The sequence below is a fragment of the Ursus americanus genome, chromosome 6 (assembly GCF_024610735.1).
Source record: "Ursus americanus isolate L20-20 chromosome 6, mUrsAme1.1.p, whole genome shotgun sequence".
NCBI classification, from domain to species: Eukaryota; Metazoa; Chordata; class Mammalia; order Carnivora; family Ursidae; genus Ursus; species Ursus americanus.
In genome coordinates, this window is record NC_142132.1 from 83,336,192 (window position 1) to 83,440,197 (window position 104,006).

Here is a 104,006-nt window from a genome sequence, read left to right on the forward strand (position 1 = left end):
GGCACCCTTGTGAAAAATATTTAATAAGGTAATAATATTTATGAAAAAATTAAAAACTTCAGGTTTATTTAATTTTATTTAAAGTTTTGTCATTAATTATAATCTCTTTTGCCTTCTTAAAAGAAAGATAACTGTTGGGGTGCCTGGGTGGCTCATTTGATTAAGTGTCTGCCTTCGGCTCTGGTCATGATTCCGGGATCCTGGGATCCAGCTCCACATCGGGCTGCCTGCTCGGCGGGGAGCCTGCTTCTACCTCTCCCTCTGCCACTCCCCCTGCTGTGCTTTCTCTCACGTGCGCTCTCTCTCTCTCAAATAAATGAATGAAGTCTTTTTAAAAAAAGAAAGATAACTATTGAAAACAAGTGAAAAATAAAATGTATTGGCTTTTTATTTAATTCATATTTTTGTGAAAATATATTCAAGTTTTGTATACTTGGAATGTAATTAAATATTTTTTAATCTTTTTTGATCATTTTTATCAATAGAACACAATTCTTGAAAATCTGGGTGAAACAATATGATTGATAATTTTGCTGAAATTTTATGGGATAAATATATAGGGAATGTATTAGCTCTATATGTCTTTATTACACATCCAAACTCATCAGCCAATCAATGTTATACCCAGACAGGTACAATAATTAAGTACTGTCATCTTTTATATTTTGCCATCTTTCATTCATATAAAAACATTTTTATTTTGTCTTTTAAATGTTTACTTGTCAAAAATGGGAGTTTGTAACAGTTAACAGTAGAGGAGGAGTTAACAGTGTGTTAGGTTGACTTATAACTTTTAAATATTTACGGGCATCTGTGTGGCTCAGTCAGCTGAGCGTCTGCCTTTGGCTCCGGTCATGATCCCAGGGATTGAGCCCCAAGTTGGGCTCCTTTCTCAGCAGGAGAGCCTGCTTCTCCCTCTTCCTCTGCCTGCTGCTCCCCCTGCTTGTGCGCTCTATCTCTCTCTCTCCTCTCTGCCAAATAAATAAAGAAAATCTTTTAAAAATAATTTAAACCGACAGTAGGTGAGTCTCTACTTGCACACCTGCCCAGCCTCCATTATCTGAGGGGCAGACGTCATGTCAGCCTATATGGAGACAGTATTCAAGAGAGGGGACAGAAGAAATAAACAGGCCAGCAAATCAAATTGTTCCGGGTAGTCATAGATGCTGTGGAGAAAATACAAGCTTGGTGTATTTGATGGATGGAGAGATGTTCTGTTGTGACTGGAGTGGGAGTAAATGTCAAGACTTCTCATTCAGGTCATGAGTCAATGTTCCCTCTAGCCACTCAAACTAAGGATGCCTTTTCTCAGTCACCCTATCATATGGCTTTGTAGTAGTATCATTAGAGTACTTATCACATTACTTGATGCTTTTCTGGTTTATCTATTTGCTTACTGTTTGTCTCTTCCTGGTGGAATGTAGGTTCCATAAGGGTAGAAAGCCCAGCTGTCTTGTTCACCACTAAATGCCTAGGCTGGTGTAAAGTACACATGGAATGAATCAAAAGTATCAATACTAGGGATTAAAAGGGGTAGGGTAAAGGAGGGAGAATAGCCCTTGAAAAACAATTTACTTGTTCAAATCACTCTTAGAAACTGTGCCTTGCCTTGAACAGTGATTAATTGAGGAACAGAAGTCATCCCTGTACTGTCATGACATCCCTCAACAAATGAAAGAGCATATAGTTAAAATACCATCTCTGAAAACCATGTTTATCTTTGCATCAAGAAATATGTATTAACTATAGCTCAGGTTATGGATTTAATGAATGTAAAGTAGCAAAAGCCATGAAAAGGATTTTTAGACAACTGATATTTTAAATTCAAATAACAACTGAGAAAGTAAGTTTGCTCTCGTCCTCAGCTGAATAATTAAACTAGGAGACGGGTGTATAATCACAAAAACCAAGGAGGAGATAATCAGAAAACAATCAGCAATATATTCAAAAATTCTTTTGAGATGGAGAAAAAGATATAACTCAAGATCAAGGTATATTTTTAAAATAAACATATAATATATATCTATATCTATATAATAAATCTCTGACTTATTTTCTTACTTTCCTAGTTTACTTCCAAAATAAAATTCAACATGGCACCATATACCATTGGATCTGACATAGAAAGGCATGAAAGATTTCAAACAGAGCAAGCAAGCCTAGCTAAGCCTAGCTGTTTTAAATAGGGTGGAGAGACCATAAGGGAGGAAAAATTTATGCACATCCTCATGGGAGGAACCATGAACTTTTTGTCGGCTGCAAGCCCTCAGCCTGGATTTAATTCCTTCATCATCATGACACCTGAATCTTTCAAATTCTTCACTTTGAAAGGAGGCAACTTGATTTAACAAGTTTCAATCCTTCGTTTATCTATGAATCCAACCATTCCCAATTAACATACTTTAAATTCCTATTTTGCATAGAGGACCTAAATGAGAACTGCACTCATGACCTTTCACCTTTATATCTCTGCCCCTTCCTTGTCTTCCTCAGAGCACAATTCAAGTCCCTATCTGAATCTGTCCCCGGCATTGCAATTCTCATTGCCCAAGTAAATGCCTGTTTGCTCGAATTCTCAGTGAATTCTTCCTTGGTTGACAAAGAGTTGAACCAAATACCTGTAGCATTTTTCTTTTTGTTTTCATTTTTATGAAGCTTTTAAAAATACATTCAGGATTTTTTAAGTGAAAAAGCAAACTTGTCTTGTGGATAAAATGGTACTGTTTTTTCATTTCTTACTACTTTAACTTCTCCCTAAGCTGATGGCTCTTGTAAAGGCAAAATTCCCTTTGAAACATTAGGGCGAAACAATTTCTCTGAGGTATCTGTTTGTGTGGGTAAAGTAGGTACCGACAGAACTTAAAAAGTCCTGTTATTCTCTTAAGGCAATTAACACCACATGAAAAAGGAGATTAACTATCTGCAGGAATAATTGAAAAGATTTTGGGTTGTTCTGAATGCTGTTAAAGTAAAACAAGAACAAAAGACGGTTCTAATAATAAAGCAGAAAATACGCACTGAGTATAGAAGCAGGGAGCCCCCAAATTTGTAACTGTTTCCAACAATCTCCAGGGAAGAGGGTTATTGAAAGACGAACGCCGGGTACGGAAAAGTTCCATCTTTTGAAAGAAATGAAGAGACTATGGACTCTGGGAAACAAACTGAGGGCCTCAGAGGAGAAGGGGGTGGGGGAATGGGATTAGACCCATGATGGGTATTAAGGAGGGCACGTATTGCATGGTGCACTGGGTGTTATACACAAGTAATGAATCATGGAACTTTACATCAAAAACTAAGGATATACTGTATGGTGACTAACATAATATAATAAAAAATTATTATTAGGAAAAAAAAAAATGAAGCATCCAGAGACGGTAGAGGATATCCAGTCCCTCCCGCGCTGTGTCTCTTCTCGGAGAGAAGCTCCCGTTTGCCGCACACACCGCGCCCTGCTTTGGAAACAGACGGTAGTGTCCAGGTGAGACACCCGTGAGCAGCATTAGCCTACCACGATGCCATCCCCCGCGGCTGTCTGGGACCTGGGTGGGAGCGCGCATCACAGCCAAGGGGCAAGACTGAGCTTTGAGGGGCGACGGAAACTCGTCTGTGTCCCGACTGGGGAGAGAGCTACATCTTCCTTTGTTAAAACTCCTAGCACCGTTGACCTGGGGTGGTCAGTTCGGTCTGTGAGTTGTGACCCCGCAGGGTTAACTCGAGAAGAGAAGAGAAATGCAGTATGCGCCCTCCAGGAACGTCCCCAAGCTCCCGGGCGGGGGCACCCGGGTTTACATAGCGGCTCATCTCACGCAATCCTCCGCCTTTCCCCACTTGATCAAGGGAACACACTCAAGAGAGATCACTCGGTGAGCTCCTGCAGCCCAGGGGCGCAGGCGCCTGAGCCCACGTGACCTCAGGGCTCCCATTTCCAACCACCGCCGAATGTGCTGCTACACGGTAAGAGCTGGATAAATGTATGTCTAATAAATGCGTCCAGTTCCAGATCCTCTCAAAAGGCTCGCCCTGAGACTGAACCCTGCGGGCGCCAACCGCAGAGTGCGGACGGGCAGCCGCCAGCGGAGGAGCCCAGCGGGACTCAGACGCGGAGCGGGAGCTGGAGCCCCGCAGGGCGAAGGGGTGGGGCTTCCACGCAGGGAGGTGGCGTAGCGTACCGCCTTTCTGACAAGCTTGTGCCTCTTCTCTTGCCGTAGCGCCTGAAACCGGAAGCTCTCGTGAAGCGTGCTTTTAATTTCCGGGCGAGAGCTGGCTGCTCGGGTCGCATGTGGGAACTGCTGGGAAGGCGTGTTACTCGGTACGCGCTTCCCGAAATCAGGTTCCCAGTGAGCGGGAGCTGTAGGGGAGTAGACGGTTTACCGAGGCGGGTGAGGTGTCGGCGGGTTTGCGAGTGTCGCGGAGGCAGGGCTGAGGAAAGCCGTGGTGCGGCCCCGGGAGCTTTAATTAGTTAACGCTGGTGCTGCGGTGTCCGCTTCTTGAGTCCGTGAGTCACGGGGCAGCCCGTGTGTGTCTGGGACGGCGCTGAGAGCGAAGGAGTTTCTTGCACGGGAGGCGTTAGGGGCTCGTAGTTTCCTGGAGACTTCTCACGGTGGTGGTGTTTCCTAGCCTGTGTTTTCAGGGATCCGCCGGCGTGAGCGATGACGTCCTTAGCCCAGCAGCTCCAGCGCCTCGCCCTCCCGCAGAGTGACCGCAGTCTGCTCTCAAGAGATGAAGTCGCTTCTTTGTTGTTTGACCCCAAGGAAGCGGCCACCGTCGACAGGGACACCGCCTTTGCCATCGGTGAGCTATCCGTTAACTCACAGAAGCTCTGAAGCGTTTGTTGTGTGAGTGTTGCTGTCTCGTTTTCTCTCCAGACCCTCCCTCTTCCTTAGCAGTTTCTAAGGTGTTGACTTACGTTGCTCAGGGAAAGAGAATAACAGCCAGGTGCTAGATGCTTGAAACGTGTGCGGGGAGCAGTAGCCGAATTGCACAGGTGAAGCAGGGTTAGGGAGCTTAACTAATGGGTAGAGTGAAGAACAGCTCAGAAAAGGCTGGAGGCAGTGGCTGGGTTGCAGGAGGAGGCCTCCTAACCCCTAGGAGGACTGGCCTCGTTACTGAATGGGTTGTTTGTTTTTAAAGGAATGGCTTCGGCGGGGCAGAACTTTCTGTTCTCCTACTTGGGGAGATTGGATTTATTTTTTATGTTGAAAACTAGAAATCTATGTTTGGGACTGTGTTATGATTATACCTGCTAAAAGGATACAGAGATTTGGGGGGTAAATAAAACTGTGAAAGAGGGGTGAGATGAGTTTGCTTGCAATCAGTTGTTAAATCATTTGGCCTTTTCCTAGGACGCACTGGCCTGGAAGAGCTGCTGGGGATTGACCCTTCCTTTGAGCAGTTTGAAGCACCATTGTTCAGCCAGCTAGCAAAAACACTGGAGCGCAGCGTTCAGACCAAAGCAGTGAACAAACAGCTGGATGAAAACATTTCATTATTCCTTATTCACTTGTCTCCTTACTTCCTACTGAAGCCAGCACAGAAGTGTCTGGAGTGGTTGATTCACAGGTAGCAAATAAAATTACAGAAATAATTATGGGCTAACAGCTTTGATCTTTTTATAAAAAAAATTAAGTAATGAGAGCACTTAAAATCAATTTAAAACTGAGAACTTAGATATATTAAGAGAGTAGCACCATGTCTGTTGGGTGAGATAAGCATGCCCCCTGTTAAACTCACTTTTGTCGATAGCAAGAACTAGAACTCCTGGAGATCTTTAGTTAATAGGCCAATTTCACGGGCACCTGTGTGGCTCAGTCAGTTGCGCATCTGCCTTCAGCTCAGGGCATGATCCCAGGGTCCTGGGATTGAGCCCCACATTGGGCTCCCTGCTCCACGGGGAGCCTGCTTCTTCCTCTCCCTTTGCCTGCCGCTCCACCTGCTTCTGTGTGTGTGTGTGTGTGTGTGTGTTTGTGTGCGTGTGTGCGCGCGTGCTCTCTCTCGCTCTTTCTCTTTAAAAAAAAAAAAGCCAACTTGACTAGTTCTGAGGAGCTCATGTTACTTTGCCATTACAAATTGTCACTGCGTATTTGGAGCAAAGGGTATTCTTAAACTTCTTTCTTGCCGAAATAACAAAACCAGTGCTTTGGGAAGAGGCAAATAGTATCCTCTAAAACACTGTAACTTAAGAAAAACAATAATAGCTGATGTGTATTGAACATTTTTGTACCAGCTTCTGTAGTAAGCTCTTTGCGTGCCCTCAGTGCTTACAGCATTCCTATGGGAAGATAGTTCTATTTTCCCCGTTTTACAATATACAGAATTGAGGCATAGTTAAGTTACCTGAGTCACACAACTAGTAAGCTGAGATACAAGATTGTTTTCAAGGTTTGATCTTTTATCCTCTTTGGAAATTGTCTTTGTAAGTACATTCAGTTTATTTTCTCATTTAATTGCCATCACATCACAGCTTACACAGTTTTGTTTATTCTGCCATGTGTTGTATGTTTTAAAAGTAGAAAGACGTGCATGTCATTAATTGGAGACATAGGGATAAAGTGATTTCCCTTCTGGAAGCAAGTAAGTCATTGAGAAAACATAAGTTTAACTTGGGTCTTCTGATTATCAGAACAGTAGAATTATCAGACAAAAAACAATAAGTCTGTAATATTTCCCTTTTTCTTCTAGCATTTAACCCCCCCCATAGATCATTAGTGTAAGGAGTACTTTTTGTATTCATGTAATTTATTTATTAAGCAAACATTAAATTCAATACAAGATGAGTAGGCCGCCCTTGGTTATTGTTTTAAAATAAAGGTGCATGCAAAGTTTGGGGCGTGTTGTGCTGCCTGAGGTTCAGAGGAGCTTCATGTAGAAAGTAGCATCTTGGCTAGTATAGAGTTAAGACAGACATGAGGGATCACTTCTCTGGGAGAATTAGGAAAAGCATTCTGAAAAAGGAGATAATTGAGCTAGGTCTTCAAGGCTAGAAAGGATTTACTGTATCTGATGTAATTAATGAACCTCTTATTATCGTAGAGGAGCTAATACAAAGTTTTGTGAAGTTCAGGGACAAATTTTATATGGTTGTAATTTAACAGTTTAATTCAAAGAAAGTAATGTGATTTTCTTTCTCATTAGTCTTCTGGTTTTAGAATTCTGGTAATTAGGGAATCTGAGGAGGCTGTGGAAGGCGAACTTGGTGAGCATGGAGAGGAACCAAGCTTTGCTTCCTAGTTGACCAGTTGCTTTTCTGTTGGCTTGACCACAATGATTGCACAGTTTTATTAATTTAATAATAGGTTTAGAAAAAGTTTGAATGGCATATAAATTTTGATTTTGAATATTAAAAAATATTACTGCATAAGAGTTGACCAAATCCTGCAAAATAGAGACATCATTTAATGCTCTTTATCTGCTTATAGTTATGTGCTTGTTTTTACTGATATTTATTCTGAGTAGTTTTAGCTCATTGGTAAACAGTTTGGACGTGTAAGGAAATATGTGCTCGTAGGTTTTGTGTCAGTTTGAATTTTTTGCTTTTCTCCCCCCAGGTTCCATATCCATCTTTATAATCAAGATAGCCTCATTGCTTGTGTTCTACCGTACCATGAGACAAGAATATTTGTACGGGTTATACAGCTCCTAAAAATTAATAATCCAAAGCACAAATGGTTTTGGTTGTCACCAGTTAAGGTATGATTGTTGAATGACATGTATTTTACTGAATATTGAGCGTGGTAGTTCAGGCTAGGAGGAGGACAAATGGGGACAAAAGTAGACTAACAGACTGTAGGACCGTGGAAAGAGTTAACTTTATGCATCATGATAGGTCAGTGATCAGAATTAGTAAAAAGAAAGGAACGGGAGTTTTTAATTGGAAGTACAGTTTGAGTTTGAATGTAAAGCACTTGAACTAAAGAGTATTCAAGAAGAGAAAACCAGGCATGGTAAAGCTTATCGAATTACTTCCTCTGCTAATAACATCAAGACCATTTTTTTTTCCTCCTCTACACACAGACATTGATGCTCTCTAGACACACTTGTCTAAGGTATGCAAACCCCACTCACCTATTGAAGTTCATTTCCTATTCTCCTTTCTTTGATTAATTCAGTATTTTTTGAGCACCCAGTACATGCCATGCATGATGCTAAGCAGTGGGAATAGCAGTGTAAGTTTTCTGTGTTCCTTATCTATTTCTATTACTGGTGTTACTGTAAAGCAGAGACAGCCTATCTCATTGGCTGAAAAACCCAGTCTAACTAAGAGAGAGTATTACTAAGAATCTGGAGAATCCAGAGATTTAGGTAAATACCTATCAAAATGCAAAACATGGTAAGTAGGCAATATTCACTGAGTGCCTGCACCTTTGCTGCTGACCTCTTGGCTTTCTAAACTTTGCAGAATTTTATATGTTAATCTCATATTTACCACAAGCTGTATGGAGAGACTATATTTTATATTTATGAACTGTACCAGTACAAAGCTGTTACTGTGGTAGGTACTTTAAAAAATAATGTTGATGAATGTCTTTAATGACAGTTGGTTCTTTCTGTCTGTAACAGCAACATGGAGTGCCCTTAGCTAGGGGAACTTTGATTACCCACTGCTACAAAGATCTTGGATTCATGGATTTCATTTGTAGTCTGGTGACAAAATCTGTGAAAGTGAGTAGTATCTTGTTTCGTGACTGTATAATTCCATTAAAAGAGATTGGTTGCTCTGAATGAAGAAAGCCTGCTAAGGCATTTCCTAATTAATACTTTGCAGAAGTTCCTCTTAAGTGACCTGCTGTTCTGGAGCATGAGCAGTTTGATCAGTCTTTCATCACTAAAGGTGTTTTCCTACGAAAATAAATTATCCTGTTCCTTGCCAAATTCTGTTTATGGTGACTTTAAATAAAGAGATGATCTAAAAATGTCAGGATTGTTCATTTTTATCATATTTAATTGAACCATTAAATTTGTGTATTTACTGTTGTATATGGTAAAAATGAACATGTCAGCCTGAAGTAGTTGAGGAGAGCTGTAAATATTCTTAGACTTTTATGTAATTGGGCTTTCACTTTCATATGTGCTTTGTTTGTGGTTTTGTTCTAGGTTTTTGCGGAGTATCCTGGGAGTTCAGCTCAGTTGAGGGTGCTCTTAACATTTTATGCTTCTACCATCGTGTCTGCTCTAGTGACTGCTGAGGACAAATTGGATAATATAGTTGCCAAGCTGTTTCCATACATCCAAAAGGTTGGTCCTGCTCAGATGCAGATTATTTTGTACTTAAAGGAATGTCCTGGTTTTTAAGAATTTCACTTAGACATAAATATTTTAAAATTGAAGACCTATTTCAGATGGTTGGTAAGATTTAATTTTTTGGTAGAAAAAAAAGATGACTTTTGTCTTAAAAACTTAACCAAAGTGGGATCTTAATTAGGGCTCCTTAAGAATAAATGTTAGTTATTTGGCCCTGCCACTATCTTCCAGATCTGTTTTCTTAGCATGTTAACTCGCTGGAAAAGGAATGGATTAGAAAATTTCATCAAGGCATAGGCTCTCTTACTCGTTTTACAGTGACTTGCACTTCTCAATGTTTCTTCTTCCCAAGTGCCTTGTTGCCTGTCACCCTTCCCAGATTCCCCATGAATTTACTGCTTTCACTTCCTACCAGTGTCCCAAAATTATCATCTTTAATCAGACACTGTTTTGTTTCTGAAGTCTCTTTTACACTGGTGGGTGTTTGCCTTAAGAAGAAGAGCCTGTTGGCCCTTTTAGCATAAATAGTGGATGTTTGAGTTGGGAGACCTTTGAGATCCCTCCTTTCAACCAGGAGACTTATCTCTGTGTGCTCAGGAAAGAGGTCAACCTTTGAGGAGTTGTTGTCTCTCAGTGTGTGTTAGGTAGTATTAATCTCTAATTTATGGCATTTTCAATTTGTCCAGGTAAAGTGACATTTTAAGTAGAATTCAATGATATAGTTTATAATTTTTTCCTTATATCTTAAAAAATATTTAGGGATTGAAATCATCTTTACCAGATTACAGAGCTGCAACGTATATGATAATATGTCAGATTTCTGTGAAAGTGACAATGGAAGATACCTTCGTTAATTCACTGGCTTCACAGATCATCAAAACGCTGACCAAAATTCCCTCTTTGATCCAGGATGGATTAGGTTGCTTGATAGTGCTCATGCAGAGACAGAAGCCAGAGAGCCTTGGGAAAAAGTATGTACAATTGAATTGAGAAATAATAGTAAAGGAGAGTGAAGTTATTTTGAATAATTCTTTTCAAAGTTAAATTTTATACTTTTTTTTTTAATTGTCATATATTATGTGACTTTTAAAGTTAACATGTACTTATTTCTTCAAAGGCCATTTCCTCACTTGTGTAATGTTCCTGATCTTATTCCAATACTTCATGGGATTTCTGAAATTTATGACATCAGTCCTCTTCTGCGTTACATGCTTCCCCATCTGGTTGTCTCCATCGTTAATCATGTTACAGGTATGTGGTTTTACATTTTGTGTTGAGAAACTTAGTGTCTAAGATCTGATTCTCTTAAAATAGGAATCACACTCCTGTTAATATCTTTAAGATATTTAAAGTTTATGCTATCTAATTATTTTTGGGTAATTTTTTCGTATGTGGAAAACATTTGGGGGTGGGGAGTAGGTTGGTTGAAGGGAGATCCTTGTTCATTGAATGATATACTCAGAATTCTGTTTTTTGGTGGTTTTTTCTTTTTTTTTTTGGATGTGTGTTCTTAATCTCATGGAAAAGACTATGGAATTGTTTTAAAACGATATATGTTGCCAAGTAAAACTTTTCCTTCTCATTTACATATTTAATGAACTTCAGTGACTCATTTATAATAAATATTCAGTTGCCACAAAAAGTTTTTCTCCTTTGAGTCATTGACCATAGACCAAGAAAATCTCATACATAAAAGTCTAAATTTTTAAAAACCATAAAGAAGGTAATTAAAAGTGATTATTTCCATTATATGCTTTTTATCCTTCAATAAATACAGAAAGACAAGAAGTGTGTGGTCCTGTTGCCACTTAGGCCAAGAAAGACCTACTAAGGAAGACATCTCTAAATTATGTCAGTCTGTTGAAAATTAGGTTTGCTTAACCAGATTTTGGTTTACATACGTGTTTCAGAAACATGATTAGCGTGTATAAAAGTGTATTTTTCCTATTTTGGTGGTGACGAGTAATGTCCCAATCTTTGAAGGCAGGGCCAGCATCTGATTCATAATACATCTGTAGTCAATCTGGAATAGAAGATGACAGCTCTTCGTTCAGTAAGGCGTAGTGAGATGATGGTTGAGCCTGTTTTCAGAGCTAGTTTATTAAGACCTAGGCTTGGGTCCCAACTTCATCCATTCCTAATATGACCTAGAATGACTATTTTTTAGACTTCTGTTTTAATAAGATAGGCATGAAAAACTTGTTAAAAATAAAGAGAATTTCAGGTAAAGCATAAGTGAGGGTAATGTATACAGAAATGTTGTAAAAATATATAAATGGCTAAATAGGCAAAATACATTTTTATTAACAGGTAAAAAGCTGGTTAAGGATGGTTATGGTTTAAAGTTATTCCTATAGAAAGGTTTTCTGCTATAAATAAACTTAATGTAAGTGCAAAAAACTTTTCCCAATTTTAATTTATATTGTATACTCAAGGAGAAGAAACTGAAGGGATGGATGGTCAAATATACGGGAGACATTTAGAAGCTATACTTACAAATATATCACTGAAGGACAACTTAGACCATTTGTTGGCTAGGTAAGGTATTATTTCTGACATGCTTTTGATTTGTATTTTTGTGATTTTGTGGACTTTTTAGAATTGGTTAGCAGTTTTCTGGTATGTCTTTATGATGTACTCCTTGATTTGTCAATATCATTTCACTAATTATAAGTACTTAATGCAGTAATTGTGGCAGTAGAAGGAAAAAGTAATTTCTCTTTAGTGCTTATGTGTGATTATGGAAAGTTAATAGTTAAGCTAAATTTGGGTTATAGCTACATGTAACTAGTGCCTGATTAGAGTTTCCTATTAATAAATGATGAAAATGCCTGAAATAATACCTCACAGTTGGCATTTAGTAAATATCAATTAGAAACCTAATACTGAGCGTTGGTGTGAAGTAAAGTTATTTCTTCCTTTTCTGTAAAGATAGTTCAGTTTCCCATTTTCTTTTTTTACTTAAAGGGCAACTTGATACAAGTGCAAAGAATGTAGGCATTGCAGTCAGACATGGGCTTGAATCCTGCCTCTCTCATTTCCAGGAGAGTAGAGTAGTAAGTTCTGAAGGTCAGACTGCCTGGATCTGGTTTTGCTGTTGTGTAACATTGGCCTGTCTGCTGGTGTGTGTCATTCGTGCCCCTTGCTCACAGAGTTGGCTTGTGAATTAAATGGTAGCGTACGCGGGAAGTACTGTGTAGAGTGCGGGCCCCGCAATCAAACTGGGGTTGAAAACCTGCTCTACTTCTTAAAGCACAGTAGGGCTCGCTAAATGTTGGCTATGGTGGTTCTCCTCCTTTGATCTCAGGCAAATTACAAGAATTCTTAGCCCCAGTTTTTGTATATGTATAGTAAGAATGACTTCTGCCTTGTGGAAGTGTGGCAGATATTTCTAAAGCATCTAGAACATAATGGGTACTCAGTAAATAGTAGCTCTCATGTCTGCTACTTGCTTTGTTTTGCAGCCTTCTTTTTGAAGAGTATATTTCATATAGTTCACAGGAAGAAATTGATCCTGATAAAGTGTCTTTGCTTAACGAACAGTTTCTTCCACTTGTCAGACTTCTAGAAAGCAAGTAAGTTGTGTTTGTGCCCTTCTCTAATGTGTGCTTCTCTATTTACAAAAAGAAGATACACAGGTCACATCGTAATACAGTGAGTGGATTGTAAAGAGGCTGTCCTTTTTTTCCCCCCCCTTGAGGAAGACAGGTGGGGCATTTAGGTATATTTGAAATATGACTTTCATATAGGGCATAGGGGCTGTATGGAGACTGTAGAGAGTGTAATTTTTTTATAGAGAGACATTATGTTGTAATAGTCATAGTAATAAACTTGATTAATATCATTTGGTTTTACATATACCATTTATTAAAATTGTAACTCTCAGTCTCAGTAATTTTTTAAGTTTTATTTATGCCTTTTTTTAATACATGTATGGTGCGTGTGGTCAGTAACTTCACTAAGAATAATTAACTCATTAATTTTTTCCCAGATATCCCAGAACATTAGATGTTGTACTGGAGGAACGCCTTAAAGAAATTACAGATCTAAATAAACAAGAACTTTTTCATCAGTTTATCTCTCTCTCTACAAGTGGAGGAAAGTATCAGGTAAGTTTTTCTTCAAGAGAAATTACTACAGTTACAGGTATATTTGTGTGGTTCTTTGAAAAGCTCTGGAAGGAAATTTGTTACTTCCCACCTTTCTTTGGAAAGTTTTATGGACAGGTGCGATTTAATACAGCTTACCTAGTTCCCTGAAGTAAGGCTCTGAGGCAGGGTTTGAATCACTGGAAAAAGGCACAGTAATTTAAATAACTGAATGTGATACTTATTTCAAGAGGAGTTTTTTTTTTTTTTTTTTAAGATTTTATTTATTTATTTGACCGAGAAAGACAGCCAGCGAGAGAGGGAACACAAGCAGGGGGAGTGGGAGAGGAAAAAGCAGGCTCCCAGAGGAGGAGCCTGATGTGGGGCTCAATCCCAGGACTCTGGGATCACGCCCTGAGCCAAAGGCAGAAGCTTAACGACTGAGTCACCCAGACTCCCCTCAAGAAGAGTATTATTTGAAAATGTTACAAATGATCCTTAGCCATCACTAAAAGGTGGCTTCGCTTGGTTTCCAGCGTGTCCTTATTTTTCTTCCATATCTGCACTTTCCAGTGCAGTACCCACTAGCTACATGTGGCTGTTTAAATCATTGATTAGAAAAAGGGAGATGGATTTTAATTTCATGAGCATGTTAGAACTAGAAATTTTCTGGTGATTCACCCTAAATTTTTCCAGTAAAAGTTAGTTAAGCAGTTCTTACAATTAGCCTTGAAGATAAATATTATGAAGAGAAATGTGATTGTTTTGATTTTTCTCTTCCATAATTAGACTTCCATCTTTAATGCCGTTTCATTTCCAAATCTTAGAATGATACAGATTTCCTTCTTAGTTTGATTACATAAGTGAAGTAATTTGTCATAAATTTGACTCTCGTTGTATCATTTAGATGAATTGCTTTCTGTCTTCAGTGACCATTTTTTTAAAATTTATATTTTCATTTAGATGCTAATACAATGATTTATTTTAGGTACTTCTCAGTCCGGAGTCAGATCTACATAAAGAATTCACAGTTACTTAACAGAATTGCTTAAACCTACCCGTAGACACAAGGGTGCTCAAAACCACAACGTTAACAATACACACTTGGTTCATCTGTTGTAACTCATACCATGTTCTAGAGACAAAGATTTTACTTTACTTCTTGGTTTCTGAAATTAGATGGTTGTTATCAAATATATTGGGCATTTTGGGATGGTTTTCTCTAGTTTTTATTCTTGATCAGATGCTGCTCAGATTTAACGGTGAAATCATTTGGTGATTGTGATGAATCCTATAGTTTTTAGCAGATTCTGATACCTCCTTGATGCTCAGTCTGAATCATCCACTTGCTGCTGTGAGACTTCTGGCCATTAATCATCTGAAAAATATGAAAACATCAGAGGTTTGTGTCAAATAGCTACATTTGTGGTATTTTTATCCTTATGATGAACAGTGTCATTCTAGAATAAGAAATTGAAGTTCCCAACTACAATTGATATTGTGTAATTACAGACATAAGATGAATAAAGCAGATGAGAGTACACTGGACAAAGATTTAGGACCATGCATGCCAGCAGCCAGCACTTTAACCTGTGTGTGCTCTAATAACAACTCTCTTCACACGTTTTCACGTTGCAGATTATTATTTAGTTAAGTGTTTTTCAGACTAGAATTTCTAGATCATTTACAGAGGCTCACAGATTATCTGCGAATGTTTTAGTTTTGAAATTTGACTCTGATGGTCTCAAGTTCAACGTGAGTGTGTTTGGAGATACGGGAACGAGAGCTTTTGGAACCCGTTCCGTGAGCTCAGTACCTGCAGTTGTGTTTCACCTTTTGGTGGCGGTAGATAGGAAGTACAAAGGCTCACTTAATTTGTTAGTAATGTCTTTATACCAAAAGGATATTTTACAAAGACTTTGCAGTGATTCAGATGAAGCAGTATATTTCAGACTTCAGCCATTCAAGCAATACCTTCATGACTTTGCTGTGTTTGCTTACTGCTCATATGTGTTCTTAGAATTTTTCTCTTGCTTTAAATGGACTCATTTTTTTTTTTTTTTTACATAGCCATCAAATCATGGGTTTGAAGAGCTAATTGATATAGATATTTTATGGTAGTTACTATAATTGAAATGGGAGTGTTAATCTCTGTGATATCTGAAATCCTCTCGTGTATGTACTACTATTTGCATATTTGGAAAATTTCTGAATAAAGAAAAGTGGTCCTAGAGTTGTTTCCCCATGGCACATAGTAATATAAACATGCTGAACTCGAACTTGTGTCATGGTTGGTAGAACAGGATTCATATCACAAGTAGAGTTTAATTTCAGCTAATCATAATTACCATAGTAAATTTATTTCAGTTTGAGTTTTATTGGTTTTGTAGGGTTTTTAAATATTGGACTTAAAAAATTTGTTTTATATTTTTAATATTTTTTAATATTTTTGAGTTACTTAATTTTAAAATGATCTGTAAGTAACAAAAGCATTAGGACCTGTGAGAATGTTTCTTTAATAATGGTTGACGTAGTACTCAAATTTGTAATCTATTGCTTGATTTGATTCATTTCTGATCTGGCGTAAGTTATGCTTCACAAACTGCTTATAAGTATGTGTTACTGATTTTTTGGGTAATTAAACTGTTGAATACTGATCTTTGTTGTGCTGCAAGATTCCATTGTCTAGAATGAAAAAGGGATTCCTGGAATCTCCTAATACTCCTGAAGCTGTTCTCAGCCTTCTTTTACTCTTAATCCCTTCCTCCCCTGTCCTCTTCTGGATCTGGTTAGTTTTTCAATAGAGGGCACTGGATATATCTACCTTTCAGGTTTAAGTATTGTAATTACAGTTACTGTCTTTCTCTGCGTGCTTTGATTTCATTTTCCCTTCTCCATCAGTGACAGAACATAGATTCTATTCTAGAATTTCAGATTGGGATATTTGGCTGCTTGTTAGCTCTAGAGAAAATTTTGGTGACATTTGATACATGAGACTTGGACTTCAGTTTTGTGACTTCTCGGGATTTTGGTTTTCTCTCCCAGCACAGTGCCCTGTTACTCTTTTGGAGCATTATTTAGATTTATTTTTTTCACCATCTACATATAGGGATATATTTAGGTTGGCTTGTAGTCTTATTTTTCCGTTACTTTGAGTGATTATATGCTTTATTTTCTTTTGTTGATTAAAAAAAATAGGATCCCTTTTTGACAGACTGGCAGTTGGCTTCGCAGCAGATGTACTTATCCTTAACAAAAATCTTGATACTGATAGCTAACTTTTAACAGTACTTACAGTGTGTAAAGCCTTGTTCTAAATGCAGCATGTATTATTTCATTTTGTAGCAGTCCTTTGAGGTAAGTACTATTATTTAATCTATTTTATGGACGAGAATAGTGAGACCTGGAAGGGTAAAGTAACTTGCTGCAGGTCACACAGCAGGTAAGTGGTGGAGCTAGGATGTAAACCTAGACGTTCTGATTCTTTAGTTTATGCACACTCAATATTTGGGCTCTTATTTAACAAGACGAATTTCTTAATGCAAAAATTATGTTTGGATTATACATATTCTGTGGTATTTTCAGTAGAAACTAGGAAAAGTTTGTACCAAATAATTACTCATCTAAAAAGGCCCTTTAGAGATTATCTAGTTCAGTGCAAGTGTGCTTAGAGTGTTTGAATTTGTGTCCAGGACAGAGTCTGTATTTCTTGACTGATAATCTGGAGTACTTTTCATAAAACTAAGCTTTCTTTCTAGTGTAAACTGTTACGAGGTTTTAGCAGCAACCAAATTTATGTATTTTTTTCTTTTGCTTAGGAGAGTGTCGATGAGTCTTTCATAAAAGAAGCCATTTTAACCCGATTAGGTGATGATAGTGTAGATGTTGTTTTGTCAGCTATAAATGCTTTTAAGGTGAGTGAATTTGTTGTTTGTTGAAATACACACTTTGTAAATATTTTCTTGCTCTTCCCAGGTGATTCTCTGTTCTAGGCAGGAACATATTCGGAAATTATTCCTTCATTGGAAATTTGTTCTCTTGATAGCATAGACTTAAGCTTGGTTAAGGAAAGCTCATGGGAAAAGGTAGACTGCACAACTTTATGTATGTGGATATTCTTCAAAAGGAAAAAGTGCTTTGTGAGTTTTTATCAATAGTAAATGCCTTGGGATCATGGAAAGTTGTCTCATAAATGCCACTTTCGAGAAACTGTTCTCATAAAGCTTTGAAATTATATGTGGACGGTTGGGAGATAAACTCTATAATTCATTATTTTTTAAAGTTCATTTAACAAGCACCGTATGTATCTGAAGCAAGTGAAAATTTACTCATGTATGTTTCTTCTTCAGATTTTCAAACAACACTTTAGTTCGGAAGTGACAGTTTCAAATCTCCTCAGTCTCTTTCGAAGAGCAGAACTTTCAAAAAATAGGGAATGGTATGTATCCATTTCTCCTCATGCTATTTTGAATTGACAGAATTCTATATCAGTTTCAGCTTTATTATTTTTTTCTTTACGTTTTTGCATCTTATAGTTTAGTTACATGGCCCTTTGGTCATGGTAGTGGAATGGATGATAATGTAAATTATAAAAAGAATTAGGGCTTGTGGGGGTTCATTATACTATTCACTATGTTTGGAATTTTAATAAAATGGAGAGAGGATATAATGGGTGACATACTGAAATCTGGGAAGTAGGATGGGAAGTAATTTTAATTTTCTGCTTGATATAGTTCTGTTTGATTGTTTTTACAAGGATAGCATATTTATAATTAAAAGTAAACATTAAAATAAGCTCAGAGGCACATCGTCACCTTCTGTAATGTTCGATGAGCCCTAGTTATTTCATTTTTGGAATGAAAGCTTTTTGCATGGAAAAAAATGACGTAAGCTCCTTTGGGAAGGAGAGCATGTCTTATAGATTTTTGTATCTGTCGTATTTAGTTCTTAGCACATAGGGTGTGTTCAGATATTTTTTAAACTTGTGAGTGAATCCCTGATTTTTGGTGGAGTTGAGATACAATGTGAGGTATATGTTTTATGTTATAGTTAATGTAACGATTTCTCAAAAAAAAAAAAAATTGACAGAGTTAGCAGTTTAAAATTAGTGTCCCAAATAGCTCCCTTATTAGCATGGATTTTGAGTAATTGCCTCAGTGTCTCTGAATAATGTGTTTGGTGAGGAGATCAGGGTAGTGTCAGTTGAGCGGGAGCAGTATAATGTTTTTTTGCTGAATTTAAGTTTCTAATGGGTCTCTCAACTAAATGTGTTTGTGTCTCAGGTACAAGGTACTTGAGGTAGCAGCAGATATACTAGTTAAGGAAAAGATACTGAGTGAAAATGATCAGTTGTCAAATCAGGTGGTGGGGCATCTGCTGCCATTTATGATTATTGTCAGTGATGATGTGGAATCCGCCAACACGAAAATTGCTGTTTATTTATCGAAATCAGGAATTTGCTCTCTGCACCCTGTATTAAGAGGCTGGAAAGAAGGTAAGAAATTTAGTTGCCTTTGAGGGGGGAAAAAAAACACTTTAAAAACTTTAAGAAGGTAAGTACAATTAAAAGTTGGCTCTAATTTTTATTTGAAATCATGTTTGCTATGATCTATCTGTGTCAGCAAGATTTTAAAAATTTTTGCCAAGGTCAAAAACCTACAGTTGACCCTTGAACAAAGGTTTGAAGTGCACAGATTCACTTAACTGCAGGTATTTTTTAAATAAATACAGTCTCTAAATACATTTTCTCTTCTTTAGAATTATTTAAATAGTATTTTTTTTCCTCTAAGTTACATTATTATGATAATACAGCATATGACACATATATAAGATATGTGTTAATTGTTTATGTTATGTTAAGGCTTCTGGTTAAGGCTTAGGCCATTACTGGTTAAGTTTTTGAGAAGTCAAAAGTTGTATGCAGATTTTTCACTGTGTTGGGGAGGGGCTGTGGCAACCCTCTTCCCCACGTTTTTCGACAGTCAATTACAATGAAAAGGAAGCTGACCCACAGGTAGATTCACAGTTGGATAAAAGGAAAAATATAGAGCAAACCTTCATAGGAAAATTGGGAAACTTTTGCCTAAATTTCTTACTCTACAGAATTCTTTAGGTGAGTATTGGTGATATAAGGGTCTTCTGTGTTCAATTTTTTTTTTTTTTTTTTAACAGCTCTTGAAAATGTGATTAAAAGCACAGAGTCAGGAAAACTGATTGGTGTGGCAAATCAGAAGATGACTGCATTATTGGCTGACAATATAAGTTCAGGGGATCCTTCCTCAATGTTAAAGATGGTGTGTATGCTGTCAAAGACCACCCCTGGACTGACTTCTTATAATTTTATTAGATTCTCAGCATTTGCTTTACTAGATTTTTTGACTGCTTTGTTACGCTTTAAGCATGTATAGTGTTACATAGTCTATTCTGCAGATTGTTTGAAATCTTCCACATCTTATGTAATTTTTTTGTGGTTTTACATTGAACTAGTAAGAATAGTGTGTACTTTTTCACTCTCCTGTTTCCTGTCATTTAAAATATAAAGTCATTTTTTGTTAAAATAGCATAATATCTAAAAGGATTTTTTTTCTTTGTTGCACTAGTAAATAAACCTTTGTCACGGTGTTAGGTGTGTAATTTTAAAGCATTTATCCACTTGCCAGATGCAATTACGTTCATTATAATTCTGAAATTATTTTATTATTAGAAATCAGTGCTTACTACTTTTTAAAGGCTTTTTATTTGTCATCTCACTTTAAACGTAAAACACATAATAGATAGGTCTGAGGTAGAAAAAATTGTTTTATTCAAGGTAAGAGCTACCAGTAATGGAGTATGTTTATTTTTCAAGGTGGAGGATTTAATAAGCATTGGGGAAAAGGAGTGCTTTAGCCTGAAGCAGAAAGTGACTTTTCACGTGATCATGGCTGTGCTTGTTTCTTGCTGTTCATCTTTAAAAGAAACTCACTTTCCATTTGCGATAAGAGTCTTCAGTTTGTTGCAGAAAAAAATAAAGAAGCTTGAAAGTGTCATTACTGCAGTGGTAAGAAGTGCAAAGTCTCTGGAACGTTGAGTAAAGTGGCAACCAGGCTTGTTAATCACAGCAACACTGAAAATTGGGGACTGAAATGCTAAATCTTTGGATACTAGGGGTGAAATGTGAAGCAGCCTTGGGTAGCAATAGGTAGTGAGTTAGAAAATTTAATTGATTTATAGAATTTCAGGATTGTGATGTTTTGTACCTCATAGTTGACTCTCCCCTGTATTATCTTTATTGAGTAATTATTTGAGTTATACTAACTACCCTTTGTGATGAATTTCTAGGCATGTTAGTGCTTGAACAAAATATGACTTCATTTTGTTGTTTACTAAGAATTGATTTTTTTTTTTTTTTAAGGATTTTTCTTCGTGTTTTCTCATGCTGGTTTTTAGTATCTGCAGTATAATTTTTAACACCCTCACATTTTGCCACTTGTTTAGAACTATTTGCAAATTTGGAGATTTTACCGTGCACCCTCTTCAGATTGGAATTAAGTGTGCGACATGAGAAAGATCCCTTTAAGGGTCTCCTAGAAATCCAACTCCTTTCTCTGTAGAAATGTACCACTCAATAAAACACAATTTATATGAATAGCATTTGTTTTTAGATAGTGTTTCAAGAAAATATAAAATGAAGCTGTGGATAACTTATTTGTATTTCTTTTGTAAATAGTGATGGGTGAACCTCTTTACAGATTTGGTTAAACCTATTAATCCTCTCCTCACTTAAATGCACATAGAGACAAAATTTTGCATATTATGCAATCATACATCCATTGCAGTTCCCCTGTGTATAACCCATGTTCAGAACTCCTTCATATTTATGCTTTTTGTTTCCTTTACCATTTCAGGAAATCCCCTCAGAATGGCATTTTGAGTTGATGATGGACAGAGAGATTCCAGTGGAACTGTGGGCACATTACATAGAGCAGCTCAACATGGCCCAGCGTGTTGCTATGGAGGACTCCGTTTTACTCATATTTTCACTGAAAAATTTCATTCATGCACTAAAGGCTCCTAAATCTTTTCCTAAAGGTAGGACAAAGTGTGACTTTTGAATGTAATACTCTAGATGAATTATTGTCTCTACAAGTATTCTTTGTCTTGAGTGAAAAGTTCCCAGCAGTGTGTTCACATAAGTTTATTCATCCTTTTTCTTTCTCTTCATGTCCATGTAGATGATACGTGGTGGAATCCTGAACAACTGAAAGAAGACAGCAGAGCCTATCTGCGCTTGCTTATTGGGCTGTTTGAGATGATACTCAGTGGTGCTGATGCCATTCATTTTAGGGTTCTGATGAAACTTTTCATAAAGGTACTAGGCTCATCTTTTTCAGGCATACTCTTCCCTTTAAAAAGATACAGCAGAGCATTTTTGTTATGGCAGTTTTTAATGAAAATGAAAGTAGATTTTTAAACAGTGAAGAGTATGTGGTAATACACACGGGCCCTGTGAAGTAGTGGTACCGTCATGACACCAGTCAGTAGGCCAGAGACGGACATTGCTGCGTGCCTAGTAGTGTGTTAGGCCTGTGATGTATTTACTCATCACAGCAGCCCAGTCTGATTGGTTGGTTAATTCCATTACCAGTGAGAAACTGCTGTTCAGGGGGGTGAGTTAGCATATGCAACTCAGTTAAGAAATTTCAGTGACCTCCGTGTTGCCAGGTCTGGCGGTCAAGTGTGTTCTTGTCTCACGCCTCTCAGCAGCATTTGGCACCGTGGGTGATGCTTAGTCCATCCTGGAATTCTTTCTTAATGAGGCTTCCCCAGCATCACACGTCTTGGTTTTCTGCTTATTTTGTTTCTCATGTTGTTGTTCAGTGTGTTCAAATGCAAAGTTATAGCGAGTCCTTTGAATTCATTTACATACTTCTCATTGGTTAAAGTAAGTATGGAAACTTTTAAGTAATGAGACAAGGCAAATCATTGCAACAAAGTATTTGTTTTCTGTAATTGCACACAGATGGAAAGAGGATTTGGAACCAACTAAATGTGAGTAAAAATTAAACTTCACTGTCATTTGTTTATTTAATTTAGGTGCATCTAGAAGATGTTTTTCAGTTATTCAAGTTCTTTTCCGTTTTATGGACATATGGGTCTAGCCTTTCAAATCCACTTAAATGCAGCATAAAAACAACACTGCAGACTCAAGCTCTTTATATAGGTTGTGAGATGCTCTCTGCTCAGAAGGCTCAGAATAAACATCAGCTGGCGTCTGTGTCTTCTCCAGGTATCGTGAGTAGCACGTTATGTTCTGTCATGTTCTGTCGTGACCAACTTTAATGCTTTCTCTATTTGTAGTTTATGTAGGTTGTAGCTGGGAGAATTTAATTTTTTTTAAATAGAGTGCTCACAGTGCGTGCACTCTGTGCTCTCTACGTGTATGTGTAATTTATGTATGTATATACATATAAACTATTGCGTTTGTATGAACTACGAATATGCATATATGTAATTTTTTTTTTTAATTTATTTGAGAGAGAAGGCGCATGCACCAGCAAGGGGGAGGGGCAGGGGGAGAGGGAGAAGCAGACTCCCCGCTGAGGAGGGAGCCTGACACGGGGCTCGATCCCAGGACCCTGAGATCATGACCTGAGCTAAAGGCAGACTTTAACTGACTGAGCCAACCAGGCGCCCCTGTGTAAACTACTTCTAATCACCAAAACAGATAGTAGAAATGGCAGATGATTAATCGTGGGTTCTTAATATCCAGCTATTCACGTCCTGCGTTCAGCAGTACAGGGTTGTACGGAGAAGCCGGGCCATTCAATACAGTTCTATATTTATCAGACTACTTATAAAATGGGCCTTCACTCAGACAACCTTTTTGGATTTGTCTCTTTTATCAGATGTAAGTCATTTTTAGGTTGGACACTCACTAATAGAACACCCCAAATTAAATTTCTATTTTTTGATAAAGTGAAATTTGCAAATTTGCAAAAGATGTAGAATTTTCTGTAGTTGATGAACATGATATTGAAAAATAGGTGCTTATAAGCTACTGACAAATGAGAGAATCTGGCAGAATTAGACCCTGTGGCAATTAAAAATGAGAGAACTGATAAGGGTGATGGATGTGATTGATACAGCAAACTGGAATGATTTTAATGTCAAAGGAGTAAGAGTGGCCCTTGGGAAATTTGAAGGTGTTCTAGATTTTTTTTTAATTCTAAAATTGTTTTTTATAAATGTTCTGTGAAAGCAAAGTGAAACTGTTTTCCCAAAACAGTTTCTCAATGTTTAACTTTCATTAGCTCTATGAAAGAGCACATAATTATAATTGTAACCAAAATTTTGTTAAATACAAGGTAAAGTACATACATAGATTTCAGGTTTTACTTACAAAAGTCCCATGAATATAATTATTTCTTTACTACTTACTATAAAATTGCAGTCCCTGTTTTTAGGTAGACTTACTTTAAGAAAGTTTTTTCAGGTTTCCCCCCCCCTTTGGATGAGAAGACCCTCCTGTACATTTTCTTAAACTTTAATTCTTTTTTTTTTTTTTAAGATTTTATTTATTTATTTGACAGAGAGAGACAGCCAGCGAGAGAGGGAACACAAGCAGGGGGAGTGGGAGAGGAAGAAGCAGGCTCCCAGCGGAGGAGCCTGATGTGGGGCTCGATCCCATAACGCCGGGATCACGCCCTGAGCTGAAGGCAGACGCTTAACGACTGCATCACCTAGGCGCTCCATAAACTTTAATTCTTTAATAAAAGTATTATTATAAGTATTATCTTACAAGTATTCTATAGTAATACTTTATATAAAAATTCATTTTAAAATGTCTGCAGACTATTCCATTGTATGGAAATAGCATGATTAAATGGTTATTTTCTGTTAAATTTGGGAGTTTTCATAAAGATATGTATATTTTATTTAGAGGTCATAACTATTTTGATTTTCTAATTAAGTATGAAATGTCTGTTATCTTTTGGTATCAAAGGCAGTGGATCCTGAGGAATGTATGTCTCCAGGACCAAAATACTAAACTTTTCCCCAGTATTGCTGTAAGATAGGCTCCCTGCCTACTCCTGCTGCCTTGTCATCTGTCACCTCCCTTCTTCCTAAAGTACTTTTGCATTTACGCTGCTTAGAAATGTCACAGTACTCCACTGAAAACAGGAGAGATGCACCTTGTTCTACTGGGAAGCTCAAGGACTGCACCCTAGAGTCCCAGGGGGCCTAAAGTGGAAGGTCATTTAGCCATTGCACCTGTGCTCCATGTTCTCTTTGAGCACACAGTGAGCTTCTATGCATACCTTGTCTGTGAGGAGTCCAAGTGTTGGCTGGTACTTCTTTTAATCTATTTACAAAAAACGTTATGCCTTTCAAAAGAAAAAGGTATTGCCATATTAATATAGTATGGTGTTCTATGAATTAAGTCTTCGTCAGTGGCTTGGGAATCTAACCACCATTTATTACTTTCTGTGCAGATAATTATTCCAGCTCAGTCTTACATTTAGGAAGTTTCACTAGGTGAATAAACATTTAACATCATTTGTGAAAGATGTAGACTGCCTTTGGTTTTTTTAATACTTGACCAATATAGTATATTTATATATTTAAAACCAAAGCTCAGTATTTTTTTCAATTTTTATGTAAAATATGCTATTTTAAATCTAAATAAAATGAGTTGGGAGAATGAAGTCACATAGATTTTAAATGGAAGAACATTCCTAAATGCTGATTATTTAAGGTAGTTTTTGCTTACCTTGAGTTCCAGTACGTTACTTGAACATGGTAACTGTAGTTCTTAGTACTTTGAATTCATTTTTGAATTATTCAGGGAATTTTAGCAAATGGTATCTTAGCCTGAAGCTGCCCTTTGTGTGAATTCAGTTTTCCAGCTGTTTTTCTGACTTTATTTTATAAATTAATATTACGTAGACCAGGAAAGATTTCCAGCTTTCAGTTTACCTTCTCAGAAAAGTTCAAAAGCTTGTTGAGCTCTTTCTTAGTGTTCCAGGAGTGGAATACATGGAATGGATCATTACTAGCAAAATAAAAGTTGCCACAACTTGTCTCAGTAGATAGTGTGGAATAAGGCTTAAATAACTAATTACCATAAAAAGAATTTAGGTATCTTTTTATCCCAAAGACATCTTTTCAAAAAACCCCAATCCAGTTGATCTTATGGATGCATTCTGCCAGATTTTTGAAGCAGGTTTTTCAGTGCTGTTGAACTGAGCAGGGCATAGAATGAAGAAATGCTTGCTTTAGACAAAGCATTAGAAGCTTAACATTGAAAATTGACGGTGCTTCCAGACACAAACAGTAGGCCAGGTTGCTTTGAATAATAATGCAAAATTTCTAAATAAAATATTTGCAAATTGAGTCCAGCATATTTTTAAAAAGCGTTTACCCAAATAAGAGTTCGTTCCAACAATACAAAATTGGTTCAGAATAACAACTCTTAATATAATTGGCCATATCCATGTTAAAAGATAAAACCCATATAATTTTCCAAAGAACTGAAAAGGCATAAAAATCAGTAATTCTAATTATGTGACAGCAAAATAAGAGTGATGTAATAAAAATACTTCTCAAAGCAAAAGCTAGCATTTTCACTTCAGAGTTGGGGAGACAAAAGCATTCCTGTTAAATTCATCACTGTTACTGGATTTGGTTTTAGAAGTAGTTGTTGGCAGAAGTAGCTGTTTCAGATACTGATGGAATGTATGAATGATAAAGCTGTAGAATTCTTAAGTGGATTATTAAATGGGACACTTGGATAGCCATTTGGAAACATAAAAAGTTTGACTCCAACCTTATTCCTTAGAAATTTCATGTGAACTAAAGATTTCACATTAAAAAACAACAACAACATAGCTTAGCTCTAGCGTTAGAAGAGAACGTGTAGTACATGTGACCTCTCTCTAAATATGGAGCTAGACATTTGAACAACTCAGAGTGGGGAGGGCCTCTCTAAGCAACGTACAAAACTAAAAGAAAAATTAGACTAATTTCTGCATTAGAAACTCAAACATCCATTAAGGACAAAATGTTGGCAAAGCCTGATGCACAATGGGTAGTTTGCTCTGCATAACTTGCAAGGATGTATGTACAGAAATGTCTGTTGTAGCAGTTGTAATGCTGAAAGACGAGGAGCAACTGAACTGCCATCAGTAAGATACTGGTTTAAAAAATAAAATATAATGGAGAACCGTACAGTTTTAAACGAATGATTTAATTTAGATACACACACACTTATGTGGAAAACACTTCAAAATAAATTGAGATGTGGTCGTGTGTGTGTGCACGCGTGCGCCACGAACATCATGTGCTCTGCTCTCATTTGTGTGTTTTCAAAAGGATAGACTAGCATATATCCAACATTTTGATAGCATCGTAAATAATTAAATGGTGAATGGTCTTCGGAGAGGATTTCAGTGAGGAGGAGAACTTCGGCATACCCTTTGGTACTATTTAAGTTTTGTACTGTTTCAGTTTTTTAAATTGCTAAATTTTTCTCCCTTTGGTTTTAGTGGTGATATCTCTACTCATTAATCTGGGAAGCCCCGTAAAAGAAGTACGAAGGGCCTCCGTTCTTTGTCTCCAGGCCCTCAGTGGAGTGGTGTCACATTTCCATCTGGTAATAAATCATTTGGTTCCTAAAACAGAGGAGATCACCTCAGATGTCACCTATGTTGCTCAGGTAAACTCATCAGCAAAGAAGATCAATCGTGTGCACGTGCCTATGTATACCTGTGAACGGTTTCAGCCTTTCTTGACATTTTGCTTTGTAGGGATTTTGATTGAGTTAAGTCACTGAATTTAGAAATTGATGTCGATATCTGCACAACTTTCTCCTCCCGTTTTTAAAAGATAGCCGTATAGTGTTTCAGTTCTGCTTTGTTTTCTTTGGCTAAAAGGCCAGTATTTGGCTTTTGATAGTAAACTAACTTAGAGGTATTGATACCATTTCCTGTTGAGGTTTCAAGGGGAAATGAAAAAATGATTATCAGTAAACGCGATTTGGAAAAAGAATCTTCCGTGATTAGTACATTTAACCTTTGTAGTTCCTTAACCCTTTTTTATCAAATTTTCATTTTGGTGTCCTAGGATTTAGCTACTTTATTTGAGGAACTACAGAGAGAAAAGAAACTGAAATCTCATCAGAAGTTATCTGAAACTTTGAAAAACCTACTGAATTGTGTATATAGTTGCCCATCTTACATTGCAAAAGATTTGGTGAAAGTACTTAAGGAAGTCAACAATGAGGTATGTGCGATTCAGGTGGCTTATACATTCCATGTAATGTTACTAAACACTTGTATCAGCTCATGAATGAAGAAAGTGTTTGCAGGAGTTACAAATTTGCACTCAGAAGTGAAAATTTTCTTTCTAATTTGGGAGGGGGAAGTGCTGAGATGTAGTACAGATACAGGGCACAAAAAGCAAGTATTGGTGGGTTTTTTTTTCCATTTTAAAATTGTGTGCTATCCTTGATCATTTACTTGATTTGAAGTGAATTTTTTTAAAAAATGGGGAAAAACATGGAGATGCACTGCTGAGAAAACTGTTGGTTTGTATCTTCTGATGGAAATCCTCCACGAGGTAATGTATTTGGACATAAGAGAGAACATTCCAGAATCCTTTTGTTCATAAAGTGTGTGTGGTTGAACATTTTTCTGGGGGAAAATCCATAGCTTTCATTATGTTGTCAGGGAAGCCTGTGGTAGAAAGGAGGTTTTGAAGCACTGGTTTACGTGATGGCATGTGTGATCAGCGGACTGTTCCAAAAGTGCCTAGATGTTTCACCAGTTTCGGACTGACTACAACCTGGAGAACTAAAGCAAGGCTATGATGGAGTGAAAACCACGTGATTAGATTTTCCTGGTGGCGGCAAAGAGATGGCATTTATCTATCAGCTTTGTGTCATCCCTTGTAGTTTAAACTAGGAATTGACCGTCTTGTTCTATGAAGGACCAAATAGTAAATATTTGAGGTACTGTGGACTCCACAGTCTTTCTTCTTGCAGGTGCTCGGCTCTGTCATTGTATTGTGAAAGCTAGAGCCAGTTATGTAAACAAATCAGCTTGGCTGTGCTTCAGTAAATAAAATTTACATAAACAGGTGGTCCTCTGGATTTGGCCCACAAGCCATAATGTGCTCACATTTGGTTTAGTTGTTAAAGACATACGTAATTTGGAAGTTCTGTTTGAGGAAGCATGCAGTGTTTAGAGAAAGCTAAAATTTATTTTTGTGGTCTAAAACTTTAGTTTGTATTTCTTGTTGTCAGAAAGTCTTGGGACACCCACGAATTACTCCTCATCTCTGAAGGGTTTAGAGCTTTTGACCATTATAAACTGAACTATCAGAGGGGACTTGAGTGCTTAATTGGATTAAATAGCCTTCCTCATGTCCAAGAGATCATCTTTGATTTGGTTTTTTCTCTAGGCTAAGCTCCCAGTCTTGCAACATTGTATCTTTGGATGTCTTTGTAAAGCAAACAAAAATATATGTCAGTATAGATAACTGTTTGCTAATAAATTTCCCAAACTTTAGATGGTGCTTTCTCAGCTATTGCCTATGGCTGAACAACTGTTAGAAAAGATCCAGAAGGAGCCGACAGCTGTCCTGAAAGACGAGGCCATTATTTTACATCTCACCCTGGGAAAATACAATGAATGTTCAGCTTCCCTTTTACACAAGGACCCAAAGAGTCTAGATATATTTGTAAAAGCCGTGCATACAACAAAGGAGCTTTGCACAGGAATGCCAACCATTCAGATAACAGCTCTTGAAAAGGTCAGTGACTTTTTTCCGAAAGTAAAGTATATTCAAGCTCTTAAAATTTTGTAATGTTTTACTTGGAGAAGCTAAGTGGACTGGACATGTTTTAAAAGGAATATGATCTATTTGGCCTGCTTTTGCAAAGTTGAGTGATGATGTACATGTGTGATAAAACGGCGTTTTAGCTGACAAAATGAGAACAAGATTGCCTCGTAGGAAAGAACAGTATAAAGGTCATTTTTGGAATTCATGTTTATTGAGCTCAATTGCCTTTTTTTTTTTTTACCTCCTCTAGATTACAAAGCCATTTTTTGCAGCTATATCAGACGAAAAAGTTCAGCAGAAGCTTTTGTGCATGTTGTTTGATTTATTGGTGAATTGTAAAAATTCACATTGTGCCCAGACCATTAGCAGTGTTTTTAAAGGGGTAAGTTGCAAACTTCCTATAATTTGTTAATTAACATTTCTTCTCTTCCAAGTGACACCGTGTTTAACCAACCTCTGATTTCCAGTGCTTTTAGAAGGTCAGATGTTAGCATTAATAAGAATCATGGACACGTAGCTCATAGAAAGTGCAAAATCAGAATTGTAAGTCTTCAGCACTAGTTTTATTTTGTGAAATATTTATAGTTTTAACCAGGTTGGGTGTGTGTGTTAGTTTGGATCTTACTCAGATGGGATCTACCTGTTTTATGCAAGGATGTTCAATGGGGGACAGGTTATACTTAAATAGTTGTTTAATGACATGTATATGATGGAATTGAGCATCTGTTTTTTGGTTTATGTGTATATTAAAACATAGCTGTAGGGGCACCTGGGTGGCTCAGTCATTAAAGCGTCTGCCTTTGGCTCAGGGCGTGGTCCCAGGGTCCTGGGATCGAGCCCCGCATCAGGCTCCCTGCTCCACTGGGAAGCCTGCTTCTTCCTCTCCCACTCCCTCTGCTTGTGTTCCCTCTCACTGGCTGTCTCTCTCTGTCAAATAAATAAAATCTTTAAAAACAAAAACATAGCTGTAAATCAGAACAACCACTTAGTTACTTTTTTTTGTTGTTAAAAAACACAGAACAAGTTCACAAAAATAGTAGTATGGGGACGTCCTAGTATCCACATGCAGCAGCTCTCAGAATTTAACATATTTTCTTAGATTTCTAAGATGCAGATTTCTAAGTGAAACAAATTAAGGTGCGGATTAGTGTGTATACGACACTCCTGTTAGTGTGTTGTGGTTTTCATCTTTATACAGCTGTTAGGATGTGGAAAAGAATATATAGTCAGTGGCATTTGCCTTTGGGGATTGGTTTGGGCTCTATAGTCATAGGAAAATGTGAATGTGGACGTAATGTGGATGTGGACATTTAAGTCAACATTTATGTCTCTAATTTTATCCCATGGAAGTGTATCATCCATCATTCTTCCTTCATATTTCAGATTTCTGTTAATGCTGAACAAGTCAGAATAGAACTGGAGCCACCAGACAAAACGAAGTCCTTGGGCACAATTCAGCAAACAAGAAGACAGAAAATGCAGCAGAAGTAAGAGCTAGGAGTGCAGTGAGGACATGCCATTTATTCCCCAGGCCTTGAATGTTATGAAACCATTTTGATTTTTTGATACCCATCAATTTGGTTAAATAGGTGTGATAATTTTTACTTCGTATTGTGAGTGTTTGCTTTTCCAACATTTTCTGTTTTCCAGAAAATCACAAGATCTAGAATCTGTTCAGGAAGTTGGAGGTTCTTACTGGCAAAGAGTAACCCTCATCCTAGAATTACTGCAGCACAAAAAGAAACTCAAAAATCCTCAGATACTGATACCGACTCTTTTTAACCTGCTGTCAAGGTGCTGACACTTGCCTTTGCCTTTGATCTATGAGAGCATAGGATTCTAATTCATGCACATCTTACTTAACGTTCTTTTTTTAATATAGTCTTCTCTTGCTTAACTAGTCTGTAAAATAAAGGAAGTTATGTACTTTAGTTAACAGATTAAAAGAAAGGTGTTAGGTACCTATTGCCAGTGCTGCAAACTGATCTTCCTTCTGTGTTGTATAGTGAATGACCATTCCCCTTATAGCCTACTTCTTCACTTTCAGCACCATGTCCTCGGGGTGTCCTTACTTTAAAGTGTGAAACTAGCTGTTTTTTAGGTGTAAATTACCAGATAGGTGTAGTGTATGGCCATTGTATTGTAGATATTTGCTTTTGTCTGAAAAGCAACATAATTTTCAAGGTTGTCCTCTAAGATTTCAAATAGACTGATGAAAAGTACAACAGAGAGGAGAGATAAAATTTGATGTTAAGCACCTGCCCATATGAGAAAAAAATCAATTAGAATCTTAAATCTTATTTATAGACTACATTTAATGTTAATATTTTAGGTATTCCTAATTAAATATGTCTTCTGGACAGACGTCATTAATGCATCGCTGAAATTATATAACTTTCATTTCCCATTATTTCTTTTCCGGGGTTTCCTGAAGGAGTTTAGAACATCTGCCAGCGGAGCAGGGAAATATGGAATACACCAAACAATTAATTCTTAGTTGTTTGCTCAATATCTGCCAGAAACTCTCTCCAGATGGTGGCAGAATACCAAAGGGTATGTACTTTGTTGGAAGGATTACTTGCTTTGTATCTGGGTGTACCTACCACTTAGAGATTGTTTCTTTCTCATCACTGTAGATGTTCTAGATGAGGAGAAGTTCAATGTGGAGTTGATCGTTCAGTGCATCCGTGTTTCAGAGATGCCACAGACCCATCACCATGCCCTTTTACTTTTGGGTACTGTTGCTGGAATATTTCCTGTAAGTATTAATGATCTGAGACTTCAGCCAATATTTTGTTATTTTCTTTCTTCAGTGGAAATGCATAAGTGCTCACTGGTCTGAATTCAGTGGACTTTGGTCTTATTGGTGGGACTCTCAGCCCTGTCTCCTAACAGCTGAGGCAGTGTAAGCTGGTTGCTCTTGCTTCGGGTCCTCTTTATACAGTGGCAATAATGGTAACCTTCTGCATAGGGTTATTGTGAGGATGTGACTGGGTGGTTTATGGTTTGCACTCAGTGCAGAGCCTGGCATGGTGTAACTGTGTGATAATTGGTAGTATTAATGTTACTTGAAAAAAATTACCATCGCATTATCCTCAGATAGCTTTCATCCAGTGCGTTGAGAAAAAGTAATTTGATTATAAACTTACCTCAGAGAAATCATGTTCCTTTATAGAAGTACATCTTTTGAAGATAATTGAAATTTTTTTCCTGTTGGGGATTTAGGTCACAGTTTCTACACCTGGGGTTTTCTGTGAGCTCTAGTGGTCTTTCAGTATACTAACATCATGTGCTAGATTTTATGCATCTAGGAATTTTTTCCTCAGAAGAGAGTAGCCCTCAGAGGAGCTGATAATCTAGAAACAATTAAGAATCATTGATATTTTTTCTTTGCTTTTATTGAAATGTAGTTTGTACACCATAAAATTCATCCATTTAAATAGGCATATTATTCACTGGTTTCAGTATGTTCACAAAGTTGTATAAACATCACCATTATCTACTTCCAGAACATTTTCATCATCCCCAAAAGAAAACCCATATTCATTAGTCACTCCTCATTCCCTCTATCACTACAATTTCCTCCCCTGGCAACCACTGGTGTACCTTCTTTCTATAGATTTACCTATTCTGGACATTTCCTATAAATGGAATCCTTTTATATGTGCCTTTTTTTTTTAATATTTTTTTATTATGTTAGTCACCATACAGTACATCCCTGGTTTTTGATGTAAAGTTCGATGATTCATTAGTTGCGTGTAACACCCAGTGCACCATGCAATATGTGCCCTCCCCACCACCCAAAACCAGCCTATCCCATTCCCCCACCACCCTCCCCTCTGAAGCCCTCAGTTTGTTTCTCAGAGTCCATAGTCTCTCATGCTTCATTCCCCCTTCTGCTTACCCCCCTTTCTTTATCCCTTTCTTCTCTTCCCGATCTTGCTAGTTCTTATGTTCCATAGATGAGAGAAACCATATGATAATTCTCTTTCTCTGCTTGACTTATTTCACTTAGCATTATCTCCTCCAGTGCCGTCCATGTTGCAGCAAATGTTGAGAAATCGTTCTTTTTGATAGCTGAGTAATTCCATTGTATATATGGACCACAACTTCTTAATCCAGTCATCTGTTGAAGGGCATCTCGGCTACTTCCACGATTTAGCTATTGTGGACAATGCTGCTATGATCATTGGGGTGCATATGGCCCTTGTCTTCACTACATCTGTATCTTTGGGGTAAATACCCAGTAGTGCAATGGCTGGATCATAGGTAGCTCAATTTTTAACTTTTTAAGGGACCTCCACACTGTTTTCCAAAGTGGCTGTACCAACTTGCATTCCCACCAACAGTATGTAAGAGGGATCTCCTTTCTCCACATCCTCTCCAGCATTTGTTGTTTCCTGCCTTGTCAATTTTTGCCATTCTAACTGGCATAAGGTGGTATCTCAGTGTGGTTTTGATTTGAATTTCCCTGATGGCTAATGATGTTGAACATTTTTTCATGTGTCTGTTAGCCATTTGTATGTCTTCATTGGAAAAGTGTCTGTTCATATCTTCTGCCCATTTTATGATTTATTTGTTTCTCACGTATTGAGTTTGAGAAGTTCTTTGTAGATCTTGGATACCAGTCTTTTATCTGTAGTATCATTTGCAAATATATTCTACCCTTCCGTGGGCTGCCTCTTAGTTTTTTTGACTGTTTCCTTGGCTGTGCAGAAGCTTTTTATCTTGATGAAGTCCCACAAGTTCATGTTATCTTTTGTTTCTCTTGCCTTTGGAGATGTGTCATGAAAAAGGTTGCTGTGGCCGATGTCGTAGAGGTGCCTGCCTATGCTCTCCTCTAGGATTTTGATGGATTCCTGTCTCACATCGAGGTCTTTCATCCATTTGGAGTTTCTCTTTGTGTATGGTGTGAAAGAGTGTCAAGTTTCATTCTTTTGCATGTAGCTGTCCAATTTTCCCAGCACCATTTATTGAAGAGACTCTTTTTTCCACTGGATGTTTTTTCCTGCTTTATTGAAGATTAGTTGCCCAAAGAGCCAAGGGTCCATTTGTGGGTTCTCTATTCTGTTCCATTGGTCTATGTGTCTGTTTTTGTGCCAGTACCATGCTATCTTTGTGATCACGGCTTTGTAGTACAGCTTGAAATCCGGCAACGTGATGCCCCCAGCTTTGTTTTTCCTTTTCAACAATTCCTTGGAGATTCGGGGCCTTTTCTGGTTCCACACAAATTTAAGGACTGTTTGTTCCAGTTCTTTGAAAAATATCATTGGTATTTTGATCGGGATAGCATTGAAAGTGTAGATTGCTCTGGGTAGCATGGACATTTTAACTATGTTAATTCTTCCGATCCATGAGCATGGAATATTTTTCCATCTTTTTGTGTCTTCTTCAGTGTCTTCCAAGTGTGATTTCTAGTTTCTAGAATATAGGTCCTTTACGTCTCTGGTTAAGTTAATTCCAAGGTAACATATGATTTTTGGTGCTATTGTAAATGGGATGGATTCCCTAATTTCTCTTTCTTTAGTCTCATTGTTCGTGTATAGAAATGCAACTGATTTCTGAGCATTGATTTTTGTATCCCGCCACATTACTGAATCTCTCTATAACTTCTAGTAGTTTGGGAGTGGATTCTTTTGGGTTTTCCATATAGAGTATCCTGTCATCTGTGAAGAGAGACAGTTTGACTTCTTTGCCGATTTGGATACCTTTTATCCCTTTCTGTTGTCTGATTGCTGTTGCAAGGACTTCTAGTACTATGTTGAATAATAGCGGCGAGAGTGGGCATCCTTGTTGTGTTCCTGATCTTAAGGGAAAGGCTTCCAGCTTTTCCCCATTGAGAATGATATTTGCTATAGGCTTTTCATAGATGGTTTTTATGAGATTGAGAAATGTACCCTCTATCCCTACACTCTGAAGGGTTTTAATCAGGGAAGGATGCTGTATTTTGTCAAGTGCTTTTTCTACATCTATTGAGAGGATCATATGATTTTTGGCTTTTTTCTTGTTGATAAAATCTATGACACTGATAGATTTGCGAATGTTGAGCCAACCTTGCATCCCAGGGATGAATCCCACTTGGTCATGATGGATAATCCTTTTAATGTACTGTCGGATTCTATTAGCCAGGATCTTGTTGAGAATTTTGGCGTCCATATTCATTAGGGAAATCGGTCTGTAATTCTCCTTTTTGATGGGGTCCTTGCCTGGTTTGGGGATCAAGGTAATATTGGCCTCATAGAATGAGTTTGGTAGCTTTCCTTCTGTTTCTATTTTTTGAAATAGCTTTAGGAGAATAGGTATTATTTCTTCTTTGAATGTTTGGTAGAATTCCCCGGGACTATCAGGCCCTGGCATTTTGTTTTTTGGAAGGTTTTTAATCACTGTTTCAATCTCTTCATAATTAATTGGTCTGTTTAAAAAATCAATTTCTTCCTGTTTCAGTCTTGGTAGTTTATAGGTTTCCAGGAAGGCCTCCATCTCTTCCAAATTGCTTAATTTATTGGCATAAAGCTGTTGATAAAAGTTTCTAATAATCCTTCCAATTTCATTCGTGTTGGTTGTGACCTCTCCCTTTTCATTCATAATTTTATTAATTTGGGTCCTTTATTCTTTTGGATAAGCCTTGCCAGTGGTTTGTCAATTTTATTTACTCTTTCAAAGAACCAGCTTCTGGTTCTGTTGATCTGCTCTACTGTGCTCCTGGTTTCTAATTCATTGATCTCTGCTCTAATCTTGATCAACTGCTTTCTCGTGTGTGGATTAGGCCTGTCCCTCTGTTGCTGTTCCAGCCTGTTGAGGTGAGAATATAAAAACTGCATTTTAGATTTTTCTATTCTTTTGAGTGAGGCTTGGATGGCTATGTATTTCCCCCTTAGGACTGCCTTTGCAGTGTCCCATAGGTTTTGGACCGTTGTGTTTTCATTCTCGTTGGTCTCCATAAATTGTTTAAACGATTTTTGATTTCCTAGTTTATCGAATCATTCTTGAGCAGGATGGTTCTTAGTCTCCAAGTGTTTGAGTTTCTTCCAAATTTTTCCTTGTGGTTGAGTTCCAATTTCAAAGCATTGTGGTCTGAGAATATGCAGGGAATAATTTCAGTCCTTTGGTATCGATTGAGACCTGTTTTGTGACCCCAGAATATGGTCTATTCTTGAGAATGTTACATGGGCATTAGAATAGAATGAGTATTCTTTGGTTCTGGGGTGTAGTGTTCTATATATATCTATGAGGTCCAACTCATCTAGTATGGCATTCAAAGCTTTTGTTTCTTTGTTGATTTTCTGCTTAGGTGCTCTGTCTATTGCTGAGAGCGGAGTGTTGAGGTCCCCTACTATTAATGTATTTTTATCTATATGTCTCTTTATTGTGGTTAAGAGTTGGCTTGTGTATCTTGCTGCTCCCCTGTTGGGGGCATATATATTTATAATTGTCACCTCCACTTGTTGGATACATCCTTTAAGAATAATATAGTGCCCTTCTGTGTCTCTAACTATAGTCTTTAGTTTAAAATCCAATCTGTCTGATATGAGAATTGCTACCCCAGCTTTCTTTTGAGGTCCATTGGCATGAAAGATGGTACTCCATCCCTTTACTTTCAGTCTGGATGTACCTTTATGTTCAAAACGAGTCTCTTGTAGACAGCAAAAGAATCGGTCATGTCTTTTTATCCAGTCTGCAACCCTGTGGTATTTATGGGAGTATTTAGGCCATTTACATTGAGACTGATTATTGAGAGATATGATTTTAATGATGCCATGTTGCCTTGTAGAGTCTTTGTTTCTATAGATTGTGACTTTCTGTTTTGTATCACTCTTGGGGCCTTTTTACTTTTATAGAACCCCCCTTAATATCTCCTGTAAGGCTGGTTTCGTGGTTACGAAATTGGTCAATGACTGGTGATTCTGGAAGGTCTTTATCTCCCCATCAATTCTGAATGACAGCCTTGTTGGATAAAGGATCCTTGGCTGCGTGTTTTTCTCTGAAAGAGCTTTAAAAATGCCCCCCAGGGGCGCCTGGGTGGCAACAGCGGTTAAGCGTCTGCCTTTGGCTCAGGGCGTGATCCTGGCGTTATGGGATCGAGCCCCACGTCAGGCTCCTCCACTAGGAGCCTACTTCTTCCTCTCCCACACCCCCTGCTGTGTTCCCTCTCTCACTGGCTGTCTCTGTCTCTGTCTAATAAATAAATAAAATCTTTAAAAAAAAAAAAAGCCCCCCAACCCTTTCTCTCATTCCAGGTCTGTGTAGACAGGTCTGATGTAATTCTGATACCTTTGCCTTGGTACGTGAGAAATTTCTTTGCCCTGTCCGCTTTCAGTACTGTATCCTTGGATCTAATGTTTGCGAATTGCACTATGACGTGACGTGGTGTAAGTTTGTCGTGGTTGAGCTTGGGAGGGGTCCTCTCTGCCTCTTGTACACGAATGCTTGTTTCCTTTGCTAGATTAGGGAAGTTTTCAGCTACAATTTGTTCAAATATTTCTTCTAGACCTCTGTTTTTCTCCACCCTCTCGGGGATGCCGATGATTCTGACATTGGAACGTTTCATTGAGTCCATAATCTCCCGTAACCTACATTCTTGAGGTTGGATTTTTTTGAGCCAAGTTTCTATTTTAGCTTTCTCTTCTACTAACCCATCCTCCAATTTGCCGATACGTTCTTCTGCTTCATTCACCCTGGCCGTCAGCCTCTAGTTTTGACTGCATTTGATTCATAAAATTTTTATTTTCTGCCAGATTCGCTCTCATTTCCGCCCTTAGAGATTCTATATTCTCATTAACATTTTCGTTAATACTTTTTTCAAGTTTACACATCATCTTGGCCATTGTTACTCTGAACTCCATTTCTGATAATTTGGTTATATCCATATCCATTAGTTCTGTGGCAGAGGCCACAGACTCATTGTCTTTTCTTTGCTGGGGGTGGGGGGGATTTCTCCTTCTCGTCATTCTGATGAGGAGAGGTTGCGGGGTTGCCCAGAGCTCAAATTATTGACCAGGACCCAGGCAGTGTGCACTTGTTTTATAGGGACCTTAGGCATGTGGGCTTCTTGATTTTTCAGCCTGCCTTCTGGGGGAGGGGCCTGCAGCGCCAATACTCAGGCAACCCTCTTTGGGTAGAGTCTCCGTGTCCCCTGCGAGGGGGTATGGGGATGGGCACAGTGTGAGCTGGTGTTTCCAGGCTTTTGTTCTCTGGTGGCTTTCCCTGGCGGTTTCCTGTGCCTCTTCTGAGAGAGCAGCAGTAGCCAAATCTCAGCCTCTGTCTCAGAACAGAGGGATTGCGGCCCGTTCTCCACTGGTATTCTGGCCACTTTAACTCTGTTTCTGTTGGTGCTGCTCAACCCTGCAGCGTCCTGGGTATGTGCGCCCCACAGCCGGCATCCCAGCCCTCACTTCCAGGGCCAGCGCGTCTCTGTCCTTTGTGTTTCTAACACCGCCAGCCACCGGCCGCCACCCGTGCGCTCCGGAGCTCCGTTTCAGTGTGGTTCGCGCACACCAGAGCTCCGGTGTTCAGACTGGTCTCGCGCATTCCCCCGCTCGGTCTCAGTCTGCTCTCTCGCGGGTGCCCACCATGGGTCTGCCCACATCCCCATGCAGGTGGCTACCGCTTCCCGGCGCCCGAACGCAGCGGCTCCCTCCCCCTTCCGTTTATCTTCCGATATCTGTGCACGGTTTCATGGCTCCCCGCTTCGTACCTCAATACTCAGCACTGGAGATGTTCGTTTGTAGAGATCCAGATGTATCTTCCTGTGCCTCAGGCTGATTCCGTGGGTGTTCAGGATGGTCTGGTACCTATCCAGCTTGACTCGGGACCAGCTGAAAAAGGGAATCCCTACTCCTCCACCATCTTAACTCCTCCCTCCCTATATGTGCCCTTTTTAATGTCTAACTTCTTTCACTTAGCACAGTGTTTTCAAGGTTCATCCTTGTTGTAGCTTGAATCCGTATTCCTTTTTATGGCTGAATAATATTCCATTGTATGTGTATACCAGATTTTGCTTATTTGTTCATCAGTTGACGGCCGTTGGTTTCTACTTTCTGGCTATTGTGAATTATGCTGCTGTGGACATTTGTGCATGAGGTTTTGTATGAACATGTTTTAATTTCTCTTTGGTGTATACCTCGGAGTGGAATCGCTGAGTCAGAAGTTAATTTTCTGAGAGATTGCCATACTGTTTTCCAAAGCATCTATATAATTTCTACCCACCAGCAGTGTATGAGAATTCTAATTTCTCCAAATCTTCACTAGTTGATCCTTTGTTTTTCTTTTAAGTCGTCCTAGTGTGTGTGAAGTTTCTTATGATTTGGTTTTTACATTTCCCTAAATGCCTAATGTTGAGCATCTTTTCAAGTGCTCATTGACCATTTCTTTATCTTTGGTGAGGTGTCTTTGGGAGTCCTTTGCCCATTTTTAAACAGGGTTGTTTCTTCTTTTATTGCTGGGTTATAATGAATCATTGATATTTGGTGTGCTTAAAATGGAAAATGTTGAAAGATGTGTTTTCTTTCAGGATAAAGTTCTACACAATATCATGTCTATTTTTACATTTATGGGAGCCAATGTCATGCGTCTAGATGATACTTACAGTTTTCAGGTTATCAACAAGACAGTGAAGATGATTATTCCAGCACTTATTCAGGTAAGCTGTCTTTATACCATAAGTAGTTTTTTGTTAATTTTTTTAAGTATGCTCCATACCCAGTGTGGAGCCCAGCGCAGGGCTTGAACTCACAACCCTGAGATCAAGACCTGAGCTGAAATCAAGAGTCGGATGCTTAACTGACTGAGCCACGCAGACGCCGCAGTGTTTATTTTTTTTAACCCTAAAATCTTTACATATTATAAAAGTAGAAGTACATAAGTGACATGAAAAGTCTTTCTGAAATGCTCAGGTGTTTGTGCTTCTTAAATTTCAGAATGGTGAAGCTAAGAATTGTAACAATGTCCTTTCCAAAAATTGAATAAACATGCATAGCTGGTTCTGCTCTGCTAAAAGGGTGTAACTATACATGTATCTTAATGTTACTCTGACAGAGTGAATTTAAATTTGCTGTATATTTCGGGACATTGCAGTTGGATAATACCCTTACGCAGGTCAATGAAGATAGGACATTTTAGAGCTACAGTGGCAAATTTGTTAATATGCAATTCGGCATTTTCCAGGCATTCTTTACGAGCCATGTACTCAGAGACGATTGAGTCTCTGCCAGTAAGGATGAACCGTTTGAGACTAAAAAGCAGTCTTGAAGATAAAGAGCCTGGTCATCTGCTTGAATTTTCTATTTACCCGCACCTGTTGTTAATGTCTTCCTCACATGATTGACCATTCCTGGGATGACCATTTTCAGCACCATTTCCTTTTAATCTTGGTATTAGGTTGATATTGTCTGTGTCCAACATGTTGGGAAGTACAGGACACAGGTATTAAAAATAACTATATGCATCAGTGTCATATATGCCAGTAGAATAGGTCAGTGCTGGAAGAGTTCGGGGTAAAGGACAGCACCTATGGGCCAGGAAGACCACAGAGTTTCATAAGAAGTAGAATTTGAACTGATATGAATGAAGGACAGGATTTGGTTGATGAAATGGCAAGGTCCAGGAATGTGTACAGTGTGTGTGAAGAATGTAATGTAGATTGATGTGTGGAGTGCAGAGTGTTGAGACTGGGAGAAGTAGAGGGTATTGGTTCATTCATTCTTTCATTCCACAACCATATCTGGAGTATCAGTTCCAGAGTTACATTGTTTGGACATTATTCTGAAAGCAACAGGGAGTTGTTGGCCCCTTCTGTGCTCTGCTTATGTGGATTACACCCATTCTTCTCTGGGCAGAACACAAATCCTGCTTGATGTGTGAAGGCTCCCGGTTGGCCTGAGAGCAGACTTGTTTTAAGTGCCATATACTTGGCATCTGTCATTCAGCACCTCCTGTTGCTGTCTTTCCCCACGTGTATCTTGTTCATACCGACAATAAATCTTTGGGGCCAGGCTCACATCCTATGCCTTGTATTCCCCTCGAGGCCATACAGTGCCTGGGATGTCATCTGTACTCACTGAATGTTTACTAATGTCCATGATTATTCACATTCTTTTGATGCCTTTTTTGGGGCACACCTGAAGGCCTTCCCATGTTCACGTAAAAGCTTTGTTGTGAAGGGTTACTTGCTTCTACTCACTGCCCTGCTTGCTCTTCTGTAGTCCGATGCTGGAGACTCTGTCGAAGTCACAAGAAACGTGGAAGGAGTCGTGGTGAAAGTCATTCATGTGTTTGTGGACGCGCTGCCGCACGTTCCAGAGCACAGACGCCTCCCCATCCTTGCTCAGCTTGTCGATACATTAGGTGCAGAAAGATTCCTCTGGGTTCTCCTCCTCCTGCTTTTTGAACAGTATGTCACTAAAACAGTGCTGGTGGCTGCCTGTGGAGAAAAGGTCAGAGTATAGGGTGGGGTGATTAGAAGGAAATGCTGATGTTTCACACACACTGTGTGGTATTTTCCAGTTTATCTGTGGGGCCGGTGATGCTTATGTCTGTTATTGAACAGTACTTAGAACTGTTTTTAAAGATGTTTTTGACGTTCTTTATAATTGCTTTCAGAGCCTGTGGCACTAAATACCTCAGTAGCAACAAATCATTTGCTGTGGTGGTTTGACTTTCCTGAGAACCGCTCTGTAGGGCCATGATAGGTGATTCTGTTTTAAGCCTAACAGAGTCCAGCCGTAAAGTAATCAAACTGTCTCTTGAAAATGGTTTTGAAGGCATTTCATGGGGAGAGGGAGGAGTGTCAGAATCATCAAAATTGTTACAGCACTGGTGATTGTTTTAAAGAGCCTCATTTACATAGATGCGGGCAGAGCTTCTAGGTCAAGGACTGCTTTTTTTTTTTTTTTTTTTAATTTTATTTATTTATTTGACAGAGAGAGAGAGGCAGCCAGCGAGAGAGGGAACACAGCAGGGGAGTGGGAGAGGAAGAAGCAGGCTCCCAGCAGAGGAGCCTGATGCGGGACTCGATCCCAGAACACTGGGATCACGCCCTGAGCCGAAGGCAGACGCTTAATGACTGTGCCACCCAGGCGCCCCCAAGGACTGCTTTTAAATGACTTTTTAGACATAGGATCTGGGAATAGATCTAGACCTACTCTAAGTAAAGGAGCACATTCAGTTTGGCTAGAAATCACAATGCAGATTTTCCTGGAATTATGCCCACATAGTTCTCATAAATTGGCTTTTTTATGTAGGACACTCAGTAACTCATTCATCTGCTGATACATGTGACTGTAAGGAACAATACATAATGCCTTTGCATGCCAAGAAATACTTCTAAAACATTTCCCTAATGTGTACTTATTAACATAAATTTGATAGGTATAGTTTTATTATCTATTTCTCTTCTCTATGCAGGACGCTATTTTAGAGGCAGACACTGAGTTTTGGATTTCAGTGTGTTGTGAATTCAGTGTCCAACATCAGATACAAAGCTTGATGAATATTCTTCAGTACTTAATAAAGCTGCCAGAGGAAAAAGAAGGTAAGGTGTTAATTATTACTAATCAGGTGTTAATTACTGTGTAATCTGAAGGATCAAGAGAAGCAGAAGACCGTGCAGGTTATCCTTAGAGCACGTAGTACATCTTTTTAAAAGGGTTTTTTGCAAGTAACTTAATAATTTTTAATTTAAGTGTATGTTGTGTGTCTTCTCAAATCCTTATGGAAAATAGAAAGTAGGACTTCTTGCCACTTCTTACTCATTGGCTTTTATACTTCTGTGCTTTTGTGTGGATGTTGGCTGTGGAGTGTTAACAGGTGTACAGGATGCATTATGGTAAAATGACAGCAAATTATTAGCTTATTAGCTGTCTCTTGTCTTCCCATTAAAATATTTGTGAAGACACAGGACCAAAAAAAACCACAACTTTGGTAACTAAATATTGAAATTTTAGGGGCGCCTGGGTGGCTCAGTTGGTTAAGCGTCTGCCTTCGGCTCAGGTCATGATCCCAGGGTCCTGGGATTGAGCCCCACGTTGGGCTCTCTTCTCAGCAGGGAGCCTGCTTCTCTCCCTCTCTCTGCCTCCCGTGCCCCCTGCTTGCGCGCTCTCTCTTTCGTCAAATAAAATCTTTAAAAATAAATATTAAAATTTTACTGTATATATGAGTCTCGAAAAAAATTCCACTAACTGCAGCACCAATGAGACTGGTTTAAGAAAGGGTTCGATGTGTTCTTAGTTCTCTGCCCTTTGAAACAGAGCAGCAAGGAGCATTGGAAAGAAGATACTAAGGACTCTACGGGGACTGTCTATACAGCTGGCTGTTTTGGCCAGCAGCAACTTGTCTGATCCTACAGTCTGCTTAGGTTTGGCAGGGACGGACCAGCCTGGACAGCTGTATGTAGTGACCTGTCTGTGGAAGAAGTCTTCAGCTTGAGTCACTCTCTAGGACAGTGTTTTTTTAAGTGGCCCGCTGTGGACTCCCAGTTACTGCACCCTCAAACCCTTTTATATTAGATAAATTTGGATATGGGATTCTACAAAGTTTTAGGAGACACATCTGTGAACTTTTCGAGTTAAATGTTGAAGGCTAGAGAGGACCCTCCTTCAGTCTGTTGCGGGCCACCAAGTAAATACCTCTGAGGCTTCAGGATTGGGAATGGAGGCAACTTAAATTTAAAGACATCTTTTGTAGTGTTTTTGTCTTTCATTTGCTTGTCTCAGTTGCCCTGGGTTTTTTGTTGGTTTGTTTTTGTCTTACACACTCTCTTCTCGGGGCTCTTAGGTATTTTGTTGATAAATACACATCTTTCACTAATTCAGAAGAGGAAAAGCTGGGTGTGACAGAGTCACAAATTCCACTCAGGCAATTATATCCCGTGGCTCATGCTCTTTATTATCTCTCTAAAGATTTCACATGAAGATGAGTGAGGTCACTTGTCTTGTTCTTTTTCAGATGCTGTCTCCAAAGCAGTATCAACTAAAAGTGAATCACAAGAAGAAATGCTACAGATTTTTAACATAGACACTCACACTAGCAAGCAGCTGCGGCATTTTAAATTCTTGTCAGTGTCCTTCATGTCTCAACTCCTGGCTTCCAGCCATTTTATCAGAAAGGTGATGTGTTCTTTAAATGGATTTATGACAAAATTTTGTTTTTTTTCTGAAGGAACTATCTTTTAAACTAGTAAAAAGAGATTGGCAATTATAAAAAACACGAGGCGTGCCTTTAAAGATAAAAGAAAAAGTATGGTAGAAGTTACCTTAAATGGGTTGGCGTGATCTGTTCAGGTTGTACACATATAAACCCTGCGACTCTGTATTTCCATTCTCAAGTGGCATACAGGCATACCTCGCCTTACTGTGCTTCGCAGATGGTGTGTATTTTTTACAGATTGTAGGCTTGTGGCATCACACGGGTCTTCCAGCACCATTTTTCCAGCAGTTAGTCGCTTCATGTCTCTGTTTCAAACTTTTTCATTATATTTGGTATGGTGATTTGTGATAAATGATTATGACTCACTGAAAGCTCTGGATGGTTAGCATTTTTTAACAATGAGGTATTTTTAAGGTATATATATTGTTTTTTTAGATACAACACTATTGCACATGTAATAGGCTACAGTTAGCATAAATATAACTTCTATATGCCCTGGGAAACCAGAAAATTCATTCGACTCACTTTATTGTGATACTTTCTTGTGGTGGTCTGGAATTGAACCTGCAGTATCTCCAGGGTATGCCTGTCTACCCCACAGAAATACATGAGCATATAGTTAGCATATGTGCTAAAAGACATTGAGAAGAACACTCATAGCAGCAATATTTGTGGTGGCCTGGAGCTGGCCACAACCCGGGCATCTGTCAACAATGGATAAAGTGCCCGTCGTCGTAAATGGACGTGAGCAAATCTCATAAAGGTAATAGTGAAAGAAAGCAGGCAGACACAAAAGAATATACCCCAATTCCAGATGTATAAAGTTCAGAAACAGCCAAAACAAATCTGTGGTTTTACAATGAAGGACAGTGTTTACCTTTGGGAAGGAGGGAATGGGGGTAGAGGAAGGATTCTGAAGTGCTTATAATTTTAGGCTCTTTCTTTACCTGCATACAGCAAGCTCTGTCCCTGTGATTTATATGCCTTCCTGTTTGTGTGTTAAACTTTACACACAGAGGGGAAGAAGGAAAGACAGAAATAAAATGAAGAGAAGGCAGGATCGGGAACGTCAGAGTGGTTGAACATTAGAAAGTCTGTGTCCTCTGTCTACTGCATGAGCAGGTCAACAGGGGAAACCATATGATTGAAGTATTTATAGAGAAGTAATTTGATAAATTCAGTACATATTCATGGTTTAAGAAAAAATCCTCTTAGCATCCAACATGGATGGGAACTTTCTTGGCCTAACGAATTTACCAGAAACTGGTTTATATCACACTTCTTAATGAAATAGACATTATAAAGTCGGGAACAAGGATGTCCTGTCCTGTTTCTATTCAAAAAAAGAAGTGTAAGAATCAGAAAAGACAGTCACCAAACTCTTAGAACTAATCATTAGTTTTGCAAGCTTGCTTGATAGGGATTAATGTGGACGCTACTCTGGACCCACTTGCCAAGGACGGCAGTGGTGCAAGAGCAGTCGGGTCAGTGTGCCTGACATCTGTCTGGACACACATCCGTGCGAATATGAGAAAGGGGTTAATGTAGCAGGGACTTTACAGAGTAGTTGGGGAAAGAGAACTGTCCAGTAACTAGAGCTGGCATGGTTTGTTTTTGATTTGGGGAAAGAAGACTGATTTCATGCTGTATACAGAAGAGAATTTTAAGTAGATTAAAAATTGACTTCATTGTGAAAAGGAACACTTAGAAGAAAATTAAGAACATTGTGACCAGAGGATGGAGAAGAATTTCTTTGAAAGTTTAGTTCAACAAAAAGCTACCATACACAAAATGAAAAGAAGGCCACAGACATAAAGTTCATAAATTCAGTTCCCGTTAGAACATCTGGCAGAGAACATGAATTCAATAAAAAGGAATCACAAATGGCCAATTAATATACAACAAAACAACCTCCCTAGTAGGAAGGAAATTGCAGATTAAATGGGATGCCTTTATGACGTCTATCAAATTGGCAAAAATTTAAAGGCTCTTAATACCAAGAAGTGGCAAAGCTGTGCACACAGCGATGGGTAACGTCTCCGGACAGCCACTTCGGAAAGCACTCGGCAGTCCCCAGTCAGGTTGGACACGCTCATCTCTGATCTAGTCATTTCCTTTCTTGGGTGTATGGTCTACAGAAACATGCCTGCTTGTTGCAGGAGATATACAAAAATGTTTTCTGACGTTCTTACTGACAGAAAAGAGGGACATAAACGAAATGTCCACGGTCAACAGGTGGATGAGCAGACAAGCCGCGGTGTGTCCTGTGGTGTATGCAAGGAGCACTGTGTGCAGTTAAATGAGCGCTAGGATGACATGAGTCCCCGCAGACAGATCTCAAAACTTCCATATTCCCAGAAAGCACATTGCCAACTGCTGTACACTCTGACTAGGTTTAGGGGCAGGTTCAATTTGTGGGGCTGGGAGTACCGGGGGAAGGGAAGAGGGAGCAGTACACGGGCACTACACCTGTATCTATAATGTTGGATGTCTTAAAGTTAGCTAAGAGCTGAGGAAAGCATTTCATAAAATTATTGGGTAAATGAGTATAGATGGCTGTGTGTTTCTGAATCTTTGTAGTGCTTTACGGATGTCACAGGTATCTAAAGAGTATCATTAATATGAATAGAATAGTTGAAGGAAGGGGAACCGGAGTTATTACAGCATGACGGCGATGATCTGAAGCTGATTAAACTGTAATGTCAGAAGACAGCCCTGGGAAGTTTGAATTGGAGAGTCTTAGATGTCTGTTTAACTGCACCTACGTCGGATAATGTTATTACTAACCTCCATACTGTTCTAATGATGATTTCTTTAAAAATTAGGTGGTTGAAAGTGGCGGTCCTCAGATTTTAAAAGGCCTTGAACAGAGGTATGTTACTTTTTTTTTTTTTTTTAACTTGGAAATAATTTCCAACTTTCTGTCAAAAAGCCAGGAGAATAGTGCACGAAATTCTCACGAGTCTCCTTTGTTTCAGGTTGCTGGAAACAGTTCTTGGCTATATTAATGCTGTAGCACAGTCCATGGAGAAGAATACAGACACACTAACTGTGAAGTTCTGGCGGGCGCTACTGAGCAAAGCTTACGACACGTTAGATAAGGTAGCTTTTCATTCTCCCGATCTGCTGTGTTTTGTTGGCTGTTTTTATGTTACTGTGATACTATCTGACGTACAAAGTTTTACTTTAAGAATAAACTTAGCAGTAGACTTTTCTTAATATAGTGCAGCTCACGTTTTTCTTAGAAAAGAATCTCTTGATGGCTAGAAGGAAAATCATCTGAAAAAGGATTGTTTCCCTGCCAATTATGAGAACGTGTGTCTTAATAAATATGCTCTGACTATTCAGTCATCTAATACTATATTAAGTTCCAGTTTATTCAATTGGAGTAGGAGAAAAATGCCTCTTTGGGTAGAGCATGTGGGCTATTGGAAATATCCTGGTCTTAACATTAGGATCACTTCAAAATCTAACTACAAGGCTTTGGGCAGTTCACTTATTCTTAGCATCAGATGTTTTGGTTTTTTTTCTTCTGGAAGTGAATGTGGTTAGTGATGCCGCCCTGAAAGGATTATGTTAGAAGTAAGAAAAAGGACCTGTAACTGCTTGGAACCTAGAAGCTCTGCAGTGAATAGAAAACTGTCTTAATCTGAGTGGATCTTCCTTTTTTAAAAGTTTTTTTGTTCATTGCCGTGTAGGTCAATGCCTTGCTGCCCACAGAGACGTTCGTTGCTGTGGTCAGGGGGCTACTAGATAACCCGCTGCCATCTGTCCGCCGGAAAGCATTGGATCTTTTGAACAATAAGCTACAGCAGAATACCTCCTGGAAAAAGAAAATTGTAAGTGAAGTCTGTACGCTGGACCCAATTACCATGCTCTGGTTTATCAAAGAGCTGCACTGAACTTCCTTAAGGTCGTCCAGTGGTACAATTTAAAGAAGTATATCATTATCTGAACGTAATGCTGTGAGGTGTGTTTCTGAAATGTGATGTTAATTCTAATAGGAATTGTGATAAGAGTTCTTAGAATGGAATCTCAGCCTAATGGAATTCTTGGTAATACGGACCAGACGTTGGTGGTTTAGCATACTTCTTTAGCATAATTCTAATCCTCTTCTACTCCACACCGGTAGGGTGCCTTATATAAATATGTCCAAAATTGGTCACAAGCACATTCACTGGCTCAGTGGTAAATAAAGCAGATGGAGAAACAGTTGCTTCTGTAGAATTGGGTGGCATGGGACCTCTTGGTCTGATTTCCATTTAGGCAGTCTCAAGCAGTAAAAGTGGAAAAATGAACTCTAGTATTTTATTTTGCGGCTTTAATTATATGAAAATTTTGGCTGACCTCTTCAGGTTTATCGTTTCCTCAAACTGGTTCCAGTCCTTTTGGCCATCGTGCAGCATAAAAAAAAGTCAGTAGAAGAACAAGCAATAAACAGACAAACAGCGTTGTATACCCTGAAACTTTTATGCAAGAATTTTGGTGCAGAAAATCCAGAGCATTTTGTCCCAGTGCTGAATACTGCAGTGAGACTGATTGCACCGGAAACGAAAGAAGACAAGAATGTCTTGGGAAGTGCTCTGCTGTGTGTGGCTGAGGTGGCCTCCACCCTGGAAGCACTGGCCATCCCCCAGCTTCCCAGGTGTGCTGACTGGGACCTGGGATGGGAACCGTCGCGTCGGGTTTGTGGTACATGTTGAAAGATAGTACCTTAGCGACTTGTTTTGCCTCTGAGTAAAAGTTACATAAGATCAGATTTGGTAAAGATGTGATCTTTTCTTCAAGCTAAAACCCACAACATTCTCATTTCCCTTTATGATGTTTATTGTCGCCCGGTTTTCACTCCGCTTTGGCCTGCTGTAACTAGGAAGTGTAGCGGGTGAAGCCCCTGTAGAGGGGCCCATCTGTTTGGGCAAAAGCTGCATCATGCTGCCCACATCCGGAAGTTGGATGCTCCTGACTTTGTCCTTGGCTTTGGTATTTACCAGCTGCACAGTCCTGGGCAGGTTGCTCAGTCTGTTCGAGCTTTGCCATCTCTAAACCCGATGGTACCTACCGCACAGGATTCTGGCGGGGCCATGCACGTAAGGCTTTTCACACGGCGCCTGACACAGCAAAGGTTAAACTGAGAGACCCTGTTATTTTTAAAAATGACTGCATGACAATGGGTACTGGGAGATTTCTTGCTCTTGGTTTCATAACATGTAGACACCATTTTGTAAGCTGTGCCATGAAGTGATGAAGCGGGCACAGTTGTTTGGGTTTTTTCATGACTTCTACTCCATTCTCTTTTTTCTTAAAATTACTGTACAACTCTTATGTTTTAATTCTAGCCTAATGCCGTCATTACTGACAACGATGAAAAACACCAGCGAGCTGGTCTCCGGCGAGGTCTATCTGCTCAGTGCTTTGGCGGCCCTGCAGAAGGTTGTGGAGACCCTCCCACACTTCATCAGCCCTTACCTAGAAGGGGTCTTGTCACAGGTGAGCCACAGTGACCTCAACATGTTTTCTGGGGGGGGAGGGGAAAATTACAAACCTAACAACTTTATTCTCTAAGTTTTTAGTTTCTGTTTGGCAGGAAGGTTCTTATTTCTGAAAAGCTGTCTTTTTTTTTTTTTTTTTTTTTTTTTTTTGGTAAAAATGCGTACCCTTTTTCTCTTCCATCGTCCCACCTGCTTGATCATGACATGGATCCAGCTATTGCTTTCTTCTAAGGCTCGTCTCTTTTGATTTTGCAGAATGTGTTTTATTGCCTTTCTTCTGCCTCCCCTCCCCAAGGAGTTTTTGGCTCTGGGCTGGTAGAGCTGCCTTTTATTACTTCTTGCAGAAACTAGTGGGCCCTCTTTCTAACATGAAGGGTTTTTTAAGCCCAAGGTGTCTTTCAAAGCAGAATTCCTCTATTGCAGTTCAGTGGCTCCTTGACAGGCAGTGGGCGAGTGGCATTTCTAACTGAACCTTGGTCTATTCTGTTGTATTGGTAATTTGCCATTTATGAGATAAGGAGCCTTCACTGCCATGAGGAAAATTGTTTAGCTGATTCACACAGCTTATAGCCAGGACTTAAAAGTAGACTTCTTACAGAAAGGGACCACTACATCTGAGGAGCTTTCTAGATTTTTTTAGTAAGGAAGAACTTGAGTCTTCTCATGGTCTCTGCATTCCTGTCCTCTTAAAAAAAAGAAAAAAAAAGTCTGAGTGCTCTGTGTCCTTCTGCCTTTCACCATTTACCTACATCCCTGACTCCCACTTGGGAAAGAGGCATCTGTTCATCTTTCTCTTCAGGTGTTCAAGGCTGGCTTTAGAAGGAATTCTGTGTGAAACTGAAGTGCACTGAGCTTTCCGCAACCACTAACGTCTGGATTGAGTTCTGTAAGTGTGCAGACGTGCTCAGTGAGTTCCCATACTGGCTTTGATCAGTCTTTTTATATTCCTATAGGTGGTTCATTTGGAGAAAATCACTAGTGAAATGGGTTCTGCCTCACAAGCTAATGTCCGCGTCACATCCCTTAAAAAGACACTGGCTACCACTCTCTCACCCCGAGTCTTACTGCCTGCAATCAACAGAACGTACAAGCAAATTGAGAAGAACTGGAAGGTTAGATCATACTGGGTATTAGACTTTGGAGAAGGGAGATATGGTACTGAAATTGTTAAGTTTTCACTTAAAGAAGAGGATGATTATTTAATACCTTGATGAACGCATTAATGAACTCTAAGAATATTAAAAATTGGCACATTTCTTTACTGTGTTACTGGTAGAACCACATGGGTCCGTTCATGAGCATCCTGCAAGAGCACATTGGGGTCATGAAGAAGGAAGAGCTCACCTCCCATCAGTCTCAGCTAACCGTATTTTTCTTGGAAGCCCTGGACTTCCGAGCACAGCACTCTGAAGTAAGCTTATTTCCACTTCCCCCAATCCTAAAGTGATCTGCCAGTTTAAGAGCCATAGAAAAATCCAGCTGTGTAACCTGTTTCACTTGCGAAAGTTATTTAGAGCCAGATGTTAGTAATCTGGCTAATAGGTCAGCTCTTCTGTTTTCAGAATGATCTGGAGGAGATTGGAAAAACAGAAAATTGTATCATTGACTGTCTAGTAGCCATGGTTGTTAAACTTTCTGAAGTCACATTCAGGCCCCTGTTCTTCAAGGTAAGCTTTCTTCCACATCTCCTTTGTACTCAGATATAAGTGGTACAAGGTACATAGAATAAACTACTACTGCTTTATCTTTGTAGCTGTTTGATTGGGCTAAAACAGAGGATGCGCCAAAGGACAGACTGTTGACATTTTACAACTTGGCGGATTGCATTGCCGAAAAGCTGAAAGGGCTTTTTACTCTGTTTGCTGGCCACTTGGTGAAGCCTTTTGCGGACACCTTGAACCAGGTGAACATCTCCAAAACAGGTTGGTAGCCAACTCCAGTTCGGTTGACCCCTTTGCTCTGTGTACCTTACACACAGTACAGCAAGCATAAGGAAGGTGAAGTTTTTACTTCATGGTCAGTTGACAGGCATTGAAGTAGTTGTTTCAGGGTAATAAGAACATGTTATGATCAATTGACTCACCTGGGAGAGAAAGAATGAAGTACACAGGTGTTAACTGTAAGTTATTGAAAGTAACTGTAAAGTGTTCAGGTTGGTATATTCCTTCCTGCTGATGAGCAACCCACTTGACAGCTGTTAATTGAACTTGCCAAACTAAGTGATCTTAATTGAGAATCTTCTCTTAAAGGAGTTACATATCTGAGAGCCATTCATCTTGTGTCTTTATCCTAATTGATTTCTGTATCATTTTAGAAATACCCTTTGGGTAGGAGAAGGAAGGGAAGAATGAAGGGGGGGTAAACAGAAGGGGGAATGAACCATGAGAGACTGTGGACTCTGGGAAACAAACTGAGGGCTTCAGAGGGGAGAAGTGGGGGACTGGGATTAGACCCATGATGGGTAGTAAGGAGGGCACGTATTGCATGGTGCACTGGGTGTTATACGCAACTAATGAATCATGGAACACGACATCAAAAACTAATGATGTACTCTATGGTGACTAACAAAAAATTTTAAAAAATAAAGACCCATAATTGATTTTAAAAAAAAATACCCTTCGGTTTGTGGTGTTAAGTGATTTGAATTTAAACACTAGAGATTAAATCGTGAAAATCATTTTTTTTTTCACTTTTACTTTCCCCTATCTACAGATGAAGCGTTTTTTGACTCTGACAAGGACCCTGAAAAGTGCTGCTTGCTCTTACAGTTTATTTTGAACTGTTTATATAAAATCTTCCTTTTTGATACTCAGCACTTTATCAGTAAAGAGAGAGCAGAAGCTTTGATGATGCCCCTGGTGGACCAGGTAACCAAATAGGACCATCTTTTTTTTGACAAACGAGGAAGCCGCCATCCCTGTTAAAGTGTTACTAGATTTTATATCTACTGAAAATTACAGCGGCTGGGTTTTCTTCTCCAGGCTTTTTTTTTTTTTTAATGAAATTTTTATTTCAAAATTGATTTTTCATTTTGAATGGAAAGAACTTCTCTTCATAGTGGCGTGTACCAAGTTTTACCTTTGAATTTTTCAAATGAAAGGCGTGATAGAAGGTATCATGGTTAGATTTTAAATTTTCTAAACTTGGATTTATCGAGAATGTTTGAGGACTTGGCTGTTCTCTGGAAGAACTCCTCTCAGCTGTTCTGGAGGAAAAGGGTGATGCTGAGGGTTAGGAGAGTCTGTTTGAGGTCCAAAAGGTGGTAAATTTGTTCCAGAGAGAGTACTAGAATTACACCTGGTTTTTGAGCCTGCTGCCATTGCTCAAAGTCCTTGTCTCCCTCTTCACAGCTGGAAAACAGGCTGGGAGGGGATGCACGCTTCCAGGAGCGGGTGACGAAGCACCTTATCCCCTGCCTCGCGCAGTTCTCAGTGGCCATGGCAGATGACTCTCTGTGGAAACCACTGAACTACCAGATTCTGCTCAAGACGAGAGACTCCTCACCCAAGGTAGGAGCTGTGGGTGACAATCACCTGAGCTGCGTGTGTTCATACAAGCCGAACAACCTTAAAGCAGTCAAGGATGTAGGATCACACTGCTCGTCTTTTAGAACTAGAGGTTGCTTATGAGGCAGAAGTTTGAGCCTGAGAAACTTTTGGTTTTTACTTAAAGGCTATTTATAAATAGTAGAAGTCCTCTCCACACCCCCATGGTGTGTTAGACATAAGTACTAACACTTTCTAAATACTTTTAAATTTTGAAAAAACCGGAAGGTGTAGTTCCTCATGTTCCTTAAGCACCATTCACACGTCCTTGTGTTCCCAGAGGCAGTCTTCAGTTTGTCCGCACAACATTCCTTTGAGTTAGAGCAGCGTATTACCTCCATTGTATTTATCAGGCTTAGGATTTTGTGGAATAAGAAAGGTAAGTAGTGGCAGTTGACGCTCACTGACCTGCGCAAGAATGAGTGGAAATGAAAATTCCATGCCTGAGTGTCCGTGTTTTCAAACTGGTTAGCAGTGAATCACCATTTCTCTATCATACAAGAGCCTCAGTGAATAAAACAGACCAGAGTTTTATTAAAAGGTTTCGTACTTGAAATTCATAGTATTTATTTCTTAGAACAGAGAACAATGAAGCTATTTTCATGAAGCCCCCAAATTTTAAATTGCAGGTTCTTACAAAGTTGTAGCATGAAATTTATTTTAGTCTGGTTTGAACATAGGTAGTTAACAGATGTTTTTTAAATAAGTCATTTTGCTGTATCCAATTATTTTTTAAATGATCCGAAACTAGAAAGAAAAACTAGAAATCAAACAGCTTTGATTTCAGAGCGAATCCCTGGGGCACCTGGGTGACTCCATCAGTTAAGCATCTGCCTTTGGTTCAGGTCACGATCTCAGGGTCCTGAGATTGAGCCCTGGTAGGGCCCCCTGCTCAGCGGGGAGCCTGCATTTCCCTCTGCCTCATCCCATTCCTGCCTTGTGCTCTCACTCTGCTATCTCAAATAAATAAATAACATATTTAAAAAAAAAAAAAGTGACTCACAGTGCCCAGCCGACTGCTTGCATTACTTCTGCACTACTTGTCGTAGACCAGTCATGTGAGAGACACCCCCAAACTTTTTTCTAAGTTCCTAGACTGGAACATCATAATACTTTGTTTTTTAACTCTTTGCTGAGCATGAGACCAGAGCCAGCGCCCAGTCCCTCCCACGACTGTAGCAGTGACACAGGGTTCCGAGGGAGGGGTCCTGCCTGAGGTGACCAGGGATGCTTTTCAGCCAGGCCAGCGTCATCTCTGACAGGCAGGAAGCCAGTGAGTTCCAGTGCCCATATATTTGAATGACACTCTTGAGTTTGTAGTATTTTATTTTATTTTTAAAGGAAAATGTGGGGGCCCCTGGGTGGTGCAGTCGATTAAGCATCTGACTTGATTTCGGTTCAGGTCCTGATCTCAGGGTCGTGAGACTGAGCCCCACTTCAGGCACCATGCTCATCGCGAGTCTGCTTAAGATGCTCTCTCCCTCCCTCCAACCTCCTACCACCTGTGTGCGCCCATGTGTGTACTCTCTCCAAAAAAGAAAAAAAAAGTTATAAAAACATTCACATTAAGCCCTACAGTACTAGATAGAAAACACTTTAAAAAACACTGGTTTGTAGAAGGTTGCTCATATTATAAACAGAGCTCAAATTGTTAAATAAATTGGTATTCCGAGATGAAAGTTGAGTGGACAGAATGGAAACAAACTCATGTGAAGGAACATTTACTTTAAAAAGTCAGAGACTGTCTCAAGTTAGTCATAAGATATAAATACAGCAATACTAGTTTTTTGGGGTTTTTAAAAATCCTCATTCTTCACCTCTTTATCCCTTTCAGGTTCGATTTGCTGCTCTGATTACTGTGTTAGCACTGGCCGAAAAACTAAAGGAGAATTATATTGTTTTGCTACCAGAGTCCATTCCTTTCTTAGCTGAGTTGATGGAAGGTAATTCCTAAACTACTCAGAAATAATTACAGTAAAATTCTGTGAAAATGTGCCCAGTGATAACGGAAATGTGGACAGAAAGCGATGAGCCCTTAGCTCCCATCCTCCGCATCTCCCGCTGCAGGCCCAGGAGGCCGAGTTCCTGTTGTGAGTAGGTGGGGGAGTGCGTTAGGGGACTGCCCTGGGGTCATAGGAAACTTTGTTTATAGTATGTGTGAGGGTAAAAACCGACTACACTAGGGTTTTTCGCCAACCTTGGACATCAATATGATTGAAGATTTCGGTCCGCAGACCTAGGGTCATTGCTGCAGAGCGTTCAGTGCCAATAAGATTGCAGATGAACTGCCTGTTCCTAATGACCAGCATTTGCTCCGTCTCTGCGTGGAGGGGCTCATCGAATCCTCATGGTGGGCTGTAGGCCATCGTCCCTGTTTTCATAAAGGAAGAAGCTAGAGGCTTCACAGGGATTAATTTGATGGAGTGTGACGGGCAGAAGTGGGGTGTGAATCCAGGTTTGTGCCGTTGTGGACGTACGGCACATGTGCCGCCACACAGCCCGATACACAACGGTGCAGGTCTTACTAAGCAGGGCAGATGGAGCCAAGTAGACAAATACTTTTTCATACTAATGGGTCACTCCTTTTCTGAAAGTACGTGCGGCTCGGTTTCTTATGTCCTGGACGAGGTGCATCACCGGGTTTTGGGAAGTTTCGTTAGTGTACCGCTATTCTGGGGGCTCTGTCTCACTCAGCTTCTGGGTCTGAGACCAAGAAGGGGGCATGGAGAGGAGGGCTCCACGATGCTCTCTGCTGCACTGATGTTTCCTTTCCCTCTTTTGACTGAACGGCCAGAGAATGCAAGATCTGAAGTACTAGACAAACGATAATTGAAGCAGAAGATTGCTTCAGTTTTTATTTTTGTTTTTCAGATGAATGTGAAGAAGTAGAACGTCAGTGCCAGAAGACCATTCAGCAACTGGAAGCTATACTGGGAGAGCCGCTCCAGAGCTACTTCTAAAACTTTGGGGTTTTGGTGTTTCTTACTCTGTTCAGAGGTCAGATGTATTTTTCATATTTTTATTTTTGGGTGTTTGGTACCATATTACTTTTGGTACCCTGACACCTCTGCGGACTCCTTTATAAAATTCCCACTTGGTTTGTGCTCCCACAGAAGCCTCTCCGGCCCCCTCCTAGAACTGCAGTAAGAGTAAATGACAGCTGGTATTTGTATACAGACTGCTGTGTGTGTTTAAACATTTGTTAGGACAATGTTTGAACTTCTGATTGAAGTTGTTGCTGTAACGGACGTGTTTACCTCACTTAGACTGTCAAACCTTAACTCTTCCAGAGAGGGAGGTCTTAGTACGTGGTATCCATGTCAGAGAGTTCACTCGGTAGCTCCTGAAGAAAAGAACAGTTGCCAGCACTTGGCAGCAGCGCTTCGGACTGGAAAGCTATTTGGAATACTTTCTGTTTTGGGTAGAGGACGCTTCAGCCTTACTTTTTGTGTGTTTGGCCACAGGGAATTAGTTCTGGAATGCATTTCCCACTTAGGACTGTGATTGAGGGGAAACTTTAGTCTTTCTTTGGGGGGCCGAGGCAGTGGGCAGTGTAGGCAGATACCACAAATAGAAAAGGCCCAGAAACACTAGGTGGCACAGCTCCTCCAGGACTAGAAGTAATCACGTTTCCACTGGTGGTAATCCAAGAATAACTTGTATGAGAAAGTGTCAGATTTTCTTCAAAGCTTTGAAGTTTTCTAATCTCTGATGTCATGTGAACTAAAGGCTCAAAAAAAATTAAATCTATTTTATTATGCCTTTTAAAAAAAAATTTAAAGCATCTCAGAACTGTCCCATAGAATGTTTAGTTTGAAAGCTTTTGTTCTAATTTAACATAGAAAATTCAGTGCAGAACTGTGACAAAGAAGCAAAAGGCTAAGTTGTAGCTTTAGAGATACGGCTTGCTAGGAATGCACACTCCCGTCTAAGAAATGTCTTGATAACAGCTTCTTTTCAAAACACGTTAATATTCTGTCTTCAGTAATACCTCCATGTGAAACAAGAGTAAACATCAAGTATGCTTAGGTGTTAGAGAAAACAACGTATGTGGGCTTCTATTTTTCTCGGAGTGGCCTGCGGTCTCCATGTCTGTTATGCCCTCTGATGCTCTTTATAAAGGAACAAAAGAGCCTGGGGGATTCCTTCTACAACCTTCCCAATGAAAGTTAGGACCCCTCCACCCCCCATGAGCTTGGCAAGATGCAACGTAATAAATTAACAGGAATAGAAGAGAATGAAGTGCCAGAAGCTTCTACACTGCGTAGTTGTAAAAAATCAGATAGCTTAAGTAAGTCTTCTTGCTACATGGGTACAAATAATATCTAACCCAAATCTGTAATGAAAATATTTGTAAATGCTGGCAGCATACTCAGCCCAGCAATTTAACAGGATAAAATGATCAAACTGATTCAGCTTTCCTACCTCCCCACTCCCAAGCCTTTGAAAATTCCTGTAACAAGATCTGACCTGTAAGAATTCTACAAAGAACTCCTGCCAACTTGCTTCAAAGAGTAATAGGAAAAATTACAGAAATGCAACACCTTAACCTGCTGATACAGGTTTGATTTTAATCACTTAAAGTAGAACAATGTTTTGATCTCCATGGCTAACGATGAGGGACTGATCTTTAGAAGAGCAGAGGGGCAGGGCTTGTTTGCAGGCAGACAGGCAACAGATCTTTCATGCCACCTCTTTCTACCTCAGTGGTCTCGATATACTGTACCCTCTGATAGTACCTGTTTTATGAACAGTCATGAAATCTAATCTTCACATTGTTTTGTTGAAATCATCTACCTTAAAATAAGACCTTGGACTCACCCTGAATTCAGGTAATCTCAGCATTTACTGGTACAGACATCAGTGGCCTTGAGACTGAAAGTTAATTTAATACCATTGGTTTTGTTTTGCTGTGTTTTTTGCCTTAATCTTTGTGCTGTGTTCAGATTTCACAGTGTTAATTATTTGGCAATGCTTACAGCTAATAGAGCTAGGTATTTATCATGCTAAAGGAAACTGCCCGATGGAAGGCAACGTCAGTCATTTCCATTATGGGATCTGACTGATCTTTGGGTATGGAAGTGATCGCTGAAGAGGTGGTGTAAATTAGTATGTAGGTGACTTCACAGCTGAGTAATTATGTCTAGTTACTTTATGCAATTAATGTCTGCGTAGAAGATTCTGAGTTCCAGAGACCAGGGAACAGAGTGGTATTGTGCTCCACTGTATACTTCTATCCCCAGCTCCTAACACAGTGCTGGCAAAAATAAGTGCTCCATGCACATTAGCTTCTACATCAATAGAAAACTTGCTGAATGTGAAGCAGATTTAAAAAAGAAGAGGCCAGGGTGGGAGAGCAAACACAAAGGCCTGAATAATGACTGTAAGTTGCTGTTGCCTCAACTTTCCTTATTCTGTACTAGACAAAGCCACACTGTGTGGCAAGGACTGAGAACACCTAGTAGGACTTCATGTTATGCAAGCTCATTTTAACTATATATATAGATACAGATATATAGATATATATGTGTGTGTGTGTATATACATACATACAGTATAATAATAGATGCATTTTAACAAGGCCAGTGTTACATAAGCCATTTGTATTTCAGTTTTTGTAGCAAGCGTAGCAGCTACCAGCTCCTTACTTCCAGTAAGTGCATATCTCCGTCAATTTCCAGCGTGTCAATAGCGCTCAGCTCTTTAAATCTGTGTTTGTACTCCAGGCTGTGGACACCATTTACCGCAACCTTGAATTCTCTAGTGTCACAATAAATTATCATCTGGAAGGAAAGCACACACATTAGTGGCTCCTCTCAGTGAGCAAGAAACAAGAGTTAAACTAACAGGATATCAAAAAGTAACCCCCTGGGTTTGCTTTATAGGCAGACGCGTTCTCCCAGCCTGCTGCTGTTCACGTCTCTAAGACTCTGACGTTAATCTGGTAGTAGCACCTTCTGCCTTGTCGCACTCAGGGAAATGACCAAGTATGCTTGGAGCCTCACACCGTCCCCAGGGCCTGAGGCCTGCCTTCCCTCAGCCCCTTACCTCTGCTGTGCCCTGTCCTGCCCGCTGCTCCTGGCAAAGTGTGCCCCTGCCCCATCCTGCCCATGTTTGGGAACTGCAGTGCTGGAGGAGAACTGCCATACTGAAAGGCACAGAGGAGCGGGTCCCAGCTTACAGGCTGGAACCCAAGGGATCTGGGTCATGACTCTTCCACCTTAAACTCTAAGGTCTTAGAAAAGGACACAAAAACTTCAGAAGTTTAGGGCACTCTCTAGGTTTGCACTGCTGCGCGGTGACCCTGACTTCCATCCCAGCTCACCGCATCTTGGCCTCCCTCTGTTTCCCAAAAGCTCAGTATTCTGTGACTCCGTGGAGGAATTAGTATTTTGGCAAAGATTCAATTCAGATTCATGACTGGTGTGAGCCTTTCAGAGTTGTCTTTGCCTAAAACTCGAAACAGCGAAAACCAAAAGAAACTACAGTCCTTTTAAATCACTTTTACACCTAAAACGCGTACTTCTGATAACACATTCCCGATGCCGATCTGGGCACAGTTCCACTTGTTCTCCACTCCCACTAAACGGACCAGTTTGGCATTCTCTCCTGCATGGTGTTCTCTCCCTTATGCCTCTTCCCTCCGTCAAGGCCTCAGCAGAGCAGAGAGGAGCAGCACAGCCCTGCTGCTCGCCCGGCTCCGGCCCCCGCGGGCCAGGCCGAGGCCAAACCTACATCTGCAGAGTCTGTCTATTGTCGTGCTCAGACTAGTGAAAGTGGCTGCGAGGGGAAATTCCATGGATGAAAGAGCGAACTGACAGAAGCAAAGGCTTCAGGGCTACATAGAGAATTGGGGAAAATATCCATAACCTGGGATTCTGTCATCCTCACAACAGGGGTGGAAATCCCAGTTTCAACCAGGTGGAAGGGACCCTCGATAATGTAACGTTTAACGAAATCTCAAAAGAAAACACAAAATACAGCCTCCTGCCCAGAAGGAGCGTGGAGGGGAGTAGCGGGAAGAGTCCATCAGTCACCCGCATGGTACCGGAGCACGTGCGGCGCCACTGCCCTACAGATGGAAGGGAAATGTCTGCAGCCCGGGGAACACGCTACCGCCCAACAAGTACACAACATGCAAAAGAAAGACCCACAATCTACAAGAAAACACGGGACAACAAAATCCCTCAACATCTGATGTTCTAGCACAAATCATAATTTGATAAAAAAATTACAAAACAAAGGTTTTTTTAAAACACTAGTAGCTAGAACGAATAAATGAATTTGAAACAATGAGGAACAGAAAATACTGGTTAAAATCAAACTAATGGCATAATAGAATCTGAGAATCTCAATGAAAACCTATTAAAAAGGGGCAGGAGTTTGAAGCAGAGAAAAACCTATCACTACAGAAAATTAAAAACAGTGGTCCAACCACTCATTACCAATGAGGGTAATTACTGTTCCTGAGATAGAAAATTAACAAAATGAAAAAGTGATTATTTAAAAGAATTCTTGTCCTTTTCCATTTTAATACAGAACCAAACTTGGGGCTCGGTTCAAAGAACAAGTTACGTCACTGACTTCCTGTCACCAACCCCAAGGATCCACTTCCTTCTGGAGCAGTCACCTCTGTCTCCTTCCAGTGAGCCCCCCAGTCACCTTTTATACCTGGACTCCTGCCAAGCCAAGAAACCCCTGTGCTGCACTCCCCCCCGCCCCACTTAGAATCATCCCCTCAATCTGGAAAACCCACCTTTAACTTGACCTTCCTACATCCTTCTGAATTCCAAACCAATATCCACACCTCCCAGGGAACCTCCTACGATTAGGTCACATCTGTTACTCCACGTACCAGGAACTTATGAATATATATGCAGGTCCAGTTGCCATCTTCTGTTCGGCCTTGATGTTCCTGCCTTTAACAACTAGTTTTGATGAGTTCTTAAGAACTCCACTCAATGGTGCAGAGCATGTGACAGTTTAAAATATAGAAGCATGACCTAAGTCAGTGACTCTCAATGACCATGTGAGGCAGTGCTTCACCTAAGCTAGTGAGTGAATCTAGCCAACCACCCAGCATCCATGTCCAGGAGACTGTTGTCTGCTCAGCATCCAGAAACACATTTTGGGAAAGGTGGTGTGACCATAATATTCACACATCTGGGGGACTCAGGACCATATGTCTTTAAGTTCTAAGGACCTAAACATCTCTTTCCTTGAATATATACAAACAGGACTAACCTGAAGAAAGGACTGCCACCTAAAGCTATAGATGGCAGGTGACAGAGCAATTTTATGGTTCCTGTGTCTTCATGTTCACTTAAGATTATCCTAAACCTGTTTCTCCTCCCAGAGGCAAGGTTCCTGTTAAAAATCCAATGAACTAATATGGGGCCGTATAGTAAACATTCTGTTGCTAATCATGTGGTGTCCTCCTGGCTGTGCCATTTCTGCCGATCAGAATACTGATTGTATTCTGAATGCTCCTTTTACAACGCAGACTCTCTCCCAAGAAGAGCCGCATGCAATCTCCACATACTAAGCTAGGAACCTACCCCTCCTCCCAGATTCTTTGTCCTGTCCCATAAGATCATCTTACCTCAAAGTACATCCCAGGACTAAATGGGAAACAGGTAATATTTCTCTCTTCTTCTCCCCAGGACTCGTGAAGAAAAGAATTTCTTACAAATGCTTTACTGTTCAGGCGTGGGTTCAAGTGAAGAGCAATATCTTTTGATTTTCCTGATACGAGGTTAACATTAAAGCTTTTGAGAGAATAAAAAAAATTAAGTAGAAGACAGCAGTGCGGTTTCTGCAGTTTTAACAATCCGAACTGAGCTCTGATCACAACTACACAAAACACGTGTGCACACAGACACAGGAATGCAGGTGAAGGTAACATTTCAAATTCGGAGTTAGCATTCCACGGAAGTAAATATGCTCTTTGCAAAATAAAAACCTAAAAAACTGGAACATCAGTGTTGAGACTACAGATCGGGGTGGGAAGCAACTGAAGGGTTAGAGCAAGTAACCCAGGTGCGAGCTTCAGGCCGCAGGAGGAGGCAGTCCCCTGCAGTACTACTAACATTTACAAGTGTTCTGTTCCTGGAAGTGACTGCCTTCCAGGAAATAGCTCATTTCAAGCTTTCAGAAGTCTGAACGTCTCAGAAAAGGTTCTTAAGCAGAAATTTTACAAGTCACATGACCTCCCGGCTGCCCTGGAGTTCTTTAAGGCACTGGTGGGCTTCTCAGACAAAAACGCCACCTCTCGTCCGGCCACAAAAAGCCTGGCTCAAAACGCTGGCCTTCGGTCCTGATTCTACCCCCAACTAGTTGTTAGCAGTCTGGTTGGCAGCCCGACTCCCCCTGCTCTCCTGTCTCACATGTCCGGTGAGGACCAGGACCCTCGTCCTGCTCCCATCTTGCAAGACTGTCAGGGCTTAGTATAAGGCAGGAAGAGATGCATGTGGCAAGTATTCGCGCCAGCCCCGATAACAATGGTACTGACCCCTTGGCAGTTTTATTCACTTCTCCTTTAATGAAGACGGTTCGTCCAGGGCCCATGGGGGAGTTCAACCTCGCAGCGAATGGCAGAGTCTGAAGAGAAAACACAGCACTAGGAAGCCTGCAAAAAGTGACCTCATGGGAAAACTGTCCGAAGACACAGGCCATGTTTAAAGGCCTTGCCCAGCAAGCCCCAGCAGTCAGCACCGCCTGGCTCACGGTGAACACTCACAGCATTTCAGAGGAGGAAACGAGTAAACATGAAGCGGGGCCTGAAATCCCTTGCGTGAGTGAAACACGCTCTGAGAAGGTCGCCTACACTTGGGCTCTGCAGCGTGCTGCACCTTCTGCCTGGGGGGGGGGGGCAGCCCAGGTGGGAGCGTTCCAGAAATACGCAGCCCAGAGACTTGATGCCCAGCTGACTCTTCTCCGTTCGGGGTCAGCACAGAAATGCAGAGGGGCTGCTTTGGGCTTCTACTGAGGGTAGAAGTTACACATTATCAGCTAATTAAAACTTAACTGGTTATATAGAATTAAGAAAACTTTTGGCTCTTCAAACCTTTGACAAACAGCTGGTAGGTAGTATTTTGGCGCAAGTAAGAGTATGATTGGCAGTCGAACCTTTGCTCTTGGTGTAGACAGTTCTGGGTACGATTTTAGAAATGTCTCCTCTATTACTAGGCTGTTGGGGAAAGAGTTCTGCAGTAAGGCAGGGAAGGAATGAAGCTGTCTTCTAAGGTTTCAACTGTTCATGTCCTGGGTGATTTTATAAAATGTTCCATGTTATAACCTAGGCAAAAATACTTACAAAATGTGATGTGTCAGACTTCAGTACCTATTGGAAGAGAAACCAAAGTGAAGACATTTGAGAGGGAAAAATTACATTTTATAACATGAGCAGTCAGATCTTATTGGTTACAAGGGCCAGAGCCTGCACTTCCTGACGGTGTGCTGAGGAGTTGTGACGGGCTACTCAGGCTGGGGATACAGGCTTACGGTCTTGGTCACCTGAAACCTGTATCCTCCAGCATAAATAATTTTTCGTAGGACTACACGTGAACTTTGGACATGTTTTACTTGTTCTTTCCAAGGTGCTCCCACCATGCTAAGATATTGTATTCCATCTTTTAGATCACATGTTCCAAGATCACTAAGGCACCACTTTCTCCATTAATAACAAAGACTCGGTGTTTAGACTGTACTTGTTCCTACCAGGGAAAAGATGCATGTGGCAGTTCATGTGCCAATGCACTGTGGTCAGTATTTATAAATACCATGTGACAGTTCTCTTCAACAGAGAGGTTTTTTAACATAAGAGTGGTGGGTAGTAGGCAGATACACGGAGAGCTCAAGCATCTGCAAAATTTACAGTGCCTGGGACAGAAGTATATGCCTTAGTTTTCAAATGCTGACTTCCAGCCTATTAATATTAAAAATACTTTTTCACATCAAAAACAATTTTATAAAACTCTGCCTGCCTGCCACCTGATTTACACGACAACTAAAAGAACATTTTTAAACTGGTAGTTCATTAAAAGATTTAATATTTACATTTTCTTTACTTATCTCTGTCAGTTCCAGAGTAGATGCTTGGGTACTTCTGAAATCCTGAAGATAAGATTAATTTTTAACATCCATCAGAATTCTAAATACAACCTCCCTGACATAGCAAAAAGAATTATAAATAGTACTAAACATGAAAATATGCTTGAAAATTATAATCCAAAAATGTACTTAACATTAGGGTCCTTCCCCCCTATCAGATTGGCAAGCGTTACAGAGACTAAGAATGAGCATCAAGAAGAATGTGAGTGAATGGGCACGGCTGCTGAGACTGTACGTTGTTGGAAAGCTTTTTGGAGGATGAGCTCACCAGCCCTCCAACTAGTATCAGTTGTAACTTAAAATACACATGCCCTTTGACTCAGACTTCCTACTTCTAGGAATCGGTCTTGGAGAAATCCTCCACTGTACTCCAAGGAATTAGCCCCGTTAAAAAGGGTTGGTTTTGTTTTGTAGTTACTATTTTGGGTTTCGCTTTTGTTGTTAGAAGCGTGCTAGATTTAAGATCCTATAGACATTAAAGGCCTGGCCAATACATAGCACACTACTGGTCTGAAAGATTTACTTCCAAGAAATTAATACACTAACGACAGAAACATTTACAGTATTTTTATCTTAGCAGAAGACGTTAAAGATATTTCCTACCGTTTCATCAGAAGACAACGTCGAGGAAGACCCCAGGCTGTGGAAGGGTACTCACCGAGCTGAAGCTATAACCAACTGAGTGGACATTAACTTTGCCATAAATGCCCAGAGTGTCTATCTTCCCTGGGCTAATCCTGTGGGCATAGAGCAGTATATGTTTCCCATTTACAGCCACCTAAATGAACACAGAAGACAGCCCAGCACCCCGGAAAAACAAACAATTAACTACATTTACTAATGTATCCAAATTTAAATCATGTCTACTCGGGTTTAATTTTCTATCTTTTCCCACATGTCTGCACATTACATGTCTGACCAAGCTGAAAGCATCCATGATACTAGCAGTGTTTCTCACTTCCTTTGAGAAATCACCTTGGACTGGACAGATTACACATCTGTGAACATACGTGCACAAGCGTGTGTGTCCCTGTGCACGTACGGGAGACACCGGGCTTCACAGTCCCCCGACGCCCTAGGCCTGTGAGCACCGCGGTTAGCGAGCTGCCCTGCAAGCTTGCCCCCCAGCCGCTGTCCTGGAGGACCACACTCTAAGGAAAGCCACCGTGCACATGGCAGGCGTTCATTAAGTCCTTGCTGAATCTGCTGAATGAGCGGACACCGGCAAGCTACTCGATTAGCTGCGGTTCCGACTGTAAGCAGGAAGAGGCCGTCCCTCCAAGGGCTGCTCTTGTGAAGGGACTGTGAAGTCACTCCTGAGAGTGTGGCAGCACAGGGCCCGCCAGCAGGTGGCTACTCCACGAGGCTCCCTGTCCCTCCCTCCCAAATAGGGGATGTCGGGAAAACAGGCCAAACGCAAACCGGCGTCAGACCTCAAGGAGCTTAAAATCCCACTGGCAGGTAAGGTAAACACAGGAAAAGGCACAAGAGTCCAGGAACGAGTGTTCTAAAGAACACTACAGATACACGTGCTCAGAAGGCCAGGGAAGGAGGGACGAATGGAGTTTGAGAGATTCAGGGGAAGTGTTCTGGTGGGAGCATATCCTGCAGGACACAAAGGTCCTGCACCAGAGATGGGAAATCTTCACTCTAAGCCAACGGGTCACTCATCTGGGAGGCTCGAGGCTCCACGGGGCTGGTGGGCAAGTGTGCCCGCCCCAAGCCTCGAGAGCCACCTTCCACCTCACACGTACGCGCTAGTACGTGCAGGTATTTACTGCGCACAGGATTTCCAAGAATTCTGCACCTAAAATCTCCTGATCCTAGAGAACTCGTGGCAGGACTTCACTTTGATTCCCCACCCATCTGTCCGTCCCAGGCGCCCCCACGCTTCTAGTCACGGTGCTCACAGTTTACGATCCTGTATTCATACAATGCTGTGCTAATTCAGATCTGAGCTCAGCCATGCTGGCAGAAATAGGATGTAATAAAAAGGTCTGGCTGCCCTGGACCCATATTCCGGATGAAACAGCAGGGGCAGACAGACGTGTGCCCCACCTCACACTTGGGTACCCGCCTGGCCCCTACTTTCGAGCAAAAGGATAAAGCCACTCTTTTTCTCTGGAAATAATGGAAGGGCAAGTTTACGGACATGCAGAGCTGCCCTGGGTGCCACCATTATTCTCCAAAACCTACCTGGAATTTGTCTTTCAACACCATAATCACAATTTCAAAAGATTTTTCTTTTTTGAAAGGCACGTCGTAGGTGATCTCTTCCCACCCCCATTTTTCATTCTTCAGAGTATTGCACACGATGCAGTCGGACCACTTGAAGCGCGGATTGAAATGAAAGGCCACGTCGGCGCGCGGCTTCACGCTGCTCCCGCACTGCAGATCCACCTGGAACCTGCGAGGGCAAGGGGCCACGTGGGCACTCGGAAGGAGGCTGCCGGGGAAGGCCCAGCAAGCACCAAAACCCAGCCTCAGCGACCCGTGACGGATCCTCTGCGTGTCCACCCACGTGGCCTAAACACCTTCTTACAGAATCTTCCTTTCCCCCCTCCGTACAGAGCCCTGAGCTGTGCAGAGTAAGAGCCCACGTTTTCCAGCCCCCCGGCAAACAGGCGTCCTCCAGTGCTGGAGGCTCTGCCAAGGTGGAAATGTTCTGGAAAGCTCCCGGGAATGGCCCTAAGTCAGCTGGCACCTGCCTTTTGTCCACCCCCCTCCCCTGCCCACTCCCCTCAAACCCCACAGGGACCCACCCAGCCACCCACAACATGGTGTAAGGGCTGGATTTCTAGCTGCCGTGAGCCATGAGAAAGAGGGACAGCAGAACCGAGAGCCAGAAGAGGCCTGCTTCTCTAGATTCTACGGAGTTACCTGGAAACATACGGGCTGTCTTCTTCAGACTTGACTTTGGCTTCTTATTGAAACCGCTGTTATCTGGGCATCAGCCACACAGAGCTGGCCCAGCTCGCACTCAGACAGCCTCGTCCACAGTTTGTACCCAAAGCAAGCATCAGACAACATGCCCAGAACGGATCTTAAGCAATGATGCTGTGAGAACGTTTCACTGTAACTAGACCTTGTCCCTGGGAGTCTGACCACAATTCCTGTCATTAACTAGATATCTAATCCTTTATATTCAAACCAGACTTCCTGCAATAAAACACCCAAGTGACCTTTATTTCAGTCATTCACTCCCATCTCAGCACCTGGGCTGGGGCTGCTGATGAAAGCAAAACCAGGCCTCAAAGTATCAGAAACTGTCTCCCCACAAAAAGACCCTTCGGCCGTGTTCCTGCTTCATGAATTGCGATGGCTTTACCTGTCCGAGTCACAGGGGACATGCCCACGTATCACAATCAAAGTTCCAGGCTCCAGCTGCCCAGGAATGGTCCCGACATACGGGAGTACCTAGGAAAAATAATTTTAACAAGTGGATGTTTACGTAAAACAGAAAGACTACATTTTGAAAGGCTGCATGTAAATCTGTTTGGAATCTAGCATTTTCTACGTCACTATTCAAACAAGATAGTGACAGTATCTGAAAAGAGAAAGACACAGCTGAAAGTTCATATGACTTCTTATTTGGCTTGGGGGTTTTGTGAAATAAAATGTCTACTTAATAGGATAATTCTGATAATAGAAAAAACAACTTGCTGGAAGTCCTGTTCCCCTCCCCCTCCCCTTCCCCCAAAGTTCCACTGATGATCCCAACATGGGACCAAGACCACGCGAGGCCCCAAGCCCATGTTGATGGAGGCAGTGACACTTACTCACTGCCTGTGGAGGGGGCTCCGAACACAGCCCCTCCGCCACACCTGGGAGCCGAGTGTCTAATCTTCCCTGCCAGGCTTCTAGACCCTTGCTGGGAATCAGAGCTGCACGATCTCAGGGATGACTCTGGGTGCCTGTGGTCTCTCACGACACAGCACCGGCCTGGCCTGGCCTGGTCCAGTCTGTAGGCTTAGGTTCCAACAAGTATCCAGGTCCCAGCCTGCCCCTCATCACCTGGAACCCAGCCTTTTTGTCTGGGGCCGAACACACGATCAGATCTTGTCACTCCACTTCCCCAGAGGTGACTCGACTGTCCTCCCTCCACGCCCACACTGGCTGCATCTTCTGCATCACAACCATCGCCCCTTCCATTCAGGGGCATCTGAGCAAACCACGCAGGCCAGACGCCATCAAGCCTTATGCCCAGCTCACCCCAGTTAGGACATGAGTGCTAAAATCTATCCAAGGTAGCTCTGATTGTCAAGAAATAAGACCTAAAACAGGAGAGCATATAAAAGTAGCTACAGATTGGTTGCTCCTAAGCTGAAAACCTCCGGGCAAGCGCCAACCTCTTCCACGGAACCTTCTGCAGACGCCAGGGGCCAGTGGACCCCACCCCGCTCTGACGGGCCTCACAGCACAGGAGACGCTGCCTGGATTGTACGCTGCGTAGGGCAGGCCTAGGACCGAGGTCAGAACGATCGGTGGTTACGTGGTGAAGGAGTGGGCGCTCACCAGCCCAGAAACCGGTCCCGGCCAGAGCCGCACCCACGCAGAGGAGCAGCAGCTGAGTGGCGGCTCAACCACACGTGTGGCTGCCTTGACCAGGGAGCCAAGCGATGACCAAGAAAAGCAGGAAACGACGGAAGCCAGCTGCCCCTACTGTCGTGAGAGCTGCCGAGAGCAGGTGGGTGGGAGGAGCAGAGCCCATCGCAGCAGCAAACGCCACACATGCGGAGGCTGGCCACAGCCCCACGCCAGAGCCGCTGGGCTCCGCGCAGACCGTGTGGAAGGAATTACACGTCCACACCGATATCTGGGCCACAGCCGAGTCCAGGAACAGCCTCCTCAGGGTAAATCTGTTACTCAACTCAACAGTCTTCGTAACTTCAAATTTTATATACATTCCAAATATATTTATGCAGAATATTTAATGATGCAAAATGTTAGGGGATATAAATATTACGGAGAAAAGAGCCTACAGAACTATACACAGTATGATCTTAACCTTAAGTTAATGATGAACATAAAAAAAAAAACACCGTAAAGAAATAAACCAAAAATGTTAACAAGTTTTCTTGAGGAATGGGATCTTAATTTTCTTCATATGTTTATATTTTCCAGATCTCTATCATAAGCATTTATATGTTTAAAACCACAAGTTTTTATTATATATTTAACTTTAGGGTTGGAAAGAGCTTTCTCAGACCAATAATCTATTCCCATCAATGCTAGTAAGTTCTTCACAATTGTCAATAAGTTGTTCCAGTCTGAGAAACAACAGTGCGGAATTTCCGCCACGTGGACTAACGCTTTCCACTTAGAAAAGCACCCCCCGTGGTGTCAGTCACACTCAAGTGATCTGGGTCACGGGAGTCACACGAGATGTCCTGCAGCCCACTCCTTGAACTCTTGACTGTCTGCTCCCCTGAAAAGGAAGAAGGACGCTGTTTCGTAGGCAAACGTCAAGCTTTGATGTTTCATGAATAATTTTAAAAAATTAAAACACAGTTCTGATCACACTGGAGACAATACTGTAAGCTTAGGCCGTAGCTGGGTTTCGTGTTACCTGCCGAACATCCTAGCTGACCCTCACTGCTCTGCCTGTTTTAGGGTGACTTCTGCGATGTCTGCTGCCACAAAGGTCTTTCCCAAGCGGACTTTGCAACTGAAAGACGTATGAGAGTCCTGTCCGGGAGGAGCCTGTAGTGCACCTGAGATACGCGGCTGTTCAGAGTCACAATCTTCTCCCGTATCCGGAAGACCCTCACTCAGCCTCATCTAGGCTGCAGGGAAGGGCGAGGGACAGGACAAAAGTCCGTCACTCGGGACCGCCAGCTCAGACGGGAAGTTAGAACCAGTGACAAGAAGACGGAATCACTGAGTGTTTGCGCTGCCGGCAGGGTCGGAGGCAGAGCTGGCCCGGGTGGGGCTGGTGGTGCAAAGGGACCATCGTGGTGGGAAGAGTCTTACAGCACGACTTTTGGTGTCGTCTGTGACTCTGTGGTTGCCAAGTGTGGTCCTTCAGTCCTGCTAGAGATTCTGAGAACCACTCAGTATCACTGAATAAATTCCTTTTCTGCTTAGACTGGCTCTGTGGGGGCAACTACGAACATCTTCCCCATCTTCACATACACGGCAGTAAGTAGGTGCCAGATCAGTGCTTCAGAAAAATGTAGGAAGAATTCCAAGTTGCCCAAAGAAAGTTGATGAGGAATGTGATGTGAGCTGCGCGGTTAGGAGGGGGAAGCCAGCTCAGGGAGACATGTCCCTTTACAAAAGCAGAGAGGCAGGAAAAGACAAAACAGGTCTGGCAGACAAGCAGTAAGGGGGCAGTTCAGGACAGAGGGTCAGACTGTAGAATGAGATCATGAAAGCGGGGTTTGGGGGCAACAGTCCAGTGGGACACAGGATGCCGGAGCGCAGGGGGTTCACTGGGAGACTGGCTACTTGCAGGCAGCCAGAGACAAGGATACAAGCCAGGATGATGGCGGTAGACACTGGGGGACACGGGGAGGAAGAGACAGACACAGAACGACTTCAAAGGAAACCATCTATAGGGGCCGCCATCTAAAATGGTAAAACTGGGGAGGAAAGAGATTTCAGAAGGAAGAAGAGTTTAGATTTGAACTCATCTGGTGTGACGGTTGGGAGAACAGCTAAGGCCACATACACTGATGTAGGGGATTCAGGGCCACACAGTGAGTGAGTGGCAGGACTCATGCTCCAAGTCAGAGCAGAGAGGATTATTATAGGTACCAAGGTAGAGAAGCTGAGACAGGAAGAGCCAGGGGCAAAGGTTTGTAAAATGGCTTGTAAAATGAGGGAGTATGCAGAAAAGAATGAACAAAGCAGACAGGATGGTGAGCCCTGCAAGGCCTCCTGACGAGGTTGGCCCCCTGCTGGGGAGAGCACCACCACCCAGACGGCCACGGGTGGTCTCCTGCACCTAAACTGTTGGTACAAGCCATATGGTTAAGCTAAAAACCTGCTTTCCTGATGGGAGTCTGGAATCCCGGTACGTGCCAGGCGGCAGCGGACCACGTGACCAGCGCCCCATCCACCCCTGGGCAGGGAGTCTCTGCGGAGCTTCCCTGGTGGGCAGCATTTCACATGCACTGTCACAGCGTGTTGCTGCGGGGTTTCAGCACGTCCTGGGGGAGTCACCGGGAGAGGACCCGTGGGACTTTGAAGGTTTCCCCTGGACTGTGCCCCAGGTGCCTTTCCCTTAGTCACATGGCTCCGTATCGTTTCACTGTAATAAAGCACAGCCACGAGCAGGACTCTGTGCCCATGAATCATCACACCTGGGTGTGTGTCGGGGACCTCAAGGCGGGGGATGGGAAGAGAAAGGACAGAAGGATCAGTCAGCTAGACACATCAAGGAGGTCAAGTTCAATATGGGAAGGCTGTCAAAATCCTTAACATGGATAAATAAGGAAGATTTTTAAGAAGATAATGAAGTGGGTATCATGCCCTTTGACCCAGTGATTCCACTTTTACAGATTTACCCTGTAAACTACTGGCACGCATGCATAAGGCCGTACACCAGAGCGTGGGGTCCCACCACAAAAGGGAACAGTCCTTTCCTGGGAACCGGCTGAGTAAGTGATGGTATATGCGTCCAACGGGCCAGTCATGCAGCCACGAAGATGAGCGAGAAGTCCCAAGCGTGCAGACAGCTCCAAAACGCGCTGCGTGGGAAAGCAGCACACAGGGCAGTGTCTATGCGGGCACACCCCGGAAACACTGCGGGCTCAGTTTCCGGGCACTTCCACAAAGTGAAGACTGCAGTAAAGCTAGTCAGATACATCTTTTGGTTTCCCAGTGCATAAAAAAAGAGGTTTACGTGATACTGCAGTCTATTCAGTGTGCAATGGCATTATACCTAAAGAAGAAAAAAAGTACTTTCCTTAATTTAAAAATATTGGTACAAAATGCGAACCATTGTCTGAGCTTCCAGCAGGTTATAATCACTGATCACTGTTATGATGATAATGAAAAAGTCTGAAGTGTTCCACGAATTTCCAAATTGTGACACAGACATGAAGAGAGCAAATGGTGTTAGGGAAACGGTCCTGACAGACTTGACGCCGGGCGCCCCAGACCCTCACTTCACGAGAAGCACCATGAAACGAGGTTTGTAGTGTGACACACGTGTGAAGAAACAGGACCAATAAAAGTGACACGCACGACACACTCTGGGATACTCACATGTGCTCTTGGGAAGGCTGTACACAAAACCGGGAAGTGTGGTTGCCGCGGGGAGGGAGCCGAGCACCAGCGCAGAAGGAAAATGTACGGGTTAATGTAACCCTTAAATACGGTTTGAGCTTTTAAAAATGATTTACACATACTATCTTTAGATTTTAAAAATAATAAAAAAGGAAAAGCCACTGTGTTTAATAAATGAAATTAAATTTGGAACACAGATTACCTTCAAACTATTGGGGGCTTGGTGGCATGGGAGGAGGTAGAAGTAAACAGCAGAAAGACATGGAAAGAAATGGAAACCCACAGAAGGGAAGCTGACTCGGGGAGGCAGACGTGACGTTGGATAGGAACTCCTCAGTCCTGAAGGGTTGGCGGGGCATCTCAGAGCTTTAGGTAAAAGGCCGGAACTGCTCACATGTCCTGCACATACTCAGAAGGTCTAACGGTGATCAGTAAAGATGCAAAATGAAGAGCAAGACATGATGAGTAAAGACAAAAAGGAAATTAAGAAAGAGTAAAAAAAAAAAAGAAAATCAAGAGGGCAGAGCTGTGGTTAGAGAATCAAGACAGCAGAAGAGACGCTGTCTCAGACAATGGTCAACAAGGGAGAACAAGAAGGACACGAGGCTGGAGGGACCTCGGAGGTTAAGAAAGAGTTTACTGTTTTGTGTTTAAAGATGAAGTGGTAAGGCAGAAAGGGGGTACTCAGAGGGCTAAGGAGAAAAGGATAAAGGTGGAAGCGAGGTTCCCAAGGGGACTGGAAGGATGAGCTTTCCGGCACCAGGTGGAATGAATGTTCACAACCAATTTGATTCATTGCTAAATAACGTCTGAACCAGCTAACACTCAGTCACATATTAAGAACTGTATACACAACACTGAAATAAATTCGGTATGAAAAAGCACACAGGACAGTTACACAGTGTACTGTATTTTTTCCAAGAGGACTTAATACGGATAGAATTTGCCGCCAATGTGGATGGAAGCTTTAGAAACATTAAGAAATAAAAATTAAAAGGTGGTAGTTCTGAGTCTTCATAATGCTTAATAAAGCATACAGTAAAAAGTCAAAAAACACACACATGTCCACACTGCTTAAGCTCTTCTCCCGTTTGCAGCTAGCTGCCCTTCCCATGTTCAAAAGACAATGGGGAAAAAGCAGAGGCTGCAAATAACTTTGATGTTTTAAGTCAATCGATTAGGATATGTACAAGCTAGACTTAAAAAGAATTATTTTCTTGCATTACAGTTATTTTGTTAGTGACCAGTTCAAAAAACTGAAGAAGAGCTTAGCAGTGTGCACACGTGGTGCTATGAATATTTATTAAATTTAAAGATGGAGCACAATGTCATTTTTTTACAAGATTTATTTATATTAGAGAGAGAAAGATGCAGGGGGTGGGCAGGAGAGGGAGAGAGAGAATCTCCAGCAGACTCCCTGCTGAGCACGGAGCCGGACGCCGGGCTCCATCTCATGACCCTGAGATCACGACCTGAGCTGAAATCAAGAGAAGGACACAACCGGCTGAGCCACCCAGGTGCCCCAGCAAAATGTCATCTTTGCTATTTGGTTCAATCTTTCTACCTCTACCCTTTTTGGCTTGTGAAAACAGACTAGAAAACAGAAAAACAAAAAAAGCGCTATTTGCCAAAAACATTTACTTCGGAAGAACGTGTCACCACAAACTATTCTCACAACAGCAGCGAGGCCATGCAGGAGGCGTGGCTGCGCTTCCGGCCCTGGAGCAGCCCTTCGGCGGGAAATGAACTTCCGCGTTCTCTTGCTTCGACCCTGTCGCTGCACATGCTAACCCCAGAAATGACAGGACTCGTCAGCATGCTTGGATCAAGACGCACAGGGATTTCAATCTAAACGATTACTTTCTAAATCGCATTCGGATAAGGCACCTTTGTGCAAGACGGGCAGAATGGAGGAGCATCACCCGACCAGCCCTTCCGCCTCCTGCGGGAGCCAGGACTGGATGTCAGGCACCCAGGTGGGCAGCCGGTTTGTTTTTTAATCTTTGGAGAAAGTCCATCTACAACCTTGAGCTATTGTTGCTGTTGTTTTTTAAGTAGGCTCCACACCCAACGTGGAGCCCAATGAACTCATGACCCCGAGATCAAGACCTGAGCTGAGATCAAGAATGGGATGCTTAACCGACTGAGCCACCCGGGCACCCCCAACCTTGAGATGTTTTTAACTCTAGGGTAGAGAAAATCCTTTTGACTGTCTCGCTGACTTCAAACTCGGTCTTCCTTTTTAAAGGAAGCCTACTACCCAACGCTGTTTCTTCCAAAGTGGAATTTGCCTGATGTGGTGGTTGACCCTCACTCTGCACAATGGCATCAAAACCCAGGTAAAAAAGAGTTCCAACTAGAAAGGAAGTAACAGAAAAAGGGCACCATGAACACTAATGGGACTGGTGTGGGGCCCTGCTTCTAGGACTCGCACCCTCTCTCTTGCCCACCAGCAGGGGGCGGGGGGGGGGGGAGTTACCAAAAAAAAAAAAAAAAAAAAAAAAGCAGCAACTCTATGTCAGACCTAAATTCAGGGTTTAGCTTCAGATATGCGGAAACCAGACATTTCTAAAGATTCTCATCACCACCGAAAACTAAAACAAGTTCTTTACTTCCCAGGATGTACACTGAAAGTTCCAGCAACTGCAGTCACTGGGGCTCTTGGACCACAAGACCCTAATTCCTTCCTTTCTCCATCTTGCCCCTGGCTTTTGACCTTTCCCCACCCAAGGACGAAGCAGTATTCGAAAGGCAGAGGGAAAACCTGAGGGAAACGCTGAGACATTTATTTCTCATGAACAGGGTCTAATCAAAAAAGAGCAACAAATCCATTTTCCTTTGAAAATTATGTCTTGTGGTTATCTTCCCAGCACCCCCAAAGTTGGCTTCCCTCCACCGTACCCCGTGTTCTCCACTCCGAACACACTCTCACCACCCTGTATTATCACTGTGGCTTCGTCCTCCGCTGGACTGAGCTCCAAGGGCTGTATCACCACAGTCCCTACCACAGTCCCTTTCCATATGTTTACTGAATTTGATCGTCTCTCCTCCTCGGCAATGGATAATCACTACCCAATTGGATTTGCGCTAAACCCTGCCGCAGATAACAAGTGATGCTATAGAGTCAGTTACCGGGTTATAGATGATATTCTGCAGGTTTGCTAAGGACAACATCACGCTCTTCCACCTTATTGTTGATTGAGGTCTCTCTATGTAGGATCTAAGATTTTAAGCACGTTTCATTTACAGGCTTCCCAGATTGAAACTGATGCTCTTGCCCTGTGTAAAATTAGAACAGAGGGGAGGAAAAATTAGCATGCATCACTTTTCTTCATCCTAACTTTTCAATTTAAATTACAAATTATCTTGCTTATATTTACCAAATAATAGGATGCTATTACAATCAAAGATCTGACCCCCTTCTTTCATTGTGTACTTGTGCACTAAGTGATTCTGGATTATCAGTGCAGGACATAGTGACTGAAAATATACATCAGTAGAGAAGAGGGTTCAAAATGGCCACATAGGAAGCCCCTGAGCTCACCTCCTCCTACAACTACATGTGGAATATACCTCCTTTTAAAAGGGGACCTGGACACTCGATGAGCAGGGCCTCCACAACAAGACGCAGCACAAGACAGGCAGAAGGGGCAGAAATACAGTCTCGCTGATGGAAAACCCACACCCAGACATGGTACTGCACAGTCCACACAGATCTCAAAGGTATGGAAAATTCCCCAGAGGAGTGAGATTCAAGCTCACATCAGGCCTTACATCCTGCACAGGTGAGATGGCCCCAAAACAACTGGCTTTCAAAACCAACAGGGAATCACCCATTAAAAACTACAGAACTGTAGGGAAAGGAAAACCCATTCTTAAAGGGCCCGTGTGCAGACTCACTCGACCCAGAAACCAGCACAAAAATACCAGACAAAAAGCACAGAGACAACAGGTGAAGGAGACCCCTATTAACCTTGGAGCATCTGCTGGAGAGGGGACAGCTGGGTCCTCCCAGGGGACTGAAACACCAGCGCCAGCCGTTTTTGCTGTCTCACTCTGTCATGCTGATGTGCCCTCTAGACTGCTAATGTCAGGGGGTGCACATTGCTGAGAGCCCCATGCAACCTTGCGCCTCTGCATGGCCTTGCAGCCATCGGGGCGATAACCCTGCCCACCAGAGCAACAGGAGCAGGTGCAGCCGGTGCGACAGCCCGCAGGCGGGGGACAGCCCCTCCCAGCAGCACGCCCACAGTCGCAGCGCTGCCACAACAGGAGGGCACATGCCGCCTACGCCGGGCAGGGAGAGCCCTGGAGCAAAGTCTACGGTGGCCAGGGGGCGCTGTGTTTCTGTGCCCCACAGGACATCTACATAAAGCCACTCCTTCAGGACCAGGAGACACAGTGAACTACCTCATACACTGAAACACAGAGTTAGGCAACATGAGGAGACAGGAAAGTACGTTGCAAACAAAAGAACAACAACAAAGAATAAACAAAAAAGAAAGAAAAAAAAGAACAAGACAAAACTTCAGAAAAAGAACAAAACAGAGAGAAGCAATCTGCTCAATAAGGAGTTCAAAGCAATGATCAAAAAGGCGCTCACCGAACTAGGGAGAAGAAATGAGTGAGCACAGCGAGAACTTCAACAGACAGAAAATATAGGAAAGCACCGATCACAGCTGAAGACTATAACGGCAGAAATGAAAAATATGCTAGAGGCAATCAACAGCAGATTAGATACAGAAGAATGGATCAGAGATCTGGAAGACAGGGAAGTAGAAATCTTCCAAAATGAGCAGAAAAAAAAAAAGAATTTTAAGTACGATAGCATAAGGGACCCCTAGGACAACATCAAGTGTACTAACATTCACATTATAGGGGTCCCAGAAAAAGAAGAGTGAATGAAGGCAAAAAACTTTTTAAAGAAATAATAGCTGAAAACTTCCCAAATCTGGGGAAGGGAACAGACATCCAGGTCCAGAAGCACAGAGAGTCCCCCCAAAATGAACCTGGATAAATCCACATGAAGTCATGTTACAATTAAAAGGTTAAAAATAAAGTGAGAATCTTAAAAGCAGCAAGGGGGGGGGAAGGGAACAGCCCCCCCCCCCCCCGAGATTAACAGCTGATTTTTCAACAAAAACTTTTCAGGCCAGAAGGGAGAACCACAATATCTTCAAAGTGCTGAAAGGAAAAAACTTACAACTAAGAATACTTAACCCAGCAAGGTTATCATTTAGAGTTGAAGGGGAGATAAAGAGTTTCCCAGAAAAGCAAAAGCTAAGGGACTTCATCACCACTAAACAGGTTTTACAAGAAATAGTAAAGGGACTTCTTTAAGCAGAAAACACCATTACTAGAAGAAATATATATAAAAAACTCTCCCTGGTAAAGGCAAACATGTAGTACAGTAGTGGATCAACAGCAGAGAACTTTAGTATGAAGGATAAAAGAAAAAGTCATAAATCAACTCTATGTACAATAATTAGTCAAGGGACACACAAAATAAAGGTCAGATATGACCTTAAAAAAAATACACGGAAGGAGAGTAAAACTGTAGTGCCTTTACAACATGCTCCAACTTCTGCAGCACCACCTTGAAACAGACGGCTAGATACACAGGTTGTTACAAATGAACCACGAGCTAAAGCCGATAATAGATAAACACGCATAAAAGAGAAAGGAATCCAAACATTACAGGAAGGAAAGTCATCAAATCACAGGGAAAGAAAAGTACAAAATCAACCAGAAAACTAAAGACGAAGTGGAACGAATACACACTTATCAATAATTACTTTTAATGTAAATGGACTAAACGCTCATCAAAAGACTTAGGATGGCTGAGTGGATTTCAAAAAACAAAAACCCCAAAACAATAAGGTGGAGGATTGCTGGGAAGATGGTGGAGTCGGAGGACCCTCAGCCCACCTTGTTCCACAGATACAATTAGATAATACCCGTACTCGTGTAGAAAACCAGAAAACAACCTGAAGGCAGAACAAACTCCACAATGAAATGTAGAGAAAAGACCACAGAGAAGAGGGTAGGAAGGGTGGACGCGCAGTGAGGAGCTAAATGGACCACGAGCCTATCCACGGGAGGGAGGAATCCGCAGGCACAGGGAAGGGAAACAGACTATTGCACTGAGAAGACCACACAGGGAAGACAAATGCCCTTAACATTTGGCTTTGAAAACCAGAGGGGCTGAATTTTGTGAGTTTGTACAACCAGTGGGACTTAAAGCCTGGAATTCTAAAAATTAATGGGCCCAGCTGTGGAAGAGCCCAGAGGACGACAAGAAGCCCAGTCCTCGCCCTTAAAGAAAGAGCTCAACAAACAGCCTAGAGAGATACAGAACAGAAGCAGTAATTTGGAAAATGCCTGGGGCCACGGGAGGGAGATTTATTTACTAATCTCAGAGCTTGTCCCGGAGGGGCAGGGATCACTGGGATACTCCTCCAAGAAGAAAGAAACTGGCAAGCACCATTTCCCTCCCCCCACCACAGCATAAACACACAGCCACCTGCCCACCTGCGGGAACCAGTGCTGTGTTGACTTTCACTACCTAACTTGCTTCCATGGCTCCCCGCTCCCCAGCCTTCGGGAATGTACTGCTTTTAGCCAGGCGTGCTTCAGTTCGCGTCAGGACCTCTCCTATAGAAAACCAGCGGTGTGCCAACCTTGCTAACACTGTTGCCCCACTGCATCCCACTAGACCCCATGTTGCGGATCCACCCCCTCCAATACACTCTTGGATGGAGCCCATTCAAATCCGGGCCACAAGCCTGGCAGTGTGCAAGCAGCCCTGACAGGGGCCAGCACAACTCCAAACGATTACTGCGCCGGGGCGAGGGGAACATAACCACACACGCCAGTCTGACTGCCGACCCAGCAGAGGACTGAGGGCAGACATCTGCTCTGACTGCAGGTCCCACCCACCAACTAAAGCTTCGCAGGGAACAACACAGAGCACCCTGAAGTTTGGAGTTACTACATCTCTGGCAAATGCCTGACTCAACTCAAGCCCACAGCAGCCCAAGACTGGTCCGCTAATACCACAAGGACCAAACACTGCACACAGCAGACAAAGAGAGCCGCTGAGGATGAATGGACTGAAGTCAAAAGTGGTCAAAACCACACCACAGTGCGTGCAACACACACAGGATACACCCCTGGGCACCAGGTTCCAGTGAACAGGGGACACTGCACTGCAGGACACTACAGGAACAAGTCCTCATAAAGCCATGACTTTCAAGAACAGGAGACATAGGTGACTTTCCCAACCCAGAGAAACAGAGAGTTAGACAAAATGAGGAAGCAGAGGAATATGTTCCAAATGAAAGAACAGGACAAAACCACAGCAAGAGACCTAAGCAAAATGGAGATAAGTAATATGCCTGATAGAGAATCTAAAGTAATAATCATAAAGTACTCACTGGACTTGAGAAAAAAGTGGAGGACATCAGTGAGACCCTGAACAGAGATAACGAAAAACCAATCAAAGATGAAGAACACAATAAATGAAATTAAAAATACTCTCATGGAATAAACAGCAGGGTACCAAAGCAGAAGAATGAATCAGTGACCTGCAGGACAGAAAGTAATGGAAAGTAATCAAGCTGAGCAGATGAGAGAGAAAAAAAATGCAACATGAGAACAGACTCAGGGAACTCAGTGACTCCATCAAGCATAATATTTGCATTATAGAAATCTTAGAAGGAGAAGAGAGTAAATGGGGGGGGCAGAAAATTTATTTGAAAAAATAATAGCTGAAATCTTCCCAAATTTGGGCAAGGAAACAGACATCCAGATCTAGGAGACACAGAGATCCCCCAACAAAATCAACCCAAAGTGGTCCACACCAAGGCACATAGTAATTAAAATGGCACAAAAGTAGTGATAATGTGAGCATTTTAAAAGCCGCAAGAGAAGGGGAACTCCATGAGCCTATCAGCTGAGTCTTCAGCAGAAACCATGCAGGCCAGAAGGCAGTAGCATGATATATTTAAAGCACTGAAAGGAAAAAAATCTGCAGCCAATAATCTATCAAGCAAGGCTATCTTTCAGAATAGAAGAGGTAAAGAGTTTCCTAGATAAACAAAAGCTAGAGGAGTTCATGACCACTAAAACAGCCCTACCAGAAATGTTAAAGGGGACTAATTGAGTGGAAAGGAAAAACCATGAGTAAGAGTAACAAGTAGGAAGCACAAAAGCAGTAAAAATAAGTGTATCTGTAAAAATCACTCAAGCCATGCATAAAATAAAAGAATGTAAAGTATGATACCATATACCTAAAATGTGGGGACAGAGAACTGAAGAATAGGTTTAAACTTAAGCAATCATCAACTTAATGCAGACTGCTATATATGTAAAATGTTATATACAAACCTAATAGTAACCACAAATCAAAAACTAGTAACAGATATGCAAAAATAAAAGAGAAAGAAATCCAAGTAAATCATTAAAGAAAGCACACTTACCATTAGAGAAGGGAGCAAGGGTAGAATGTAATACAGAAGAACTATAAAAACAACCACAAGATAAGTATCAAATGGCAATAAATACATACCTATCAATAATTACTTGGAATGTAAATGGACTAAATTCTCTAATTAAAAGACAAAGGGTGAGGAGTGCCTGAGTGGCTCAGTCAGTTGAGCACCCGACTTTTGGTTTCAGTTCGTGTCGTGATTTCAGGGTCCTGGGACTGAGCCCGGCATTGGGCTCCACTCAGCATAGAGTACTTGTCCCTCTCTTCCCTCTGCTCCTCCCCCTGTTTGCACACGCCCACGCTTTCTCTCTCTCTCTAATAAATAAAATCTTTAAATCTTTAAAAAAAAATCTAAGATCTTTAAAAAATAATAAATTTAAATAAATTAAAAAAATAAAAGACATAGAGTGACAGAGTGGATTAAACACACACACACACACACACACACACACACACACACACACAAACAAGACTAGGGGTATCTAGCTGGCTCAGTCAGTTAAGCATCTGACCTTGGATCAGATCATGATCTTGGGGTTCTGGGATCAAGCCCACATCAGACTCCCTCTTCCTCTGCTTGTGCTTGATCTCTATCTCAGATAAATAAATAAGGTCTTTAAACACACACACAAACACATACACACACACACACACACACACACACACACACACACACACACGACCCATCTATCTGCTGCCTACAAAAGACTCATTGCAGAACTGTAGACATATGCAGGCTGAAAGTGGGGGAATGGAGAAATATCTATCATGCAAATGGATGTCAAAAGAAAACCAGAGTAGCAAAATAGACTTTAAAATAAAGACTATAACAAGAGACAAAGAAAGATACTATATAATCACAGAGGGAACAATCCAACAAGAAGATATAACAATCTTAAATATATATGCACTCAACATGGAGTACCCAAATACATTAAAAGGTTAATAATAAACATAAAGGAACTAATCGACAATAACACAATAATAGTAGGGGACTTTAACACCCCACTTATATCAATAGACAGATCATCCAAACAGAAAAACAAGGAAACAGTGGCTTTGAACAACACACTGGACCAGATGGATTTAACAGATATAATCAGAACATTCCATCCTGAAATAGCAGAATACACATTCTTTTCAAGAGTATACAGAACATTCTCCACAACAGATCATATATTAGGCGACACAACAAGCATCTATGAATTCAAAAAGATCAAAATCACACCATGCTATGAAACTAGAAATCAACCACAAGAAAAAAATGTGAGAAGAGCCAAATACACAGATTTTTAAATAACATGCTACTAAACAATGAATGGGTCAACCAAAAAATCAAAGAGGAAATAAAAAAATACATGGAGACAAATGAAAATGAAAACACAACAGTCCAAAATCTTTGGGATGTGGCAAAAGTGGTTCTAAGAGGGAAGTTCATAGCAATACAGACCTACCTCAAGAAGAAAAATAAAAAACCAAATAATCTAACCTTACACCTCAAGGAACTAAGAAAAAAAAAAAAACCAAAACCAGCAGAAGGAAGGAAGCAATAAGTATTAGAGCAGAAATTAGCAATTTGGAAACTAAAAAAATACAACAGATCAGTGAAACCAGAAGCCATCTCTTTGAAAAGATCAACAAAATTGATAAATCTTTATCCAGACTCATCCAATCAATCAACCAATAAATAAAGAGGATTTTAAAAAATCAGAAATGAAAGAAGAGAAAGAACTGACACCACAGAAATACAAAAGATTAGCAAGAGAATATTATGAAAAATTATATGCCAACAAATTGGACGACCTAAAACAAATGGATTAATCCTAGAAACACATAACCTACCAAAATTGAAGCAGGAAGAAATAGGAAAATTTCAACAGACCAATGACTAGCGATAAAATTGAATCAGAAATCAAAAAACACCCAACAAACAAAAGTCTAGGACAAGATGGCTGTGCAAGCAAATTCTACCAAACATTTAAAGAAGAGTTAATACCTATTCTCAAACTATTCCAAAAAATGGAAAAGGAAGGAAAACATTTCCATTCACATATGAGGCCATATATGAGGAGACTCACTTCAGATCTAAGGACATACACTGACTAAAAGTGAAAGGATGGAAAAATATATTCCACACAAATAGGAAAGAAAGGAAAACTGGTGTAGCAATACTTATATCAGACAAAATAGATTTTAAAACAAAGACTGTAACAAGAGACAAGGACATTACATAATGATAAAATCAACCCAACAAGATATAACACTTGTAAATATTTATTCACCCAACATAGGAGCATGTAAATATATAAAGCAAATACGAACAAACACAAATGGAGACATTAACAGCAACACAGTAACAGTGGGGAACTTTAACACCCCACTTACATCGCTGGATAGATCATCCAACCAAAAAATTACCAAGCAAACACTGGTCTTAGAAGATACATCAGACCAGGTGGACTGAATAGATATATATACAAAACATCCAATCCAAAAACAGCAGATACAAATTCCTCTCAAGTACACATGGAAATTCTCTAGGAAAGATCACACATAGGCCACAAAATAAGTCTCAATAAATTTTAGAAGACTTAAATCATATCAAGCAACTTTTCCAACCACAATAGAATGAACTAGAAATCAATTACAAGAAGAAGGAAAAAAAGAAACACAAACGTGTGGAGAGTAAAGAACATGCTACTAAATAACTAATGGGTCAATGAAAAAATCAACGAGGAAATAAAATCCCTTTAGACAAATGAAAACACAACATTCTAAAATATAAGGAATGTAGCAAAAGCAGTTCTAAGAGGGAAATTCATCGCCTAATAGAAATAGAACAAAAAGATAGAATAGAAATAGAATAGAAAAAAAAGAACAAAGTGCAAAATTAGTAAGAGGAAGGAGATAATAAATATCAGAGCAGAAATAAAGGAACGGAGATTTAAAAAAATAGTAAAGTTCAATGTAACGGGTTCTTTGAAAAGAAACAATATTGATAAACCTTTAACCAGACTCATCAAGAGAAAGACAGAGCCCAATAAATAACATCAGAAATGAAAGAGGAGAAATTACAACTGATACCATAGAAATAAAAGGATCATAAGAGACTACTACGAATGATTATATCCCAACAAATTAGACAACCTAGAAGAAATAGATAAATGCTTAGAAACATACAATCTTTCAAGATTGAATCAGGTAGAAATTGAAAATCTGAAGAAACCAATTACTAGTAATGAAATTGAATTTGTAACCAAAAAACTCCTAACAAACAAAAGTCCAGGACTAGAAAGCTTCACAGGTGAATTCTACCAAACATTTCAAGAATTGTTAATACCTATTCTTCTTAAACTACTCCAAAAAAACTAAAGAGGAAGGAATGCTTCCGCTCCAAATTCATTCTACAAGGCCAACTTTACCCTGATACCAAAACCATACGAAGACACTACCAAAAAAAAAAAAAAATTACAGGCCAATATCCCGGATGAACATAGATGTAAAAATCCTGAACAAAATATTAACAAACAGAATTCAGCAATACATTAAAAGGATCATGCACATGACCAAATGGGATTTATTCTGGGGATGCAAGGTTCTTTCAATAGCTGCAAATCATTTAATGTGATTTACCACATTAACAAAACAAAGGATGAAAATCATATGAACAGCTCAATAGATGCAAAAAAGCTTTGCTTAAATTCAATATCCACTTTTGATAAAAACTCTCAAAAAAGTGAGTAGAGAGGGAACAGCATAATAGAGGCCACGTATATGACAAGCGCACAGCTAACATCATACTCAACAGGGAAACGCTGAGAGCTTTTCCTCTCAGATCAGGAACAAGTCTGCCCACTTATGCCATTTGTATTCAGCACAGTATTGGAAGTCCTAGTCACAGCCATTAGGCAAGAAAAATAAATAAAAGCCATCCAAATTGGAGAGGAATAAGTAAAACTGTTGCTATTTGCAGATGACATACTATGTAAAAAAACCGTAAAGCCTCCACCAAAAAAACTATTAGAATAAATGAATTCGGTAAAGTTGCAGTATACAAAAATCAATATACAGAAATCAGTGCATTTCTATACAGTAATAATGAACTCTCAGAAACAGACATTAATAATCCCATTCACCATTCCATCAGGAATAATAAAGTACCTAGGAATAAATTTAATCAAGGAGGTGAAAGACCTGTAATCTCAAAACTGTAAGACACTGATGAAAGAACCTGAAGATGACACAAATAAATATAAAGATATACCATGTTCACAGACTGGAAGGATTAATATTGTCAAAATGTCCATACTACCGAAAGTAATCTACAGATTGAATGCAATCCCTATCAAAATACAATGGCATTTTTCACATAACTAAAACAAATAATCCTAAAATCTGTATGGAACCACAAACAAAAAACAAAAAACAAATAGCCAAAGCAATGTTGACAAAGAACAACAGAGCTGGAGGTATCACACTCCCAGATTTCAAAGTACACCACAAGGTATAGTAATCAAAAACAACAAACAGATCAATAGAACACAACAGCACAGAAACAAACCCCCGGTTACATGGTCAGTTTGTTTACAACAAAGGAGGCAAGATGGGGAAAAGAGAGTCTCTTCAATAAGTGATGTTGAGAAAACTAGACAGCTACATGCAAAAGAATGAAACTGGGCCACTTTCTCATACCATATACAAAAATAAACTTTAAATGGATTAAAAACTTAAATATAAGACCTGAAACCATAAAACTCTTAAAAGGAAACATAGGCAGGAAGCGCTCTGACATCAGTGTTAGCAGTATTTTTCTGGATCTGTCTCCTCAGGCAAGGACAACAGAAGCAAACATTAACAAACGGGCCTACAACAAAAGAAAAAGCTTCTGCACAGTGAAGGAAGCCATCAACAAACAAAAAGGAAACCCACCGAATGGAAGAAGGTATTTGCAAATTATACCCCAATAAGGGGTTAACATCCAAAATACATAAAAAACTCATACAACTCAGTACCAAACAATCTGATTTAAAAATGAGCAGAACATTATACACAACTAATAAATCATCGAACTTTAAACAAAAAGAAAATGAGAACACCTGAACAGACCTTTTTCCAAAGAAGGCATACGGATAAGCAACAGGCACAACATCACTCAACAGATGCTCAACAGCACTAATCAGCAGGGAAATGCAAATCAAACCCACAATTGAGAGGTCACCTCACAGCTGTCCGAATGGCTAAAATCAAAAGGACAAGAAATTACAAGTGTTGACAAGGATGTGGAGAAAAGGGAACCCTCGTGCGTTGCTGGTGGGAATGTAAATTGGTGCTGCCACTGTGGGAAACAGTATGAAGGTTCCTCAAAAGTTAAAAATAGAACTGTCATATGATCCAGCAACTCCACTTCTTGGTATTTACCCAAGAAAATGAAAAACGCTAATTGGAAAAGACCTATATAATCCTATGTTCATTACATTATTATTTACAATAGCTAAGATATGGAAGCAACCTAATGTCCATCATAGTCGAACTGATAAAGAAGATGTGGTTTATACATATAATGGAATAGGACTCAGACATAAAAAATAATGAAATCTTGCCATTTGTGACAAACATGGATGGATCTAGAGGGTGTTATGCTAAGTGAAACACGTAACAAAACAGAAACAGACTCATAGGTACAGAGGGTTGCCAGACAGAACAGGGGTGGGAGGGATGGAGAAAACAGGTGAAGGAAATGAAGAGGTACAATCTTCCAGTTATAAAGTAAATAAGAAAAGGGATATGGGGCGCCTGGGTAGCGCAGTCGTTAAGCGTCTGCCTTTGGCTCAGGGCGTGATCCTGGCGTTCCCGGATCCAGTCCCACATCAGGCTCCTCCGCTGGGATCCTGCTTCTTCCTCTCCCACTCCCCCTGCTGTGTTCCCTCTCTCGCTGGCTGTCTCTCTGTCACATAAATAAATAAAATATTTTAAAAAATTTAAAAAATTAAAAAAAAAAAAGAAAAGGGATATAACAGGGAATATAGTCAATAACAGTGTAACAATCTTGTATGGTGATGTCACCAGCTAGACCCCAAGACCTGACCTTTACTACCCACCTCCTTGTACCCATCAACGCTGGTCCTGCATTTTTCCTTAAGCTCTTCTTTCCAGCTTTTTTTTTTTTTTTTTAGATTTTATTTATTTAAGATAGAGCAAGAGTGAGAGAGAGAGAGCACAAGCGGGGGAGTAGCAGACAGAGCGAGAAGTGAGGTTCCCCACTGAGCAGGGAGCCCAGAACCCTGGAATCATGACCTGAAGGCAGATGCTTAACCCGCTTAACCTAGGTGCCCCTCCAGCTTAACTCAGGCAAAAGATCCTGTGGGCATAACATCCCAGGTTGGAAACAGAAACTACCCCTCAATCAATAATGACTGCCCAGGGGAAGAGCTCTGGTGGCCCTAAACCCCTGACTCAGGCCTGTACACATGGACCAAGGAGTGACCTCTGGAATAACCAACAATCACCTTTACCTCATTATAATACTAATGTAATATCAAGGAGGAGTGCAAACTTCATTTACGTAACAGCCAATTCACCCTTCCTGGGGGAGTCCCAGCTTTGCAAGTTACTCCCCAGGATCTCCTTATTTGATGCACATAAAGCTTCCTTTGTGGGACAACTCACCTGGGTGTAGTTTCTATCTCTGAGTCACTAAGGAGCAAACTCCTGTTGGTTCCGTTACAGTAACAGATGTTTACTACATATAGTCAATATCACTGTAACAATTTTGTGGTGATAGATGTTAGTTAGATTTACTGTGATCATCTCACAAGTAATGTATATAAACTTCATATAAATACTGACTCAATGTTACATCTGAAACTAATACAACATTATATGTAAATTATTCTTTAATAAAAAAGACACAAGTTTATCAGATCATGCAGTCAACTTAATAACAGTAAGAGGAAAGATGTTAATTGTCATAAGCTAAATTAGCACTACCTGTCCTTTATTTTTTACCACCCAAGTCCTGAAATTGCTCAAACAGAAATACAACCAAATAATAAATTTAGAATACATTCATAGAAAATATCTAACTTGGAATTTATTACTAAAAATACAATAACAGTAAATAGTCGTGTACAACTACCAAAGATATTCATTTAACTCTTGTCATCTGTACAGTAAGAATAAGAATAGCATTCACCTCACAGGTTCGTTCTGATTAAATGAATTAATAAAACAATGGAATAGTAAGTGCTTTATAAATTTTTGCCCCTATTTTAATAGAAGGCATTGCTCTTCCTCCTCCAAATTAAACAAGTCAAAAAGAAAAAAATCCAGGGCCGCCTGGGTGACTCATCGGTTAAGCCTCTGACTCTGGCTGGGATCCTGATCTGGACTCCCCGCTCAGCGGGCAGTCTGCTTGTCCCTCTCCCTCTGTCCCTCCCCTCAAGCTGTCTCTCTCAAACAAATCAATAAAAGCTTAAAAAACAAAACAAAAAAAATCCAATGCCTTGAATATCAATGATATAGTTTCCCTTGTGGCTTAAAAAGAAAAAAATTAACTATGGGGTGGCGGAGGACTGTGCGCGCTTCGCATCAGCCACAGCTTTAAAGATTGAAGTACTCCTCTGGGAGAAGACCCCATTCAACAGCTGCAGGAAGACTTCAGTCGTCAAGCAGAACTAAAAGAGAAACGAAAGGGAAGCTTCCCACATTCTCTTCCGCCAATTCTGTCATTAGACCGCACGCAGTAACCACATCTCCGAGTTTCTATTGAGAAAAACAAGGCACCGCATCCCTCTCTGTTCACCACCGAACCGTAACCCCAGCCTGTCATTAATTCGGACATCAGTCGAAACCTTAAAACGCTTCCTTCTGCTCCGAAAGTGCAGGAAGGGCGAGTACGAGCAGAAAGGAGGGACACAGAGATGCCATAGCCACATTCATAATTTACATCGTGAGCAAGAGTGACCCGTGTGAACCGAGCCGGCACGAAACCAGTCACTGCCCCAGTGTCCACGGGGACGCACGGGGACGGGGCCGGCTGTTCGCTCGCTTCACGAAAAGCCATCATCGTGTTTTAGGGTCAAAGCAACGGCGGCGGCCCTGGCACGCGAACTTTTTCACCCTGCAGTGACATGACTCTGCACGCTGAACTGCCGTGTTTTCAGAGCGCGGGAGCGCAGAGGATGGGGGTGGGGGCCGGCAGGTGCCAGGGCAGCCGGGGACCCGAGGCTCGGCCTGGGGGCCGGCAAGTGCCAGGGCAGCCAGGGACCCGAGGGTCTGCGGCGGGGCGGCCCCCGCTGTCCGCAGCCGCCGCCAGCAGGGCCGCCGCTCCCGCGCCCAGTCCCTCCCGGGAGCTTCCCGCCACCCCGCCCCGCGCGGCCGCGGGCAGGACCTGTGCGACCAGGGCGCCGACACGTCCCTGCCACCGACCTCCGGACTCCGAGACAGCGACGTCCGCAGCCCGTCCTCGTCTGGCGCTGCCCCGGCGAAGCGCCGCCGGCCGACTCACCCCGGGACTGGCGTCGCAGGTGCCCGGCGCACAGGACGCTTCCTCTGCCGCAGCGCGTTAAGCAGTAGCCCGGGATACGAGGGGACTACGGGAAGCCGGAGGTGTCAGCCCGCCTCCATTTCCTGGTTCGCGGGCCCCGCCTCTGCGTGCGGCGCGCGCTCGGGGCCCTGCGGGCTCGGGGCCCGGCTGCTGCGGGTCCCCCCGAGCGAGGCCTTCCGCACAGTCCCCGGGGGTGGGGCCGCGCCCGGCCGGCTGCGGGGCGGACGCAGAGGGTGCTTGACGAGTTCCCGAGCGCGTCCGCCCCGTCGTCGGGGGCCGGCGGGAAGGGCGGGGAAATGGGCTGGAAAGGAGAACACCGGTGCTCGCTCGGCTGCGCGCGTTTCCGCCCGCACGCCCCCGGGGCGTCGGTGGAGCGGTGCGGGAGCGGGCTGGGCCGGCTGCGGGGCGTCGGTCGGCTACTCCCACACGGGGCTGCAGCCGCCGCGCGCCGCCCGCCAAGTACTCCGCGTATTAGTTTTCTCCGTTATACGCCTCCCTGGGGAAGAACGCCCGCAGCCCCGGGCGCAGGCACGCGCGCTTCGACGAGCAGGAAACGACCGATTTCTCGGTCAAGGACCCACCCCGGCGGCTGATTCGCTGCAAAAACAGGGAAATGCAAATAAAGTTACGTCAGCCGCCCTGAACAGCTGGGGGCTTGCCCTCCGTTGGCCGTGAGGCACCGCAAAGATCCATGTTCCTACTTGTCTCTACTTGATTTTTATGCACGTTCGTGTCGAAGGACCTGTTTTTGGCGTCGCCACTTCGGGCTTTCTTTTCCGTGGCTTCGGTTTTTATTGTTTTTTTAATGGAGGGATTCATTACGAATCTCATACCAGTGAACACACGTTCCGATTTACTGTTCCTTTTCTCGCTTTCTCCTATCCATTTTCCAAGTTTGATTCACTCTTCAGGATCCAATTTAAACAGCTGCATTTAACCCATGGCCTGCACTACCTTGGATCTGCACTTATCCTTCTCTGCGTTGTTTTATCCAACTCGATTTAAGTTGAAAAGAGGAACTTGTCTTACATGTTCCCCTCGCTCAATGTGATGCTTCGCGTGAGGTGGGCACTGAATGTTAGGTTGAAATAATAGGTTATTGATGAGGTGAGGAGCAATCGAATGTCTACACGCTTTTGCCTGGGCTTAGCATCTCTCCTTTGCAAAAGAAGTTGAAGTCGATACACATCAGTGCTCTATTTCTTTGTTCAGTAGTATTTAGGTGCAAATGTGACAAAGTAAACCAGCCAGAAATCCAGTGTTGGTGAAGTAATTCTGGATTAAAATGTCGACAAAACCAGAGAAACTGTTCTTAGAAATAACCCATTCATTAGTCCCTGTTTTGTTCAATGAGCTCAATATGTTTTTATAACATTTAAAATGTACAAATCTATGCTGAACGCCTACTGTGAAAAGGCACAGTGGTAAGGAATGTAAGTATACTAAAATTTATGAATGGAAACTGTATGCTCTTGCTACATGGTAGGATTAACACCTTAAGAGGAAATACCTGCCACAGTTTGTTAATGATGTGAACCGTCTTGCTTAAAGGTAGGAAGAACTTCTGGTGGTGATTTTGCTTGTTATTGTGTTGCTGTGTTTTTGTTATTATAATTAAAAATGTTTTACCGCCAAGCATTGGTTGGTGGTGCCAGGGCTGGGAAAATATGCCTCAAATCAGTAATTTTGGAATACAAGTTAGGTGTGCTAAAACACTGTAAAGAACTTTAAATTACTGCTTTGATAGATCATGCTGTGCATTTAGAAGTCAAAACTCTAGAACCTTGACCGAGAATAATGATACATAAAAAAGCAATATTAAAAAATCTGCCACAATAGTTACAGATTTATGAGCTCTCAGAACATACACCCGCTTTCCATTAGTCCTGTGAGAAAATTAGTTCTGAATTACACAGATTTTAAATGATGCACTCTTTAGGAGTGTACTATTTTAATTATTATTTTTTTAAGTAATCTCTATACCCAACGTGGGGCTCGAACTCATGAACCGGAGATCAAGAGTTGTATGCTCTACGGACTGAGTCAGCCAGGTACCCCAGGAGTGCATTCTTCATGAAACAACAGCACTTATATTTTTTATACAAAGGTCTACTTGCCAGGAAAATTTCATGGTTGGTGCCATCAAGCTCTTCTGAATATCCCCCTCTCTGTAAATGGACTCATTTCTTCTTTGAATTCTCTTGCTTTGAACTAATTTCTCTCACACCCCAGTATTAGCACCACCCATGAGCACTCAGCCTATTTTTCCAACCTTCAGACCCTCTGTGCTCAGATTCATCAGGCTTACCTCTTATGTTCTACAGGATCATGTCCCTTATCCAGTCTTTTCAGGTGTGAGAAACAGGCTTCTAGAACTATGGTTTTGTCATAAAATAAAAGAATCTTGAAGATGTGAAAGATCTTCAGAGGAGTGTAAATTAAATCAGTTCATCCCAATGGCTCAAAGAATGAGATGCTGTCCTATTTCTAAAATACTTTTCTTGAAAGGCTGGGCAGACTATGGTATGTTAACGAAAGAATAAGGAATACCCTATTGTTATTTTATATGAGAATGTATCTGCAATTATGTAAATTTTTAAAGTGGAAACACAATAGAATACTAGAACTCATATGTATATTATACTAGGTAACATTTTAGTCCCTAGAGATACAATGGGTAAAAAAATATAGCTTTCCTGGAGCTTACATCTAGTGGGAATTAGACAATAAGTAATTATGCATACGCATTTTAAAATAATGATGATTTAAAAGAATGATGTCAGTAACTGTTAACGCTCATTGGGATCTTTGTTCCTGCAGAGTAGCTGAGGTTCTTAATGCGATTGAAAGCCCTCCCTCAGCTTTGCACAGTGGCAGGCTCATAGCCAATGAGGTTTATCTGAGGCACAATTACTGCTAATTGAAAAGGCCTCCCTTAGCAACCCAATCTGAATATTTAACCAATCCTTCCTGTGCATAGCTAATCCTCTTCTAGCTTGTATTTACACAGCTCATTATAAAATAAAGTCACAAGGGAAACCTCAGGGGAAGAATTTCTGAGACAGGTTAGAGCAAGCAAGAAATCCAGATGTTTTTTTCAAGTAGAAAAATGTGATTGAGTCTACGTACTAAAACCCCTTTTTATTTTGGAAATGTAAAAACATACACATCAGTTGAGAGATGACATGATGAATTTCCATTTACTCATCGTCCAGCTCTGGCAATTATCAACATGGCCTATCTTGTCTCATCTGCACTGCGCCTACTCCCTCCCCACCACTGGCTCAAATCGTCAGACTTCATTTAATCTCTGAAAACTTAAAAACTGGTAGTTACACTTAAAGGTTTCCTAAGACCCTGGTTCACATTTTTGGCCAGAAGATTTCCTTAGTGATATGTGCTTCCAATCTCAAGTCATCAGGAGGCACCTAATGTCCAGTTTTTCGTTTTATGCTATCCAGACTGGCCAGTGATTTCAGATGATGTTAGCCGGATTCACCCATTGCAAAGTTCTCATCAGGTTTTGATCAAATGCTTTGTTTTAGCAGCTACCTACTGATGGTCATTGCCTAGGTCCATTATTTCACTGGAACTGAAAAATGCTCTATCAATTCCATCATTCCTCTATGTTTATGAGTTGGAATTCTTGTGTAAGGAAATATGGTTCAGTGATCCCAAGGTGAAGTTTCCACCGGAAAGGCAAAGTAAGTGCTGGATTCTTTCCCTTTATGTAGAGATTTTCATAATACTAAGTCAACTCCCTAGCCTCCACAAAAGGTAATCAATGAATTGGTTTTTTTAGAGGTCATTATGAATTGATGAATATTATTATACTTGATTTTGTTTCTTCTTTTTTCTGGTACTTAAATCATCCCATAATTTATTCTATCATCATACAGGATATGCATAATTATCCCATTATCCCCTCAGAGGGAAGCCCTTTGTGTTAGCTTCTGGATTCTTTTGACACAACCTGGTAATCTTAGATAGTTTCCTTGCTTTGCGGTACGACAAGATGTCCTATGGCCATACATCTTTGTATGGAGAAGCAAAAGACCCGGAATAGCCAACACAATATTGAAGGAGATGAACAAAGTTGGAGGACTGACACTAACAGACTTCAAGACTTAGTATAAGCTACAGTAATCAAGTGTGGTAATGGTGAAAGAATAGACAAATAGATCAAAGGAAAAGAATAAAGAGCCCAGAAGTAGACTCACATAAATATAGCTAACTAGTCTTTGACAAAGGAGCAAAGGCAATAAAAAGGAGCAAATACAGTTTTTTTCAACAAATGGTGCTGAAACAACTGAACATTCATATACAAAAAATAAAACTAGACACAGATCTTACACCCTTCACAAAAATTAACTCAAAATGGATCATAGGCCTAAATGTCAAAGGCAAAACTCCTCAAAAATAACAAAGGAGAAAACCTAGATGATCTTGGGTATGGTGATGCCTTTTTAGATCCAATACCAAAGACACAACCTATGAAAGAAATTAATTGACAAGCTGGACTTCATTAAAAATAAAAACTTCCAGTGGTGAAAGACGATGTCAAGAGAAAGAGAGGACAAGGCATAGACTGGGAGAAAATACTTGCAAAGGACACTTCTGATAAAGGACTGTCATCCAAAATACACAAAGAACTCTTAAAACTCAATAAAAACACAACCCAATTAAAGAATGGACCAAAGACCTTAACAGACACCTCACTAAAGAAGATAGACTGATGGCAAATAAGCCTATGAAAAAATGCTTCACATCACATGTCATTAGGGAAATGCAAATTAAAACTACAATGAAGTAACGTTACGTACTATTAGAATTGCCAAAATCCAGAGCACCAAAATTCTAGTTAGGATGTGGAGCAATGGAAACTCTCATACACTGCTGGTGGGAATGCAGATGGTGCAGCCACTTCCGAAGACAGTTCGGCAGTTTCTTACAAAGCTAAACATCCTCCTACCAGATGATCCAGCAGTCACATTCCTTGGTATTCACCCAAAGGAACTGAGAGCTTATGTTCACACGAAAACCTGCATACAGATGTTTGCAGCAGCTTTATTCATAACTGCCAAAACTTGGAAGCAACCAGATGTCCTTCAGTAGGTGATGGATAAGTAGACTGTGCTACATCCAGATAATTGGCACTAAAAACAAATGAGCTGTCAGGTTATGAGAAGGCATGGAGAAACCCTAATAGCACATTTTTAAGTGAAAGAAGGCTGAGAAAGCTACATACTGTATGATTCCAACCATATGACATTCTGGAAAACACAAAACTGGTGACAAAAAAATGATAAATGGTTGCCAGAGGTCGAGGATAGGTGGGGGGTGGGGGAGAGAGCTAAAGAGCATAGAAGATGTTTATAGCAGTGAAAATACTCCATATAATATTATAATAATGGCTACATGTCATTACACACTTGTCCAAACCCACTGAATGTACAATACTAAGAATGAACCCTTAGGTAAACTACACATTCTGGGTGGTTATGATGTGTCAACGTTCCTTAGCAAAAAAAGTACCATTCTGGTGAGTGCTGTTGGTAATGGGAGAGGCTGTGCATGTGTGGGAGTGGGAGGTATGAGAAATCTCTGTACCTTCCTCTCAATTTTGTTGTAAACCTAAAACTGCTCTAGTAAAATAAGGTCCTTAAAAAATAGTAAACTACGTAAGCTTTCACACTTTTTACATGGATGTTTGGTTTAATCTGTTGGCAGGAATATAATTTCTAGCTTATTGCAAATATTGACATTTTATTGTCTTTAAGATTTTATTTATTTAGAGAGAGACAGAGAGCAGGGACGAGGGAGGGACAGAGGGAGAAGGAGAGAGAGAGTCTCAAGCAGCCTCCATGCCCCACAGGGAGCCCTACACAGGGCTCAATTTCCAACCCTAGATCATGACCTGAACCAAAAATCAAGAGTCAGACCTTCAACTGGCTGAGCCACCCAGGCGACCCTTTATTTATTTATTTATTTATTTTTAATTTTTTTTTTAATTATATTATGTTAGTCACCATACAGTACATCCCTGGTTTTTGATGTAAAGTTCGATGATTCATTAGTTGCGTATAACACCCAGTGCACCATGCAATACGTGCCCTCCCCACCACCCAAAACCAGCCTATCCCATTCCCCCACCCCCCTCCCCTCTGAAGCCCTCAGTTTGTTTCTCAGAGTCCGTAGTCTTTCATGCTTCATTCCCCCTTCTGATTACCCCCCTTTCTTTATCCCTTTCTTCTCCTCCCGATCTTGCTAGTTCTTATGTTCCATAGATGAGAGAAACCATAGGATAATTCTCTTTCTCTGCTTGACTTATTTCACTTAGCATTATCTCCTCCAGTACCATCCATGTTGCAGCAAATGTTGAGAAATCGTTACTTTTGATAGCTGAGTAATATTCCATTGTATATATGGACCACAACTTCTTAATCCAGTCATCTGTTGAAGGGCATCTTGGCTCCTTCCACGATTTAGCTATTGTGGACAATGCTGCTATGAACATTGGAGTGCATATGGCCCTTGTCTTCACTACATCTGTATCTTTGGGGTAAATACCCAGTAGTGCAATGGCTGGATCAATTTTTAACTTTTTAAGGGACCTCCACACTGTTTTCCAGAGTGGCTGTACCAACTTGCGTTCCCACCAACAATGTAGGAGGGATCCCCTTTCTCCACATCCTCTCCAACAATTGTGGTTTCTTGCCTTGCCTATTTTTGCCATTCTAACTGGCGTAAGGTGGTATCTTAGTGTGGTTTTGATTTGAATTTCCCTGATGGCTAATGATTTTGAACACTTTTTCATGTGTCTGTTAGCCATTTGTATGTCTTCATTGGAGAAGTGTCTGTTCATATCTTCTGCCCATTTTATGATTTGTTTATTTGTGTCTCGTGTATTGAGTTTGAGAAGTTCTTTGTAGATCTTGGATACCAGTCTTTTATCTGTAGTATCATTTGTAAATATAGTCTCCCATTCTGTGGGCTGCCTCTTAGTTTTTTTGACTGTTTCCTTGGCTGTGCAGAAGCTTTTTATCTTGATGAAATCCCACAAGTGCATTTTATCTTTTGTTTCTCTTGCCTTTGGAGATGTGTCATGAAAAAGGTTGCTGTGGCCGATGTCGTAGAGGTTGCTGCCTATGTTCTCCTCTAGGATTTTGATGGATTCCTGTCTCACATCGAGGTCTTTCATCCATTTGGAGTTTATTTTTGTGTATGGTGTGAAAGAGTGGTCAAGTTTCATTCTTTTGCATGTAGCTGTCCAATTTTCCCAGCACCATTTATTGAAGAGACTCTTTTTTTTTTCTTTTTTTTTTTTTTTAAAGATTTTTTATTTATTTACGTGACAGAGAGACAGCCAGCGAGAGAGGGAACACAAGCAGGGGGAGTGGGAGAGGAAGAAGCAGGCTCCCAGCGGAGGAGCCCGATGTGGGACTCGATCCCGAAACGCCGGGATCACGCCCTGTGCCGAAGGCAGACACTCAACGACTGCGCTATCCAGGTGCCCCTGAAGAGACTCTTTTTTCCACTGGATGTTTTTTCCTGCTTTATCAAAGATTAGTTGCCCAAAGAGCCGAGGGTCCATTTCTGGGTTCTCTATTCTGTTCCATTGGTCTATGTGTCTGTTTTTGTGCCAGTACCATGCTGTCATTGATTAGTTGCCCAAAGATTAGTTGCCCAAAGAGCCGAGGGTCCATTTCTGGGTTCTCTATTCTGTTCCATTGGTCTATGTGTCTGTTTTTGTGCCAGTACCATGCTGTCATTGTGATCACAGCTTTGTAGTATAGCTTGAAATCCGGCAACGTGATGCCCCCGGCTTTGTTTTTCCTTTTCAACAGTTCCTTGGAGATTCGGAGCCTTTTCTGGTTCCACACAAATTTAAGGGCTATTTATTCCAGTTCTTTGAAAAATGTCATTGGTATTTTGATCAGGATGGCATTGAAAGTGTAGATTGCTCTGGGTAGCATGGACATTTTAACTATGTTAATTCGTCCGATCCATGAGCATGGAATATTTTTCCATCTTTTTGTGTCTTCTTCAATGTCTTTCAATAGTGATTTGTAGTTTCTAGAATATAGATCCTTTACGTCTCTGGTTCAGTTAATTCCAAGGTAACGTATGATATTTGGTGCTATTGTAAATGGATGGATTCCCTAATTTCTCTTTCTTCAGTCTCATTATTCCTGTATAGAAATGCAACTGATTTCTGAGCACTGATTTTGTATCCCGCCACATTACTGAATTGCTCTATAACTTTCTATGTAACCTTAAAACTAGAAACAGAAATTATCTAAAATAAAATCATCTAAAAGAAGTGAAAGCAGTTAGTTCAAATCCGTCACTCCACAGAAATACCTCTTTCTTGAGCTGGTTCTTTTCAGAGACAGATGCTTGGAGGAAGAAGCAAAGAAAAATGAGCTAAGCCATTGTCTTCGTTTGCACTGCTGCCTACATGGGCCATCGCAAAGCTCTGGTTGAGTGTTTACTTGGGCCTAAGATCCACCATTTCTCCAGGGAACTCCATGAAGACAAATTATTGTCTTGACCAAAAGAAAGAAAAGCTTAGCGAGAAAGGAAGACGTCTTTATAAAAAATGATTGTTAATGTCCTCATGAATTACTACATGTTGAATAAAGTGTATTTTATTGAATTGAAGGCTGTTATAATTTCTGCAGCTGTAAAATCAGCCTCCTGATGAATTACAGAAACACTTCTGGTTCTAAAATTCTGTGTATGAGTCATTTCATGCACACCGTATGCACACCACAACGGCCAATTCTCACTAGACTACCACATTTTCACCAGCTTTTTTTTTTTTTAAGTAGGCTTCAACTGCAACGTGGCGCTTGAACTCACAACCCTGAGATCAAGAGTCACAGGCTGTACTGACTAAGCCAGCCAGGGGACCCACTGGTTCCTTCTTTTTATTCAAGCATTATTTTCACGGCGATGTAACTAATAGTTGTGCATCAAAAGCAGAGAAATATTTTCAAGTGGTTGAAATGCTTACTTCATCACAAGCTTATTTCTCTTTGACTTGGTCTAATTTCTTTTAGATCTTTTGTTTGTTGCTGTGATCACAAAGACAGCATGGTACTGGCACAAAAACAGACACATAGACCAATGGAACAGAATAGAGAGCCCAGAAATGGACCCTCAGCTCTTTGGGCAACTAATATTTGATAAAGCAGGAAAAAACATCCGGTGGGAAAAAGACAGTCTCTTCAATAAATGGTGCTGGGAAAATTGGACAGCTACATGCAAAAGAATGAAACTTGATCACTATCTCACACCATACACAAAAATAAACTCCAAATGGATGAAAGACCTCGATGTGAGACAGGAATCCATCAAAATTCTAGAGGAGAACATAGGCAGCAACCTCTACGACATCGGCCAAAGCAACCTTTTTCATGACACATCCCCAAAGGCAAGAGAAACAAAAGATAAAATGAATTTATGGGACTTCATCAAGATTAAAAGTTTCTGCACATCCAAGGAAACAGTCAGAAAAACTAAGAGGCAGCCCACGGAATGGGAGAATATATTTGCAAATGACACTACAGATAAAGGACTGGTATCCAAGATCTACAAAGAACTTCTCAAACTCAATACACGAGAAACAAATAAACAAATCAAAAAATGGGCAGAAGATATGAACAGACACTTTTCCAATGAAGACATACAAATGGCTAACAGACACATGAAAAAATGTTCAAAATCATTAGCCATCAGGGAAATTCAAATCAAAACCACACTGAGATACCACCTTACGCCAGTTAGAATGGCAAAAATAGACAAGGCAAGAAACAACAATTGTTGGAGAGGATGTGGAGAAAGGGGATCCCTCCTACATTGTTGGTGGGAATGCAAGTTGGTACAGCCACTCTAGAAGACCGTGTGGAGGTCCCTTAAAAAGTTAAAAATTGAGTTACCCTATGATCCAGCCATTGCACTACTGGGTATTTACCCCAAAGATACAGACGTAGTGAAGAGAAGGGCCATATGCACCCCAATGTTCATAGCAGCAATGTCCACAATAGCTAAATCGTGGAAGGAGCCGAGATGCCCTGCAACAGATGACTGGATTAAGAAGTTGTGGTCCATATATACAATGGAATATTACTCAGCAATCAGAAAGAATGAGTTCTCAACATTTGCTACAACATGGACAGCACTGGAGGAGATAATGCTTAGTGAAATAAGTCAAGCAGAGAAAGACAACTATCATATGATTTCTCTCATCTATGGAACATAAGAACTAGAATGATCAGTAGGGGAAGAAAGGGATAAAGAAAGGGGGGGTAATCAGAAGGGGGAATGAAACATGAGAGACTATGGACTATGAGAAACAAACTGAGGGCTACAGAGGGGAGGGGGGTGGGGGAATGGGATAGACCGGTGATGGGTAGTAAGGAGGGCACATATTGCATGGTGCACTGGGTGTTATACACAACTAATGAATCATCGAGCCTTACATCGAAAACCGGGGATGTACTGTATGGTGACTAACATAATATAATAAAAAATCGTTATTAATAAAAAAAAAAAATTAAAAAAAAAAAAAAGATCTTTTGTTTGTTTTTCTGTGAATGTCTAATATTTTCCCCTGGTTGTAAAACCAAAATCTGCACAAGAAAATAAACTCCAAGTCACTGGAGTTTTAACAAATTTGGGAGATTGCGCAGAATGTGTATGTAACAGTAAAGGGCTGTGGATGTTGACATCTGTGGTTTTTTTCTTTTTTCTTTTTTTTTAAAGGAGAGAGGAGACAGAGCACAAGCAGGGGGAGCGGCGGACAGAGGGAGAAGCAGGCTTCCCGCTGAGCAGGGGGCCAGATGCAGGACTCAATCCCAGGACCCCAGGATCATGACCTGAGCTGAAGGCAGACGCTTCACCCACTGAGCCACCCAGGCGCCCTGACCTCTGTGTTTCGCAAGCACTTCCGGAAGCCAACTCTGGACTTTTAAATCTGCATGATGGGGCCAGCAATCATCTGGGTTTGACGACCACAGACACTCCAGAACCCCGTGCTCCTCATGTCACCTACAGATCATCACCCTTCGAATCCGTGCAAGAAATTCCTCGAAAAACTATTAATGTAGTTGTGGAAAAGTGTTGGTGGCCCATGTTGGATACTGACCTAGCGGCTGGGAAAATGTGTGTGGGGCCCTTGAAGGTGGGGCTTTTAGGAGAAGGAGTCATGAAAATAACAACCCATGTAATTTGTCCCGGGAGCTGGAATTGGAGACTACCAGCTCTCTTGCTGCTCTTATTCTTCCTTATCTATCATTTACTAGCCCACCAACGTTATTAACATACCCATTGTGTAGGCACTGGGGACAGAGATCTAGCCTAAGAGCTCTAACCACCACTCAGAATCAGAGCTATTCAAAGTGTGAATATTGTCAAAATCCAGCGTGCCTTGAGGTTGGGTCCTGAGAGTCGTATCTTGTGGTACAGGGACGAGACCCTAACATAGCATCTCCAAGGAGAGGAGGCTCTGGCTATAGGTGATCAGGAAGCTGATCTGTTTCTAGGAGCAGAGCCCTTTGCTTGTATGGGACCCCGTGTGAAGTTGTAAAGACAATTCGACCTTTAGCCCTTTGGGTGGTCAGTGTGTCTGTTAAACTACAGCAGTTACTCTTAAGGGTCAGATCATTCTAGATGATGCGTATGAAAGAGCCCCTCTTCCGAGAGCCAGCCCAATACCCCTGGAGAGTTCTTCATGAATGAAGCCCCACGATTTGGGAAGCAGAACTGTGTGTGAACCAGTTCAGGCATTTAAAGCTGGATTCATTTAGAAACTAAATATTTTGAAAGAGTTGAGGACGATCTAATTACAAATGTAATATAATCCCAAACGCCCAGGTGCCTTCTTTCTATAACTTCCCCCATGTCTCAGGGACAAGCTATTGGAAGAAGAGAAATAGGTGATTTTATCATAAAACCTGGTGGTGGGGCGGGCTGCAAGCCTGGATTGATTCCTGCCGGCAGGATGAGGGGGTGTGGTGAAGTGGAGAGAATGAGAACACCAAGCCCCTTCCTGGACATTTAAGGAGGGTACTTAGCCAGTTCTTGGGACCTGGGGTCAGGCACACAGTGTCCTGTGTTGTTTTAGCTCATTGATCATCAGATTGTCTGTTCGGGACTTTTCCTCTGCTAACACCTGTTAAAAAAAAAAAAAAAAGAATCCCAGCTCCTCTGCCACCTCCCCAGGCCTCACCCCATACACTGGCAGCCTTCCTTCTAGAATGCCACCCCATGGTGAAGTCATATGTTGCTTTAAAAGACAGCTAATACTTCAAATCTACGTGCCATCTCAACTTCCTTTGGGTGTGCGTATCTTTAAAGTTAAGACATATCTGGTTGAGATCTTAGCTCTTTGGAAATGATCCATATCTGGAGGTGTTTAGGTGAAAATTGTAATTTCAGATTTTTTAAGATTCTTCTGTTTCTTCATGTGGGAGAAATGGTTTTATTTCCTTGCTTTTTATTTTTTATTTTTTTTTACTTTAAATTAATAGGCCATCTCTCTGCTAGAATTACAAAGCCGCACGGCTCATAAAATTCATCAAGGAATTCTTCCTCTGTAGGTAAACTAGTTTTTTCCTCCCCCCAAGCTAGTGCGATATGCGTTCCTAATAACCACACACTATTCGCACTCCTTATTCTGTCTGCCTGAACGCACTGGCAAGATGACGTGTGTGCAGAGGAGAACAATGGCTTACCCGGTCCGCACACAGCTACTATGGCGAGGAGGCCGTGACAACCGGAGAGGTCTTTGTAGTTCTTGCTTTGTTTTTAATGAAATCATCTTTACTGTACATCGTTGGTACGAAGTCAGTGGGCTCTTACAGAAACAACGTATAAACAGCAAGAACACCAATGCACCACACACCTGGGGCAACCGCAAAGAATGAACATCTTCATACGACGATGGAGATACTGCGCTTTTCCTGCAACATCATCTCTTTTTGTATAAAATTCTATGAATGAATCCAACTTAGACTTTTTTTGAAATTCATCTTTTAAAATAAGGTAGGTCTGGGGCTCCTGGGTGACTCAGTCGGCTGGGTGTCCGACTGTTGATTTCAGCTCAGGTCATGATCTCAAGCCGCGCACTGGGCTCCGAGCTCAGTGTGGAGTCCACTTGGGATTCTTTCTCTCCCTCGGCCCCTCACCCGGCCCCTCACCCTGCCCCCCGGCTCACACGTGCATGCTCTTTCTCCAAATAAATAAATAAAATCTTAAAAAGAAATAAATAATCTAGGTCTTATAAATATTTAATCACCTTTTCATATGTGTAAGCACGGGAGTACGCAAGTGTCCCTAAAAGCAATTCCAGATGTCCTCCACAAAAGTGTGTGAAATCATGTGGTTCATTCTTTGAAATTTGTATGCTTCAACCGATAATTTGGAAACACATTGATGATGCAGTTCACATCATTGTTTTGAAGCAACTCCTCTCTTCAAAATAACTGTATGAAATCAAGCAGCTGTTTAAGAACTTTTAACATTATTGGCCAGGCAACAAAAACTTCATACCATCCCTTGGGCTGCCGTAGCTCCTGGAGGCCCCCTTCACTCCACATTTCCTCCCTCCGTGGCTGTGGCTGTAGTGCATGGCGATTGTGCTATTCCTTTTTTTTTTTTTTTTAATAGTCATTAGAACTTGCGATTGTGCTATTCCTGCTCCGGGTTTTTGCTGAGTGTTCTGGGTCAGGTGCTGGCCCTTCAGGAGCTCGCTGCATGAGGGGGAAACCCCAATCAAAGCAAACCATTTCTTGCCACATGCCACCATTTGCATAGACATGGATGGAACTGGAGGAGATTACGCTAAGTGAAATAAGTCAAGCAGAGAAAGACAATTATCATATGATTTCTCTCATCTATGGAACATAAGAACTAGGATGATCGGTAGGGGAAGAAAGGGATAAAGAAAGGGGGGTAATCAGAAGGGGGAATGAAACATGAGAGATTATGGACTCTGGGAAACAAACAGGGCTTCAGAGGGGAGGGGGGTGGGGGAATGGGATAGGCTGGTGATAGGTAGTAATGAGGGCACATATTGCATGGTGCACTAGGCGTTATACGCAACTAATGAATCATCAAACTTTACATCAAAAAACAAAAACACCAGGGGCGCCTGGGTGGCACAGCGGTTAAGCGTCTGCCTTCGGCTCAGGGCGTGATCCCGGCGTTATGGGATCGAGCCCCACATCAGGCTCCTCCGCTATGAGCCTGCTTCTTCCTCTCCCACTCCCCCTGCTTGTGTTCCCTCTCTCGCTG

The 104,006-nt window shown here is 41.3% G+C and overlaps 2 protein-coding genes across 9 annotated transcripts; one reads left to right on the forward strand and one right to left on the reverse strand.

Annotated features, from left to right (window-relative positions):
- Positions 1 to 3,841: 3,841 nt before the first annotated feature.
- Positions 3,842 to 56,494, forward strand: HEATR1 (HEAT repeat containing 1). 3 transcript variants are annotated; one of them, XM_045802324.2, is made up of 45 exons: positions 3,842 to 3,954; positions 4,618 to 4,791; positions 5,343 to 5,559; positions 7,545 to 7,686; positions 8,557 to 8,658; positions 9,091 to 9,231; positions 9,997 to 10,208; positions 10,355 to 10,488; positions 11,673 to 11,775; positions 12,702 to 12,812; positions 13,229 to 13,346; positions 14,623 to 14,727; positions 17,144 to 17,239; positions 17,675 to 17,763; positions 18,608 to 18,819; positions 19,497 to 19,618; positions 20,173 to 20,364; positions 21,212 to 21,395; positions 21,539 to 21,675; positions 22,401 to 22,593; positions 26,852 to 27,021; positions 27,429 to 27,587; positions 28,875 to 29,117; positions 29,398 to 29,529; positions 30,531 to 30,634; positions 30,798 to 30,941; positions 31,582 to 31,700; positions 31,784 to 31,905; positions 39,658 to 39,786; positions 41,348 to 41,578; positions 42,549 to 42,675; positions 44,088 to 44,248; positions 47,114 to 47,160; positions 47,267 to 47,390; positions 47,987 to 48,127; positions 48,644 to 48,933; positions 49,625 to 49,775; positions 50,731 to 50,889; positions 51,054 to 51,188; positions 51,340 to 51,444; positions 51,531 to 51,699; positions 52,490 to 52,644; positions 53,128 to 53,286; positions 55,157 to 55,265; positions 56,194 to 56,494. In XM_045802324.2, exons 2-45 carry the CDS (start codon positions 4,650 to 4,652, stop codon positions 56,280 to 56,282), a joined length of 6,426 nt encoding a protein of 2,141 aa, XP_045658280.1. In that variant the 5' UTR covers positions 3,842 to 3,954; positions 4,618 to 4,649; the 3' UTR covers positions 56,283 to 56,494. The 3 variants fall into 3 exon arrangements, with proteins under 3 accessions (XP_045658280.1, XP_045658279.1, XP_087719307.1); XM_045802323.2 differs by lacking the exon at positions 3,842 to 3,954 and adding an exon at positions 4,208 to 4,309; XM_087863181.1 differs by lacking the exon at positions 3,842 to 3,954 and adding an exon at positions 7,132 to 7,192 and having other exon boundaries at positions 4,699 to 4,835.
- Positions 53,873 to 90,233, reverse strand: LGALS8 (galectin 8). Of its 6 annotated transcripts, XM_087863184.1 has the most exons (12): positions 89,588 to 90,233; positions 86,267 to 87,104; positions 75,802 to 75,948; positions 67,763 to 67,851; positions 66,631 to 66,841; positions 65,093 to 65,212; positions 64,381 to 64,437; positions 63,638 to 63,664; positions 62,834 to 62,922; positions 61,925 to 62,090; positions 58,971 to 59,105; positions 53,873 to 57,052 (listed from the first exon to the last, which is right to left on the reverse strand). In XM_087863184.1, exons 3-12 carry the CDS (start codon positions 75,841 to 75,843, stop codon positions 56,840 to 56,842), a joined length of 1,149 nt encoding a protein of 382 aa, XP_087719310.1. In that variant the 5' UTR covers positions 75,844 to 75,948; positions 86,267 to 87,104; positions 89,588 to 90,233; the 3' UTR covers positions 53,873 to 56,839. The 6 variants fall into 6 exon arrangements, with proteins under 6 accessions (XP_087719310.1, XP_087719311.1, XP_087719308.1 ...); XM_087863185.1 differs by lacking the exon at positions 86,267 to 87,104 and having other exon boundaries at positions 89,667 to 90,233; XM_087863182.1 differs by lacking the exon at positions 86,267 to 87,104.
- Positions 90,234 to 104,006: the final 13,773 nt, after the last annotated feature.

What these genes read in the sequence shown, in the direction of transcription:
- HEATR1 (XM_045802324.2), top strand. Translation starts at nt 4,650, where the DNA reads ATGACGTCCTTAGCCCAGCAGCTCCAGCGCCTCGCCCTCCCGCAGAGT. An exon ending in CAGCTATAAATGCTTTTAAG is followed by an intron (nt 17,240 to 17,674) that starts GTGAGTGAATTT and finishes TTTCTTCTTCAG; the next exon opens with ATTTTCAAACAACACTTTAG. An exon ending in TTAAAAGGCCTTGAACAGAG is followed by an intron (nt 47,161 to 47,266) that starts GTATGTTACTTT and finishes CCTTTGTTTCAG; the next exon opens with GTTGCTGGAAACAGTTCTTG.
- LGALS8 (XM_087863185.1), bottom strand. Translation starts at nt 75,843, where the DNA reads ATGTTGTCCTTAGCAAACCTGCAGAATATCATCTATAACCCG. An exon ending in GTCCCCTGTGACTCGGACAG is followed by an intron (nt 66,842 to 67,762) that starts GTAAAGCCATCG and finishes TTGCCCTCGCAG; the next exon opens with GTTCCAGGTGGATCTGCAGT. An exon ending in TTGGTTATAGCTTCAGCTCG is followed by an intron (nt 64,438 to 65,092) that starts GTGAGTACCCTT and finishes TCTTATCTTCAG; the next exon opens with GATTTCAGAAGTACCCAAGC.